Below are 101,054 nucleotides of genomic sequence, written 5' to 3' on the forward strand. Positions count from 1 at the left end.
TGGGAGAGGGGAAGAGAGAGGGTGGGAGAGGGGAGGGCAACTAAAATGATCAGAGGTTTGGAACAGGTCCCATATGAAGAGAGGCTAAAGAGACTGGGACTTTTCAGCTTAGAAAAGAGAAGACTGAGGGGGGACATGATAGAGGTCTATAAAAGCCCGAGTGAGGTGGAGAGGGTGCATAGAGAAAAGTTCTTCATTAGTTCCCATAATAGAAGGACTAGAGGACACCAAAGGAAAGGAATGGGTAGCAGGCTTCAAACTAGTAACAGAAAGTTGTTCTTCACAAAGCAAAGCATCAACCTGTGGAACTCCTTGCTGCAGGAGGCTGTGAAGGCTAGAACTAAAACAGAGTTTAAAGAGAAGTGAGATAAAGTGATGGAGGTTGGGTCCATGGAGTGCTATTAGCCAGGGGGTAGGAGTGGTGTCCCTGCCCGAAGTTTGTGGAAGGCTGGAGAGGGATGGCACGAGACAAATGGCTTGGTCACTGTCTTCGGTCCATCCCCTCCAGGGTCCCTAGGGTTGGCCGCTGTCGGCAGACAGGCTACTGGGCTAGATGGACCTTTGGTCTGACCCAGTACGGCCATTGTAAGCTCAGGGTCGGGGGTCTCAGGGGACCACCTTGATTTTCATGCCAACCTGCTCCTGGGTGGCCAGGCTGGCAGCTCTCCTGCCCTAGACGGCCACTTTCCTGTGCCTAGTGCAGAGGTCGTGGACGAGGTCCATGATGTCCGCACTAGACCAGGCCGGTGCCCGCCTCTTGCGGTCCCGGGCAAGCTCCCGGGAGCTGCCAGCCTGGTCCCGGGAAGAGGGGGAGGGCTGGGGGGCATCGGGTGGCTGGCTCGATCGATCCGTGCCAGGTGCAGGGTCTGCTGGCTGGGTGCTGGCAGGCTTGCACCTGGCACAGGCACCGTAGCCAGCCCGTGCCCCTTTAAAGGGTCCGGGGCCGGGAGGGGGGCAGACGAGTTTCCCTGGTGTTGGCCAGAGTGGCCACCAGGGAAAGCTGGGGAGGGCTAGCCTCCCACTAGTTCGAATTAAGTAGCTACACACCCCTTAATTTGAACTAGTAAGTTCGAACTAGGCTTAATCCTCGTGGAATGAGGTTTACCTAGTTTGAACTAAGCGCTCCGCTAGTTTGAATGAAGTTCGAACTAGCGGAGCGCTAGTGTAGCGCCTATCAAAGTTAATTCAAACTAACATCCGTTAGTTCAAATTAACTTTGTAGTGTAGACATACCCTAAGGAGGGGGCTGGAGTCTAGGGGCCGAGGCGCCCCATCTCAAGGGGTCTGAGGCATCCTGGCCCCGACTCCTGTAACCACGTCACGTCTGTGCTGGGCTGTATCCTGGAGAAGCAATAACCCCTCTGTTCTACTGGCTGGAGGAGTCTGTTCGTGCTGCTCCGGGGCTGCAAGACCAGGGGGACCCTGACGCGCCGTCACATCTTGCACAAGAAGCCTGCAGTGTAGCCGTAGCCGCTGTGTGTTAGGCTTCATGGGCGGGTTTGCTTTTATTTTGCTTAGTAACCTACTTTGATCTGTCTGCTCTCACTTCGATCCCACGTTTTATACTTAATCAAATCACTTTTGTTATTAATAAACCCGGTGTAGATAATGGTTCCCTGGGCAGGGACAGCAGCTGAGCATCACAAAAATGCTGAGGGGGCTGGAGCACAAGACCTATGAGGAGAGGCTGAGGGATTTGGGTCTGTTCAGTCTGCAGAAGAGAAGAGCGAGGGGGGATTGGAGAGCAGCCTTCGACTTCCTGCAGGGAGGTTCCAAAGAGGCTGGAGAGAGGCTGTTCTCAGTGGGGGCAGATGGCAGAACAAGGAGCAATAGGCTCAAGCTACAGTGGGGGAGGTCTAGGTTGGCTATTAGGACAAACTCTTTCCCTAGGTGGGTGGGGAAGCGCTGGGCTGGGTTCCCGAGGGAGGGGGTGGAATCTCCATCCCTAGAGGTGTGTAAGTCCTGGCCTGACGAAGCCCTGGCTGGGCTGGTTGAGTTGGGTTGGTCCTGCTCTGGGCAGGGGCTGGACACAGTGACTCCTGTGGGCTCTTCCTGCCCTTGGAGTCAATGATCTCCCTTCTCCATTGCCAACGGGAGCGACCAGTGTATGAGCTGCCTCAGTATAAGCGTTCTGCAGAGGCAGGGGTTCTGGTCCCGCTGGGGATGAGCCTTCCCCGCGCTGAGCGGCTCTCCGTGTCGGGGTTGCTCTGCGGGGGGCTGTGGCCTGCTGGGGACGAGACCAGGGCAGGGTGCCCCAACAGGCAGGCAGGGGGGCTCAGTGGTGTGATCAGCACATTAAGGGACAGTCTCAGGGCGATATCTGTGACCACCCCCCCTCCCTCCAGCAGCGCCCCGGGCCCCGCCCCACAGACGCTCAGACCCAGCAGGGTGGTGCATAGCTACTGTGGTTGGATTTTATTGGACTTTCCATCATTGTTATTATACAAAATATACAGAGTTGAAAACGCGAAGCGGCGCGTGGGGCCCAGCAGCCCGGTGGGGGGCACATGCCATGCGGCCGGGGGCGGGGCACCGGCGCTGAAAGCTGTCGCCAGCGCACGGGGCGGGAGAGGAACAAGAGGGCAGCCAGAAGGACAATGCCCCCCCCAGCCCAGCAGGTACCCGGGGAGGAGCTAAGCTCAGCCCCGCCCACGAAGGGGCCCTTGCTCGGGCTAGAGGAGCAACCCCCCCAGGTGCCCAGGCTGTGGTGGAGCTGCCAGCGAGGGGTGGGGGAGAGCTGGGCCCTGGGGCAGATGGAACAAAGGGGAGGAGCATTAAAAACATGCCCTGAAGAGATCTCGGGGGCGGGGCCGAGGGAGCACTGTTAGCCCCTCTGGGAGCTGGAGCCCGCCGGAGCATCCTCCTGGGACACGGAGCCCGGCTCCCCCGCCTGCAGAAAGCCCTGGCCGGGGCGATGCAGCCCCGCGCCCAGGCCAGAGCCCAGCTGGCTTTCACAGGCAGGGAGTGAGGGACAGCGATCCGGGGGGGGGGGTCCTCTCCTAGGGCCAGGGCCCGGCCCAGAGGGCAGCTCCAGTGCTGATCGTCCCGGGGGGTTGAACTAGGTGGGCTAATCCGCGCCCCAGGCCTCCCGGCGCTGTGACCGGGCTCTGGCTGGGGCGCTCCGGAGAGGGCAGCCGGGCACCGGCCTGGCACGCTGCCTGCACCCGCACGCCCCAGGGCCAGCCGCCCCTCCCCGGCCCAGCCCCGCCTGGCCCAGCCGAAGGCCCTTGGCCATGGGGCTGCTTCCCAGCCTGCCCCGGCTCTGCCTTGTGCCTGCCCCACCAGGCCCAGGTGTGACAGCAGCGCTTCTCCCACCGCGGCCCAGGCCAAGAGCCCAGCTCCCCTCAGCTCCCAGGACCGGGGGGCAGGCCAGGGGGCAGCGCCTCGGAGCAGCTGGCTGGTGGGCCCTGCTGCTGCAGCCGGCCCCGCCCGGCCCTAGAGAGACGTGCGGGCGCTGGGAGCCAATCTGCAGCTGGGCGCCGGAGGAACCTGCCCCACGTGCAGGGCAGGAAATGGGGCCACAACTTCCTCTGGAACCCCATGGGGACGCCCCGCCCCGTCCGCCGAGGCCCCAGGTGCCAGCCTGTCCGCGGCGGCGCTGGCTGGGCTCAGGCGGAGGAGGGGTACACGCAGGCTGACGAGCCGTCCCCGCAGCCCCCGGGGCTCCCAGCTTCCAGCCGCTGGGCCCCAGGGAGCCTTGCCGCCCGCCAAAGGGCGCAGGCGGGGCCCTGGGCCAGCAGGGAGGCAAGGAGTCGAAAAGCCGCCCAGAGAGGCTGGCCCCCCGCCCTGGCGCAGACAGCCCCCCCCCCCCCGGGTCAGCATTGCAGGGGACCCGTCCGCCCGGCGCCGTGCCGCTGGATTCCTGGCGCCCCAGCAGGCCGGGCAGTCGCTGGGCAGTCGCTAGCCAGCCCCCCCAGCCAAGCCCCTGTTCTGGGGGCTGCGATGCCCAGGCTCCCCCTGCGGCTGGGGCATGGCACCCGCCCATCACTGCCCCCGCACTCCCCAGGGGCCACGTTCCCGGCCGTTCCCAGCCCCCGCCTTTCCCTCCCGCTGGCGCCTCCCCCTGGGGCACCAGCCTGCCAGCCTCCTCCAGGGGATCCGGGCCCTGCCCTGCTGCCCACCCCCCGGCAGCAGCATGTCCCTGGGCCAGCGTTTGGGGGGGGGGGGCGCGTGGGACTGGCACTCATGTGACCAAAGCATCTGTAGGGAGTGGGGCAGGGGAGGGGGAGGGGCCGGGCATGCTCTGCCCCCTGCTGGCAATGGCTGGCGCTGCAGCGAGCCATCCGGGGTATTGCTCAGGTCCCCCCCGTTGCCCTGGGGCTGGGGCAGGGGCCAGCTCCGAGTGCTCGCTGTGACCGGGTGCAGGGGCCCAGCAGGGCGGGGGGAGCTGTCTGGAGCCCGGCCCTGGGTGCGGGAAGGTCCGGTGGGGCCCAGCGGCTGCCTGCCAGGCCCCCGGGGCAGCTGCTCAGGGTGCCCCCGTCCCCAGGGCAGGCAGAGCTGTAGCGGAGGGTCCCTCGGTCACAGGCATCGCCCCGCACGCCCGGCGAGCCTGTGGCGGGGGCTGCGCAGCCGGAGGGGCTCGGGGAGGCGGGAGCGGAGCAGGAGCCCTGCCCGGGGGTCCGGGGGTCCGGCTAGATCACGCTGTCGAAGAGCTGCATGGACCTCATGATGTTCTCGTCCTGCGGGGGGAGCAGGGGACGTGTCAGGGCGCACGGAGCCGGCCCGCTGGCTGGCCTCTCCCCGTCCCCCCACCCAACCCCCGCTGGGGCCTCGGCTCCGCCCGCAAAATCTGGGTCCCGGGGCCGGCCCCAGGCACAGGGCACCACTCCCTGGCTGGCGAGGGCACAGGCTCGCGGGCCACGGCGCTAGAGCCGAGAGGCCACCCGCAGCCCTAGGTTTCAACTGAAAGGCAATGCTGGCTCCACGCCCCCCGCCACGACCCCACGCCACTGAATCAGTCTGGCACCCAGGGGAGTGCACCCGGCCCTGCCCCACAGCCATGGGGCCCGCCGAGCTCTCCCCCGCCAAGCACCGGCCCCGCCCCACGGCCATGGGGCCCGCCGAGCTCTCCCCCGCCAAGCACCGGCCCCGCCCCACGGCCATGGGGCCCGCCGAGCTCTCCCCGCCAAGCACCGGCCCCGCCCCACGGCCATGGGGCTGCAGAGCTCTCCCCCGCCAAGCACCGGCCCCGCCCCACGGGCATGGGGCCCGCCGAGCTCTCCCCCGCCAAGCACCGGCCCCGCCCCACGGCCATGGGGCCCGCAGAGCTCTCCCCGCCAAGCACCGGCCCCGCCCCACGGCCATGGGGCCCGCTGAGCTCTCCCCCGCCAAGCACCGGCCCCGCCCCACGGCCATGGGGCTGCAGAGCTCTCCCCGCCAAGCACCGGCCCTGCCTGGCTTTTCAGTAGAGGGCAGGGCCGGGCCGGGCCGGGGAGAAGGGCCCAGGAGCGAGCTGCGACGTTACCTTCTGGCAGGACTCGATGAACTCTTCGATTGTGACCACCCCGTCTCTGTTCCGGTCCATCTTCTGCACACAGCGCCACGGCCCGGCAGCAGGTCGGAGACCAGGGGAGAGGTTACATGTGCCCAATGGGGGGCAGCCCCCCATTCTGATCCCTGCCTGCCCCTCTGAACCCCACTGAGAGGACAGCACCCCCACCCTGATCTCCCTGGCGGGACAGTGTCCCCCACTTTCAATGGCGGAGGGGTTCCCCTCCTTTGGGGTGTGGAAGGGGGAGGGGCACACCTGGGGCTCCCCATCTCTCTGTACTGATCTGAACATGGCTCCCAGCTCCCTGGGCCCTTCCCCTGGTACCGGCCGGCTCCGCCCGTCTCACCTGGAAAAAGTTCTCCACGTGCTCCCGGGGGGCCTCCTCCCGCATGGCCGGGTACGTGTACTTGCCCATCATGTCGTAGATGGATTTCATGATGTCCAGCATTTCCTAGAGGGAGGGGCCCAGAACCGAACCATCAGCAGCACCCGCCCCACGGGGAGGCCCCTGTTCCCCACTGTGGGTGGCTCCTGGGGCCTCCTGCTTGCCCGCTACAGCTCTGCAGACACCCCCCCGCTCCCACTCGCAGCCCTGGGCCCTTGCTACCTCGGCTGCAGCCCCCGGAGCCCTGAGACGATGGCCCAGCGGGACACCCTGTGGTCAGGGCCCCCGCCCCAGCTCCCATCTCCCCCGCTCACCTCTTTGGTGATGCAGCCGTCTTTGTTCAGGTCGTAGAGGTTGAAGGCCCAGCCGAGCCGGTCGTCTATGGTGCCACGGAGAATCACGGACAAACCCGCCACGAAGTCCTGGGGAGAGATTGGGGGGAGGGGCAAAGACGGACAGTCCTGCAGCAGCCCGCCTAGCCGCTGCGGAGGGAGGGAGGGAGGGGAACGCCGCACTTTCAGGTCTCCGTGCGACCCTGGCACGGGCCCACGGGCGGTCACGCAGCCGCTCGCAATCCGTGCCAAACCCACGCACCAGGACTAGTCTGCCCCTGGGCTGTGCGGATCGCTGCCGACACGCACGTGCGAGGAGCCCGGCTCGCTGGGCGACGCTGGCGTGACTTTCCGCCTCGCCACGTGGAATTCCAGCAGCCCCACCCCGTCGCCTGGACCCGGAGCCCCCCCGGCAACTCTTCAGTGAGATCTGGACTTAACTACGTGGAGTCACTTGCGTGGTTTGGCCCCTCGTTGCCCTCCCGGCAGGGCCAAGCCATGTAGACCAGGGCTACTCAACACACGGCCCGTGGGCTACATGCCGCCCGTGGTGCGGTTTGGGTCTATGCAGGGCTCAACACGTGGCCCGCAGGTGGGATCCTTTGAACGTGGCCTCCCCTGGGAACACACCCCACAATGGCGCGGCATCTCCCAGGCGGGGTGAGCACTGAAAGATTCAAACGGACGGGCTGGCTGGAACAGGGCGTCGGCGTTTCTAGCCCCCAGGGAGGAGGTGCCGGGAACGCCGGGGCATTGTGTGAAAGAAGCTATTTGCATATATTTGCATATATACGCAACCACACTTAAGTTGCATGTGCTGTGACTATCACTGTGGCCCCCAGGGCTTCCAAAGTTGAGTAGCCCTGAGCTAGCCCATCCCTGACAGGTGTCTGTCCGACCTGCTCTTCAATATCTCCAGAGATGGGGATCCCACAGCCTCCCTGGGCAATTTATCCCAGTGTTTCACCCCCGACAGGCAGGAAGTTTTCCCTAATGTCCAACCTCAACCTCCCCTGCTGCAGTTTAAGCCCCTTGCTGCTTGTCCTGTCCCCAGAGGCCAAGGGGAAAATTTTTCTTCCTCCTCCTTGTGATACCTCAGGCATGGCCAACCCGCAGCTCGCAAGCGGCTCTTCCCCCCTGTTAGTGCAGCTCACAAAGCCAACCCTGAGCCCCCTGAACACAGCCCATGCCTCCCAGCTCCCCTGTGCTCACCAAGGTAGGGGAGCCGTCTGGATCAAGATGGTGGATCCAATATGGAGGCCGTGAGCCTGCTGAGGCCAAAAGGCCTCCTTAAAAGGGACAGTCCCTTTTTTTTTTTTTTTTTCTCTATGACTTTTTGTCCCGGCTCTTCACACTGGATCCAGCTGGATCTTGGCTCTTTGTCCGGAAGGGGTTGGCCACCCCTGCTTTAGGTACTTGAAAACCACTATCACGTCCCCTGTCAGTCGTCTCCTTTCCAAGCTAAGCAAGCTCGATTCCTTCAGCCTTCCCTCCTAGCTCATGTTCTCCAGACCTTTCATCATTCCTGTTGCTCTTCTCTGGACCTTCGCCAATTTCTCATCTTTCCTGCGGTGTGGTGCCCAGAACTGGACACAGTACTCCAACTGAGGCCTAATCAGCGCAGAAAATCCAACAGACCCCGGGGGACAGCACGAGATCCCTCTCTGCATTGACACCTGACCAAACCGATCCTCAGCCCTGATTTCATTGTGAGCTAATGACACTGGGCGGGTGGGCAACAGCACGCCAGACGGCATTCAAAGGAACGCACCTTGAAACCCACCAGCCCGACTCGGTCAGCGCTCCAGAGAGAGAGCCGAGAGCCGGTCTCTGGAAACAGCTGCTCAGGCAGCAGCGCGGACCCGTGTTGGGAGTCATTAGGAAAGGGACGGAGAACGAGACGGAACGTATTTTAACGCAACACCCGGAGATGCACACACCTTGAATCCCGCATGTGCGCCTGCCCCCCACCTCAAACAGGAGACAATGGAATTGGAAAATGCCCAGAGAAGGGCCATGCAAATCATGAGGCGCATGGAACAGCTTCAGTATCAGGGGAGCTCAAGAAGACGGGCGTTTCAGATTAAAATAGAGACAGCTAGGTAGGGGATATGACCAGGCTATCCCACGATGAGTGATGTGGAGAAAGTCAACAAGGGACGTGTTATTTACCCCTTCTGAACCCAATGAAATTAATAGGCAGCAGTTTCACACAAACCCAAGGCAGTGTTTCGCCACGCAGCACACAGGCAACCTGTGGAACTCCCTGCCAGGGGATGTTGTGAATCACAAAAGTATACCCAGCTTCAGAAAAGAGCTAGGAAGTTCCAGGAGGGTTAGTCCATCAGTGGCCATTAGCCAAGATGGGCAGGAAGGCAACCCCAAGCTCTGGGTGTCCCAGTCTGTTTGCCAGAAGCTGGGAGTGGACGGCAGGGGAGGGATCGCCTGATGTTTCCCTGCTCTGTTCATTGGCCGCTGTCAGGGACAGGACTCTGGGCCAGATGGGCCTTTGCTCTGACCCCTTCGGGTCGTTCTTACATTTGTTCTGATGATCAACAAGACCAGGCAGTGAAACTGCAGCACATCAGCCACCGCCAGTTTGCTTGTGTCTCCCTCATGGCACTAACAGAGATCACACCTGCCAGGACAGCAAGAGCCACGTTTCTTTGGGGTGCGATCCCTCCCCCGAGAGAGGGTCAGGACGAGCTCTAGGACCACTTCAGTCTCACTCTCGCCCTCCACGCCGGCCCTGGTGCGAGAGCCAAGGGCCTGTGAGCCGGCACCAGCCTGGCTACCTCACGCTCAGATTGTGAGACCTCACAGTCCGCCGGGCAGCCCCCCTTCCTCCTGGAAAAGACGGCTCATCATTCCTCGCCCCACGGCCCCCAGAGGCCTCGGAGCCGCAGGCCTCAGCCCAGCTCAGCATTATCCATCAAGGCCTGGCTGGCGCGGCCTGCCATGGGGCGAGGCAGGGAGCCCCGGGGGCCGGCAGCCTCTGCCACATTATTGGATTTTAATAGAAAACAACGAACAGTCCTGCAGCACCTCGGAGACTCACACAGCATGCAGATGAGCTGCAGGACTAGCCCTTGTGTTTTGTTTTTTCAGTGAGGGTATGTGTACAGTAGCCCCTAGTTCCAACTAGGGAGGCTAATGTAGGCATTTGAACTTGCAAATGAGGTGTAACAGGTCATTCGAACTAAGGACTTAGTTTGAATTACCGTTTAGCTGCCGCAGATAGTCCGGACTAGTGGCATTTAAAAATGGTGACCGGACAGGAACATGCAAATAAAGCTCGGGATATTTAAATCCCTGGCTTCATTTGCACGTTCAAATGCCTGCATTACCCCCCCTAGTTCGAACTAGGGGGCTAGTGTAGACAGACCCTTGCAGACTAGCCCAGCTCCCGCTCTGACATGTTTGGAGTTTTGTAGCAAAGGCAGAGCAGTGTTGCACCGGCTGTTCTGGGTTTGCCCCACACTGGTGCAAAGTGGGCCAAGCGAGCAGCCTAATGGAAGCGGAAGCGGTGCTGATTCCGTGTATGCTACTCATGGACCTGTAGGAGTGTTATCGGTGAGGTTAGGAACATGGGCTCTGTACGTGTATTTAAATGTTCCCTGGGAATAGGCAACAGGTTTAAAGCAAACCAAAGGAAGTTTTCCTTCACTCAGCACACAGTCAACCTATGGAACTCCTCGCCGGAGGATGTGGTGAAGACCAGGATTTTAACAGGGTCCCTCCAAAAAAACTAGATAGATGCAGGGAGGTTAGGTCCACCAATGGCTATTAGCTAGGATGGGCAGGAATGGTGTCTTAGCCTCTGTTTGCAAATGGGTGACAGGGATGGGTTCTAGTGAGGATTCCCTGTTTTGATCCCTCCCTTCGGGATGCCTGGCACTGGCCACTGGGCAGACAGGACACCGGGCTGGAGGGACCTTGGATCTGACCCCGTCTGGCCTGTTCTTATGTTCTCTGCCGGGAGACAGCACTAGGCAAGAGGCACCTCCTGTGCAGGATGGTCACTCAGTGCCTGGCTCTGCTAAACAGCGAGACGGCAGGGACACTGGCTCTCAAGTGTCACCCAGGAACCCCTGAGGGGCGTGGCTGGGAACCTGAAGGCCACGGGCAGGTGAGCCGACCGCGTGAGCCGCTCCGGTTTGGGAGGTGCCATCGCTCAGGAGAACAATGGATCCCCCAGGGGATACAAGGGTCCTGAGGGCGCCTCCAGCTTTGTCTTCGCGCCTGTTCTTGCCTCCAGAAGCACCTTGCTAGGGACAGAGCCGGGACGGATTTGTGGGCCCCGCCTGACGGAGGACGGAGCCGGAGACTCGTGAGCCAGCGGCTTGTGCAGTCTCTGCTAAGAGCCTGCACCAAGCACTGGGCGGGACGCGTTCCCTTTAACAACCCTCCTCTCCACCTCTTCTTTCTTTTATGAATGCACCTTTGGCTGCTGGACGGGCCCAGCGAGCTTTGGTCCGAGATACACGTGGGCCTGGGGCTGGTCCTTTGGGACTGGGAGAGCCTGTTCGGAGCTGGGGAGATGAGTTTCTAACCCCTCCCCTGTCTAGGGGGTTGCTGGTGAGGCTTGTGCTGGCCAGAGGGGCAGCTGGAGCACTCGGTGTGGCTGCTTTGGTGCCTTATAGCGGAGGATCCCAGGCCTGGGCTGCGAGGAGCCCTGGTTCGGAGCCGTTCGCCCCGATTTGGAGCGGTGCTCCAGCCAGCCTGCTGTATTACAGCCTCCACAGCGGACCTGCGTCACCAGCTCGGCCAACCCTAGCGGTCCAAAGGCAGGAGTCAGGTGGGAAAAAAGTCACCAGATCAGCTTACAAGTCTTGGGGTTTGGCTCTTTGCCTCTGGCGCCCAAGGGCCTGGAAGGGTCCCGGTGGCAGGTTTTTCTCCCCGGACAGGAGGGCTCGGAACATGCTGCTTTTAAAGGCAGACAGATTCCCGCCCATCACATGACTCCAGGGTTGGGGGTTTCACTCACAGTCGCTACTGAGAACTGATGAGACTCATTCCCCCCGAGCCCTGACAAATCCGACAAAGGCCCGGGCCCGAGTCCCCAGGACTCATCCTGAGTGCGCAGGCTCACCTCGAAGCTGATGGAGCCGTCATGGTCGGTGTCAAACGCGTTGAAGAGGAAAGTGGCGTACGTGCCGGAGTCTGCGGGAACAGCCACATGGAGAGAGTCAGACAGGGACAGGACTGGCTGACTTTGTCCCAGTATGCAAATGGCCTGACATTAAACAGGGAATGGAGCCAGCTTTTGGATGCCAACCTGGGGAACTCACTGCCACAGGAAACCAGACAGTTGCAATACTGCACCTGGCTAATTTGGTCATAGTCATTTTAAACTACAGTAAGGGTGCACACTCTCATGCTCCAGGGCATCAGCTGATGGCGTTAGGGGTCAGGAAGTAGTCTCCATTCTCTCTCCAGATTCCCAACATGGAACAACATGGTGGATTTCCTTTCACCCTCCTCTGAAGCATCTGGCAGTGGCCGGAGAAACACAACCCATGGCCTGAGTGTGTGTCCCTCTCACATTCCCTTTCAGAGTGTGCCAGGGCCGCGGGGAGGGGGCAGGCTGGGGCCAGTGCACAGAAACTGCCTTGAGAAGAGCCCTGGAGCGGCAGCAGTTGGCTCCAGAGATGCTGGAGAGCGCATGCCTGAACTGTTCTAACACGCTGAGCCCCGGCTCTCTCCCCTGGCCCATGGCCTGCCTCCCCTGAGACCAGAGCCCCCCTGTCTCCGGAAAAGGGTGCCAATGTAGACACAGCCTTCATGTTTCCCCAGCCAAGACTGCCCCTTGTCCGAGCCACCCCCTCCCTTTGTTCAGACCCCTTCCCTGGACAGGTGAGAACGGGTTGGACCATGGACTACATGACTTGAGGGTCCTCAGGGAGACCCCCGCTGGGCAGTGCTACAGACGCAGGCCAGTAGGGGTCGCCCACCGCCCACGCACAGTGACCCGTGAACGCCCAAATGGACAGCGCCCCCCACTACATCACACACACACACAGGCCATCATGGCAATTGCACAGGCAAATCAGATGGGCATTTTGCTTACACAAAGGCTCCCTTACATGTCTGGCCCTCTGGCTGCAAGGATAGCGGTGTGAGAGCCACCCCTGGGGCGACAGCCTCCTCCCACGGGACTGTCCCACCCCGGGCCCCCTTCTGCACCCGCGGATGAGCCAGCGGGGGGGGGGGGGCGCACTCACCTCCCTGCGGGAAGAACTGGGAGTAGATCTGCTTGAAGTTCTCTTCATTAACGAGGCCGCTCGGGCACTCCTGCCAAACGGAAAATCAGAGACAAGGTCACCCCCTGGCAGCCTGGCTCTCCTCTGGGACCTTGGGCCAGTCATGTCACTGCTCCGTGCCTCAGTTTCTCCACAGTTCCTTCCCCCTCTAGCCGTGCTCAGGACAACGTGTCTCGGGGGGGAGGGGCAGGCCCCATGCAGTTCTGGGCCCCACTGGAATGCAGCCACCTCTGGGGGGGGGATGTTTGGAGAGAGGCCTCTGGAGCCCAGGCTCTGTTGTGTCTGTGCCCAATGGATCAGGCCTCAGGGCTGCCGATCTCGGGAGAAACGCGCCGCCCTCCCCCCGCCTGGAGCGCAGTGGCCCACCCAGCAGGCTGGCCGGCCGGCTTCACCCACGGGGGCCTGGCCCTGGGCAGCCGGGCACCTCGGGAACGTCAGTATTCCCCTCCCCTGGCCCAGCGGGGCAGCTCTGGGGGGCCAGAGGGCTGGTGCCGGCAGCCGGAGGAGCAGTGGGGGCCGTGCTGGGGAGACGGGGGGAGGGGCAGGAGAGGCGGAGTGGGGAACAGAGGTAGCCCACCCCCCCCCCCACCCGGCCCAGCGACTCACATTCTTGAAGCCCCGGTACAGGACCTGCAGCTCCTTGCGGCTGAACTTGGTCTGTTCCTGCAGCTGCTCCAGCCCCTCGGGCCGATGGCAGACGGTGGAGAGCTCGAACTCGTCCTCCACGCTGTCTGCAAGGGGAGAGCGGCTCAGACCCACGGCGCCCGCCCCCCGCCCCCTGCCCCCCCAATCCCCTCGGAGCCCTCTGCTCCCTAGGCGCCCGCCCACCGCCCCCTGCCCCCCCAATCCCCTCGGAGCCCTCTGCTCCCTAGGCGCCCGCCCACCGCCCCCTGCCCCCCCAATCCCCTGAGCCCTCTGCTCCCTAGGCGCCCGCCCACCGCCCCCTGCCCCCCCAATCCCCTGAGCCCTCTGCTCCCTAGGCGCCCGCCCACCGCCCCCTGCCCCCCCAATCCCCTCAGAGCCCTCTGCTCCCTAGGCGCCCGCCCACCGCCCCCCCAATCCCCTGAGCCCTCTGCTCCCTAGGCGCCCGCCCACCGCCCCCTGCCCCCCCAATCCCCTGAGCCCTCTGCTCCCTAGGCGCCCGCCCACCGCCCCTCAGTGCCCCCTGCCCCCCCAATCCCCTCAGAGCCCTCTGTTCCCTAGGCGCCCGCCCACCGCCCCCCCAATCCCCTGAGCCCTCTGCTCCCTAGGCGCCCGCCCACCGCCCCCTGCCCCCCCAATCCCCTGAGCCCTCTGCTCCCTAGGCGCCCGCCCACCGCCCCTCAGTGCCCCCTGCCCCCCCAATCCCCTCAGAGCCCTCTGTTCCCTAGGCGCCCGCCCACCGCCCCCCCAATCCCCTGAGCCCTCTGCTCCCTAGGCGCCCGCCCACCGCCCCCTGCCCCCCCAATCCCCTGAGCCCTCTGCTCCCTAGGCGCCCGCCCACCGCCCCCTGCCCCCCCCCAATCCCCTCAGAGCCCTCTGCTCCCTAGGCGCCTGCCCACCGCCCCCTCAGTGCCCCCTGCCCCCCCAATCCCCTCAGAGCCCTCTGCTCCCTAGGCGCCCGCCCACCGCCCCTCAGTGCCCCCTGCCCCCCCCCCCCCCAATCCCCTCAGAGCCCTCTGTTACCTAGGCGCCCGCCCACCGCCCCTCAGTGCCCCCTGCCCCCCCAATCCCCTCAGAGCCCTCTGCTCCCTAGGCACCCGCCCACCACCCCCTGCCCCCCCAATCCCCTCGGAGCCCTCTGCTCCCTAGGCACCCGCCCACCGCCCCCTGCCCCCCCAATCCCCTGAGCCCTCTGCTCCCTAGGCGCCTACCCACCGCCCCTCAGTGCCCCCTGCCCCCCCAATCCCCTCAGAGCCCTCTGTTCCCTAGGCGCCCGCCCACCGCCCCCCCCCAAATCCCCTCAGAGCCCTCTGCTCCCTAGGCGCCCGCCCACCGCCCCTCAGTGCCCCCTGCCCCCTCTGTTCCCTAGGCGCCCGCCCACCGCCCCCTCAGTGCCTCCTGCCCCCCCAAATCCCCTGGGAGCCCTCTGCCTCCTAGGCACCTGTCCACTGCCCCCTCAGTGCCCCCTGCCCCCCCAAGTCCCCTTGGCGCCCTCTGCTCCCTCACAAGCTCCCTAGGCACCTGCCCACTGCCCCCCTCAGTGCCCCCTGCCCCCCAAGTCCCCTCGGCATCCTCTGCTCCCTCACGAGCCCCCTAGGCACCTGCCCACTGCCCCCCAAGTCCCTTTGGCACCCTCTGCTCCCTCAGGAGCTCTCTAAGCACTCACCTACCGCCCCCCTCAGTGCCCCCGTCGGTGCCCACTCCCTCCCACCAAGCCCCCTCAGCACCTGTCGCCCCCACCCCCCTGAGCCCTTTCACGCTCTCTGCCCCTCCCCAGCTCCCTCGGCACCCCCTGACCTCCCACCGAGCCCTCTTGGCATCCCCTGCCCCCCCCAGTCCCTTTGGCGCCCGCCATCCCCCGGAACCTCCTTGGTGCCCCCTGTCACCTTCCTATCTCCCTCAGCCCCCACTGCCCCCTCCCAAGCCCCCTGGGTGCCCACTGTCCCGTTCCCGAGCCCCTTCGGCACCTGCTATCTCCTCCCCAGCCCCCTGGGTGCCTGTTGCCCCCTCCCGAGCTCTTCAGCACCTGCTGCCCCCCCAGCCTCCTCAGCACCCGCCCATCACCCACTCCCCATCCTCCGTGGCGCCTCCTGCTCCCTCCCAAGCCCATCATGGCTCCAATTCCTCCTGCAGGGAGCAGCCATCAGCTTAGTCACAGGAGAGCTGCTTCCCTCCGCCCCGCTGCCCGGGGGACTCGCCGGAGGCTCAGGGCCCTGCCCGGCCTTGGGGTCCTCGGCCGTAGCGCTGCCAGGGCCTGGGCTGGACGAGGCAACACGGGGGATGCCCCCGCGCTGGGCCACAGCCCCGAGGAGAACCTGCCCCCTAAGCCCGTTGGCAGAGGGCCGGGCACCAACGAGCAACGGGCAGGAGCAACCGGGCACAGGCCTCCGCCCGCCCTGCTCTGCACAGCCCCGTGCGGCTCCAGCTGAGGACAGCCCCCGGCCTCGCCCCCACAGCGCTAAGCCCCAGCCGCTCTCGGCCGCTGCGGGCCAGCCGTCCCGGGCCAGCCGTCCCAGCCGCCTCCTGGCCCTTGGTCCCGCCGCTTTGCACCCGGACGCCTGCTCAGAGCCCAGCCAGGACCCTGCTCCCAATTCCCGTGGGGGCAGCTTTGGGCAACAGCACACGCTGACCCCGGGGACCCGCCTGGAGAGGCGCCTGAGCTGCGGGCGGGGTGGCGGACGCAGGACTCCAGCACGAACCCGGCCAGGAGCACGGAGCCCGGACCTGACTCGGAGCGACGCCGCGGAGGCCAGTGGCATGAGAGCAGCCAGCAGGATGGACAGGTGGAGGAGAGGCCTGAGCGCGTCCACCCTGCCGGCTTCCCGGGGCAGCCCCACGTTCCCTGGGCTTTGCCCACTCCGGCTAGGCTGCCCCAGGGCACAGCGGCTCGATGCTCACACGGATTCAGGGGCCCGGCTGCCTGCAAGATGCTGCTCCCCAGGGCTGGCGCTGCCTGGCCAACACCCCCCTTGCCCCGGAGCCCCCCGTCCATGGCATGGCCGGGACAGGCTCGCCCGGCCCTACTGCGCCCCGTCGGGGGGACGGCGTCCCTCCCAGCGCCACGCACGCAAAGGGAAGAAGCGGCACTTGCTTTCGCTGACTGAGGGGATGGATTGGGGCCGGCAGCACGGCAGCAGTTTGAGGAGTCGCTGCTTCAGGGCTTTTTTGGTGTGGCCGGGTGTGTTGCCTGGAAAAAACAACAGTCACCAAGCAGAAGAGTTAACAAGCGGCAGCCCAGCCCCACCCTCCTGGCTTGTGGGATGAGCCAGAGGCAAGACCCAGCCATGCAAGACACGGGGGAGAGACATGCAGCCAGAGAGCCAGCGGCGAGTCCTGTGGGGCTAGGAACAAACCCGGCACCAGCTCACAGCCCCACTCAGCCAGGCCAGCTCTAGCCCGGGGGGTGGGGAGGGCCCAGCTAAGTGACTTTTGGGCTGCCGGCATTTAGGGGTGCCCACAGGAGATCTCCCTGCGCACAGGTGCTCCCCTTTCCCGCGGCCAGAAGGAGGGGATCCAGGGTCTGCTGGGGAGCGGAGAGGCTGTCCCTACCCTGGAGAGCAATGGGCCAGCTAGAGTGGTCAGCCTGGCTCTGGACCCTTAGAGGTTGCTGGCATCCAAGGCTGCCCCTGTTTGCGCACTGGGCACCAGGGAAGTTGGCGAGGCACGAAGGAGCGCAGGGCTGGAAGTTGGCGAGGCACGAAGGAGCGCAGGGCTGGAAGTTGGCGAGGCACGAAGGAGCGCAGGGCTGGAAGTTGGCGAGGCACGAAGGAGCGCAGGGCTGGAAGTTGGCGAGGCACGAAGGAGCGCAGGGCTGGGCGTAGTTCCGAGACATTGCGCATGGACCCTGACTGCCCCCAGGCCAAGGGACACTGCTGGCCAGGAGCACGGGGAGGGGGCTGAACCCTGGCTTCTATTCCCTGCACGTAATTAGCCACTGGCCCAGCCCCACTGGGGAGTGGGGGAATGGCCATCCCTGGGTGGGGCAAGGGGTGGGGGGCTCAGCACACTGCTGGGAGGAAGTGGAGTAGCGGGAGTTGCCCCCACAGCCGGGCTCCTGCTCCTCTCCCCACGTGTGAATTATAGGCTAGGCCAAGGTGGCGACTTTCCCCAGGGCCACTCCCATAACCCCATGTACAGCAAAGGCCAAAGCACGCTGCAGAGCCGCCAGGTCAACCTGCAGCGCCAAGCCAGTGGCCTGAGAGCCAGGGAGGAGAGTGGGACAGGGGCTCGGCAGGCCCCACTGAAATCAATGGCCAGCAAGGACCTGGGTCAGGACTTACCCCCATGGCAGCTGGGCCCACGGTGGGATCAGAGCCCTAATGCCAGGGCTTCTGGATCACACGTGGCTGCCGGCTGCGGGCTCGGGACAGGGCTCTCCCTGGGCACGTGGCAGGGTTCGAGGCTTGCCCCAGTGTCTCCAGAGAGGTGCAGGGGCTCGGGGGGGGGGAGGGCCTGGGCCAGCTAAGCCTCCAGGAAACACTGAGGAACTGTTCACGTCCCACCGGAGCCTGGTTTTCAAACTAGCGGCCGCTGATGGCCCAGGGCAGATCTGGCGCTGGCGCGGGCGCGAGACACTGGCCGGGAGGGGAAGCTGCTGGGAGTGGGGCTGGGTTTGTCCAGAGCCCCCCACACAATGGACTTTTAAAAATGAGCCACATGCAAACCAGCTGCACAAGTTACACTGCAGCCCAGCAAGCAGGGAACCGAGGGGCAGGCGGGGGGGGGGGGGGGGGAGAATGAGACCTGACAGGCCCTGGTTTGAGACAGCCAGGAGGAGCTGGGAGTAAGGGTGTCACTGCCCCGCAGGACCGGCTTATAGCATCACCCCCCCCCCCGCCTCCAGAACTGCCAGGCTTTGCTTGTGCCCCTGCCCGAGACTGGGCATAAGAACCTCAGAGCGGCCAGACCAAAGGGCCATCAGCCCAGGCCCTGTCGGCCCACAGTGGCCAGCGCCAGGTGCCCAGAGGGAGGGCAGAGAACAGGTAAACCTCACCTGAGCCCCCCGCCACCCACCTCCAGACAAAACGGAAGGAAAAGGAGCTGCACCATCACACCCAGCCCTGCCGGTGCCCCTCACTCCTGCCCCGCAGCCCCTGCTCCCCAGCCCTGCCCCAAACCCTACCGGTGCCCCTCACTCCCACCCTGCAGCCCCTGCCCCCCAGCCCTACCGGTGCCCCTCACTCCCACCCCACAGCCCCTGCCAGCCCAGCCCTACCCTGCCCCCCAGCCCCGCCGGGGCCCCTCACTCCTGCCCCGCAGCCCCTGCCCCCCAGCCCTACCGGTGCCCCTCACTCCCACCCTGCAGCCCCTGCCCCCCAGCCCTACCGGTGCCCCTCACTCCCACCCCACAGCCCCTGCCAGCCCAGCCCTGCCCTGCCCCCCAGCCCCGCCGGTGCCCCTCACTCCTGACCCGCATCTTTGCTCTTGAGCGGTGCTGTTCTAAGTCCCAGCCCATCCCCACCCTGTCGGTCGGAAGGGCCTGTCCTGACCCCAACAGCCGACAGCCTCTGACCTCTGCCCTCCGGCCCCCCTGGGCACTGCCCCCCTGCCCTGCTGCTGCCCTCGCAAGGAGTCCAGACACCTCCCACCAGCTCTTCCCCTGCTCTGAGCTGCCCCAGGACTGGCCTTACAGCAGGGCTGGGAACCTTCTTGGTGTCAGGGGCTGCACACAAGTGAGAAACACAAAACCCACAAACCCCCCTGTGGCCCCCGGCCGAGAGGCAGGACGATGCTCCCCACATCCCCCTCCACGCCAGAGCCCGGCAGGCCCAGGCCAGGAGATCGATGTGCTCCAGCCCCAGGGAGAGGCAGCGGGGGGCGCTAGAGGGTCGGCGCCAACTCCCCAATGCGGCAGGGGGGCCCGGAGCCTCGGAAGCCGGATCCAGGCAAGCCAGGGGCCGCATCGGGCCCCAGGGCCTGAGGGACCCCACCCCTGCTTTGCAAGGAGGCTGTCAGCTCTTGGCCAGGCAGCACAAACCCCCCAGCACCCTGCCGGCCCTCCTCGGCGGGCCTGTCCCGGCATGGCCACTGTTCTGGTGGAAGCGGCTGCACACGAGCAGGGTCCCTGGGCTCAGCAGCCCCTGAACTCTGGGGTCCCTGTGGAGATTGGGGGCTGGGAGTAGCGAGGCGCCCCTGCCCTGGAACGCGGGCCTCGGGGGCTGGGAGGAGAGGTTATGCTTTGGGAACAGCCAACTTTCATTTTGTTCTAAAATTTGTTTCCTGAATTTTCTGGTTTCTCAGCTGCCCGGAGCCAAAGGGCTCAAAGGTGCCTGAGCCAAGAACGTGTCCCGCTTCTGCTCCTTCCGCACCCCGTCTGCCAGAGGAGGGAAAGGGGGGAAGAGAACGCCCTCACGTTAGGCTGATTCTACATGGGGTTTTTTCCTGTGTCCAATTTCACGTAACGGGGAAAAGATGCCCAATGCGACCGAATGTGCAGCCGCCCAATGCAAATGAATGCAGTTGCCTAATGCAATGAAAGCAAAGCCACCGAATGCAAAGCCGCCCAATGCGACCGATTGCAAAGCCGCCCAATGCGACTGAATGCAAAGCCGCCCAGTGCTACAGATTGCAAAGCCGCCCAATGCGACCGAATGCAAAGCCGCCCAATGCGACCGAATGCAAAGCCGCCCAATGCGACCGAATGCAAAGCCGCCCAATGCGACCGAATGCAAAGCCGCCCAATGCGACCGAATGCAAAGCCGCCCAATGCGACCGAATGCAAAGCCACCCAATGCGACCGAATGCAAAGCCGCCCAATGCGACCGAATGCAAAGCCGCCCAATGCGACCGAATGCAAAGCCGCCCAGTGCTGCAGATTGCAAAGCCGCCCAATGCGACCGAATGCAAAGCCGCCCAGTGCGACCGAATGCAAAGCCGCCCAGTGCGACCGAATGCAAAGCCGCCCAATGCGACCGAATGCAAAGCCGCCCAATGCTACAGATTGCAAAGCCGCCCAATGCGACCGAATGCAAAGCCGCCCAATGCGACCGAATGCAAAGCCGCCCAATGCGACCGAATGCAAAGCCGCCCAGTGCTACAGATTGCAAAGCCACCCAATGCGACCGAATGCAAAGCCGCCCAATGCGACCGAATGCAAAGCCGCCCAGTGCTACAGATTGCAAAGCCGCCCAATGCGACCGAATGCAAAGCCGCCCAATGCGACCGAATGCAAAGCCGCCCAATGCGACCGAATGCAAAGCCGCCCAATGCGACCGAATGCAAAGCCGCCCAGTGCTACAGATTGCAAAGCCGCCCAATGCGACCGAATGCAAAGCCGCCCAATGCGACCGAATGCAAAGCCGCCCAATGCGACCGAATGCAAAGCCGCCCAATGCGACCGAATGCAAAGCCGCCCAATGCGACCGAATGCAAAGCCGCCCAATGCGACCGAATGCAAAGCCGCCCAATGCTACAGATTGCAAAGCCGCCCAATGCTACAGATTGCAAAGCCGCCCAATGCGACCGAATGCAAAGCCGCCCAATGCGACCGAATGCAAAGCCGCCCAATGCTACAGATTGCAAAGCCGCCCAATGCTACCGAATGCAAAGCCGCCCAATGCGACCGAATGCAAAGCCACCCAATGCGACCGAATGCAAAGCCGCCCAGTGCTACAGATTGCAAAGCCGCCCAATGCTACAGAATGCAAAGCCGCCCAATGCTACAGATTGCAAAGCCGCCCAGTGCTACAGATTGCAAAGCCGCCCAGTGCTACAGATTGCAAAGCCGCCCAATGCGACCGAATGCAAAGCCGCCCAATGCTACAGATTGCAAAACCGCCCAGTGCTACAGATTGCAAAGCCGCCCAGTGCTACAGATTGCAAAGCCGCCCAGTGCTACAGATTGCAAAGCCGCCCAATGCGACCGAATGCAAAGCGGCCCAATGCTACAGATTGCAAAGCCGCCCAATGCGACCAAATGCAAAGCCGCCCAATGCGACCGAATGCAAAGCCGCCCAATGCGACCGAATGCAAAGCCGCCCAGTGCTACAGATTGCAAAGCCACCCAATGCGACCGAATGCAAAGCCGCCCAATGCTACAGATTGCAAAGCCACCCAATGCGACCGAATGCAAAGCCGCCCAGTGCTACAGATTGCAAAGCCGCCCAATGCGACCGAATGCAAAGCCGCCCAATGCGACCGAATGCAAAGCCGCCCAGTGCTACAGATTGCAAAGCCGCCCAGTGCTACAGATTGCAAAGCCGCCCAATGCTACAGATTGCAAAGCCGCCCAATGCTACAGATTGCAAAACCGCCCAATGCTACAGATTGCAAAACCGCCCAATGCTACAGATTGCAAAGCCGCCCAATGCGACCGATTGCAAAGCCGCCCAATGCGACCGAATGCAAAGCCGCCCAATGCGACCGAATGCAAAGCCGCCCAATGCTACAGATTGCAAAGCCGCCCAATGCTACAGATTGCAAAGCCGCCCAATGCTACAGATTGCAAAGCCGCCCAATGCAATTGAATGCAAAGCCGCCCAATGCAAATATTTGGCATGAAAGTTTCTGATACTGCATAACAGACTTTTTTTTTTTTTTTTTTTTTTTTAAAAAAAGATTAACCTGAAAGCCCCTCTGTCAAAACCCACTGTCAGCCGGCCCTAGTCTATTTCTTCCAGCCATTGCCTCCAACTGGGATGAAACGAAGCGCTCTGCAAACGCCACAGGGATCTGAAACACCAGCCGGGTCTTTCCTGGCTGTGACCTGAAGAGAAGCCAGCTGGCCTTCCTGGCGCTGTCTCTCTGCTGGGCCAGACCAGGAATTTCTTTCTGTCTGGCAGATCTGGGGCGTGACAAGATGCTGTCTCCACAGAGCTCCTTTCACTGGCAGCGGGAAGGTGAGAGTCACCCGAGGAGGCGCCTGTGCAGCAGGATAGTGACTAAGCCCTGTGTTAAGCCCAGCAGTGAATTTCGCCCTGCAGGCAGGGCCGGGGTAGTTCTGTGCCCGGCTCTCGTCCACTCCTGAGCAGGGCTGTGGAGACTCACCTGAGCCCCGGGATGAACGGGGAGGCAAGCAAGGCAACGCAGCACGGGGCAGGACCTCCAGGCAGGAAGGGCCAGGCGGGAGGGGGGCAGACAGAGGAACCACACACAGCCAGAGAGATGCAACAGAGAAGAAACTCCGGTTGAACTCACAAAGGCAGCAGGTAAAGGCACGTGCAGCAGGTCAGCTCGGGTGCAAGTTACACTTTAGGTTGTAAAAATAAAGAAGAAACAAAACACACGGACATTTTCGTAAGGGTGGAAACAGAGCGGGGCCTGTCCCGGGGCCGCGGGGCTCAGCTCATGCAGCGGAACAACGGAGGGGAGGGGAAGGGGTTGGATTGGGGCGAGTTTTTTGCTGTCCTGGCTTTGCTCTCCCGCCTCCCGGGGATGCTCCGTGGGGAAAGGCCAGTTGGGGTTTAGCTCCTGGTTGTGTCTTTTCTCTCTACACAATGTGGAGACGAGGAGGAGCCCAGCTCCGGCACCCCGGGTATTAACCACCCACAAACGCTGGCCTCCGGCTCCACTAGCGTCCGCAGCAGGAAGGCCACCGGCAAACTCTCCAGCTGTTTGCAGGGCTCCGACACGCCCAGTGCACCTCCCACCCATACCCTGCGTTTGTGCCACGCCAGCCTCACACCCCGCACACGCAGCCTCCTCCCCCCAAACCTGCCCAATAACCAGCCCCCAACGTGCAGAGCCGGCTCGGGGTTGTCCAGCCTCCGTGGGGTTAAACAGCCCGTCACTTGCTATACAGAGCCCCCTGCACGCTGTCCCGGAGGGATCCGCTGCAGATGCAGCCCCTAACCCTCCTCCCCCCCCCCGTCCTGGGCTTAGTCTGCTCTCTTCATACTTCCCCCAGCCAAGATAAGACACAGCTCCCCAGCCCTGCCCCCAGCCAGGTGGCCGTCCCTGCCTCCCTCCCTTTGTCTCTCCCCTGGGAAGAGCCTTGTTCCCTGCCCAGGCTGGGACGAGGTGTCTGGGCCAATCCACACGTGGGTGAGTCAGTGGGAATCGCAGCCCAGCGCAGCCGGGTGGAATCATAGATTCATGGAATACTAGGACTGGAAGGGACCTCGAGAAGTCATCGACCCGGGGTTACAAAGCAGACACTACGGCACACCCTGGATGGACTGCGGCTTTCTGCTCCATTAGGTCTGCCAGGTGTGACGGCGCATTGGGGGTTCCCCGTCTCCTGCACCCCGAAATGGCACAAACAGACTGCACCAGCCCGTGGAATAGAGGAAGTTTATTGCCTCTCCAGGATACAGCACAGCACAGATGTAATCTGGTCACAGAGCTGGGCTAGGATGCCTCAGGCCCCCTTGAGATGGGGGAGACTGGGCCCCTAAACTCCAGCCCCTTCCCCTAGGCTCTCCTCCATGCTCTCAGACAGCCAGCAACCAACTAACTAACTTCCAGCCCTGCCCCCCAGCCAGGGCAGCATCCACCTTCCTTTGTTCCTCTCCATGGGGGGTGTCTGGTCACTGGTTTGCATAGTGACTCATCCTGTTTTGCTGGGTCGTGGTACCCACGGCAGCCAGTGGGGGTTACCCCAGAGCCAGCAGCATAGAAACCAGCCAGGTACCCCCACTACGTCACACCAAGGTGGGAGGGTCTCGATCGGATGTTGCAGGAGAATCCCTTCCCCCGCCACTGAAATGCAGCCACCTCTGGGGCAGAACCCAGCAGCTGTTTAACAGTGAGTGGCAGTTGGAGCTGGCAGGGCAGGATGCGGCGTCCGATTGAAACTGCAGGGGAGTTGAGGGAGGCAGGAAGGGCCCGAACCATCATAGCAGGCAGAACCATCGTGGTGTGAGGACCGCCTGGCTGCTTAGGGAGTCTCTTTGAGTTGATTTTGTTAAAGCCATCTAACCTCAAAATCCCTTTTGATCCTGCCGCAGAGTCCTCATCGATCCTAGACTTGGCCTGCAGCGAGGGGCCAGCGCGCAGAGCGGGAACCCGCGCCAGCTCTCACTTAAAAACCCACAGCACTGCAGGTGGGTAGGATGGGCAGGGACCTCGGGAGGTCGGTGTCCAGGCCTCTGCGCCCCAGGCTGGGCTACGGAAGCACTAGACCATCCCTGGCCGCCATGTGTCGGAGCTGCTCTTAAAATGCCTCCAGCGATGGAGATTCCACAACCGCCCCAGGCAACTTATTCCTGTGTTTGACCCCCCCCCCCCCCCCGACAGGCAGGAAGTTTTTCCTAATGTCCAACCTCAACCTCCCTTGCTGCAGTTTAAGCCCATTGCTGCTTGTCCTGGCCTCAGAGGCTAACGAGCAATTTACCATCCTCCTCCTTGTACCAGCAGTTTAGGTTCTAGAAAATGGCTCTCATGTCCCCTCTCAGCCTTCCCTTCTCAGGAGCAAACCAACCCAATTCTTTCAGCCTTCCCTCATCGCTTGTGTGTTCTAGACCGTTACTCGTTTGTGTTGCTCTTCTGTGGCGTTTCTCCGGTTTGTTCACGTCTTTCCTGAAATGTGGTGCCCGGAACTGGACACAGTACTAAAGCTGAGGCCTAAGCAGCGTAGAGCAGAGCGGAAGAACGACTTCTCCTGTCTTGCTCACAGCACTCCTGCTTGTGGCTCAAGCAGTCAGCTGTTTACTTGCTGGTATTGTTACCCTAGGACAGAGGGGAGGGGAGGGCTGCCCCAGCATCTGAGCAAGATATCTACAGCTGCGGCAAAAGACAGAACAATGTCGCACTTTAAAGACTAACAAGATGGTTTATTAGGTGATGAGCTTTCGTGGGCCAGACCCACTTCCTCAGATCAATTTGTGGAAGAAAATCGGCACAACCATAGATACCGAAGTGATACAATCAAAAAAGTCCTTCCCCCCTCACCCCTACTATGTTCTAAAATTTGATTTGTCAATTTCACGTGTTCATTTTTTTGGTATATATGGCTGTGACAATTTTCTTCCACTATTTGATCTGAGGAAGTGGGTCTGGCCCACGAAAGCTCATCATCTAATAAACCATCTTGTTAGTCTTCAAAGTGCTGCATAGTCCTCTCTTTTGTTTCAGCCACACCAGACGAACACGGCTGCATCTCTATCACTATCCTGCAGCTGCGGCGTGTGCCTTCAGCCCTCAGGCATTAATAAAACAGAGCACCCTCGGGGCAGGGTTAATCTGGACGGGCAGGGCTTTCGCAGGCAAGGTCAAATGCAAGCGGCAGGCTTGCGATTTCCCCTAATCAGGCAGGCAGAAAAGAATCGACCAATTATGAGACTGAAAGAAAGTAAGCGGCTGGAGACCTTGAGTTTGGGGGCCGCCGCTATAGACGCTGCTTGCGGCTCAGGCTGTCAGGAGCGTGGGATTGGGGAGGGAGCTGATCGGCGCCAGGAGATGATGCGCCGGTCGGGTCACTGGGGGCTGAGTGGTTTGTACAAATTAGTTCTAAAAAGACTAGCTGGCAGAGTGTACTTTGGAGCAGTTCTCGGAGTAGCCCGAGGGACCCTTTTCTGTCACCTTACTCCCTGGGGGGAAAGTCATCAGCCGGCGCGGCTCCTGATACTCGCCAGGCCAGCTCAGCTTTTCGGGAGTTCTTTGGGATGTTCTAGCCCCCTATCGCTCATGCCGGCCTGTGTTTAAATATACTGAATGGTCCTTTTAGACAAGAGCAGACTTATTCGTATCAATCCTTCACCAGCCGGAAACGCTGTGTTCCTATTGATTTATTCCGGCCGCGGCTGGGTTTATGTGAAGTGTGATGTGTGGCAGTTTGTATTTTGTTATGTGTCGTGTTTTTTGTGTGTTAAGGGGTATGGTTTTTAATTTTTGTTTTGTTATATGTTATGCGTTTTGTTTTGTCATGCTATGTGTAACGGGGTTTTTTCGCATTGTTATGTTTTCTATGTTACGTTTTGTTTTGTCGTGTTTTTTGTTACGTGTAATGGGTTTTTGTCACGTTAAGTGTTACGTTTTTCTTTTTCTGTTCTGTGTGCTGTGTTTTGTTTCGTGTTTAACGTTCTGTGATATGTTCTGCGTCAGGTCATCGCTGCTCTGGGTTCCGAAAGCCCCGGGTACCAGCGTCAGCGGATGGTTACGAGGAAGTGGCCGCCCACCAACCAAGCTGCGGCTCCTTGAAAAGGCCTGAGGGGACCGGTGGCCGCCACAGACATGGAGAAACCCGGCCGTGGCTACCCCTCCGAGTCCAGCCACACGGGTGCCGGGGTGACCCTGGGGTGGCCTCCTCCCTTCTCACAGTCACTTGCACCAGAGGGGACCTGGGGAGGGGAAGTGGGGCTGCAAATCAGGCGCGACGGGACGACGGCGCAGGGAGAGGCGGATGGCCCCAGCTCTCAGCGACAGCCTCGGACACAGGCCTCCCCTTCACAGTCGGCGCCCGCTCCCTCGAGGACACCCCATCCCATCACCACGGCGACGCCGCTGCCTCGGGGCGACTGGGCTCCCGGCTCCGGGGCAAAGGGAGCTGTTCTCACCACAGCGGGCCAGAGCAGAGACTCCCCAAACTCCCGGGGTGCGGCCGCCTAGCCCCCCTCATCCCCTGCTCTGGAAAGCAAGAACCGCATGGCCCCCAACACTTCCTGGTTCCGCAGGGAAAGGCCCTGCCAGGGCCAGGAGGAGAGGGGGCTGTCAGACACAGCAAAGCTGCTTGGGGCACCTACGGGACCTGCGGGGCCAGGGCAGCTGGCTCTTCGGGGGCTCACCCTGAGCCCTCAGCCCAGCCTGGCCTGGCTCCTCGCCCCCTCACTCCCTCTATCGACCGCCCAGGCTGGCATCGCGCCCACCGGCCGCAGCACAGCGCCAGGCTGGCAGCCGGTCCCAGCTCTGCTGCCCGCCCGGCAGCTGTGCCAGGCTCTGCTCTGGCCCCGAGGGGGCCGTCGGCCGCAGCAGCCAGGCCTCCGCCTCCCAGGACGGGATCTGAAAGCCACCTGCTGCGTGCCGAAGACCCAGGCTTCCCTGGGAGCCTCCCCTGGAGGACACAGGCCCCAGGGGCTGGGGGACTCCAGGGCTCAGAAGCTACCCCAAAGGGCGTGGGGAGGCAGGGAGGCTGTGCGTTTCAGGGAGCTGAATGGGGCCTGGCACACAGGGAGAAGCGGCCGCCCACGCGGCAGGGAAGGCAGCTGGTCCTGGGGGGGGGGGGGAAGCCGCACGGCCCCACACAGCTCAGGAGGGGACACTCGCGCTAGGACTGAGCTTCCCAATCCCCCCCGACCACGCTGGGTCCCTCACTGTCCTGCTTCCAGCTTGCCAGGCCTCAGCTCTCCGGGCCTCCCCCGGACGTCCCAGCCTCACGCGCCCTGGGAACCGTGGCACCAGCGCTGCCCCAGGAGCCAGCTGACGCTCCCCGAGCCTCGCACGGGCGGGATGCAGCTGGGGCGAGGGGGGCGCGGGGTCGGGGGCCTGGCTTGCCCAGGCTCCAGCAGCTGCAGCCAGGAGCAGCAATAACTACAGGTGGGAGGGAACCTGCCCCCCCCCCGCCCACGCTAATCGTCCCGTCAATGCCAATCTGCACCCTCATCTAATATTCATCTGAGGCTCAATTACGCGGGCGGCTCTCCCGGCCTTTTATCTCCCTGCCGGCCCCTCCCCGGCCCCTCCTTCCTGCCCGCCAGGCCCATCGCGCCGCGCTGAATTATTGATGCCGCGTTTCAGCAGCCAGAATCGATCGGCCTCACTGTGCCCCTCCCCCCCGGCTGCCCGGCCTGGTGCGTGCCCGGGTGCCAGGCCTCTCGCGGGGGCAGGTCTAGCCCCTGGGGGGGCGGCTCAGCAGCCAGTTTGCAGATCTTCCTTGGGAGCACGAGGGTTGGGGGTGCAGGTACCCAGTAGGGTTGGGCGCCAGCACGGTGATTCCCGGGTCTCTCGGCTGCCCAGCTCTGGCACGGATTGCCCGCTCGGCGAGCCCTCGCCAGGAGGCAGCTGCACCACCCCCGCTCGTGCCAGCCAGGCGTGCACCCTCCCTGCCTGCTGGGTAGCACGTGGCCAGACATTCCTGGTGCGATGGGTGCGGTTATTTAAACGGGCGCCGGCAAGGGCCGAGCCAGCGCCCCAAAGAGCACGGCGGCGAGACACAGCGCAGCCCCGCTGGGAGGGGACGACGAGCTCACCCGCCGCAGGCTCCAGGGCACAAGCAGCGCGCCAGCTCGGGGTCAGGCAGAAACAGCCCTCTGGTTCAGCCAGGCGCATCCTCCTCTCAGGAGCATCCGGCAGCGGCTATTAGCAGGCACCGTGGCGAGGATAACGCCGCAGCCGTGCCAGCATGGTGCAGACAAAGTGCTCGACTCAGAACGCCGGCAGGCCCCGTCCTACTCAGGAGAGCTGCCGCATGTGTTTCAATCGGCAGATCGAAAAGGAAGTCGATAGGGCCCCTAGTTTGTAGCTGGGGAAACTGAGGCACAGAGCAACGCAACAAGTTCCCTGAAGTTACCTCCCAGGCCAATGGCAGAGCAGGGATCGGAAGCCAGCGATTCAGGGCTGCACTTCCTCCACTAGGCCGCACTGCCTCTCCTGCAGCAGACGTGCCTTACGCTGTGTTCTGGCCGCAGAGCGAAGAACCAGTAAGACCTGAGCAGCGGGTCTGACGCTGCCGTGCCTGGCAGTCAAACAGGGCGCATACCATGCGCCCGCTGCGCCAGAAACCACAAGTGCCGCGTGCAGGCCCCGGGGTGGAGGCTAGGGCGCTGGGGGACAGGGACGCAGGCCATCTCAGAGCCTGGCGCTGCCGCAGGGCCGCAAGAGCTGGGCCAAGACGAAAGGTGCCGCCCCGAGGCAGGGGAGGGGGACGGCTCGTTCCATCTGTGCAGTTAATTAACATCGCTAACGAGTGCAGCTCCCCAGATCAAACCCCAGCAGGGCCCCGCTGCCCTCGGAGCATCCCGCACTAAGAGAACCCCTCAGGACAGGAGAGTGGGGGCAGCACAAGGAAAGGGGCGCATGACAACCACACAGACAGAGGGACGGACGCCCTGCAGGGAGCCTGGCAGCCCCGGCCATGCCCCGGTCCCTGTGGCTGGCTCACGGGGAGCTGACCCGTTTCCCATCCGGTGTTGTACTGGGCTGGGCCGGGCCGGGCCCCCGTCTCCGGCCAGCACCCGACACCAAGACCGGGGCAGACAGGGACGGGCACCCCTTCCGGGGCTCTTAGCGAAGCACCCAGAGGCTGCTGGTCCCAACCTGGAGCCCAGTTGCAATCTGCAGGGAACCAGGCCAGAGTCTTCCAATGCAGCCATCTGCCCCAGAGAACCCCTGCGAGACAGCCTGCCTCGGGAGGGACACGGAGGCCAGGAGCAGCCGGCTGTCCCGGGGACCCTCCCTCGCGCCCCAGGTTCTCCTGCGGCGGGGAGGGGGCCTGTCGCTGCAGTTCCGCACACCTCCAACCAAGCCTGCGTCCCTGCCCTCTGCCCGGAGCTGGGGGCGGACACCCCTCTGGACAAGCCAGCTGCTGAGGGTGCATGGTGCGGTCCCACTGGCCAATGGCGCCGACCCTGCAGGCATGCCCTCAAGGCACAGGGAGAAAACACCACAGCCGACCTGGCAGCTTTGGTACTGAGTGGCTCTGATCATGGGCACGGGGCAGGCGAGGCGACGCGGAGTCCACAGCAGACCGGGATGCTCTCTCCCCTTAGCTCTGCCCACCACGGACAGGCAGCCGCCTCTGGCCTAGAACACAGCAGCTGATGGAGAGCCCTAGTGGAACGTTCCATCAGTCCCGGCCCAGCCAGGCCCTCTACCCCCGCCGCATGAATGGATCGCTCTCTGAAACCCACCAGCTCCCGGCCGCCCTAGCTCCCGCCTTTGGGGCACGGGGAAGGGAGCAGCATGGGATCCCGGCTCCAAGGGCAGCCCCGGTGCCCCGCCAGCTCCACACGCCTGCAGGGGCAGGGCGGGAGCAGGGCAGGCTGCATCGATCGGCCAGAGGGCAGGGCAGGGCCCTGGCGCTCCATTAGCGGCCCCAAGCCATTAGCTGTATTATTTCACCCGCCGGCGCGCTGCAGCCGGCTCTCTGTGGTCACAGCGCTGCCCTGGCAGGGCTCATAAATAACTCGGGGGGGGGGGGGGGCAGCGGGGGAGTGCCGGGCCAGGAAGATTTGCTCAAGGAGAGGAGTGGAAACACATCCCCGGGGACACACATAAGTGGCTGTGAGCCTACCGGTTACTGGCGCCTGCTGCTGCTGGGAGGGCGGGGGGACTCGGAGCTGGTGAGGCGATGGGAGAGGGTGCAGGAGTTGCAGCAGGGGGCGCTCAACAGGCCCTGGACTTGCTGTTGGGCACTGGGTGCCCCCCAGGATTGCAAGTTGAGACACAGGGGGGTGAATAAAGGCTCATCCCACCCCTAAATAAAACCCCGGGCCTCGGAACATTGCACAGCTGGGGAAACTGAGGCCCACAGATGCCAGGGGCGGGGGGTTACTCAAGGTCACATACCCTGGCAGCGAAGGGAACAGAGCCCAGGTCTGTTCCCACCCAAGTGCCTGTGCTGCTCACTGGGATATGCTGCCTGTCTGTCCGGCCTCCATCTCCCCAGCAGAGATGTGCTTGTGGGAGGGGGCTCTGGCCATATAGGGGGCAGGAGAACAGAGCCCCATGAGCTGGGTGAGGCCCAACAGGGACCACTGAGCTCCCAACTACTGCCTCAAGGCTGGTGGGTCCCTCTCCTATTGCCATGGGGATGGTGCCATAGGGCCACCACTATCTATCACCATGGGTACCCCCTCCCATCGCCATGGAGATGGTGCCATAGGGCCACCACTATCTATCACCATGGGTACCCCCTCCCATCGCCATGGAGATGGTGCCATAGGGCCACCACTATCTATCACCATGGGTACCCCCTCCCATCGCCATGGAGATGCTGCCATGGGGACACCACTGTTTTCACTATGGGTACTCCCTCCTATCGCCATGGAAACGCCACCTCCTGTTGCCACGGAGATGGTGCCATGGGGCCACCACTGCCTATCACCATGGGTAGCCCCACCTATCGCCATGGCGACAGGAAGAGGCTTTGCCCAGGGCACTGCCCCACTGACAAGGCCGGATACAGGGAGACGCTGCCTGGGAGCAGAGCCCCTTTGTGCAACCCCCTCCTGGGGGGGAGGCAGGGACCACAACCGAGCTGCTCCCCAGTGCCCGGAGCGCCCCTCCAGCTACCGCACTGTGGAGCGGCCGGGATCGAGAACGCCACTTTGGTGGCGGAACTCAGGGACGGGGGCATCCGGTCGCAGACACAGCGCCGAGCTGGGAGCGGGGGGGGGGGGGGTGAAGGCTTTGCTGCAAGCCCCCCCAGGGCACCTCACTGCTAATAACCAGCCCCCTCCGCTCCCTCTGGCTCTGCCACGTGGCTTCATCCCCTGTAAGCAAAGCCGGGTGAGGCCCCAGGACACTGGACTCCGTTTCCAGCCCCGGCACAGGCCCTGGGCAGACCCCCCCCATGCCTCAGCTCTGCGGCTGTGGGCACAAATTTGGGAGCCGTGCAGGGCTCTAAGCATCGGCCCGGGGCTGCCCTGCCCGAACCTTTCTTGGGGCTGTGCCAAGCTCCACTGGTCCAACCCACGCCCAGGGGCAGGAGGGGCTGAGGCAGAGGGCAGCACCAACGCGGGAGTGAGGAAGGCTGCTCCGGAAGCTGAAAGCTGGGGGGCCAACGAGGAGCCGGCCCAGCCCCGCCCGGTACTGCACCCCGCTCACCCCCAATAACAAGAGCCACTGCGTGGGGATGCCAGGCTCCGCTGGCAGGACGGGATGTGCCAAAGGCCGAGGCACAGACGGGTGAGCAGCTCCCTGGGGTTGGGGCCGCCCCGGCCAGGCCCTTGGTACGTTCTGTGGGGCCAGGAGGGGACGTGAAGGGGGGAGATGGGGCAGCTGGATCAGCGCCAGGGGATGGGCACGGGGCCCTGCCTGGCTGCAAGGAGCGAGCAGGAAGGGGCTTGGTGCCGGGAGGGTCTATTCGGGGGGCCCGTCCATGGCAGCCCCTGCAGCTCTGCCTCAGGGCCACCTTTACCCCATCTGGGCTGTGGGGCACGGAGCCGGCTCTCAGCAAGGCTGTCCCCGCATACGCCTAGCCTGGCCAAGCGGGTTTGGTCCCCCCCCCAGCCAGAGGCGCGGGCCCCTTAAAGGTACAGACCCCACAGTGAATTGGAGGGGAAATTCCCTCCCCCAATGGATCTCCGGGGCCCTGGCACATCCCTCCAGGCCCTACCCAGCTCGGAGTGCCCTTGCCCGGATAACGGCGACACCCCCACACGGGGGGCAGGACTCCTGGTTCTCTGCCCGGCTCGGTGCTGCCCGGCGGGCAGTGGCTGGCCCCACCGTGTGTGGCTGGCATGGGGCTGGGGGGCTGATGGGAAATACCAGACGGCTTCCTGCCTGCCGGTAGCAGCTGGTCTCTGCCACACCCCCCTCCCCCACGGCAAAGCCCCCGCCCAGCTCCCCAGGGCCTGCATGGAACACTAAGGGGAGTCAGGCTGGGCGGGGGCCGTGGCCGCCCAGGGTTCCCAGCCAGCGCGGGGCTCTGCAGAGGTGCCCAGGCTGGCCGGGGGTGGGGGGGAGCGGGGAATGTTCCCCGACTCTGGAGCATCTGCGGCACAGTGAGCTGCTCTCCGGACACAGTCCTGCCATTCACAGCTGCCAGAGCCTGGGAGTCGCCCAGACTAGAGAACCACTAGCCCGGGAGCCTGCCACCCGCTACCACCCTGACCATGACTTCCCGCCTGGCACCCGCCACCTGCCACCCTGACCATAGACCTCGCCTGGCATCCGCCACCCGCCACCCTGACCATAGACCTCGCCTGGCACCCGCCACCCTGACCATAGACCTCGCCTGGCATCCGCCTGCCACCTCGACCATTACCCCGGCCTGGCACCTGCCGCGGCAAAACAGAGCAGCTGGACGGTCTCAGACCCAGGTGCCATCTCTGGCCATGCCCACTCCTGGGTGCTCTGCACTCACCATTCTCACTCACTCCCTGAGCAGCTGCGATCCCTGGCTGCTGACCCCCCTCGCCCCGGCACTCCCCACTGCAGGGATTGGGGCACTGGTGCTCCTGTGGCAGGGAGTTCCGCAAGTTGGCGCTATGCCGGGGGAGGAAGTACGTCCACTGATTGCCCACCACGACGGGAGGGCAATGCCCACCTGTGCACACACATGGCTCATCGGGGCCTCTGGTGGGGCCGATGCTGCAGAGGGCCCTCGGTGACTCCCCCAGCCCTTCCCGGGACCCTGGCACTGCAGGTTGCCCTGAACTCACCAGGGGTCATGGGAGAGCCCAGCCCAGCTCCCCCACCTCACCTCACCTGTCCCGGCGGGGCGGGGCAGCGCCCCCAGGGCCTGGCATGGGCTAACGGGGGGCTCAGGACGCACCCCTGGCACCCGAAACGCACCCCAGTTTAGCTATATGGCCCTATCACCCACATGGGCATGGACCACAGCCCCCAGCCCTCCCGCTGGAGGGACGGACAGATGGACAGCCGGACGGTACGCAAGCCCAAGCCCCCACCCTTCGGCCCCCTTTCCCGTGACTCTTGCGGGGATCAGGTGCCCATCTACCCTGCCCGTGGGCACAGCGTCTTGCCCGGCTCTGGGCTGGCAGAGCGCCCCCGGCCTGTCCCCTCCCACCTGGGCACCGGGGGTTGGCACCTCGCACACTGCCCCAAAGTGCCAGGCCCAGCTCTGCGCAGGCCGGCCCCCCCTCACTGCCCCCTGGCGTGCCGCAGGCTCTCGCTAGCCACGGCTGCGGGTGACCGGCCCCAGGAGCCCCAGCGCCGTCCCCCGGAGCCCCAGCGCCGCCCCCCGTTACCTTCCAAGGAGACGGGTTCAAAGAGGCCGAACTGCTCCAGCACCTTGACAAACAGAACCAGCACCACGAGCACGGCGACCACCTCCAGCCCTTCCAGGTTCATGGTGAGGGGCGCTCAGGGCACAGCCCCCCGCCCGGCTCGCTCAGCCGGACGCCACCGCGGCGGGGCCACGCATCTCCACGGAGCCGCCAGCACGGCCGCGGGGGCATCGGCCCTCACCCCCCCGCCATGCAGCCCCCGCTGTGCCGGGCACGCGGCAGCCCACAGGCCTGTCCCCCCGGCTGGCGCGGGGCTGCAGGACGAGTGAGAGGCGAGAGGGAAGGAGGCATCGGCGAGGGAGGAGGGCGGGGGGGAGCCATGCCCTCCCATCCCAATGACACCACCTCCATCGATCTGCTTAATGCAGTTGCTAAGCACACGGGCCACAGCGAGGAAGAGGATCTCGGCTCCCCTCCAGGGACGCTGGGTTAACCAGCCACCGGGGGGAACGGCTCTGGTGGGCCCCCGGTGTCCCCAGAGGCTCAGTGTGGGGCCATGGACCCCCCCTCCAGCACCAGCCTCCGCCTGGTGCCTGCCCTTGGGATGCCTGGCACAGCATGGGGAGGAGAGCAACGCCCCATGGAGGGTGTGTGTCAGACAGATGGCCGGAGCCCGCTGTTCAGCAAGGCTGCCAACAAAATCCAGGAACCCTGCCCCGCCCCACCCCCCCAGTCACCGGGCTCACAGCCATCGCTCAGAGCAAAGGCCCCAGCTCCCCAGAACTTGCAGTGGCCTGGTTAGGACCCCACACAGCCCCAACCAGCAGCGAGGGAGGGAGGCGAGAGGTCAGCCTGCCAGCTACGGAGCAGTGCTCAGCTCCCAGAATGTATCTGGCTTGACAGCCACTAACAGCAATGCTGCTTCATCTGCCTGCCCGGCCGGATGGCAGCCCTGCAGCAGTGAGTTCCACAGATGAATGGATCTGCTTCCAGGGTGCTGGCCACGGGGTTTTTTTTTTGTTTGTTTTTTTTTTCTCTCTCTCTCTCTCTCTCTCTCTCTCTCTCTTTAAGGTCAGAAGGGACCATTATGATCATCTAGTCTGACCCCCTGCACAGTGCAGGCCACAGAATCTCAACCACCCCTCTTAGAATAATCCTCTCACCTATGTCTCAGATGTGGAAGCCTTCAAATACTTTGAAGGCCCCAACATGCAGAGAGTCCTTCAGCTGTGATCTGTGCCCAATGCTACAGAGGAAGGCGAAAAACCTCCAGGGTCTCTGCCAATCTACCCTGGAGGAAAATTCTCCTCCTCTCTGCCTGCCTGAGCAGGTCGTGAGACCTGGGGATCCCAATTGTTGGCTCTTTGGTGGGTCCCATTCTTTGTGGCTGTGACCCTGTCTCATGTGGCACCAGCCACCCCTAGGCAGAGGCCACAGAGGGAGTGGGCCTTGCAACCCCCAAGGGCCCTCTAGCCCGGGGGCAGCTGTCCCTGCTGGCTGGGCGGAGGCCATGGAAGGCTGGGGGGGGGGGGGGGGAAGGGAAGAGACACTGACTCAGCTGTCAGCCAGGCTGCCTCAACACTGGGGAGAAGGGTGGACCCCTGGGACTCACCGTCCAGCCCTTTGAACCTCCCTCCACCCCCTGCAGCCCAGTCAGCCTGGCCCCTCTTCTGCCTCCCGGAACAGCCTGCTCTGCCGGGTGGACACCGAGTCAATGGGCCCAGACCCTGGCCGGGGACAGACACTGCTCTGGGATTCGGGGCGCACTCCCTACCATGGGGGGCCAGAGCAGGTGACAACACTGACCCCCGGCCTGGCAGAGCAGGCATGGAGCCAGCCCCGGGCACCTTGGGGTTATCGCCATTTCACGGCTGGGGAAACTGAGGCACAGAGCAGGGGTGCCACGCCGAGCTGGAGAGCTCAGGGGAGCAGTGGGGCTGGGCAGGTGTGGGGAGAGTTCCAGATGGGAGCAGGCGGTGGCTAGTGTGAGGTGAACATTCAGTCTCGTTCTCCTCTTAGCTGAGCGTGGGGCGTGGGGCTGGGAGCAGGTGGGGGGGGGGGGGCTGCAGGGCCAGTGGGTGCCCGAGGCCAGGGGGACTTTGGGCAGCAGGACACGATGGCTACCGGGACGCCGACCTCCCCATGGGCCACCTCGGAAAAGTTCTCCCCAGGGCCCCCCGATCAGCATCCACAATGCACACTAGAGAGCCCCGGAGCCCCCCGCCTGCCTGGACAGACCAGTAACGCCCCCGGGAACGCGCTCGATGGAGAAAGTCGGGGGGCGCACCAACACTTGCCCCAAGTGCCTTCGCCGGGCAGCAGATCACATCCTGGAAGGGGCCACCCGCAAGCCTGCTCTGATCACACATACGGGGCACCCGACAGCCCTACACGGGCCTATCGCAACCCACCGCGTACCCCCCAGTGCACTAACCACGCCAGGAGCAGCGCGGTGGTGAAACCACACAATCCCCACACGCCCCAAAGAACTCACCCAGGAAAGTAACAGACAAAAGCCCCACATCACCGCGGGCCAGGCACTTTTCACAAGGGGATCGCTCGGTATCTGACCTCTCCAGCCGCATCCTTAGAGGGAACTTGCACGTTGTCGTCAAAAGGCGCCTGGGAGCTTAAATTCGTAACTTTGCTAGACACAAAGTCATGGATTCATAGAGGCACTGGAGTTACGGCTCATTACAACAGTAAGAGCTTAGGAATGGTCACGCTGGGTCAGATCTAAGGTCCACCAATGCCAGGTGCCCCCAACGGAGTGACCAGAACAGAGAATCATCACACGATCCCACCCCTGTCGCCCATTCCCAGCCCTGACAAACTGAGGCCAGGGGCACTCTCCCTGCCCATCCTGGCTAATAGCCATTGATGGACTTAACCTCCATGAACCTACCTAGCTCTTTCTTGAACCCTGTTAATGTCCTGGCCTTCACAACATCCTCTAGCAAGGAGTTCCACAGGTTGACTGCACTGAGCGAAGAAAAACTTCCTTTTGCTGATTTTAAACCTGCTGCCTGTTCATTTCATTTGGTGACCCCTAGTTCTTATAGTGTGGGAACAAGTAAATAACTTTTCCTTATTCACTCTTTCCACAGCAGTTGTGATTTTATAGACCTCAATCATTACCCCTCCCCCCCAGTCTCCTCTTTTCTAAGCTGAAAAGTCTTCCGTTTTTTAATCTCTTCACACGGCATCTGTTCCAAACCCCTCGGTATTTTTGTTGCCCTTTTCTGAACCTTTTCCAATGCCAATAGATCTTTTTTGGGATGAGGTGACAATATCTGTACGCAGTGTTCAAGATGTGGGCGTCCCATGGTTTTATACAGAGCCAATAAGATATTCTCTGTCTTATTCTCTAGCCCTTTTTCCATGATTTCTAACTTTCCGTTTGCTTTTGTGCCTGCCGCTGCACACAGAGCGGATGTTTTCAGAGAACTATCCACAATGACGCCAAGATCTCTCTCTTGAATGGTAACAGAAATGTAGGCGTATTAGTCCTGTTTTTTGTTTCAGCTACACCAGCCGAGGTAGCACTTTAAAGACTAACAAGATGGTTTATTAGGTGATGAGCTTTCGTGGGCCAGACCCACTTCCTCAGATCAAATAGTGGAAGAAAACTGACAGAACCATATATATACACCCAAGGATACAATTTAAAAAAATGAACAAATATGAAAAGGAAATTCATGTGTTCATTTTTTAAATTGTATCCTTTGTATATATGGTTGACACAATTTTCTTCCACTATTTGATCTGAGGAAGTGGGTCTGGCCCACGAAAGCTCATCATCTAATAAACCATCTTGTTAGTCTTTAACGTGCTGCATAGTCCTGTTTTTTGAATGCGCGCGCTCTCGCTCTCGTTGAGATTATGTTTTCCAATATGCATTGCTTTGCATTTATCAGTATTTAAAATTAATCTGCCATTTCATTGCCCAGTCACCTAGTTTTATGAGATTCTTTTGAAGCTCTTCACAGTCTGCTTTGGTCTTAACTATCTTTAGCAATTATCCTTTCAAATTTTGCCTCCTCGCTGTTTATCCCTTTCTCCAGACCATTTATGAACCCTCTTATTGTTGATTCGAGTTGGTTCCAGTACAGACCCCTAGCGAACACCACTAGTTCTCTCTCTCCATTGTGAAAACTAATCATTTTATCCTACCCTTTGTTTCCTTGATTCTAGGTTGTATCAACAGGTGTGTTGTAAGCAAAACTCGTGAAGTCATTCTGCCGCTCTACTCTGCACTAGTTAGGCCTCAGCTGGAGTACTGTGTCCAGTTCTGGGCGCCACATTTCAAGAAAGATGTGGAGAAATTGGAAAGGGTACAGAGAAGAGTGACAAGAATGATTAAAGGTCTAGAGAACATGACCTATGAAGCCAGGCTTCATGAACTGGGCTTGTTTAGTTTGGAAAAAAGAAGATTAAGGGGGGGACATGATAGCGGTTTTCAAATATCTAAAAGGGTGTCACAAGGAGGAAGGAGAAAATTTGTTCCTCTTGGTTACGGAGGACAGGACAAGGAGTAATGGGCTTAAAGTGCAGCAGGGGAGGTTTAGATTGGACATTAGGAAAAAATTCCTAACTGTCAGGGTGGTCAAATATTGGAATAAATTACCAAGGGAGGTGGTGGAATCTCCCTCTCTGGAGATATTTAAGAACAGGTTAGATAGACATCTGTCAGGGATGGTGTAGACGGAGCTTGGTCCTGCCTTGAGGGCGGGGGGCTGGACTCGATGACCTCTTGAGGTCCCTTCCAGTCCTATTATTCTATGATTCCTGTCTTTTAGCCAGTTATCAGTCCTAGAAAGGACCTTCCCTCTTATCCCATGACAACTTACTTTACTTTAGAGTAACTTACTTTCTGGAAATCTAAGTATACTCTAGCCACTGGATCCCCCTTGTCCACTCGCATATTGACCCCCTCAAAAAGAACTCTAGTAGATTAGTAAGGCCTGATTTCCCTTTACAGAAACCATATTGACTTTTCCCCAACAAATTACGTTCATCTCTGTGTCTGACAATTCCGTTCTTTACTATATTTCAACTAATTTGCCCGGTACCGACGTTAGACTTACTGGTCTGCAATTGCCAGGATCACCTCTAGAGCCCTTTTTAAATATTGGCGTCACAATATTTCCAGTCATTAAAATCAGCTTCTGTATCTAAAGGACAGGTTACAGTTAATAGTTCCGCAATTTCTTTCAGAACTCTTGGGTGAATGCCATCTGGTCCCGGTGACTTGTTACTGTTCAGTTTATCAATTTGTTCCAAAACCTCCTCTAATGACACCTCAATCTGGGACAATTACTTCAGATTTGTCACCTAAAAAGAACAGCTCAGGTTTGGGAATCTCTTGGATATCCTCAGCCGTAGAGACTGAAGCAAAGAATTCATTTAGCTTCTCTGCAATGACCTTATCGTCTTTGAGTGCTCCTTTGGCATCTCGATTGTCCAAGGGCCTCCCTGGATGTTTAGTGGCTTCCTGCTTCTGACGTACAGGCAGTCCCCAAGTTACGCGGATCCGACTTATGTCGGATCCGCAGATACAAACGGGGATTTTCTCGCCCCAGAGGACTGGAGCGGCGGGACGCCTGGTCCCACTGCCCGCCTCCTCTGGGGCGAGAAAAGCTGCTCCCTGTCTCCCTGGTCTGCTGCGGGAGACAGCAGACCAGGGAGACGGGGACCAAAGCGGCGCAGGACCCGGGGCCGGACCCGCGGCCGCTTCCAGCTGATCTGGAAGTGCAGCGGGTCCGGCCCGGGTCCTCCGCCGCTTTGCTCCGCGTCTCTCTGGTCTGCTGGGGGGGGGGGGGGACGCAGCTAGTGCCCCCCTCAGCAGACCAGGGAGATGTGGAGCAAAGCCCGGGGCCTGTGGTAGAGCAGGTGTGGCGCTGCCGGTTGGGCCCACAGCACCGCTCCTTGGCGCTACTGGACCAACCCGGCAGCACCCCAGCTACTCTGCCCCAGGAGTCCTGATTCAGCCGCTGCTGATCAGTTTCAGCAGTGGCTGAATCAGGACGCCTGGGGCAGAGCAGCTGGGGTGCTGCTGGGTTGGTCCAGTAGCGCCGAGGAGCGGCCGCGCTACTGGACCAACCCAGCAGCACCCGAGCTGCTCTGCCCCAGGCGTCCCCAAGTCAGCCGCTGCTGAAACTGACCAGCGGCTGACTACAGGAAGCCCGAGGCAGAGTTGCTCTGCCCCAGGCTTCCTGGAATCAGCTGCTGATCAGTTTCAGCAGCAGCTGACTTGGGGACGCCTGGGGTTCTTAAGTTGAATCTGTATGTAAGTCAGAACTGGTGTCCAGATTCAGCGGCTGAATCTGGATGCCAGCTCCGACTTACATACAGATTCAACTTAAGAACAAACCTACAGTCCCTATCTTGTACGTAACCCGGGGACTGCCTGTACTTAAAAAATATTGCTAATGCTTTTTGAGTTTTTGGCTAGCTGCTCTTCAAACTCCTTTTCGGCTTTTCTTATATTTTTACACTTCATTTGACAGAATTTAAGCTCCTTTCTATTTTCCTCACTCAAAATTTAACTTTAAAAAGACATCTTTAAAAATTGAATCTCTCACTGCTTCTTTGACATGGCTGTTAAGCCACAGTGGCACTTTTTGGTGCTCTTACTGTGTTTTTTAATTTGGGGTATACATTTAGGTTGGGCCTCTAGTCTGGTGTCTCTGAAAAGTTTCCATGCAGTTTGCAGAGATTTTACTTCTGCCACTGGACCTTTTAATTTCTGTTTAACTAACCTCCTCATTTGTGTGTAGTTCCCCTTTCTGAAATTCAATGCCGCAGTGTTGGGTTGCTGAGGTGTTTTTCCCACCACAGGGATGTTCAATTTTATTACATTATGGTCACTATTCCCAAGCGGTCCAGTTATATTTACCTCTTGGACCAGATCCTGAGCTCCACTTAGGACTAAATCAAGAATTAGCTCTCCCCTTGTGGGTTCCAGAACCAGCTGTCCTTTTCATATGTGTTCATTTTTTTTAATTGTATCCTTTGGTATATATGGTTGTGACTATTTTCTTCCACTATTTGATCTGAGGAAGTGGGTCTGGCCCACGAAAGCTCATCACCTAAGAAACCATCTTGTTAGTCTTTAAAGTGCTACATTGTCCTGCATTTTGCTGCAGCTGCTCCAAGAAGCAGCCATTTAAGGTATCAAGAAACTTTCTCTCTGCATCCCATCCTGAGGTTACGTGTCCCCTGCCCATATGGGGCTAGTTGAAATCCCCCACTATTATCAAGTTTTTATTTTTATAGATTCTTTAACCTCCCTTAGCATGTCAAAGTCACTATTGCTGTCCTGGTCAGGTGGGTGGATACACATCCCTACTGCTATATTCATACTTAGGGCAGGTAATTGTTCCATAGAATCTCTCTGGGTAGTAGTTTGGTTCATTTAATATTTTTACTTCTTCTGAGTCTACGTTTTTTTCCCCCCACACATAGTGCCCCTCCCCCAACAGCACAACCTGTTTTGTCCTTCCGATAGATTTTTGTACCCTGGGATGACTGTGTCCCATTGATTGTCCTCACTCCACCGACTTTCTGTGATGCCTGGTCTATCAATATCCTCATTCAACACAAGGCGCTCGAGTTCACGCGTCGGATTATTAGGACGTCCAGCGTTTGTGCATAAGCACTTTAAAAACTTGTCACTGCTCAGCTGTCTGCCATTTCCTGAATCTGTCACCCCTCCGTGTCCCCCCACACGACTGGCAGGGTATTAACAGGCGTTCCTGGAAACGTGTGTTAACTCCTTACAATCAACAGCCTGTCCCGCCCGGCATCTGGCTGGGACACAGAGTCGGGCTCCGAGACCAGAGGCCACGCTCTGTGCAGCCCAAAGCTTGACGACTCTTTCGCCCCGGAAGCTGGTCCAGTAAAAACTACCTCAGCCCCTTGCCACTGTGCTATCCTGGGACCCCCCGGCGGCATTGCACCACCAATCTAGCATCTGCTGGACTCTCTCCCTTCCTACAGCCTGGGAGTCTAGACCCAGCTGGGCCAGAGCAGCCCCCAGGTGCAGCAGAAGCGCTGGCCATGGGGCGGGGGTGGACTCATTGGTCCCTGGCCTGGAGCTGGGACCTGGAAATTCATTGCACTCCTGAACACCGCAGGGACACAGGGAGTGGAGGGAATCCCACCGCTGGCACCATGGGATTCCTGGCAAAGGAGGCCGTGTCCTTGCAGCACCAAGGCAGCAATGCAGAGCAGCAGTGCAGGGTCCCACAAACAGTGGAACGGCCTGGAGGGTCCGGCCGCGGCCCAAGAGCAGGTGTCCGAGGGGCAACGTTCCCGCTGATCTTTCCCATCCGCGTGCGGAATGCATTTTTTACGTGCACCGACACACATGCAGACTGGGCAGGGGAGTGGAAGGCCACTGGGGGGGGGATGGATTGTCTAGCGGGATGGGGATGCCCGAAAGGGGAGGCAACTGGCAATCTGGCCAGTTTCCGGGGACCTGGGGCCTTCGTCATCCTGACCCTGAGCGATGCCCCGGCCAGACCAAGCCAGAGAGAGGGACCCGCGTGACAGCCCCAGCCCTGCCAGCTCCAACCTCCCACTATGTGGCCTTCTCCTTCCCACCTTGTCTCCTCCCTCCCCCTTGCCCGCTGCCTTCTGGCCAAGACACGGCTGCTGAGCCCATCACCAGAGCCCGGCCCCGCCCAGCCCCCACAGTATGAGTTTGCCAGGTCTTGGGGGGGGGGAGGGGGGAGGGGATATGGCTCAGACCAAAGCCAGGCCCCGCCCAGCCCCTGTGGAATGAGTTTGCCAGGTCTTGGGGGGGGGGGAGGGGGGGGGGATGTGGCTCAGACCAAAGCCAGGCCCCGCCCAGCCCCTGTGGAATGAGTTTGCCAGGTCTTGGGGGGGGGGGGGGGGGATGTGGCTCAGATCAAAGCCAGGCCCCACCCAGCCCCTGTGGTATGAGTTTGCCAGGTCTCGGGGGCTGCTCAGACCTGGGTTCTGGCAGGGAGGCTGCAAGGGAAAGGCAGCCCCAGGAAGAGAAGCTGCGTTTTCTGCCTCTGCTGCTCTTCTCTTCCCTCCCGTGTGCGCTTGCCTTGCTCTGCCCGCTAGGAATGGGAGGCCGACTGCAGCCCCAGCCCAGCTCTTGGAGGGGGGGGCACAGCACACAGCCCTGGCAGGCCCATCAGCCCCGCAGCGGCGTGGCCCCAGGAGGCATCTCCCCTTGCCAGGCAGAGTTTGCTTTGCTCCTGCCCGCCTGGGGGCATATTCCTGGGGCCTGGGGACACAGAGGTCTGCTGGCTTCACGCTAGAGACACAAGGCCAGATCCGCCCCCCTCCCTCCCAGCTGGAGGCCAGGAAAACGGGTCCCTCTCCCTCCCCTGCTGCACTGAAACCCAGCAACAGGGTGTCCCCTAGCACCCTCCTCCGCCCCGCTCCAGGCTGTCCTGGCGGAAGGTCCCGGGCAGTTTATCCCTCGGTGCCCAGTTCTCTGGCACGGGGCCGATGGGTTTTGTCCATTTTTTAAAACAGAGGAAGAAGAAAAGGGTTCCTGGGCAAAACAAACGTTTTCACGGACAACGTTCAGCTTGGTTGAAATGCTCCAGTTTTTCCCCCCTCCCCCAAAAAACAAAACATTTTTCAATAAAAATCGCCCATTTGCAGCACGTTCAGAAAGGCGGTTTCCACAAAATGAATTTGTTTTAAACTAGAAACCAAACGTCTGGGGGGGTTTTCCTTGAAAGCAAACAACACAACCTCAGCCCGACACCGCAGCTCCACGAGGCACGAAGCGCAACACGGCGTTCACTCTGAACCCTATCAACGACCACTGTTCATCGTAGCATCTAGCTCCCCCCAAGCTCGTTGGTTTCACAGAATCCCAGCTCCCCTGCTGTCCCGCAGACACAGCATGCCTTCCCAATGGGAGATTTAAAACCAAGATACATCACAGAGCAGCTGCTGTGCTCCTGGAATTATTCGTTTTCATGCTGAGTTCCTTAAAACCCCCAGTGTTTAATTTCAGCCCCACTGCTCCGGGGGTCTCCTCTGCTGAGGGCCAGAAGACACGGGAGGGAAAGTCTCCTCCCGCCGAGTCCCCGGATCTGCAATGCGTGGCGGGGGGCTTCCTGAAGGGCTGAGCCCGCTCACGCTCGTTGCACAGGGGCGCAGGCTGGGGCAGCCCGATGGCAGCGCTTCGCCCAGGCGCTAGCTCCCGCAGTTCGTGGGCTGCTCTCTGCACGCTGCCTTGTCCTCGTTAAGCGGCCCCAGTGGGTTCATTCGTGAGGGAGGCTGCGCTGGAACAGCCCGGGCGGAGGAAGACAGGCTGCGGGCGCAGTGAACATGGCTGGGACTCAGCACAGCCCAGAGCCAGGCCTGACAGCCCCGCTCCTCTGGACTCCCAGCAGGTGGGCGGACAGGCAGACAGACGGCCGGCGGGCCTACAGCTGGGATTCTGCTGCTCCCAGAAGCCTGGGTTTCGAGGGCGTAACGATGCTGATGCCCGGCAGAAGGAAGCGCAGCCCGTCCCATAGGCAGAGAACTAGCAACTCCCATCACACCGATGGCCCTGGGACGGCACCAGCCTCGGGCGACTGAGCCCTGGGCGAGGGTAAATACAGGCTGCCAGGCAGCGGTGGAGCGCCGCGCTAGCGCCCCTCGTACGCACTTACAGGCGTGAGGTCAGCAGTGGGACCGGCACAAGGCCACGGTGTCTCAGAGCACCGGCCCCCGCCGGCTGCCGACTCTGCTGGCGCGTGCTGCGGACGGGGCAGGGAATCCGGAGAGGCCTGGGGGGCACAAAGCCCTCCACGGCCTGCCCCCCCCATACCCATTTCCAGGCGATGAGGTCACAGATGTAGGTCCCGCCCCGAGGGGCTCCCTGCCCAGCGTGGCAGCCTGGGGCTGGCGGCGGAGAGCCTGGCACGGAGACGGCGCGAGACCCCTCGCCGGCCACCCCACAGTACAGCTTGGATGGGGGGCAGGGGGGAGAGCCGGGGGGCAGACGGACAGTGCCAGGGACACCCTGGTACAAGGCACCAGCACGACAAGCCGGGGTGCGGAAGAGCCAGAGACGGACGCGCCGGGCAGAACGCGAGGGGACACCGGGGGCTGCCTGCAGCTCGGAGAGGGAGACTCTAACAGTAATGGGGGAGACGTTCCCCTCCCCGCCATCCCCCCCATCTCCATGTGCCACAGACCCAAAGGGCCGTTCCACGGGATTCGGGTCCCCAGCCCGGCGCAGACCCAGCCCTGCCCCCCCCCGGCGCTACCTTCGATGCCGCTGAGGATCTTGAAGCACCGGGTGGTGAACCAGTAGGAGAGGAGCAGCAGGATGACGATCAGCGAGGCGTAGAGCAGGCTGTCGCTGTGCGGGGATGGCCGCTCCATGGCTCCATCCCCGGGACCCGCCCGGTGCCAGCGCCCCCCTGCCAGCGCGGGCGTCAGGCCGGGACTCGCCGCCTCCCGCCAAGGGCGACGGGCGAGAGCGGAGCTCCCCGACCAATTACCGGCACCGCTCTCCCCTCACGCGGCGCCGGCTAAAAATAACCGCCCGGCCCAGGGGAGCCCAGCAGGGCAGCTCCCCAGAGGCCCAGGCGGGCCCGGCCAGTGTGCGCTTAGGTGCTGGGATGGAGGGGGGTCCTCCGCTCCCCCAGCCCCGGGGTCTCCCAGGCCCTCGCCTCTGCATCCCCCCCTCCTACCGCCGGGTCCCGCTTCCCCAGAGCACGGCCACACTGCCGCCGGAGCCCAGCCTGACCTCCGCCGACCCGGGGCCCAGGCCCACGGGCTGCACAGTCCGGCCCCGAGTCCTGCTGGAAGGCCCAAGCCCGGCGGCTCTGCCGGGTGGCCACGACCCCGCTGGTGCTCTGGGACGTCGCCTCGAGGATCCCACAGTGCCCCAGGCCGGCTCCCTCTGTCCCCAGCCAGTTGCGTGCTCCCACGGCCCTGCGGGAGGGTGCTGGGAAGCCAGGGAGGTGGGTGGTTGGGCTTGTCCCTGGGTGACGTGGGGCAGAAGCCAGAGCTCCAGGCACAAGGATCCTACCCCGGGGGTACAAAGGACGGGAGGCGCATGAGCCCCGGGGGACAGCCCCAGCACCTGCTCCCCCAACCCGCCCCCCTCACGCCCTGCCCCGGGCCGCCCAGCCCCCTCACAGTCTGGCTTGGGCAGCCCGGCCCCCCCCTGCCCCCCCCGCCACGCCCCCCCCCCCCCCAGGCTGTTCAGACCCCTCTCAGTCTGGGCTGGGCTGCCCTCATTCCCTGCCCCACAGTGTGTCAGAGACAGACCCGCCCTCCCCCACGCAGGCAGCTCATTGCGGATCCAAAAGCGCCTGCGGGAAGGTTTCCCCCAAGGGAGCTGGGGCACCGAGCAGCCAGCCCTAGAGACGGACGATGGGCCCAGGAACAAGGCCGGGGGGGAGGGAGCCATGGCCCCAGCAATGTAACCTGCAGACTGAGCTGCGCAAAGCCCCCCCAGGCCCCCGCCCACGTTCAGACCCCGCCGGAGCAGCTGTCCCACTTTCTCCCTCGGATTTTAAAACAAGGCTGTGAAGGCTCTTCCCCCCCCCCCCCCCACGTCCCCGGCTGCCCCACAGCCCAGCACGGCCACGTGGCTAGAACCAGCTGATGCACCAGCCGAGCCCCTGGCCCGCTTGGGGCTGGGCGGCTCTGCCCACCCGGGGTGTCGCAGGGAGAGCAGGGCTGGGCGAGCTGCCCCCGAACGCGGCCTCGTCCCGCACCACCCCCCGGCCAGTCCCATTGGGACGCAGCACCATGCAGGCCAGCCCCCCCCACGCCCGCCACTCGCTGCCTCCCGGCTCTGCCCCGCGAGGGATCCCGCAGCCGGGCCCAGGCAAGCTGCCCTGCCCCCCAGGGGACCCCCAGCTCTAGGGGACGAGCAGCCACCACCAGGCGGCTCTCCAGAGCGGGTCCCCTTCCCGTGGGGGCCCTGGCTGCCCAGAGACCGGCTCCAGAGCCGCCGGAGCAGCATGGGTGCCGCAGCCCAGGCTCAGCCGCCGCTGGTGGCCCTGGGCACCTCTGCTGCTGGCAGGGGCCTGGCCTCCTCCCGGGGCAGGGCGGGGCCTGAGCCACGCAGCCAGGGGCCGGGCGGACACACAGGTTGGGGGGTTGTTGGTTCTCGGGCTGTGCTCTACCAGGAGAGTTAAATGTAGGTCACAGCTGCTCCCTCCCCGCCCCGCTGCTAATCAGAGCACGTTATTAATCGGCACGGGAGCGGATCCTCCGGGCTATTTTCAGGTGCTGAAGTCAACACTGTAACCTGGGAAACTGAGTCACTGCTCACGCCCCGTCCTTGGCCCGGACGACTCGGCTCGCCCAGGGGCTGTGCCTGACCCAGCAGCAGCATGACCCCTGGTGCAGCCAGGCCCGGGGACCGATGCCAGCCACAGCTTTGCCGGGGGGCTGAGCGTGGGATCAATCCCCAGCCAGCCAGTCCGGACAGGCGGCAGAGCCGTTCATGGCACAGGCAGCCCCCACGGGGGAGGGGGCAGTAGGACGGGACACGGGGAGGGTTGGGGGTGCGGATGCCCAGGGGGCCCCTGGCAAATAGCAAATCTGCAAGTGGGGGGCCGGAGCGGCAGAGTGGGCAAGGGGGGGTTCAGAGAGGGGGTGGCCTGGGGACCCCCGGAGAATTCCCTGCACTGGTCCTCGTCCTGCTGTCACACCCACAGGGCGCCACCCCCATGCACGGACCTGGCAGGCTCTGGGCCCAGCTGCCTGCCCCATGGGCCTTCCAAAGCAGCTTGAGATTCCAGCCAGGAACAGAGACGCTGTGAGCCCATCTGGCCTGGCATCCTGCCTCCTCCCAGGAGCGGAGCACTGGCACATCCACTCTGCTGTCCCTGGCACTCTCTCCTAGCCGGCGCACGGCTCCAGAGCCCTCCTCCGGGGCCGGCCCACAGCAGCAGAGTTACAGCCCGGCCCCGTTCCTGCACGGGGGGCCCTCGCAGCCCAGCCGGGCAGGCATGGGGAGCAGTGCTGCTTCGGCCGCCTGCCCAGCTGGTCTTCAAGCCGGCAGGGAGCTGGCGAGACCCGGCTGCCAGCTAGAGGGAGGCTGGGGGTCCCTGGCCCAGGGGTCACGCTACACCCCGCGGGGTCTGCAACGGCTGGGCAGAGGTGGCAGCTGTAGTAAGTTGAGGGTCAGTAACGTGGAGTCAGCAGGCCTAAGGCCTGCAACACGAAAACAGCAACAGGCCTGCAATCTAGTGAGCAAGACTTTGGTTCAGTAACAGGAGCCCAGAAAGAGGCCTTACGGATAACTGTGCGATTGTGTAAGTCAGGTGGAGCATGGCAGGACACAGGGAGGCGCTGGGTCCAGACTGAGCCAAAGGGGAGCAACGGAACATCTTAATAAGAAATGTCTTGGTACAAAAACACCCTAAGAACTAATGCACAGACCGACCTAGGCTCAGGACCGGGTCGAGACTGGCAGCATGAAGGATAGTAAGTGAGCCCCCTTCCGTAAGGTGACGGGTGGTAACTAGGCAACAGAGGGTGGCAACGTGGTACGTAAAGAAGTGATGTAAGTGGTTTGTACCTGTCTATAAAAGGACACCGCAGAGGGTGCTCTCCGGCCGACCTGGGGGGGGGGTGCACTAGGTGCCTGAACGGCAGGTGTCATTGCCTGAACTTACAGAGTGCACAGTAGCTTCACTTTGACTAAGTGCTGGTAATATCTGTTATACGGCAATAGGCCTGCCCGGTGTTGGTCCCTTGTCAACGTGCCATAGTGCCCAGTGGGTAACACTGGACTGATCTCTGTTACCAACTGGTAGAGCTTCGCATTTGACAATAAACCTGCTTGATTGATTTCAAACCTTGCTGCATGTGTCGTTTCCGGGGCCTCTCAGAGATCTCCTGGGTTGACCCAAGTGCACGGGGTCTAACACTCTAGATAAAGGGAGCACCGATTGTTACGCACGCAGCCGAGAGTTTCTCATCACTGACGGAGTAGAGGTCCTGCCAGGAGCGCGCCAGGACGAGCCTGACCGGACGACGCTGACACTGACCGTCCAGACCACCGAAGGTACCGAGGTACGAGAACACCGAGGTACGACAGCAGCGGCTGGGCAAACAGGCCAGTGCTGCGGGGGCCTTGGCACCACACACCAGCCGGACAAGCTGGGCTCACGCCCTGGCCACACCCCCCTCCTCTTAGGGGGCATGAGGCATTTGCCACGGAGGGGGATGTGCAGAAGGGCCGGGCCCGGACACCCCTGGAAAATTAGAACGCCGGCTACCCGCCTTGCCCATGCCCCGTTGGCCAGGGCTGCACGGGAACGCCCTCGAGTCCGGGCCAAGTTGTGGGAGGCAGTGACGCAGAAGCCGGAGCAGGGCTGGAAAGCCCCGGCTGGTCCATCCCTGCAGCCTGCACCCAGGCTCTGCCCAGCCCAGGGGGCAGCACCCCACAGCTCCCCCCCATCCCCGCCCCACAGCCCCCCTTCCAGTCCCACCCCCGGCGCCCTGTGGTTCCCCGCCCCCAGTCGTGCCCTGGCTCCGCGGAAGGCAGGATGCTGCGGTCGCACGGCAACAGCCAGACACCAGTCCCGCTGAGCGGCGCCGCTGCCTCCCCAGGTGCATCCCAGCACCGCGGGGCGGGGGCATCCCGCGGGCACCAGCCGGGGGGGCACATGGGACCAGAACCCACCCACTGCCCCCCACCCCACCCATCCACCATGGCCCCAGACCGTCTCCGCCTGTTCCCGCCGGTGGAGCGGAGAGAGACGGTAGCTAGTGAAGCCCTGACCCCCACGCGTCCAGGGTGCGCTCATGGGGACGTGCCCTGTCTCTCCCTCCCCCCCCCAATCACAGCCTGCCGCTCGGGCAGGGGAAGGCACCAAAAACCTCCCTTAGAACTAGAGGAAGCGGAGCAAGGTGCCAAGGCGACACCTCCAGCGGCCCTGCCGCCAGCTTTGGGGGAAATGGGCCGTGAGCCCTATAGCCCTTGGCAGGGGTGTGACTGACGACTCCCAGCATTGGTTGCTTTTGCAGGACTGCTGCACAGGGACTGGGTGTTTGCAGAGAACTCTTCCCCGGTGGCTTCGTTCTGTCTCTGCTTTAACCCCTAGGCATTCCAACCCTCCTGCTAGCTCTGCAGGCTTGACTCACCTGGGGGCTTTGGGCACCTGCCCCCATCCAACCCAATTTAAAGGCCCCCTCCCCCCCACTAACTTGGCCAGGGAGCAGCTGTGCCCAGAGAACAGGTGCGCCAGGTGGCCAGGTTAACCCAGTGCTGAAGTCATTGACTTGGGCCAGTAGGCGCTCGGGATCCAGGGCTGGAGAGTGGGGGAGAACCAGAGTCTTAGCTGGACTCAGAGCCCAGCCCCACGGCTCTGGGGTGCGGAGGCAAACGCAGCCACAGGAACAGGCTTGGAGACACGGACTCCTGCAACCAATCGGACACGACCCCTCCCTCCTCTTCACGGGTGTCTGGCTGACCAGCCACGCCTCTGTTTTTCCCTTCGGCTCTGACCCGTAGTTATAATTTGATAAGCTCTTTATCACGCCTTCCGCCTGTTATCTGCAGTACAATGCAATTCCTTGTACTGAGGGGCATGGGCCCCACTGTGCTTAGAAACCATGCTGCTTAGGAATATGCATGTAACCTGTGGAATATGTGGGAGGTGAGAATGAGAAATACCCAACCAAAGGCAGTTTAGGATCCGTGACCTTTTAAGGCAGATTAAGACCCTGCAAACATAAATTCATTAACTGAGAAGGGGCCAGAGAGAATCTTCTCCCTCCCCCTCCCCCGGGCAAGATGTAAGATCACAGCAGAAACCTGGGACCGGCCCAGAGAGAGTAAAGCCTCCTGCAGAGCCGAATGGATCTCCCAAGGAACGTCATGGGCGAGGCTCCGGGAAGCTGACGCCAGCCAGCAGCGAAGTCAGAAGTGATCTACAGCACGCTTGCAGCCTGCCTCCGAACTGCCAGCAGGACTGAGGTGAGTGTCACTTCGCTGTCAAGAATCAGTGCCGATAAACAACTCCAAAGCAAGCCTGCTCCTGCCCCCGTTGTCTGGGTTTGATCCTTAGCAGCGCAGAGGAAGTGCAACAGCTCCAAACCAACTGAGGTGAGACTGGCAACCTGGGGTGAGGCAGGTGGAGTGAGCGAGCACCACGGAGCCAGCTGTGACCATCCAGCTGGCTTTAACCCCAAGAGGAGTCTGAGCGGGTGACCTGCTGGTCAGACAGGCTGGCTGCATCGGAGAAGAGGAAAGGACCCACGATTCTATGCAGAGATGAGAGGAGACAGCCCACCTGTGTGGACAAGCACCGTACGGCCCAACCGTCGGGTGAGACACCATGTTAGACAGGCCCCTAAGACGTCTGTGAGCCTGGAAGCCCAGGTTCCAGCCTCCTTCTAGGGTTGGCTTTTACCTGTCACCTGATGACCCCTTATTCTCGCTTTGATTGGTTTCTCTCCAGCCCTGGGAAATAGACATCCACGTGGGGTACTGGAGACACACCTGAGTGCCATGAGTGAAGGGAGCCCTGGGGTGTCATACGTCCCCCAAGGCAGCAGCCCAGCCTACATCACGGTATCGGGAAGGTAAGGGACAAGGAACAGAATAGCCAGACCCACGGTCCAGCTAGCCCAGTGTCCGGTCTTCTGTTCATTCCCGCTGGGGCACCTGGCATTGGCCACCGTCAGAACAGGGAATCAAGTGATCCCTCTCCCATCACCCATTCTGACAAACAGAGGCTAGGGACACCCTTCCTGTTCAGCCCGGCTAATAGATTCATGGAGGTTAGGTCCCTCAATGCCTATCTAGCTCTTTTGAACCCTGTTAAAGTCCTGGCCTTCACCACATCCTCTGGCAAGGAGTTCCACAGGTTGTGCACTGTGTGTGTGTGTGGGGGGGGGAAATCTTCCTTTTATTTTAAACCTTCTACTTATTAATTTCATTTGGTGACCTCCTAGTTCTTAGGTTGTGGGAGTAAATAACTTTTCCTTATTCACTTTTTCCACACCAGTCATTTTATAGACCTCTGTCACATCCCACTCCCCACTTAGTCTCCTCTTTTCTAAACTGAAAAGTCCAAGTCTTTTTAACCTCTCTTCATATGAGGGATTTGGAATGGGTCCCATAATTTGTTGCCCTCTGAGTTTTCCAGCGCTAAGGTATTTTTTGAGATGTGACCACATCTGTACACGTTATTCAATATGTGAGCGTACCATGGATTTATACAGAAGCAATACGATCTTTTGTCTGATTCACTATCCGGTTTTAAAATGGTTTCTAACAGTTTGCTTTTTTGCTGCACATGGAGTGGATGGATTCAGAAAACTATCCACAAGGACTCCAATTTCTCTCTCAAGTGGTACCAGCTAAATTAATCCCCATCATTTTATACGTCTAGTTGGGATTTTTTTTCCAAGGTGCATTACTTCACATTTATCAACATTAAAATTCATTGGTCATTTCGTTGCCCAATCACTTAGTTTGGGGAGATCCTTTTGAAGTTCTTCACAGTCTGCTTTATCTTAACGGTCTTGAGCAGTTTGGGATCATCTGCAAATTTTGCCACCCTTGCTGTTTACCCCTTTCTCCAGTTCACTTATGAGAATGTTGAACGGGATTTAAACAGGACCCTGACCAAAGAGAGAAAGGAGAGCAGCAAAATACACACCCTGGACTTCAGAAAAGCAGACGGACTCCCTCAGAGAACTGATGGGCAGGATCCCCTGGGATGTAACATGAAGGGGAAAGGAGTCCGGGAGAGCTGGCTGTATTTTAAAGAAGCCTTATTAAAGGCGCAGGAACAAACCATCCTGATGCGCAGTAAGAAAAGCAAACATGGTAGGCGACCGGATTGGCTTACCAGGGAAATCCTTGGCGAGCTTAAACACAAAAAGAAAGATGACAAGTGGGAACGTGGACAGATGCTAGGGAGGGGTATCACTATATTGCTCGAGAACAGAGGGCAGTAATCAGGAAGGCGAAAGCACAATGGGAATTGCAGCTGGCAAGGGACGCGAAGGGGAACAAGAAAGGTTTCTACAGGCATGTTAGTGGTAAGAGGGTGATCCGAGAGGGGATGGGACTATTACTGGATGGGGAACTTAAACAATAAATCTGGTAGCACTTTAGAGACTAACAAAACATGCAGATGGGATCAGGCGCTTTCGTGGGCACAGCCCACTTCTCCAGGGGACTGTTTTTCCTATTACATTCCAGGAAATAGCTTGGCTTTCCCCTTGCTATTTTTTACCCACTGCCTCCCCCCCCCCCCCAACCCATTTATTTTGGTCCTGGACATCCAACACTCCGGTCAGCTGAAAGCTCCTGATCCCATCTGCATGTTGTTAGCCTGTACAGGATAAACTGAAACACAAAACCAAGTCAGGCAGCACTTTCCAGACTGACTCGGCTACTCCCTGAAGCTGGCTGAGGGAGGGAAGCTAGTGACAGCTGATGTGGGAGAAGCTGAAGCACTCAAGGCTTCCTTTGCCTCTGTATTTAGACAAGGTCGGCTCCCAGACGCCTGCACTAGGCAACGCAGCATGGGAAGGAAGTGGGCAGCGCCCAGTGGAGAAAGAACAAGTTAGGAACGATTTAGATCCATGAAATCCGGGCCCATGGCCAAAGGCTCCTGTGATGTAGGGTTGGTACCTTGCTGGTTGCTAGGCTTGGGCTGTGGGTGACCCCCGCCGGCTGCACCACGGCCCAGCAGAGTAGCTGGTGGGTCAGGTAGGTAGCCTGTTGTACTGGTTACCTCCCAGGGAGAGGAACAAGGGGAGGAAGGCGAAGTGCGGCCCTGGCTGGGGGGCAGGGCTGGAAGTTGGGCAGTTTCTGTCTGGGATCATGGAGGAAGCAGCCTAGGCAAAGGGGCTGGGATTTAGGGGCCCAGTCTCCATCTCCAGAGGGGCTGAGGCATCCTAGGCCTGCCCTGGAACCAGATTCCATCTGTGCTGTACCCTGGAGAAGCAATAAACCCCCCCTGTTCTACCGGCTGGGGGAGTCTGTTCGTGCCATTCCGGGGGTGCAGGAGTCGGGGAAACCCCAACGCGCCGTGTCTGCTCCACATTGACTTTGCTATTATCTTTGCAGACTCATGGAGATGGAGAGAGATTCCGGACAGTTGGAAAAAGGCAAACGCAGCGCCCATCTTTAAAAAGGGAAGGACGATCCAGGGAACTACAGACCCGTCAGCCTTACTTCAGTCCCCAGAAAAATCATGGAGGGGAATGTCATGGCTCCTTCCCCACTCTGGCATGATAAATGCAGAAGTGGGGGCCAGCAAGTGTACCCCAAAGCCTTATCTACCAGGCTTTGGTATAAAACTTCCCCCAAAATCTTAAAAACCTAGATCTTGGGAATAAAACTTCCGCTGTCACCACCCAAATGTTGATAAAGAAACCAGGGGAAAGATCATTTGGGAAATCTCACCCCTAACATAAGTCAGGGCACACTATTAACCAATGGCAGGTTAATAAAAGGAAAAGAAAACTTTTATTAGTACAACAATATTCCTGTTGCAAGCAGAATGACTAGATAGGGAGGTAACAAAAATATACTCCTGGAGAAACTCCGTGGGCCTAGAACTTAGTTACAAAGAAAAGCCAAAACATCTTTTAACCAGTGCCAGATCTCAGATCCCATACCCCATCCTTAAAACAATAAAACCTAACGAAACTACCTAAACTTTACCCTACTCACAGAAAATGAAGAATGGTGTCTTGGAGAGAGAGAGAGATGCTTGTCCCTCTCTGTAGCTGCAGAGAACATACCCAGAGACACAAAAGGAGAAAGGAATTTGGGTTTTTTTCCTTTGTCCCAGTTTGAAAGTCCCACCTACATTCCTACTGGACACTCCACCTGGCTAGGTGTAGTTAACCCCTTAATCCCCAGGCTGCTGGATAACCCCCATAATCATGACAGGGATCCTCAAGGAATCCATTTTGAGGCACCTGGAAGAGAGGAAAGTGATCAGGAATAGTCAACATGGATTCACCAAGGGCAAGTCGCGCCTGACCAATCTGATTAGCTTCTATGATGAGGTAACTGGCTCTGGACATGGGGAAGCCAGTGGCTGTGATATACCTCGACTTTAGCAAGGCTTTTGATACGGTCTCCCACAAGATTCTTGCCAGCGAGTTAAGGAAGTCTGGATTGGATAAATGGACGGTAAGGTGGACAGAAAGCTGGCTAGACTGTCGGGGCCAATGGCTAGTGACCAATGGTTGATATCTGGCTGGCGGTCAGTTTCTAGCGGAGTGCCCCGAGGTTCGATTCTACAGCCAGTTTTGTTCAACATCTTTATGAATGACCTGGCCGAGAGGATGGATTGCACCCTCAGCAAGTTTGCGGATGACACTAAGCTAGTGGGGAGAGGTAGATACGCTGGAGGGCTGGGATAGGGTCCAGAGTGATCTAGACAGATTGGAGGAGTGAGCCAAAAGAAATCCAATGACGTTCAACAAGGACAAGTGCAGAGTCCTGTCCTTGGGATGGAAGACTTCCAAGTATTGTTGCAGGCTGGGAGCCGACTGGCTAAGCAGCAGTTCTGCAAAAAAGGACCTGGGGATTCCAGTGGATGAGAAGCTGGATATGAGTCAACAGGGAGCCCTTGTAGCCAAGAAGGCTAATGGCATATTAGGCTGCATTAGGAGGAGCATTGCCAGCAGATCCAGAGATGTCATTATTCCCCCTTTATTGGAGAGGGTCCAGGGGAGGGCGACCAAAATGCTGAGGGGACTGGAGCATAGGGCCTATGCGCAGAGGCCAAGGGATTTGGGTTCGTTTAGTCTGCAGGAGAGAAGAGTGAGGGGGGGATTTGAGAGCAGCCTGCAACTCCCTGCAGGGGGGTTCCAAAGAGGCTGGCGAGAGGCTGTTCTCAGTGGGGGCAGAACAAGGAGCAATGGGCTCAAGTTGCAGCAGGGGAGGTCTGGGTTGGATATTAGGACAAACTTTCCCTAGGCGGGTGGGGAAGCGCTGGGCCGGGTTCCCTAGGGAGCGGGTGGGATCTCCATCCCTAGAGGTGTTTCAGTCCCGGCTTGACAAAGCCCTGGCTGAGTTGTCAACCATGACAAACCCCCCCGCACTGTGCCGAAGCAGCCCCGTCTCCCCGCTGCCCCCCGCCAGCCCGCACCGGCCGGCTTTGCCAGGAGCTGTCGGGCAGGGGGCTGGTGGCTAGTCGGCCAGTCGCGCCAGTCCCAGCCCGAGTGGAATCGCGGTTAAACTGGAATAAGGAGCTTTATCCTGCCTGCATCGATCCAGACGCCCCCCCAAAGCAGGAACGGGCACATTCCGGGCAGCTCTAGGCCACCGGGTTAGTCCCTGGGCCCCCCCCCATTTACCGGCGGAGGCGCAGGTCAGTAGAGTGGCCACGGCCTGCTAGGGTCCAAGCCAAGCGCGCCTCTTCCAAGCCAGAGCTCGCCGGCCCGAGGGCTGAGCGCAAGGGAAGGGGCCGCTGCCTCCGGCGGGAGCACCTCTCGTTCCAGCGCGCGCTGGCGGCAGGCGACGGAGCCTGGCCAAGACGGCCCTGCAGGGAGGCTGCTGCCCGGCTGCGGCAGGCCAAGGACAGGGCGTCGCAGCCGCACCTCGGCTCCAGGGGCCACGTGACGGACGCGCTTAGGGCTTGGCCACACGAGGCCTGGGGGCTCGCCCCCGCTGGAGGATTTACCGAGGCTTTTAATGCCGGGGCCCGGGGTCGTCCAAGTCGCCACATCCCTTCAAAAACTAACACCCCCGTCGGAGCACGTCCTGCTGCCTCGGCCGGGCAGCTCGTCGTGCAGCCTTCGAGCCACGGAGCGTGCGGACGGCAGGGCACCGCCGCATGCCAAGGCAAGAGGCGCGGCAGCAGCAGCCCAAGCAGAGGCCGGCTGGCCACACGAGGGCACCAGAACCTCAGTGACGGGCAGCGTGGAGCGAGCGACAGCCAACCAAGTGATCTTGGACCAGGGCCCCGCTCCAGCTGCAGAACCCCAGTGGGGGTGCCAGGCCTCCCCACCCCTCCGCAGGGCACAGCTGCAGGATGGAGGGCCAGGATATTGACGCATGCCACAGAGATTTCTTTACACCAACACCCACCGGCTCACGTTCGGTGCAGCAGGGTACGCGCCCCAGCCCCCCCCGTCCCCCTCCCCAAGCAGCGCTGGTCAACACAACACCCGCCCCCGCCCGGCAAGGAGAACCCGGGAGACGGGCTGGCTCCCAGCAGGGCGGGCTGCACGGAGGAAATGGACGCGCCAATCCTGGGATGATCCTGAGTTAACACCCGGTGAGGATGGGCCAGTAGCTAGGGCACCAGCTTGCGAGACGGGCTGGGGGGTGGGGAGGGAGGGTCCATCACAGAGGCCTTCTGTGACTTTGGGAGGGTCACACGGCAGCTCAGTGCCTCAGTTTCCCCAGCTGCTCAATGGGGATAAGAGCCCCGCCCTGTTGCGGGGGGCAGCGTGAGAATGAACACTCCCCAGCTCACACGGCGCCCAGAGACTCCAGAGCAGCATGCGCACGGCGAAACAGGAGACGGACCGACCATCACTGGGGCCTGTGCCCCTACCACGGGGGGGGGGGGGGGGGGGGCTTGCTCCAGGCCGGGGCTCCCAGGAGCTGATGAAACAATCACACCCCCACCCCGGGAGTCCCCATGCGTTACTGCCAGGGTAAAGCATCAGCCATCGAATCACAGAGCAGCAGTGCAGAGCCGGCCTGCCCATTGGGTGGGTGGGGCAGCAGCGACGCCCCGTGACAGGCTGCGTAGCGCCTGGCTTGCGCACAGGGCACCGCGTGCGTGGGGGTGGTGCCCTCCGAGGGCACCAAGCGCGAACCGACCTCTCCTGCCTCGCTACCTCCAGGAACCAGGCCCGGTCTAGGCCCAGCCAGCCCAGCCCCATGGTTTCCCCTCCCGCCCATGTGTCTGGCCCCGTCACACCCGCCAGTCACACCCCCGGCCCCGTCACACCCGCCAGTCACAGAACATCTGTGCGGTGGCCAGTGAGCTGAACCGGGCGAGTGGCCGGTGTTAGAGACGTAGCCCCACCCCGGCCAGTGAAGCCTCCCGCACCCCCCAATAGCATCACATGCCCCCCACAGGCCACAGCAAGCCCCCCACGTGTTACCCGAAGCCAGTCCAGCCACCATCAAACCCATCTCCTGCTGGGCAGGGTTCATCAGGGTGAGCAAAGCAATGACCTACCTGTCTAACGCCAAGCACCGCTGCCTCAGTTTCCCCCTCAGGCAAGTAGATGCAGTCCCTGCTTAAAGTCCAGCATGCCTCATCCCCAGGAATCCATCACTCAGATGACGATTTAGGGCCCGGCGCTCTCCATAGGTCCTGCACAGCCCTCTCCCCCGGCTCCCTATAGCTATAGGGAGTATAATCACACCTCCTGGGGGGGAGGGGGGCTCTGAGCTACAGGAGCCCCTGCCACAACCTCCTGCCATTGGACTAGACAACACAGCAGCCAGCTGCTCAACCCCCCAGCTCATACCCCCAGGCATTCCACCAGCCACTTCTCCAGCTGCCAGCTGCAAGAGCTGTATTTATAGCCCTGCCCCCTGTCCCAGCATTCCTTGCTCTAGCCTCTAACTCCCAGAGTGCCCCTGGGGACTACAACCCCCACAATGCCTAAGAGTTGAACCATGCCAAGCTGTCCGCTCACCTTAAAGGGCCCAGCACACGCTCTGAACTCCCCCCTCCCTGCAATTTGAGCAAACCTGCCCCCAAAGCATCCACCCCCTTTCTCCCTTCCTGCTGGGGCTTGGGGTTGTCTGGCACCCCCTGCCCTGCGCACACATAGGGGCTAGAGTCCCAAGCAGGGAGCTGCACAATCGCTCCGGGGCTGGGGGAGACCGGCCAATTCTGGACTACCGCGGGGGGGCTGTCTGGGGTGTGAGCAAACCGAGCATTGTACCGGGTCAGGGCCAGGCTCAGCACATCTGGGGTGGCCCATGTCTGGGTACTAGCCCGTGAAGAGCGCAGAGAGCCAGTCCCTGGCTCTGAAACACAACCCATATCGCTGAGCTGGGACGCTGCCTCGGTTTCCCTTCTGCGTAAAGGAAAGCGGAGCACTTTGCCAGGGATGGAGCGGCAGGTTTTTCTGCTTGCCTCTTCCAGAAGAAAGGCAGGTCCCGGCCAGCGGGAGCCCTGACAGGGTTACCAAACCGAGCGCCTCCTGCAAGGGTTGTGTGCGCGTTTGTGTGTGTGTGATAATCAGACAGCACGCCGGTTTCCCACCTCGCCCCCTGCGTGGGCTTCCACCCAGGGTCTCCGGTCAGGGGCTCAGGTAAAGAATCATTTGTGCCTTGGACAGAGTTCACATAGCGCAAGGGAAGCGCCAAGGTGAACCGGAGTCAGACGGGAAACGTGCGGCTGGCATACCCGGGGCGTGGCAGGGAGATGCAAGGCCGGTATTAGCATGGGACTGAGCTGCAGGAGTAGCTAACGTAAGGACAGCAGACTTTGCCAGGCTCCATTAACTGCCCTGGGCGGAGTAACTTCTGCCTGTGTGAACACTCAGGGCAATTGTCGGGTGCCCCTGAAACGGGCAGCAGGGATGGCAAATATGGACAAGAGGCCGAAATGTAATGCAGCATGTGTGCCGTGGTGGGGTGGGGTCTACTTTTGTAACCCTGCGTTCACTCTGGTGTTGCAGTCACTGTTTGTCTTGTGGGGTTTTAGGTGATCCTGCTGGCCTATGCTGCTCTGCAGTGACGCTGTGTGGAGTGTGCCTCAGTTTCCCCAGACCCTGCAGCACTAGCTGCATGAGGAGGGGGAGGCTGGGTGGGACTCACTGGGGAAGCATGGGCAGTCTCTCACCTCCTGAGGCCCAGGGGACAGCAGATAACCCCGGGGGGCCTGGAAGGACAATGGAGGAGGCGGGGCTGCCTGGGGCCAGTGAGCAGTGGCCGTGGGGCTGAGGTAGTCGGCTGGGCTAGGAGGAGAGGGGGTGGTTTAGCCCAAGGAAGGGGGTGAAGCCCCTTCTCCTGAAGAGGACTAAGGCTCTGCCCTGGCTCCGGTGGCAACATCGACCCTAAGCCAGGTCGTGTCTCTGGGAACCAATAAACTTTCTACTCTACTGGCCGCCTGAGAGTCTCCTCTGGCTGCAGATGGGGTGCAGGGTTGGGGCCCCCCACCGCGCTGTCACAGCATGGTCCTGTGGTGGGTCTAAGGCAGAGTTCCCTGGGGGCTGGGTGGCCACACAGAAGAGAGTCCAGTGCTGCCCAGCTGATTAGCAGAGCACCCCCAGCTGGGTTTGGTTTCCACGGGTGGTGCACATCCACACATGCCTCAGTGCACAGAACATTTATTCCACACAAGGATGGAAAAAATCTGCACCTAGATGGGAAAGATTGGAGGGACCGCTGGTGGAAGGGGTAGGTGCATGAAAGGGACTCAAAGCCGTCTCTCGGGACGGCAGGGCCCTTGGCACCGAGTGGAGCTGCCCCTCAGGGCGCGCCCGGCCCGCGGGTGGGGGAACACACGGACTGCGGAGCTGGCTGCTGGTCTCAGCAGAGGTTTCGAATTCAGGGCGTGAATAGAGCACAGAGTCTCCCCCAAACGTACCTGCTGCGAGAGGCAAGTGTGTTCTGCACCCCGAAGCAGCCCTACAGCCGCTGGCTTTCCTGAGCCCAGTCCCCGCCCCCCAACCCCTCCTCAGCGTGGGCTTCCCCCCACTGCCTGCCCCCAGGCCTCAGCTCCCCCCATCCATCCTGCTGGTGCTAACACACTGCCCCCGCCACCCACACTCAGCAGAGCCAGCTCTGAGCAGGGTCCTGGCCAATGTTCCCTCTCATCTTTCCCACCCATGTGTGGAATAATTCTGTACATGCACCGAGGCATGTGGGGATGTGCACCACCACCAGAAACACAAACCGAGCCGGGGGGGCCCTGCTAATCCACTGGGTGGCATTGGATTCTCTCCTGAGCGGCCGCACGAGGGCACGGCGTACAGGGGACATGACCTGGCACCGTGTTACAGGGCAAAGGGCTTGGCCGCACTCCTCCGAGCCGGGGCGGGGCCAGCCTGTTTAGCTGTCTGCCGGGGGGCTGTGGGGCTCAGGGCTGGATTCATGGTGGGCAATTCCATGCCGGTTTGGCCCAGCCGCCCGGGGTGCCCCAAGCAGCAGCAGGACGAGCAGCCGGCCGGGGTGCGGGGCGTGTATGGCATGGCGGGCTGTTGGCACGCAGGAGCCGGCAGGGGCCCAGGGCGGCTTAGCCTGGCCGGGGGACTGGGAGTGCCAGGGAGCTGTGGCGCACTCGCGTTCTAGAAGGAGCCTCCGATTCGTGGCAGGTTGGATCCCGCCCGTGGGCAGGGCGTGGGCCGGCGTCGCTGCATGGCCAGGGACGCCGCCATCAGACACAGCCAATGCCAGGCTGCCACGGGGTGGCGCTGCGGCCCTGCTGGCTGAGCCCGGCGGCCAGGCTGGCACCCCGGCTGGGCACGAGCGACAAGGGGAGGGGGGGCTCCTTTAGGCCAGAGTTGGTGCCTTCCTGGGGCAGCCCCCCCCTCAGTGAGAGTCGCACCCAAAACTCCCAGGGAAACTGAGGCACACACAGAGTTACTGCAGAGCAGCACAGGCCAGCAGGAATCACATGCAAGAGAACGGAGCGAGCCCAGTCCCCACTTAGTCACCCACGCACCAGAGCCCGGCGCTGGCATTGGTGCGCCGCTCCACCTGCCGGCCACCGCGGGGCGCCAGCGCGCAGACCAGGGCCGGCCACAGCAAGGGCAAAGCAGCTGCTCTGCAGAGCAGAGGTGAGCTAGGGACACAGGTCGCTTCGCCAGACTGGTGGGCTCTGCGCCGGCGTGTGCACACGGGCATGACATGTGTCTGTGCACGGACATACAGACACGATGTGTGTGCACATGGTGTGTGTGCACACGGACATACAGACATGACATGTGTGTGCACATGGACATACAGACATGACGTGTGTACACATGGGCATGACGTGTGCGCACATAGACATACTGACATGACATGTGTGCACATGGACATACAGACATGACATGTCTGTGCACATGGACATACAGATGTGACATGTGTGTGCACACGGACATACAGACATGATGTGTGTACACATGGGCATGACATGTGCGCACATAGACATACTGACATGACGTGTGCGCAGACGGGCATGACATGTAACTGCACACGGACATACAGACGTGACGTGTGTGCACATGGACATACAGATATGACATGTATTTGCATACGACATACAGATATGACGTGTGTGCACACGGACGATTCAGACATGACATGCATCTGCCCATGGACATACAGACATGACATGTATGTGCACGCGGTCACCTGTCTCGCTGCTGGCGGCATGCACTCCGCATGTCCCACGTCCCAACCTAACCCCATGGCAATAGCTGGAGGGGGGCGCGGGGGCCAAAGGGACCCTGGGGGCTCCACACTCATCAAACCGAGCGCCGGGGGAGCCCCTCTGAGCCCACCTGGGCCCAGGTGACACTGGAGAGCAGCTCAGTGCGGAGGCTCTGGGCAGCTGGGCCACCGGAAGGAAACTCCCAGCCTAGCCCAGCTCAGCGCCCCTCCCGGCTCGGGCGCCTGGACCCCGAAGAGCCCGTCTCATGTGCCAGCTGCACCAACCCATGGTGCCCACGGGGGAGCCGGGCTCCCAGGGCCGGCAAACGCTGCGGTGCTGCCTGGCAAGGTGCCGTGTTGCCCTTCTCCCTGCACCCAGGGGGCAGGCTGGGCCGGCCTGGGGCTGCTCAGCACGGCCCAGGGGGCAGAGGGAAGCAATACGCCCTGGCCACGGAGCCAAGCAGGCGTCCACCCTGGGCGCTCACGCCGGAACACAGGCCTCACGATGGCGCACCCTGGCCTCCCTGCCTCCTCCCCTCGGCCGCGGGCTTGGCACCTTCAGGACCCAAAGGACCCTGCTGAGGAAGGAGCCCCAGGGACGCCCCCCCCAGGCAGCCTGGCACCTTTCCGCCCTGCCCCCGGGCCGCCTGCCGGCACAAACCCGCTCCGACCGCTTGGCCCACGCCCGGCCAATGAACGGGGCCAGTCTCAAATGCACATGGTGCGATCTGGCTGCTGGTGCGCGCGGCCGGAGGGGATCCCGGACCAGGCCTGGCCGGCCACCAGGGCATCAGCCGCCAGCTTCGTGGATCCGGGCACAAGAGCCGGGGGAGGGGAAGGGTCCGAGGAGGCCAGGCTGCTTCCTCTTTGCTCAAGCCGGTGCCTGGCCCGGAACCCAGCGCCCGCAAAGGGAGGCCCGACAGAGGCGTCTTTTCCAGCTCGGCCCCCAGGGGGCGCTGCTGCCCGGTGTTCTGAGCCATACAACGGGGTGCCTGGGCCATGCAAGAAGAGGGGTACTGGGGAGGGGGGGAGGAGAGCACAAGGATGGACCCTTGTCAGTTCCTCTTCATGCCCCCCAGGGTGGTCCCCAGATGCGCTAAGTCCCCCAGCCCCAGAACTTTATTACACTCAGGACACTTTGCCTGCCCCTGAAATGCAGCCACCTCTGGTGCGGCGCCCGGCAGCAGCATCTAACACTCCCAGTAACACCCACGCGAGGCCGGGAAATGAAACCCCGGGGGGGGGGGGGTTGCAGGAGCTTGAGGGGACAGAGTGCAAGCAGCAGGGTTGGGGAAAGACCTGCAAGGAGCCCCCCGGCCCTGCCCCCCGGAGCCTTTCACCCCTGCGCCTGGGCTGGGGGTCAGTGGGGAGGGGCACTGCTCCCTGGACAGGTGGGGTCTGCCAGCCGCTACGAGCCGTTTGTCTTCTGCCGCTCCCCCGGCTCCCCCACCGGGTCTCCTTACACGGCCCCCCTCCGCCAGTCTACACACCGGGGCCAGCACCAGCAGTTTGCCAACAGGGACACCCCCGCCAGGGCAGACTGGTGCCAAGCAGGGGGGTGCCCCCGGCAGACGCACTGCAGATGGGAACTGACCCTGGGCAGGCACCCCGCTGCCTCGCAGAGCCTGGGCCGGGCCCCCATCGCTCCCCGGGTCCCCCGGGTGGGGCGCTCGGCAGTCGCCAGCTCCTGCAAAGCTGCGTTTCCGGCCGCTGTGCTAAATATTTCAGGGATTTACACAGAAAAGCTCTCTGAGCGCCCCGGCACGCCGGGCCTGATCGGCATCGCACGCAGGCAGCAGCCCGCCCGCCGGGGATGAATAATTCACAGCACCCACCGCCTGCGCCTGGGGGCGCCTCCCCTTCCAGCATCAGCCCTGCAGCAGCACCAGGCCAGCCCCACGCACGGACCCCCAGTGCTTTGCCAGGCGAGGTGACAGGCTCCTTCCTCCCTTCAGAGGGGGAAACTGAGGCAGAGGGCGAGGCAGAGCCAGGCGGTGTCAGGATAGAACCGGCAGCCGGCCTGAGCCGAGCGGGAAGGGACCGGGGTGCTCCTGGGGGCAGCTGTGGCTTCCGGCAGCGGGCACAGGCGGAGGGCAGGGACGGCAGCTGGAAAGGAGACAGGCAGAGCTCCCTCCCCAGCAATCCGGGGGGACCCCACCCCACCGGCTGTCACAGGCACTAGGAAGCCGCGTCCCCCTCTGCCCCGCACTCCAGAGATCGAAGAACCCTCTCCCTCCGGGCTCTGCTGACCCCCGGCCCCGCCACCAAGGCCAGACAGACTGGGGGGGCGGCAGGGAGACACCCCCCCCCGGCTGGGCGCGGCCCTCCTTCCTTCTCCCAGGGACATGCCACTTGGACCCTCGAACGGGAGGCCCCTGGTGCCATGGAATAACCCAGAGCTGTTGAGCCAGCGCCCTGCAGCCTGCCTGAAACGGAGCTGTCCCCCGGCCAAGGGGGTGAGCGCGGGTCTCCGGGGGACAGCCCCGCCGTGGCCAGGTCACCCCAGCGTTAATGCTCCACCCCTCCCACGGGCGCCCGGGCGCCAGCCTGGGATCTGCCTGCGAGACACGTTAAAAGTGATGCGGACAGAGATTTCAGCTCCTTTGGCTCTGCTTTCAGCCCCGGCCGGTCGCGCGGAGCCAAGCCCGGGGCAGAGCGAGCCAGGGAGCGAGGACAGAGAGACCCACGGGCGGGGGGCCGGATCTCCCGTGGGGACGGGGCAGGGCACAGGAGCAGCGCCCCCCCCACACACACACAGGGCGATGGGGAAGCTACGCTGCTGCCCGATTGCTGGGAGCCGAGGGCAGTCAGCCGCCATGAGCTGAGAGCACCACAGGCTCTGCCGAGCAAGGAAAGGACCCAAGGGCACTGGCGCTGCAGCTGTTCCCAGGCCCAGTGCACCCAGAGGGGCAGGGCCGTGCCCAGATGTGTGCCGAGCTGCATGCAGATATGTGCACAGCTATGCGCGTTGTGACGTAGTGGGGGTACCTGGCTGGTTTCTATGCTGCTGGCTCTGGGGTAACCGCCACTGGCTGCCGTGGTACCCACGACCCAGCAAAACAGGATGAGTCACTATGCAAAGGGACCTCTCAACCGGTATGGCCAGACACCCCCCATGGAGAGGAACAAAGGAAGGTGGATGCTGCCCTGGCTGGAGGGGGCAGGGCTGGAAGAGAGTCAGGGTATGTCTACACTACCCTCCTAGTTCGAACTAGGAGGGTAATGTATGCATACCGCACTTGCTAATGAAGCCCGGGATTTGAATTTCCCGGGCTTCATTAGCATAAGCGGGGAGCCGCCATTTTTAAATCCCCGCTGCTTCGAACCCCGTGTAGCGCGGCTACACGGGGCTCGAACTAGGTAGTTCGGACTAGGGTGCCTATTCCGAACTACCGTTACTCCTCGTTTCACGAGGAGTAACGGTAGTTCGGAATAGGCACCCTAGTCCGAACTACCTAGTTCGAGCCCCGTGTAGCCGCGCTACACGGGGTTCGAAGCAGCGGGGATTTAAAAATGGCGGCTCCCCGCTTATGCTAATGAAGCCCGGGAAATTCAAATCCCGGGCTTCATTAGCAAGTGCGGTATGCATACATTACCCCGCTAGTTCGAACTAGCGGGGTAGTGTAGACATACCCTTAGTGAGTTGCTGGCTGGAAGCATGGAGGAGACAGCCTAGGGAAAGGGTCTGGAGTTTAGGGGCCCAGTCTCCCCCATCTCAAGGGGGCCTGAGGCATCCTAGCCCAGCTCTGGGACCAGATTACATCTGTGCTGTGCTGTATCCTGGAGAGGCAATAAACTTCCTCTATTCCACCGGCGGGTGCAGTCTGTTTGTGCCATTTCGGGGTGCAGGAGACGGGGGACCCCCAACGCACCGTCACACGCGTGCACAAGTGTGCGCCAATATGCGTGCACCGAGGTGTGCGGATGTGTGTGCACAGAGATGTACGTGCACAGAGGTGCCCGTGTGCGTGAGGGTGCACACATTGCAGGGCTGGTGTTCACTAGACAGACAGTGAGAGAAGCCGCGTGGCTTGCTCCCCCGACCCGCTGGAAGGACCCCCAGGCTGCACCAAGGGCACTGGCTGATGCCAGCCCCAGGGTGCAGCAAGGAGCCTCCAGGCTGGCGCTTCGCGGGCTGCACGGCGGGGGAGAGGGAGTGGGCAGAAGGGCGCCCGGCTGAGCGGTCCATGGTGCCGCATGGCAAGCCTGCCCGGCCCCGGCTGTGGGATCAGCCCTGACGGCCGCAGGGGCAGCCAGGGGCCCATAGACGTCGCTGGGTACGGGGGGAGGGGGAGGCCTGGTGAGCGCAGGGACAGGACCCAGCTGGGGCTGGCAGGGGAGAGAGCGCGGGGGGGGGCGCTGGCCCCAGACAAGCCTCCCGGGATGGGGGGCGTCTCAGCCACTTGCTCTTCCCAAAGATCAGTCTCTGGCGGGCGCTTCCCAGGGCGCTCTGGGAAGGAAGCGGGTGGCTACGCCGGCCCGGGCTGTCCGGCCATGTCCCGAGCGCAGTAGCCCTGCTAGAGCCACCGGCCCCGCCGGAGGGTCCTCTCCAGCCTCTCTCCGAGGGGCCGGCCGGCGGAGCGGCGTCTGTCCGGAGGAAGATCGCTGAGCCCTCCCCCGGGGTGCTCTGCCTCGGCTGCTCAGCCCTTCTCAGCGGCCTCGCCCGGGAGGAGGTGCCCGGAGCCGGGGGCGCACCAGGGCTGCCCTGCGCAGGGCCCAGGGAAAACAGCCTTCCTCCGAAATACCTGGGCCCGGCCAGTGAAGCCCTGGGGGGCTGGCGTACGGAGGGCTCTGTGTCGTCTCATCTGCAAAGCAGGAATGCGGGCACGGGGGGGGGGTCTACCCATTATACACTCAGGCCATGGCAGAGGGAGATTGCCCCGGCACCCCGGTACCGCCCGGGGCTGTGACGTGTGCACGTGCCCAGTGGCTGGCAGGCGGGGCACCCCGGTCTCTGCCAGCCCCTGCTGCCAGCTCCCCTGCCTGGCACAGCCTGGTGACGGAGCAGAGACGCCTGCGCAGCCGCGCCATCTCCTTCTGAGCCGTACGCCCCCCAGACGCCCCCATCCCCCACTCCCCAGCGCCACCTAGGTGATTAACTCCGGCTAATGAAGTGCTAATGGCCCCTCACTTCCACCCAGATATTTAATTAACCAATGAGAACAGGGAGGGTGATTACGCAGCGTGTAATTAATGCCAGGCGGGCGGCAAGAAAACAAACAGTGACTAACCAGATGGGATAGGCGGGGGGAGTCACCATGCCCCTCCCTGGCACAGCCCCCTGGCACACGCCTCCCCCAGCACAGCCCCCGCCTGGCACGCACCACCCCAGCACGGCCCCCTGGCACACGCCTCCCCCAGCACAGCCCCCGCCTGGCACGCACCACCCCAGCACGGCCCCCAGGCACACGCCTCCCCCAGCACAGCCCCCGCCTGGCACGCACCACCCCAGCACGGCCCCCTGGCACACGCCTCCCCCAGCACAGCCCCCGCCTGGCACGCACCACCCCAGCACGGCCCCCTGGCACACGCCTCCCCCAGCACAGCCCCCGCCTGGCACACACCACCCCAGCACGGCCCCCTGGCACACGCCTCCCCCAGCACAGCCCCCGCCTGGCACGCACCACCCCAGCACGGCCCCCTGGCACACGCCTCCCCCAGCACAGCCCCCGCCTGGCACGCACCACCCCAGCACGGCCCCCTGGCACACGCCTCCCCCAGCACAGCCCCCGCCTGGCACGCACCACCCCAGCACGGCCCCCAGGCACACGCCTCCCCCAGCACAGCCCCCACATGGCACGCACCACCCCAGCACGGCCCCCTGGCACACGCCTCCCCCAGCACAGCCCCCGCCTGGCACGCACCACCCCAGCACGGCCCCCTGGCACACGCCTCCCCCAGCACAGCCCCCGCCTGGCACGCACCTCCCCCAGCACGGCCCCCTGGCACACGCCTCCCCCAGCACAGCCCCCGCCTGGCACGCACCACCCCAGCACGGCCCCCTGGCACACGCCTCCCCCAGCACAGCCCCCGCCTGGCACACACCACCCCAGCACGGCCCCCTGGCACACGCCTCCCCCAGCACAGCCCCCGCCTGGCACACACCACCCCAGCACGGCCCCCTGGCACACGCCTCCCCCAGCACAGCCCCCGCCTGGCACGCACCACCCCAGCACGGCCCCCTGGCACACGCCTCCCCCAGCACAGCCCCCGCCTGGCACGCACCACCCCAGCACGGCCCCCTGGCACACGCCTCCCCCAGCACAGCCCCCGCCTGGCACGCACCACCCCAGCACGGCCCCCAGGCACACGCCTCCCCCAGCACAGCCCCCGCCTGGCACGCACCACCCCAGCACGGCCCCCTGGCACACGCCTCCCCCAGCACAGCCCCCGCCTGGCACGCACCACCCCAGCACGGCCCCCTGGCACACGCCTCCCCCAGCACAGCCCCCGCCTGGCACGCACCACCCCAGCACGGCCCCCTGGCACACGCCTCCCCCAGCACAGCCCCCGCCTGGCACGCACCACCCCAGCACGGCCCCCTGGCACACGCCTCCCCCAGCACAGCCCCCGCCTGGCACGCACCACCCCAGCACGGCCCCCTGGCACACGCCTCCCCCAGCACAGCCCCCGCCTGGCACACACATCCCCGGCACGGCCCCCAGGCACACGCCTCCCCCAGCACAGCCCCCGCCTGGCACGCACCACCCCAGCACGGCCCCCTGGCACACGCCTCCCCCAGCACAGCCCCCGCCTGGCACACACGTCCCCGGCACAGCCACCCGGCACACGCCTCCCCCAGCACAGCCCCCGCCTGGCACGCACCACCCCAGCACAGCCCCCCAGCACACGCCTCCCCCAGCACAGCCCCCGCCTGGCACGCACCACCCCAGCACGGCCCCCTGGCACACGTCTCCCCCAGCACAGCCCCCGCCTGGCACGCACCACCCCAGCACGGCCCCCTGGCACACGCCTCCCCCAGCACAGCCCCCGCCTGGCACGCACCACCCCAGCACGGCCCCCTGGCACACGCCTCCCCCAGCACAGCCCCCGCCTGGCACGCACCACCCCAGCACGGCCCCCTGGCACACGCCTCCCCCAGCACAGCCCCCGCCTGGCACGCACCACCCCAGCACGGCCCCCTGGCACACGCCTCCCCCAGCACAGCCCCCGCCTGGCACACACGTCCCCGGCACAGCCACCCGGCACACGCCTCCCCCAGCACAGCCCCCGCCTGGCACGCATCACCCCAGCACGGCCCCCTGGCACACGCCTCCCCCAGCACAGCCCCCGCCTGGCACACACGTCCCCGGCACAGCCACCCGGCACACGCCTCCCCCAGCACAGCCCCCGCCTGGCACGCATCACCCCAGCACGGCCCCCTGACACACGCCTCCCCCAGCACAGCCCCCGCCTGGCACGCATCACCCCAGCACGGCCCCCTGGCACACGCCTCCCCCAGCACAGCCCCCGCCTGGCACGCACCACCCCCGCACGGCCCCCTGGCACACGCCTCCCCCAGCACAGCCCCCGCCTGGCACGCACCACCCCAGCACGGCCCCCAGGCACACGCCTCCCCCAGCACAGCCCCCGCCTGGCACGCACGTCCCCGGCACAGCCACCCGGCACACGCCTCCCCCAGCACAGCCCCCGCCTGGCACGCACCACCCCAGCACGGCCCCCTGGCACACGCCTCCCCCAGCACAGCCCCCGCCTGGCACGCACCACCCCAGCACGGCCCCCTGGCACACGCCTCCCCCAGCACAGCCCCCGCCTGGCACGCACCACCCCAGCACGGCCCCCTGGCACACGCCTCCCCCAGCACAGCCCCCGCCTGGCACACACGTCCCCGGCACAGCCACCCGGCACACGCCTCCCCCAGCACAGCCCCCGCCTGGCACGCACCACCCCAGCACAGCCCCCTGGCACACGCCTCCCCCAGCACAACCCCCGCCTGGCACGCACATCCCCCGCACGGCCCCCCGGCACGCACCTCCCCCAGCACAGCCCCCGCCTGGCACGCACGTCCCCGGCACGACCCCCTGGCATGCACCTCCTCCAGCACAGCCCCCTACCTGGCACGCACATCCCCCGCACGGGCCCCCGGCACGCACCTCCCCCAGCACAGCCCCCGCCTGGCACGCACGTCCCTGGCACGACCCCCTGGCACACGCCTCCCCCTGCACAGCCCCCACCTGGCACGCACGTCCCCGGCATGACCCCCTGGCACACGCCTCCCCCAGCACAGCCCCCTACCTGGCACGCACGTCCCCGGCATGGCCCCCCGGCACACGCCTCCCCCAGCACAGCCCCCCACCTGGCACGCACATCCCCGGCATGGCCCCCTGGCACGCACCTCCTCCAGCACAGCCCTGCACCTGGCATGTACTTCCCCAGGCACAGCTCTGCCCTCGACACGCTTCTTCCTGGGCACAGCCCCCCAGCACAGGCGTGGGACCATGTGTGCCGCAGGGGGGGGCTGTCTGCTCTGTGACCCCGGGTCCCCTGTGCTGTGATGGGAGATTCTCACCGACTCACCCACATGTGGATTCACTCAGACACCCAGGCTCAGAGACAAAGGGGGGAAGGTGGAGACCAGCACCTGGGAGGGGGGCAGTGGCTGTCGGGGAGGCATGGAGAGCAGAGGCTAAGCAGGGGACGATGAGCCCCTAACCCTGGGTCTGAGGCATCCTGGCCCGGGCCCCTGTAGCCACATCCCGTCTGTGCGGGGCTGTGCCCTGAAGGAGCAGTGAACCCCTCTCGGTTCTACGCCTGGCGGAGTCGGTTCTGGCTGCCACGGGGCTGCAGGAACGGGGGGCCCCCGACTGCGTCGTCACAAGGGGCCCCCACATGAGAGGAGGGGCCAGCTGGATTAGTCCCTGTCATAAAATCCTAGAGCACTAGGACTGGAAGGGACCTCGCAAGGTCGAGTCCAGCCCCCCGCCCACGGCAGGACCCCGCACTGTCTGACCGTCCAACAGGCGTCTGTCCAGCCTGCTCTTCCATATCTCCAGGCATGGAATTTCCACAACCCCCCTGGCAATTTATTCCAGTGTTTAACCCCCCTGATTTCCAACCTCAACCTCCCTGGCTGCAGTTGAAGCCCCTTGCTGCTTGTCCTGTCCTCGGAGGCCAAGGGGAACAATTTTTCTCCCTCCTCCTTGTGACACCCTTTGAGATACTTGAAAACTGCTCTCACGTCCCCTCTCGGTCTGCTCCTTTCCAAACTAAACAAGCCCAGTTCCTTCAGCCTCCCTCCCAGCTCATGTCTCTAGACCTTTCCTCACTCCTGTTGCTCCTCTCTGGCCCCTCTCCAATGTCTCCACCTCTCTCCTGACATGTGGTGCCCAGAACTGGACAGAACCCTCCAATTGAGGCTGACCAGCGCGGAGCAGAATGATTCTCGTGTCTTGCCCACAACACTCCTGTTCATGCCGCCCAGAATCACTTCTGCTGTTTTGCAAGAGCATCTCACTGTTGCCTCCTTTAGCTTGTGGTTCACTCTGGCCCCTAGATCCCTTCCTGCAGGACCCCTGCCTGGACCGTCGCTGCCCATCGTGTGTGAGATGGATCGTTCCTTCCTAAGGGAGCCCTTTGCATTCGCAATTATGAAACTTCAGCCCATTGACCCCAGACCCTTTCTCCAGTTCGTCCAGACCAGTTTGAATTCTGCCCCTGGCCTCCAACGCTCTCTCCACCCCGCCCAGCTCAGTATCATGAGCAAAGGCATCGAAGGGCTTTCTCCAGGCAAAGCCACTTTGCACGATTTAATCTAGAGAGAAGCAATTATCCAAATAGGCCTGGGCCGGCTCAGCCCTCGGATCTCGTTAGAGGAGCTGGGGGAACCGGCGCGGCGAAAGGAACTTCAATTTCGTACAGGCGCTGTCCTAACGCAACCCGGGTCTCTGCCGGCTCTTTCCATAGCTCCCTGCTGGGGCCGCATGCCACGGCGCCCCCCGTCCTTTCCCCTCCGCGCAGCCACGGCGCCCCCCGTCCTTTCCCCTCCGCCCGGCCACGGCGCCCCCCGTCCTTTCCCCTCCGCCCGGCCACGGTGCCCCCCGTCCTTTCCCCTCCGCGCAGCCACGGCGCCCCCCGTCCTTTCCCCTCCGCGCGGCCACGGCGCCCCCCCGTCCTTTCCCCTCCGCGCGGCCACGGCGCCCCCCGTCCTTTCCCCTCCGCGCGGCCACGGCGCCCCCCCGTCCTTTCCCCTCCGCGCGGCCACGGCGCCCCCGTCCTTTCCCCTCCGCGCGGCCACGGCGCCCCCCGTCCTTTCCCCTCCGCGCGGCCACGGCGCCCCCCGTCCTTTCCCCTCCGCGCGGCCACGGCGCCCCCTGTCCTTTCCCCTCCGCGCAGCCACGGCGCCCCCTGTCCTTTCCCCTCCGCGCAGCCACGGCGCCCCCCGTCCTTTCCCCTCCGCGCAGCCACGGCGCCCCCCGTCCTTTCCCCTCCGCGCAGCCACGGCGCCCCCCGTCCTTTCCCCTCCGCGCGGCCACGGCGCCCCCCGTCCTTTCCCCTCCGCGCGGCCACGGCGCCCCCCGTCCTTTCCCCTCGCAGCGTCCCTGCCATTGGCCTCAGAAGGAAACTGCCACTTGTGCCACAGCCCCTGTGCACGGCACTCGTGACGCACGCACCACTGTGCAGCCTCTGGCCCCTTCTCTGCGCACGGCACTCGTGACACACGCACCACTGTGCAGCCTCTGGCCCCTTCTCTGCGCACGGCACTCGTGACACACGCACCACTGTGCAGCCTCTGGCCCCTTCTCTGCGCACGGCACTCATGACACACGCACCACTGTGCAGCCTCTGGCCCCTTCTCTGTGCCTCTGAGCTGGGAACTCTCCTGGGGTCACTGCAGCCCCCCAGCCCCCAAACAGCCTGGGCTCTCCCCACCAAACGCTGCGAACCGGCCACTCCGGAGCCAGCCACTCGGCCTGGCTCTGCACTGGGCTCCACGCCAAAGCCTGCTGGTGCTGCAGAGACGTGCCACACGCCAGGCCTGGCCCCGGAGCTGGAGCCCTTCCTGGCCTGCCTCACGCTCAGGGCACGGCCCTCGGCTCTCACGGCCACTGTGCAGCCACAGGTGACTGGCAGGGGCTCCCCCGCCCGTCCTGGCCACGTTAAACCGCTCTGGGGAGGCGAGAGCCCGGAGGAAGATCTCGCCTACCACGACACCGGCACGCCGTGCGAGCATGAGGCCTTGCCCCGCTCCGGGCTCGCACGTGGCCTGCCCCGATTGCCGTTTGAACAGCAGCTTCGCTCAAGGAAATCAGGAGCAAAAGAGGCCACTCAACCCCAAATCAGCGTGCACACAGGGGGTTGCACTAGTGCAAGAGTGCGCACCGGCAAGTGTATTCACAAGCGTGCCCAGCCCCTCCAGTCTCTGTGTGTGTGTGTGTGTGTGTGTGTGTGTGTGTTTTGTAGAAGTCACGTGGCTAGCCCGTGTGATTAAAGTGCAGGGTCTAGGGCCCCCCCGTCCTGGATCGTCCAGCCCCGGCCGGCAGATGGATTCATCATCCCCCCAGCACAGCCACTTGGCTTAAATCAAACCAAACCACTTCCCCTAATGAAACCGCCACTAATGAACAGAGCCAGCCGGGGGGGGGGAGGGGGAAGGGGGAAGGGAGGCGTCTCTCCTGTCCCGCCCCCCCCAGATTATCCCCCTGCCTGGGCTCACGCAGGGAATGCTGCCGCTTTCCCCACTGAACTAGGCCCATGAGCTCTGCCCTGGGCCCCCCCAGCCCTGCCGACGCCCCCGACCCGCAGCCCCCCCATCTCTGCCCTGAGCCCCCCAGCCCTGCCGACGCCCCCGACCCGCAGCCCCCCCATCTCTGCCCTGAGCCCCCCCAGCCCTGCCGACGCCCCCGACCCGCAGCCCCCCATCTCTGCCCTGAGCCCCCCCAGCCCTGCCGACGCCCCCGACCCGCAGCCCCCCATCTCTGCCCTGAGCCCCCCAGCCCTGCCGACGCCCCCGACCCGCAGCCCCTCCCGTCTCTGCCCTGAGCCCCCCAGCCCTGCCGACGCCCCCGACCCGCAGCCCCTCCCGTCTCTGCCCTGAGCCCCCCAGCCCTGCCGACGCCCCCGACCCGCAGCCCCTCCCGTCTCTGCCCTGAGCCCCCCAGCCCTGCCGACGCCCCCGACCCGCAGCCCCTCCTCTCTCTGCCCTGAGCCCCCCAGCCCTGCCGACGCCCCCGACCCGCAGCCCCTCCCGTCTCTGCCCTGAGCCCCCCCAGCCCTGCCGACGCCCCCGACCCGCAGCCCCCCCATCTCTGCCCTGAGCCCCCCAGCCCTGCCGACGCCCCCGACCCGCAGGCCCTCCCATCTCTGCCCTGAGCCCCCCAGCCCTGCCGACGCCCCCGACCCGCAGCCCCTCCCATCTCTGCCCTGAGCCCCCCAGCCCTGCCGACGCCCCCGACCCGCAGCCCCTCCCATCTCTGCCCTGAGCCCCCCAGCCCTGCCGACGCCCCCGACCCGCAGCCCCCCCATCTCTGCCCTGAGCCCCCCAGCCCTGCCGACGCCCCCGACCCGCAGCCCCCCCATCTCTGCCCTGAGCCCCCCCAGCCCTGCCGACGCCCCCGACCCACAGCCCCCCCATCTCTGCCCTGAGCCCCCCCAGCCCTGCCGACGCCCCCGACCCGCAGCCCCCCCATCTCTGCCCTGAGCCCCCCAGCCCTGCCGACGCCCCCGACCCGCAGCCCCCCCATCTCTGCCCTGAGCCCCCCCAGCCCTGCCGACGCCCCCGACCCACAGCCCCCCCATCTCTGCCCTGAGCCCCCCCAGCCCTGCCGACGCCCCCCGACCCGCAGCCCCTCCGCTCTCTGCCCTGAGCCCCCCCAGCCCTGCCGACGCCCCCGACCCGCAGCCCCTCCCGTCTCTGCCCTGAGCCCCCCCAGCCCTGCCGACGCCCCCGACCCGCAGCCCCTCCCGTCTCTGCCCTGAGCCCCCCCAGCCCTGCCGACGCTCCCGACCCGCAGCCCCCCCATCTCTGCCCTGAGCCCCCCCAGCCCTGCCGACGCCCCCGACCCACAGCCCCTCCTCTCTCTGCCCTGAGCCCCCCCAGCCCTGCCGACGCCCCCGACCCGCAGCCCCTCCTCTCTCTGCCCTGAGCCCCCCCAGCCCTGCCGACTCCCCCGACCCGCAGCCCCTCCCATCTCTGCCCTGAGCCCCCCCAGCCCTGCCGACGCCCCCGACCCGCAGCCCCTCCCATCTCTGCCCTGAGCCCCCCAGCCCTGCCGACGCCCCCGACCCGCAGCCCCTCCCATCTCTGCCCTGAGCCCCCCAGCCCTGCCGACGCCCCCGACCCGCAGCCCCCCCATCTCTGCCCTGAGCCCCCCAGCCCTGCCGACGCCCCCGACCCGCAGCCCCCCCATCTCTGCCCTGAGCCCCCCCAGCCCTGCCGACGCCCCCGACCCACAGCCCCCCCATCTCTGCCCTGAGCCCCCCCAGCCCTGCCGACGCCCCCGACCCGCAGCCCCTCCGCTCTCTGCCCTGAGCCCCCCCAGCCCTGCCGACGCCCCCGACCCGCAGCCCCTCCCGTCTCTGCCCTGAGCCCCCCCAGCCCTGCCGACGCTCCCGACCCGCAGCCCCCCCATCTCTGCCCTGAGCCCCCCCAGCCCTGCCGACGCCCCCGACCCGCAGCCCCTCCCGTCTCTGCCCTGAGCCCCCCCAGCCCTGCCGACGCTCCCGACCCGCAGCCCCCCCATCTCTGCCCTGAGCCCCCCCAGCCCTGCCGACGCCCCCGACCCACAGCCCCTCCTCTCTCTGCCCTGAGCCCCCCCAGCCCTGCCGACGCCCCCGACCCGCAGCCCCTCCTCTCTCTGCCCTGAGCCCCCCCAGCCCTGCCGACGCCCCCGACCCGCAGCCCCTCCCGTCTCTGCCCTGAGCCCCCCCAGCCCTGCCGACGCCCCCGACCCGCAGCCCCCCCATCTCTGCCCTGAGCCCCCCAGCCCTGCCGACGCCCCCGACCCACAGCCCCTCCTCTCTCTGCCCTGAGCCCCCCCAGCCCTGCCGACGCCCCCGACCCGCAGCCCCTCCTCTCTCTGCCCTGAGCCCCCCCAGCCCTGCCGACGCCCCCGACCCGCAGCCCCTCCCGTCTCTGCCCTGAGCCCCCCCAGCCCTGCCGACGCCCCCGACCTGCAGCCCCTCCCGTCTCTGCCCTGAGCCCCCCAGCCCTGCCGACGCCCCCGACCCGCAGCCCCTCCCGTCTCTGCCCTGAGCCCTCCCAGCCCTGCCGACGCCCCCGACCCGCAGCCCCTCCTCTCTCTGCCCTGAGCCCCCCAGCCCTGCCGACGCCCCCGACCCGCAGCCCCTCCTCTCTCTGCCCTGAGCCCTCCCAGCCCTGCCGACGCCCCCGACCCACAGCCCCTCCTCTCTCTGCCCTGAGCCCCCCAGCCCTGCCGACGCCCCCGACCCGCAGCCCCTCCTCTCTCTGCCCTGAGCCCCCCAGCCCTGCCGACGCCCCCGACCCGCAGCCCCTCCTCTCTCTGCCCTGAGCCCTCCCAGCCCTGCCGACGCCCCCGACCCACAGCCCCTCCTCTCTCTGCCCTGAGCCCCCCAGCCCTGCCGACGCCCCCGACCCGCAGCCCCTCCTCTCTCTGCCCTGAGCCCCCCAGCCCTGCCGACGCCCCCGACCTGCAGCCCCTCCTCTCTCTGCCCTGAGCCCTCCCAGCCCTGCCGACGCCCCCGACCCGCAGCCCCTCCTCTCTCTGCCCTGAGCCCCCCAGCCCTGCCGATGCCCCCCGACCCTCAGCCCCTCCTCTCTCTGCCCTGAGCCCCCCAGCCCTGCCGACGCCCCCGACCCGCAGCCCCTCCATCTCTGCCCTGAGCCCCCCAGCCCTGCCGATGCCCCCCGACCCTCAGCCCCTCCTCTCTCTGCCCTGAGCCCCCCAGCCGTGCCGACGCCCCCGACCTGCAGCTCCTTCCTGTCCCATCACTTGGGCAGCAGGACTCCAAGGCCACCGGGACGGGGACCAAGAGCGACCCAGCAAACTATGGCCTGGCCCCCAAGGCCTCCTGGCACACTGTCCCCCGCCACACGGGCTCTGGAGGGGGGTTCCCAGAAAGCCCCTCCCCCCCGGATCTGGGCTCCTCGTGTCACGTCACTGTGCGCAGGGGTCTTGCACCAATGTCCCAAAATCACCTTTCATCCGCAATGCCCAGAGCCGTCCCACGGACCTGGGCCCCCGGTGCTCCACGGCCTCCCCCCCCCACCTGCCCCTCGGGGACAAGCAGACATCCCCCTGACACCTCGAACCCGACTGCAGGCAGCGCCCTCCGAACCCAGCTCCCTAGTGACGGAGCCAAGCCCCCCACCCTCCCTGGCTGCCTCAGCGCCCGCAGAGCACCCTGAGGCAGGAGCCGCAACCCATGGGTTCGCCCGGCCCCTCCCCACGTCCTGAGCCGCTGGGGGGCTGAGAATCCCAGGCCCCGGGCTCCACCCGCCTCCCGTCCCCACCAGACTCTGGCCCCCGCCAGGAGGGACCGAACGCCAAGAGAAAGGCCCCAGACGTCCGGCCCTGGGGATGGGAGCAAGCCAGGACAGCAAAGGAGACAAGGCGGGGGAGGGCAGCAGGCAGGGGGAGCGTCCTGGCAGCCGTAGGACCCCCCCAAGGTGCAGCATCCCTTTAGGGCACAGCGCTCTGTGGGGGGAGGGGAGGCTGTGGGGCAGGCGGGGGGGGGGGGAGGGTCAGGGTCATCTGTTCTGGTTCACAGCTGTGCAGCCCCAGAGGAGAGAAGGAAGGGGCCGTGGGGCAGAGGGGGCTCAAGCCAGACCCCAGAGCAGGCAGGGAGCCTCACAGTGCGCATCACGCCCCCTCCTAGCAGCTGCTCCCCGACGGGGTAACAGCCTACTACTGCTACGCACTTGTGGAGCCCCTCCCTTCACCCCAGCAGCGGAGGCCAGGGCTGTGGGGGGAAGCGACCCGGTTCCAGCCTTGGTGGGCGGGGAGATGCGAAGGCTGCTCCAAATGTAGCCTTGTCCTGCGGGTTGGTGGGTGCGTCAGAGACGAGCTGCCTGGCCCACGGCCCCCCGGAAGCTGCAGGGTCCCAGCCCCCCCCCCCCCGCGCTAACGTCCTGACCTGCTCCTGAGCCAGCCCCTTGGCAGAGCTGCTCCCCGTGTGCATGTGCCCGGCCTAGCCCGGCCCCTGGACAGCTCTGCCCACACAGCCGGAGGGCACGGGGGAGCCTCCAGGCTGCTGGGGTGGGGGGGGGACACATGGAGCAAGCCCGCCCCCCAGGGACAGCTCCATCTGCAACGGCCCCCTCCCAGCCCCCGCTCTCCTCTGGGACGCAGAGATTGGGGGGTACACGGCAGAACCCACCACACGGGCACACTACGCCCCACACACCCCAGCATCAACACACCTCACACACACACACACACTCTTCACCCCGGCGTGCCCCCACCACTCCGCCCTCCATACGCACCACCCCACAGCACACACCATCCTCCTGCCCACACACCCCGACACACCCAGCGCTCCGCCAAGCACACAGCCGGCCCCCTCCCGCCACAGTCACCAAGCCATGTGCTGCTGGGATCCTGGGCTGAAAGCACCCCCGCTTTACAAATGGGGAAACCGAGGCACAGTGTACCCCACAACTAATCAGTGGCCAGGTACAGAAGAAAACCCAGCTCTCCCCACTCGACAAGAGGCAGAGCCCTACTGCTGCCGTTCGCTGAGGTGGCCAGGATATGGACACAGGCATTGGCCCGTGGTCCATGCACAATCTCAAGAGGATAGAATTACCCTGCTGTGTGTCATAAGCCCTATAGTGCTAACAGCAAGTGGAGATTTTCCTTTATGGAAGGATCAGAGTTCATTGTGGCCCCCGGCACCATGCCTAGCCAAAGGGTTGCAACCAGATGGGTGCAGGACTGTAGGGCTTGCCCCAGGATCGGGGCTGGGGAGAGGACGCTGCCTGATTGTGGCCTCGTTAGCCCCAGCCTGGCTGAATCTGGGATCATGTCTGCCATACACGCGGCTCTGCGCTCCCAGAAAACGCCTTGCGGCAGACAAGGGGGCATATTTGTTTTTGTCTGATATTAGGAACTAACATATAACTCATGCGCCAGGGATGCACGGTCAGCATTCCTGCACAGACCCAATTAGCCATCTCCTCTGCTCAGAAACGTCGCCGGGGGCCGGGCTGTGCGTGGCTCAGTGGAGCCTTCTGCTTTCTTTCCACCCGGAAGAGAAGAGATTTGGTTTTCAACAGCCCCTCTCTGGGCACCAGGATCCAGGCCAGGCCTTGCCCGGTTACCCCTACTAAACGCACCTTCCTTCCCGCTAGGCGGAGGGGCAGAAACGCCGTGATCGAGCTGTGTCTCTTGACCCGGCGTCGACGGACCATGTGTTTTGTAGCGCCCCAAAGCCCCCTGCAGGCTGTTTCTCTGGCGAGTGCCCATTCACCCCCCCCCCATGCGCCTGCCTCTGGGGGGGAGCCAGCAGCAGGTGCCCAGCATGACAGCAGCCTGCAGGGAAGGAGGTGGAGGTCTCAGTGTAGACACTACAGCAAGGGAACAGGGGGACTGTAAAGGCCACAGGGGGTAGGACACTGGCATTGGGGCCAACGCGGGGGGAGCTGTGGAGAGCCTGGGGGGGCGTGAGGGAGCAGCCCTGTGTGCCCCGACCCAGAGACCTCGACTGGGGCCGGAGGGGAGAAGCCACGTTCACAGCCCACGGGGGCACCCCGCCTGGCCCATCGGAAGCAGGGCCCAGCGAGCTCCCTGCTGGGCCGTTCCGGCCCCCAGCCCTAGGAACAGGGCAGCGGGAACAGCTGATAGACCAGGGACGCAGCTTTCCAGCGCCAGGCAGCGTGGCCCCGGCACACGCCCCACACGCGTGCACCCCCCGCATGCGCACCCCACAGCACATGCTCACACCCCCTCATGTGCACACACCCCCAGCACACACATCCCACACGCATGCACCCCCCGCGTGCGCACCCCCCACACACAGCACGTGCTCACACCCCCACATGTGCACACCCCCCCGGCACACACACCCCACACGCATGCACCCCCCGCGTGCGCACCCCACACACACACAGCACGTGCTCACACCCCCTCACTCACACCCCTGGCACACACACACATCCGGCATGCACGCCCCCCCCAACACGCACACACAGCACGAACTCACACCCCCACTCACTCACACACCCCCAACACACACACACACACACAACACGTATTCACACCCTCACTCACTCACACCTCCCCAACACGCACACACAGAACGTACTCACACCCTCAATATGCACCCCCCGACATGCATGCACCCCACACACACAGCACGTACTCACACCCCCACGTGCACACCCCCCAACACACACACACACAGCACGTACTCACACCCCCACGCGCACACCCCCAACACACACACACACAGCACGTACTCACACCCCCACGCGCACAAGTACACACCCCCAGCCAGTGTGTGGGGACTCCCTCCACACACCCCGGCTAGCCAGGCTGGTCTATCAGGGCCCGGCTGCGGAGGGCTCAGGCTGGCAGAGGCTGGCTGGGAAGGGGGAGCGGTTTTCGCCTCCCCACCTGCTCGGTGCTGTCTGGCCAGAGCCATGTTCGTAAGCTCTTTAGACTCAAGTCAATGGCCGGCTACTCTGGGACTCTGCGCTGTGCCGAGGGCCCCCCGCCCCGGGGGGGGGGGTAGAAGCCCCCCATGATCTGAAAGGGGGCAGGTTAACCTACTTCTCCAGGCAGCCGGGGCTGGGGGGGAGCACACTTGTTAACCCTGCGAGTGCCATATCCCTTGCTCCCTCGGGGGGCACTGGCGGTAGCCGGGGCTGGATCGGGGCAGCAGAGGCAGGGCCATGGGAACGGTCCCCGTGGCGCCCCCAGGCCCCTCTCTAGGGAGCTGGACAAAGCGGGGAGGCCTGGCTGCCGGCGAAGAGCCATAACGAGGCCAGAGGAGTCAAGCGCCAGCCTAGACCTCGCTGATCCAGGCTGTTTATCCCGTCGACACGCCCGGGGTGCGGCCCATCAGACGCCAGGGGCGAGCCAGCCTCCGGGCAACCCCCTGCACGCGACAGCCCAGCCACACTGCACATGGGACCGACCCACGTCCCCCCAGCTGGGGGAGAACTGGCCAGCCCCGGGCTTTAGGTCCCATTACTGGGGGGCAGTTAGGGACACGCTACCCTGCGCCCCGTGATGGGACCTCACCCCGCCCCTCCAGCTGTGGAGCGCATGAGGCCACAGAAAAGCCCCCGGCCTACGGGGACTCAGCCACACCCGGCGCCTTTGCCTGTCTAGCTGCCTGCGGAGGAAGCGGGGCGCTGGGGAGGCAGAGCGGGGTGCAGCACGTGCCAGGGGAGAGGCACACACCACGCTCTCTCCAGCTGACTTCACTGCAGATCCGGGGGGGTGGTGAAAGTTACGTAACATTTCTCACCGGTGCTGTCCTATTGCAACCCGGGTCCCGGCCGGCTCTTTCAATAGCTCCCTGCCGGCTCCTGCTGGAGCTACACACCACGGCGCCCCCACTTCCTTTCCCCTCTGCGTGGCGCGAAACGAGGGACGCTAGCATGCAATCGATAACCGTGGAACCACCGACTGCCGGCCGTTGCCTGCGGGGCTCCAGCCAGCTGCACGGAGCCGATCGGGTAGCCGCTAAGCATGAGCTAGCAGCACGCGAGTCCTGGGAGAAATCACAAGGACCTGACCTGGGACAGCACCACGTCCCCGAGCAACAGGGCACCTAACTAGGCACCTCGGGCAGTTAAAAGCCCAGCGACTGGTTCCTGGCGCGCGAGCAAGGTTGCAGAGAAGGGACGTTCCGGGACTGCCCTGGGGCAAGAGGAGAAAGCAGCCCCCGGCCTCAGAACAAAGCAGCTTTTCTTTGCTGACGTTTTGAGGGGCAAGGCTCACCACAAGACGCTGCTTCCGTCCTTTTACCCAGCTCTAAAGGCTGATGGGGGGAGGGAGGGAGGAAGCTGGGAAAACGCAGGCCTGTCGCGGGGCTCTGTAGGCAGAGCTGGGCCTGCAGTCTCCTTAGCAGCCCTGAAATGAGATCTGGGGACATTTGGCCACTTCCGTGCCTCAGTTTCCCCTTGCACCGGTAGGGCAGCGACCCTGCCCGACTTCCCGGGGGGAGGGGAGGCGTCTCGGACCACGGGAGTCCAGGCTGGAAGATGCTGTCGGAGCTGCCGTGTGTTTTTCCGCTCGGGGCTCTGCTGTGGAGACGCGCTGACAGCCAGTCCCAGCATGAAAGGTCTCGGCCAGCGAGAGACGGGAGTTTATTTTTAACCGAGGCTTGATGTAAATCCACACGGACACTGCGAAGTTCCCCGAGAAGCTGAAAGTTGTGTGGGTTCCCAGATCCTACGCGGCTCCAAAATATCTTCCCTTCAGCACAGCTCCGCAGGCAACGCCGCCCGCCCTGCACACATCACTCTGCTGGGGAGGAGCGGGGCGGGGGGGGGGGTTCAGCTCCCACAGGCCTCTGGAAACTCACCAAGGAGGCCTGAAATTGGCCCCCCTGCGTGGCAGCAAAGGAGCACAGCGGGGCCGTGGCAATGCACGCCCACGGACGACCCCAAGAGCTCCCCTGCTCTGATGGATTCCTCTCCACGGCCAACCTGGGAAGCAGGGCAGGAGCGGGGAGCACATTCCGCGGAGGGGGAAATCGAGGCACGAGGGGTCCTGCCACCCAGGCTCAGCCTCCCTCAAGCGCAAAGAGCCCAGCGTCTTGCCAGCACCTAGCTCGGTGCAGGGCAGGTGGCACATGAAGCCTGTGGGATCCGGGCCCTGGCGAGGAACCAAGTGTAGGCGGCCCGGGGGCACCTGAAAGCAGCAGGGAGTCAGCTCCCGGGGGGACCACGCGCCGAGGGAGCAGCCACTAGCGTGGCACAATCCCGCCACGGGCGGATTCCTGCCGAGGGGAACTCACGCGCTGCACCGGCTGGCAGGGGAAGCCTGCGCCACGGAAAGGCAGGGCTGGAGGGACCGGGGGCAGGAGGAGCAAGGGGGAAACGCTGCCTGGGGGGACTCCCCAGGGGTCACGCCCAGGCCGTGCCCACAGACACAGCGGATCCCAGCAGCAGCTCTGCCCAACGGCCCTTGGCCACCCGCCCTTCCTCACCGCGGCAACACGGGCCCCTTTGCCCTTGGGCAGCTCCCACGGCAGGGCCCCGCTGGCTCCGTGCGCCGCTCCGCTGCACGGGGAACCGGCCAGAACCTCTGCAGCAGGGGAGCCCCGAAACAGCCTGACCCCGGGGGCCACCTGCACACAGCTCCCCAACTGGCACCGCCACAGCGGTGGGAATAGGCCCCTTGTGCACACACACGCACATGCACACACATACAAAATGCACACGCGTGCACACATGCACACACACACACAATACACACACACACATGCACACACAATGCACGCACGCACACAATGCACACACACAATACACGCACGCACACACAATGCACACGCGTGCACACACACACACAATACACACACACGCACGCACACACACAATACACACACACAATGCACACACACAATACACGCACGCACACACAATGCACACGCATGAGCACACACCTGCTCTCCCTGGCCCATTGTCCTGCAACTTCAGGACACATCCAGGGGGAAGCAGAAACCTCCTCCTACCCCTCCAGTCCCTCCCCTGCCAAAGGCCCCCCCAGCCCCAGGAGTAACTTTCTGTAGCTAAACACAGGGAGGCAGGAAGGCAGGAGGGGCGGCCCAGCATGGGGGGGGGGCTGGCCGGGGCAGCCCGGGATGGGGGGGGGGGGGCTGGCCGGGGCAGCCCGGGATGGGGGGGGGGGGGCTGGCCGGGGCAGCCCGGGATGGGGGGGGGCTGGCCCGGGACAGGGACCTGGCCGCAACTTGCCCCTAAGCGGATGCTGCACCTTCCCCCCCCGCCCCCGCGCGGGCAGGACTCACCCGTCAGCTGGTCGTAGGAGCCGTCCAGGTCCCTGGAGTCGGCCAGACTCGCCTTGCTGCCCTGGTCCCGCATCCTGCCCGGCCCGGCCCCGCCGAGAGTCCGCGCGGGATGGACCGAGCCCCGCGCCCCCCCCGCGCCGGGGCCCCCGCCCGCCCCGCCCCGGCCCGGCTGGGCGAGGCGCTCGGGGGCGGGGGGAGCTCGAGGCGGGGGGGCTGGAGGCGCAGGGGTGGGCGCGGGGGGGGGCCGGGGGGGCCGGCAGCGGGGGCCCGGGGGCTGCTGCGGGGCTCGCCCGCCTCCGTCCAGGGGCTGCCCCCGAGCCCCCCGCCCAGGCGCCCCGGCTCGCTGCGGGGCCCGGCCCGGGGAAAGCGGCGCTCGGAGCCGGCAGCAGGTGCGGAGCCGGCTGCAGCCCAGCCGCGTCCTCGCAGCCTTCGCTTCTCCTCCCCCTCGGCTCCGCGCGCAGCCTCCGCGCCCCGCCCGCGGGCTGCGCCCCGCCCGCTCCAGCCGGGACGGCCGCGGGGTCCCGCCCGCCAGAGGGGAAACTGAGGCACGGCTCGGGGAGCGGGGGGTTCACCCTCGCACGTGCGCGCAAAACGCGCTCAGTTGAGGAACGGGGACGCGGGGCTTTGCCAGAGCCCCCTGCGCATGGTGCCCGGCGGCACCGGCCATGCTTGCAGGGACACGGGCGTGCACACGCCCGAACATGCATGCACGGTGATACATGTGTGCACACGCCCGAACATGCATGCACGGTGATACATGTGTGCACACGCCCGAACATGCATGCACGCACAGTGTGCATACATGTGCACATCTGCAAATGCACACACAGTTGCATGCACACACACATGCATCCATGCACATCTGCACACAAAGACACGTGTGTATGCACACACATTTGCACACACAGACAGGTATGCGCACACACAGGGCCAGCCCGGGGCCACAAAGCCTAAGCCAGGAGCAGCTTTGATCATTTGTTAACCGTATCGGTACCTTATTTTTAAGGTATTTGCAGCCCATTTCTCGACTCCGCGGCACCATGTGCCTGTGTGAGTTAGCCCAGCGTTGTAAGCAGGCCAGGATCTGTTCCACAAACACGACCCCCCAGGCCTGGCGCAGGCCGGCCCCGCAGCTGGTCTCCTGCCCCTAAATCCAGTGCTGCAAACGCCCGTGCACACGTCTGCACACACACGCCCATGTACACATGCCGACACACACACACGCAAGCCCAGGCACACTTGTCTGCACAGACACGCCCGTGCACACGTCTGCACACACACACTGTGACGGCGCGTTGGGGGTTCCCCGTCTCCTGCACCCCGAAATGGCACAAACAGACTGCACCAGCCAGTGGAATTGAGGGTGGTTTATTGCTCCTCCAGCACAGCGCAGCACCGATGTAATCTGGTTACAGGAACTGGGCTAGGATGCCTCAGGCCCCCTTGGGATGGGGGAGACTGGGCCCCTAAACTCCAGCTCCTTCTCCTAGGCTCTCCTCCATGCCCTCCGACAGCCAGCAACCAACTCCCTCACTTCCAGCCCTGCCCCCCAGCCAAGGCAGCATTCCACCTTCCTTTGTTCCTCTCCATGGGGGGTGTCTGGCCACTGGTTTGCATAGTGACTCATCCTGTTTTGCTGGGTCGTGGTACCCACGGCAGCCAGTGGGGGATCCCCCAGAGCCAGCAGCATAGAAACCAGCCAGGTACCCCCACTACGTCACAGTTCTCCCCCCTCCGAGAGCGAACTGAGCAGGGTCACTCCGCTCGTGACCTAGGGAAGTTCGGGTCCTCTGCGTGGGAACCCGCCCTGGGGACATGGGTGCTCCCCTTGACTCGGGCCGGCCGTGGCGAGGCCCCACATGAATTGGCTTCCCTCTGTCCACTCGCCGCCCCGCTCCAGGGCGACTGGCACAGGCCTGTCCTCGGGGGTCACACCCACCCTTCCACTGGCCTTGATCTCTGGCCAGGGTCTCTCGGGCTGGGGCCATGAGCCCAGCGAGCCTTCTCTGGACAGCCAGGGCGGCTTCCACCCCCGATGCTCCATCCAGGGAGGACTTCCCCTCCCATAACTCTCTCAGCAAGCCCAGAGGGTCTATCTGGGGTAGAGACCCCCAAGCCGCTTTCCTCCTGTCTTGGGCCTTCCCGCCCCTCTGGCAGGAGTCACAGGACCGGCAGTACCGCTGCACGGCTGTAAAGATTCCCGGCCAATAGAAGTGCTGGAGCAGCTTCAGCCGGGTGCTCCGGATCCCCCGGTGACCCCCAACGGGGGAATCGTGGGCCAAATACAGCAGCTTGAGGCGATACTTTCGGGGGACGACCAGCTGCCGCTCTACCCTCCATGCCCTCGCCTTCCTGGGGGGGAGCCACTCACGGAACAGGAGCCCACGCTCCCGCAGGAATCTCTCCTGGCCACCTCTCCCCCGGGGCTGAGCTGCATGGAGGCCAGCCTGGTCCCTCAGCCTCTGCAAGGAGGGGTCTGCCTGCACCTCAGCCTGGAATTCAGCTGCTGAGGCAGGGATCGGGACCTGTCCCCCACCTCTGCCTAGGTCCGGAGTCCCAGCCTGGCTGGACCCCGTGTCCACTGGGATGGGACCCTGAGGACGCTGCCGGGAGTCCTTCCCTGGACCCACGTTGTCAGCCCCCCGCTGGCTCTGGCTCCAGGTAGTGACTAGAGCCCGCTGGGATTCATGGGGCCACTCCTCTAGGTCGTTCCCCATCAGCACCTCGGTGGGCAAGTGCGGGTGCACCCCCACTTCCTTGAGGCCTTCCTTCGCCCCCCATTTCAGATGCACCCTGGCTACAGGCACCTTAAACGGGGACCCGTCTATGCCCTTCAGGGTCAGCTGCGCGTGGGGTAGTATCCGCTCCGGGGCCACTATGTCGGATCGGGCCAGAGTCACCTCTGCCCCCGTGTCCCAGAAGCCCGTCACCTTCCTACCATCCACCTCCAGGGGTATGAGGCACTCGCTCCGCAGGGGCCGTCCTGCCCCCACCCGGTACACGGAGAAATCCGCCTCCTGAGAATCAGACCTCCCAGGGGAGGTGCACAGAGCATCCTTCCCCTCTCTCTGAGCTGAGGTTTGCCTGCCAGCCCCTGCCTCTGGGGCAGCCTGCCCTTCCTCCCGCCCCAGCCAGTTAACCCTGGAAAGTCCCCGGTCCTGGGACCTGGTGCACTGAGCCCTCTTGTGGCCTTTTTGCCCACAGCGATGGCAAGTTACGCTTTGGGCTGTCTCTGTCCAGGCCCTGGCTGGTTCTCTGGGGCACAGACGACCTGTTCCTTGGTCTCGCCCCGTAGTTGACTCCCTCCGTCGCTCAGCCGAGATCCGGTCTCTGCGCGGTTCCCTCTCTCTCCGGGACTCCCGTTCACACCCGGACCGGCTCTCCGTGAACTCATCCGCCAGTCTCCCGGCCTCCTGGGGGTTCTCTGGTCTCCGGTCCTTGAGCCACAGCCTCAGTTTGGGTGGGCACGCTTCATAGAACTGCTCCATCATGACCAGCTTGAGCAGCTCCTCTGCGGTCTGGGCTCCGACTCCAGACACCCACTTGCGGCAGTATTGCGCCAGGCGGGAGGCCAGGTCCACATAGGTCTCCCGTGGCCCTTTCTGTACCCCCCGGAACTTCTTCCTGTACATCTCGGGGGTCAGCCCGAACTTGTGCAGCAGGGCCTCCTTGACTCGGTTGTAATCCCCTGGCTGTAGGTCCTCCAGCTGACTGAGCACTCCGGCCGCCTCCTGGCTCAGTGCGGGGATGAGCTCCTGCAGCCAGTCAGCTGGGGGAACCCGTTGCAGTCCACAGGCCCTCTCAAAGGCACTGAGGAACCCGTCTATGTCACCCATGTCCTTCAATTGGGCCACCACGGGCCTCTCCAAGCGTCTGGCAGTCCTGGGACCCTGGGGCCCATCCGCACTTGGCGCAGCCGGTGCCCCGCCGGTTCTCCGCTCTGCCATGGCCAGCTCATGCTGCCGCTGCCTCTCTCGATCTTGGCGGTCCCTCTCTCGGTCCTCTACTTCCAATTCCCTGATCCGCAGCTGGATCTCCAGGCGCCGCAGCTCTGCTGGGCTGGCCCCTGCCCTAGATGGGCTACGGCTTGCAGGCCTCCCGGGAGACGCTGTCTCATCTCTCCGTTGGGTTCCAGCGCTCCTCCCCCTCTCTGAGCCTGACACACTCTCAGGGGGGGTCTGGCTGCTTCCCCTGGGGACAAGATCCTGGCCCTGTGGCTGGTCATTATCTTCCAGCTGGGCAATCAGCTGGGCCTTGGTTGCTTTCTGCACAGGCAAGCCCCTCTCTCTGCACAGCCCCACCAGCTCTGCCTTCAAGAGTCGGGCGTAGGCCATCTGCCCGCTGGGCCCCTCGGTGCAGACTCACCAGTCTAGTGCTGCAGCGCCCCACGATTCCCAGGAACCGCTTCGCTCTGTCTCCAGCACGCCTGGCTCCAGGGCTCTTGCTTCTACTGCGCCTTGTCGCTTGCCGCTGGAAGCTCCATCCACGGGGTGCAGTGCATCCCGCTCCTGACACCAGTGTGACGGCGCGTTGGGGGTTCCCCGTCTCCTGCACCCCGAAATGGCACAAACAGACTGCACCAGCCAGTGGAATTGAGGGTGGTTTATTGCTCCTCCAGCACAGCGCAGCACCGATGTAATCTGGTTACAGGAACTGGGCTAGGATGCCTCAGGCCCCCTTGGGATGGGGGAGACTGGGCCCCTAAACTCCAGCTCCTTCTCCTAGGCTCTCCTCCATGCCCTCCGACAGCCAGCAACCAACTCCCTCACTTCCAGCCCTGCCCCCCAGCCAAGGCAGCATTCCACCTTCCTTTGTTCCTCTCCATGGGGGGTGTCTGGCCACTGGTTTGCATAGTGACTCATCCTGTTTTGCTGGGTCGTGGTACCCACGGCAGCCAGTGGGGGATCCCCCAGAGCCAGCAGCATAGAAACCAGCCAGGTACCCCCACTACGTCACACACACACACACACACAAGCAACTACACCTGCATGTGCTTGTGCTCAGGCCCCGGAAAAGCCACACGCTCCGAACACTGCACCGTTCCCCCACAACAGGGTGAGCAAACGCCCCCCCGTTCGCCCCCCGCCAGGCGCATTTCCGTCCCATCACCCAGTGCCCGAGGGCAGAGGCTGCCGTGCCACAGTGAGGAGCGTGCACTGAGATGCCGGGCAGGACACTGGGTGGCACCAGCTGCCGGCTGGCGGCCGCCCAGGCCCCGAAGCCGCTGGCACACGGAGCGTTCGGCTCTGGCAGGGAGCGGTTCTGCACGCCAGGCCCCGGGAGGCAGGCTGCGGCCCAGTGCCCCAGGGACTGGCCCAGATCACAACCGCACAAGTGACCGTGGGCTTGGCCGGCTTCAGGGCCAGCCTGGCAGCGTCGTGCCCCGTGCCACACGGAGGGCACCAGGCTGGGTTACTCGTGCAAGGCTCGTGCTCTCTGTGCCGTAGTGGGGGCTGTCTGCTCTGTAACCTGGTGTCCCCACCTGGCTGCGCTGGGCTGTGTGATTCCCACTGACTCACCCACGTGGCTTGGCCCAGACACGCAGGCCCAGCCGAGCAGGTAACAAGGCTCGTCCCAGGGGGAGAGACAAAGGGAGGGAGGCACCTGGCTGGGGGCAGGGCCGGGGAGCTGGGCAGTCTGAGCATGAGGAAGCATGGAGGACGCAGACTAAAACCAGGATAGGGGGTTCAGGGGCCTGTGAACCCCTCCCCCAAGGGCACCAGGGCGACGTCGAGCCTCACTGCGCTGTGTCCTGGAGGAGCAATAAACCCATTTCTACGCTACGGGCTGGCGGAGTCACGTCTGGGGGGGCAGGGTTGGGGAGCTCCCCGACGCGCCGTCACAGCCCCAGACTAGCCCCCGAGGCCGGGGCTCCAGCCACCTGGCCTCTGTGTGGCAGGGCACCCCCAGAAGAGGGCGCTGGGGGGGCCTCACAGGCAGCGCAGTGGCAGGGCAGGGGCCTCGTGCCTTCGCTAACCGGTCCCCTTCGGCGCAGCCACCGGCGAAGCTGGGCCAGGTTTGCTGGCAGCGGGGCAGGCTGCCGGCTGTTGGCAGCGCCAGGCAGCAAGCTGGGCCTCAGAGCCGGCTCGTTCTTCCCACAGTGCAGCTGCGCCATCTGGGGAGACATGTGGGAGCGCCTAGAGGCAGCGCTGGGTTGGGCTGGGCCGCGACGTGGGGTGGGGGGTCCCAGAGCAAAGCAGGGGGGTGCGATTCATTAGCGAGGGCACCGCCCCTTGCATCGCCTGGGAGCCGGCCTGCAGCCACAAATCCAGAGCGCAGCGTTGCTGTGCGTGGCGAGCGGGCTGAGGTGCTCTGCCCCAGAGGTGGCTGCATTCCCGGGCCCGGCGAAGGGATCCGCGGGCCCGGCCCATGGAGCTGAAAGGCGCTAAGGGAAGATCTGTCGTTAGCGCTGCAGAGGTTTTGCCAGACCTCAGGGTGGGCACGGCCGCTGCTGCCTCTCCCCTCCCCCCACCCCCGTCATTCACGAACGTCTCTGCACCCAGCGCGGGCAGAGCCTGGCTCAGCCGGCAGGGGCTGCACCAATCCAAGCGGCCCTGTTTGGTCACGTTCCTGCTGCCCCCAGCCCCCTCCCGGCCCTGCACCCGGGAGAACGCAGGGGGTGGCTGTACTGCCGAGGGGCCAGCCGGGCTGGGCAGAGAACCGGCCAGGGCCGCGCCTTCCGCCTTGGGTGCCCCGGGCTGCAGGAGCCGGGACGGTGGCTGGAATCCCTGCCGTGGAAACCAGCCGCATTCCAGGCGCTGCCGGGGAGCCGGGCTGGGGGGGCCACGCTGCCGCTGCCCGAGCGAAGCAACGAGCCCAGCTTTGGGGAACTGCTTAGCAACTGATTGGATCTAAAAATAAGAGCCATTTACTGAATCACCAGAGAAACGCTTCAGCGCTGCTTGGAAAACACGTCCCCGCCGGGCCCCCCGGGCACTCTGACCTCACCTGGGCGAGCGGGGAGGGACAGGCAGGCGGCAGAGACACGCACAGGCTGGAGGGCGAAATCCAGCCTCGGGGGCTGCCTGGGGGGAGGGGGAGCGGGGCTGCCGTGGGGTGTCCGGGGGCCAGGCCTGGGGGATGCACGCTCGCCCCCATGCAGACCCCCCCGCCGATCCTCCCAAGGCCCCGCCCCCGCTGGCACCCAGCCTTCCGCTCTAGTCTGCCTGGTGTCTCTGGACCTTCCCCGTGACAGCCCGGCGTGGGGCAGCCCCTTGGCCGGAGCCCGGCACGTCTCAGCAGGGAACGGCGCACGCTCGGGGGAAGGCTGCACGAGGCAATTCACTCGCCCTCGGTCACATCGACGTACAGCCCCTGCAGTCACCGAACTGGTGTCACACGGCCCCCCCGTGCCCTGGGGTCGGCGGGGCACGGCCTCACCAGGCCTCTTGCACCGACGGGGCTGTCGGCGCGGGACAACGTGGGGCGCTCAGACCAACGGGGCTGTCGGCGCGGGGCGCTCAGACCGACGGGGCTGCCGGCGCGGGGCGGCGCGGGGCGCTCAGACCGACGGGGCTGCCGACGCGGGGCGGCGCGGGGCGCTCAGACCGACGGGGCTGCCGGCGCGGGGCGGCGCGGGGCGCTCAGACCGACGGGGCTGCCGGCGCGGGGCGGCGCGGGGCGCTCAGACCGACGGGGCTGCCGGCGCGGGGCGGCGCGGGGCGCTCAGACCGACGGGGCTGCCGGCGCGGGGCGGCGCGGGGCGCTCAGACCGACGGGGCTGCCGGCGCGGGGCGGCGCGGGGCGCACAGACCGACGGGGCTGCCGGCGCGGGGCGGCGCGGGGCGCTCAGACCGACGGGGCTGCCGGCGCGGGGCGGCGCGGGGCGCACAGACCGACGGGGCTGCCGGCGCGGGGCGGCGCGGGGCGCTCAGACCGACGGGGCTGCCGGCGCGGGGCGGCGCGGGGCGCTCAGACCGACGGGGCTGCCGGCGCGGGGCGGCGCGGGGCGCTCAGACCGACGGGGCTGCCGGCGCGGGGCGGCGCGGGGCGCTCAGACCGACGGGGCTGCCGGCGCGGGGCGGCGCGGGGCGCTCAGACCGACGGGGCTGCCGGCGCGGGGCGGCGCGGGGCGCACAGACCGACGGGGCTGCCGGCGCGGGGCGGCGCGGGGCGCTCAGACCGACGGGGCTGCCGGCGCGGGGCGGCGCTGGGCGCTCAGACCGACGGGGCTGCCGGCGCGGGGCGGCGCGGGGCGCTCAGACCGACGGGGCTGCCGGCGCGGGGCGGCGCGGGGCGCACAGACCGACGGGGCTGCCGGCGCGGGGCGGCGCGGGGCGCTCAGACCGACGGGGCTGCCGGCGCGGGGCGGCGCGGGGCGCACAGACCGACGGGGCTGCCGGCGCGGGGCGGCGCGGGGCGCTCAGACCGACGGGGCTGCCGGCGCGGGGCGGCGCGGGGCGCTCAGACCGACGGGGCTGCCGGCGCGGGGCGGCGCGGGGCGCTCAGACCGACGGGGCTGCCGGCGCGGGGCGGCGCGGGGCGCTCAGACCGACGGGGCTGCCGGCGCGGGGACGACAGATCTGTGGGCAGCAGAGCAGCCTGCAGAAGAGACCATGGGCTCTGGCCCCTAGGCAGACCTGCTGCCCGCTGGCCCCCCAGGCCCTCTGCTTCCCTGGCTCTGCAGAAGCCGGCAGTGTCTGTAACCCACCCCGGGTCTGGGTGTGTGGCTGATTCCCCCGCCGCCCCCTGCAGCCACCTCTGTATGGGGGCGCCGTGCAGGCCAGTAAGCTTGTCACATCACACTTCCTAGGGCGTGGGCCGCGGGAACTGGCTCCCCGTAGCTCCGGACCTGGCCAGACCCCAGGGCGCAGCTGGGCGAGGCTTGGACGTGGAAGGCGCTTGGGTGAAATGATGGAGCTCGTGAGTCCAAGGCGGGGGCGGGCGGGCGAGCACGGCAAAGACAGTAGGTGTGTAGACTCGGGGCCGGCCCCGTGGGAGGCAGGGAAGGGGAAGACCAGTTGCAGAGTCCCCCAAGGAGACGTTATTACAGCAGGCACCAGAGCGAGCCGCCCCCTGCGCAGGAAGGGACCACGCCGGCCGGCTGCTCCGGGGAGCTCGCTGCTCTGAAACCCCAGCGCCCTACGGAAAGTGGGAACAAGTTCAGATGGCAAAGCGGAACGTAACCAAGCACCCCAAGGACGCGGGGACAACGCGAGGGGCCAGGGCACAGAAGCAGCCGAGTCTCGCTGGAGACAGAAGGAAACTGGCTGTAAATACGTCCCCAGCAGACGAAGACCAAGGACGGGGTAGGCCCAGTGCTCAGCGCGGGAGGACAGTGGCAGAAATGCGGAATGACGTCTGCGTTTCGGGCGTCACCAGGGCGGCTGGCGACGACTGGACGAGTAACAGCGAGTGGCAGTGAGCACCGGGGACGAGTAACAGACTGGACGAGTAACAGCGAGTGGCAGTGAGCACCGGGGACGAGTAACAGACTGGACGAGTAACAGCGAGTGGCAGTGAGCACCGGGGACGAGTAACAGACTGGACGAGTAACAGCGAGTGGCAGTGAGCACCGGGGACGAGTAACAGACTGGACGAGTAACAGCGAGCGGCAGTGAGCACCGGGGAGGGGCGGAGGCTGAAATGGGAAGAGAACAAGTTAAAAACGACTGAGAGAAGTTAGACGCCTGCAAGTCACCAGGGCCTGAGGAGACGCAGCCTAGACTACTCAGGAGCTGACTGAGCAGGAATCTCAGCCATTAGGTTGCACCGTTAACACGTGTGCACGTTGGCCGTGCCGCTAACACGTGTGCACGTTGGCCGTGCCGCTAACACGTATGCACGTTGGCCATGCCGCTAACACATGTGCACGTTGGCCATGCCGCTAACACGTATGCACGTTGGCCATGCCGCTAACACATGTGCACGTTGGCCATGCCGCTAACACATGTGTGTGATGGCCGTGCTGCTAACCGTGTGCACATTGGTCGCGCCACTAACACGTGTGCACATATGGCCAGGAGGGCTGGTGTTGCCATGTGGCACGAATCTCTCTCCTGGTGTCTGAGCGCAGGGAGGCTCCCGCCAGCAGGTTCCCCCGGCCAAGCCTGGAGTCCCAGGAGTTGGTCCGCGTCATTTGCGCAGGGCACAGCCATGGGGAGGGGGCGGGGACTCCGTGTGGACTCTGGCAGCCAATGCGCCCACCTCTGGGTACCCACGGGACCCGGGCAACAATGGCCAAACTTTCCCCTGGAAAGAGACAAGACGAAACCTGGTTTAAAGACCCCCCGGGATGACCGCCCCAGCCCCCCCCAGCGCGGCGCCCGCGTGGGGCCCAGCAGCCAGCGCAGCGCCAGCCCTATGGACACGCGGCAGCCGCTGGCTCCCAGGCCCACCCAGGGTTATAAGCAGGAGCCTCCAAGCACATCACGCAGCCAGCTCCTTTCTTGCCCCACTTCAGAGAGACCAAAATTTACTGCCCCAGGGCTCCAGTGCAGAGACCTGTCCCGGTGCTCCTCCCTTACTGTCTCCTCCCGCCTGCCGCTGCTGCCGTGCCAAGCTGGGTTCCTCCCCATTTCCCACCCGGCGTGTGTCACCACCCAGCCCTGGGCGCATGCAGCTCGGAGCTACCACACCGCCGGCTGCAGGATGGACGGGGTGGGGCAAAGAACCAACCCATCAATTAAAAAAAATAGTTTGGGATTGACCGAGCCATTCCTTAGAGCCGCCCCCAAAGGTCAGCTCTTCAGTGCCGGGCTAAGGCTGCGACATTTTTAATAGGGACGGGGACTTTTCAGCTTGGTAAGGAGTTGACTATGATTGAGGCCTACAACAGCAAGACTGGTGGAAAGTAGAGAAGGAAGTGTTATTTCCTTCTTGTAACACAAGAACTAGGGGCGGCCTAATGAAATTAATAGGCAACAGGTTTAAAACCAAAGGCAGCATTTCTTCACACAATACAGTCAACCTGTGGAACTCCCTGCCAGAGGATGTTGCGAAGGTCAAGTCTATAACAGGGATCAAAAAAGAGCTAGATAAATCCATGGAGGTTAGGTCCATCAATGGCTATTAGCCAAGCTGGGCAGGGACGGTGTCCCTCACCTGATTGTCAGGGATGGGAATAGGCGACGGGGTGGATCACTCAATAATTGCCCTGGTCTGTTCATTTCCTCTGGGGCACCTGGTATCAGCCACTATCAGCAGACAGGATCCTGGGCGAGAGGGACCTTTGCTCTGACCCCGTCTGGCTGCTCTGATGTTTAATGGGGGGGCTGAATTACATTGAGGCAGGCTCTGACGTGAAAAGTCTGTCAAACAAAAAGCCCAAACCGCTGGCCATTTGATTTTTTGTCTGTCTGTTTTGGGGGCCAGCACTGCCTTGCTGAATTGCCCCGACTCTGTGACTGCTTCATTCCGCCAGAGCGGGCCTTTTGGGGAGAAGCAATCTGCCCGCCCAGATGTCGTGTGGACAAACCCCAAGACTCCTTCGCCGTGGGCAGAGGAGGGTTCGTCGCCACAGGACGGCTGGCGCGCTGGAGTCTCACCGTGGCAGGACAGCAGGAGCCCCGCCGGAGCCCCAAATTCTGCTGCTAAAAAATCTGAAATGGGGCAGGTGGTTTCCCAGTCCAAAGAGTCTCTCTGGGAACTTACACTTGTGCTTAGCGCCATGAATAAGGTCCCTCTGAAACAAGCCATGAACCTTTTGTGACCGATGCTAGATACACACAGCACATAGTCAACCTGTGGAACTCCTCGCCTGAGGAGGCTCAGACTATACCAGGGTTTAAAAGAGAACTAGATACATTCATGGCGGTTAAGGCCATCAATGGCTACTAGCCAGGATGGGTGAGGAATGGTGTCTCTGGCTCTGTGTGTCAGAGGGTGGAGATGGATGGCAGGAGAGAGATCCCTTGATCATTACCTGTTCCATTCAGTCTCTCTAGGGCACCTGGCACTGGCCACTGTGGGCAGACAGCACACTGGGCTGGATGGACCGTTCGTCTGACCCAGTCTGGCCGCTCTTGTGTTCTCATGGACGTATTTAAAATCCCTCCCACCAGGAAACGTGACCCGAAGGAAGCTCTTCCAGCCGGGCAGCGAGCGCTTCCAGGCCATTGCACCAGCCCTAGAAACCCGACCACGATTGGATTCGTGCCCACTCGGCCTGTGCCCACCGACCGCTCACGCCTGCCCACGTAAACGCCGGGACCCATTGAACGGTGCCGTCGCCTGGCAAAGTGACATTTGCATTTCACGCCCGAGCAGCAGCCCTGACTTGGAACACATGCTGCTGTGCTAAGACGACAGCCTCCGAGTCTGCCCAGAGAAGCAGTGTGGACGGGGCCAAGGGGCTGTACAGCCCCTGCCTCAATTCCTAGCACTCAGCAAGGCAGACGCGGGCGAGAAACCCGCCACAGCATCCGTAACAAGCCCACGCAGGCGGGATCTGGGGGTTCCCGCTTGGCCGAAGGGACCCCCCAGCCTCTGGCACCAGGCAGCAGCATCTCCCGCAGAGCACCCCCTGCTGGGCCAGGGGAGGCCGGTGGGTGAGCAGGGTGGGAGGCGTGACGGGGGGCAGAGCAGGGCTCACCAGGCTGGGGGGCGCTCGCTGAGCTGGGGGGAGTCCTGCTTCTCCTGCAGCCAGTGTGCATTGCCAAGATCTGTCCTGGCGACAGCTGAGAAGGATTGAAAATCAATTTGCTGCGCCAGTCCCAGCTGGGCCTGGAATTAAGGGCCCCAGACCTTGGCAAGAGCTATTACCCTGGGCCACGGTCAGTGCAGGACAAGCAGCAGCCATGCAAGCCGCGCTCCCGGGCGGGGGAAGGGGAGACGCTGCTTCGGGCTGGGCGGGAACTGATGCTTGATGAGAGGTTTGGAACAGGCCCCGTATGACGGGGGGCTAAAGAGACGGGGACTTGTCAGCTTGGAAAAGAGGAGACTGGCGGGGGGGATCTGACAGAGGTCTATACAATCATGAGTGGGGTGGGAAAAGTGAATAAATAAGAGTATTTACTTGTAACACAAGAACTAGGGGTCACCCAATGAAATGAACAGGCAGCAGGTTTCAAAGAAACCAAAGGAAGTTTTTCTTCACTCAGTGCAGTCAACCTGTGGAACTCCTCGCCAGAGGACGTTGTGAAGACCAGGACTCTAACAGGGTTCAAAAAAGAACGAGATACATTCGTGGAGGTTAGGTCCATCAATGGCTGTTAGCCAGGGGTGGCGTCCCTAGCCTGTTTGTCAGGCAACGGGCAACAGGGGAGGGATCACTTCTGGAATCACAGAGCACTAGAACGGGAAGGGCCCTCGAGAGTTGAGTCCAGTCCCCTGCCCTCCCAGCAGGTCCAAACACCGTCTAGCCCATCCCTGCCAGGTGTGTGTCCAACCTGCTCTTAAATCTCTCCAGGGATGGGGATTCCACAGCTCCCAGGCAATTTATTCCAGTGTGTCACCCCCCGGAGAGGCAGGAAGTTGGATGGTTCCCAGTTCTGTCCGTTCCTTCGGGGGCACCCGGCCTTGGCCGCTGTGGGCGGCTGGGACCCTGGGCCGGATGGGCCTTGGGCCTGACCCTGTCTGGCTGCTCAGGGCCTGCCCCAGAGCTCAAGGCCGTGGGAGCGGCTCACTCCTACTTGCTGAGGGTCCCGCTGGCCCCCAGGCACGGTGCTGCACCAGGTCCCTTCCGCACGAGGGGGAAGTTTCGTGGTGTGAGGCCGGTGCGGTGCTGGTGACGGGGGCCGTGGCTCTGCTGGCTGGAAGGGCCAGAGACACCCCCCCTTTCACCCCCCACTCCCCCAGGGCAGGGCATGCTGGGATCCCTCCGGCCGAAATAAACCACCCACTCCATGCCAGGCTGGGGCCTCCCCTTCCTCACTGCACTGCGGCCGGCCGGGCTGTCATCCGCCCAGTGCCTCCTGCTCCCACCCACAGGCTCAGGAGCTGTTAGCAGTATAGGGCCCATGACACACAGCCAAGCAGTGGTGATGCCGTCCAGCGGAGGGCAGCAGCACACAGGCTGGTCTTGCATTACCCTGGGATACGGTGGGATCGCCCAGAGACCAGCCCAGAGTTGAACCCGGGCTCGGTGGCGAGAGAAGGCTGGGCGGCTCCGGGCAGCTCCGCCAGCTGGTACGAACGAATCAGAGCGGCTGAGCTGCCCTGAGCATCCTGTGGCCAATCCTCCCTCCACAGAGTGCGGGTTCCATCCCAGCGGGCCTGGCCCAGCCCTGGCCCCTTCCAGGCCATGGTGAATGCAGCAAGCTCCTGCAGGCTGCAGCAAGGCAGGCGGAGAACAGCCTGACCCCCTGGCCAGAGTTCCCTGGAAGCTGAGTGCTTGGGCAGCCGCCCAGGAGAGACTCAGGTGCTGCCCAGCTGATAAGCAGAGCGCTGGCAGCAGGTGCTTCTCCTGGTGGTGCACATGCCTCAGTGCACAGAACAACATTTATTCTGCACATGGAGGAAAAAAGTTAGGGCTTCCGGGGTGCCTCAGAGAGCACCACGAGCCCAGGCCTCACCCTTCACAAGAACTTTCCCCTTCTGCGGGTGGAGGGGGAGCACGGGTCGGTTGTGGCGGTTGGAGGCAGCAGGGGTCGCTGGTCGCAGCTTCATTTCAACTCTAGCAGAACTACGGCCCATTCACGCCAATGGGGGTCTGGCCCCATTCACGCCAATGGAGCTATGGCCCATTCACCCCAATGGAGCTACGGCCCATTCACGCCAGCCGGGTCTGGCCCCATTCATCCTAATGGAGCTACGGCCCATTCACGCCAACTGGGGTCTGGTCCCATTCACCCCAACGGAGCTACGGCCCATCCACTCCAGCCAGGGCTGGCCAGCCCGCACAGCGCAGAGCCCCGGGGAAGGCAGCTGCCTTGCTGGGCGTGGATGCAGAAGGAGTTAACGGAGCCGAACCGGCTCAGCTCACGTCGTGCTGCTCCCACACGCTGTCGCCGCGAAAGCAGCCCACCCGGGGAGCGGCGCTGGAGAGGGGGGCTCAGTCATTAGCTGCAAATCGCTCCACAGGGCGCGGTGCGTTGGCTGTGCCGGGCACCAGACAGGGGCAGGCTACCCGGGCACCCAACATCCTATGGCCATGCCGAGCCAGCCCTGGAGCAGACAGGTCTAGGCCAATGGGCGGAGTCGTCCCGCTGCTCAGGGCGTGTGAACCGCAGCGATGGGTGATCCCCCCGTGCCGCAGAATGTCCACACGGCCACGCTGCTCTGGGTGCGGCCACGCCGGCTCCCTGCGGGCGCTCTGCCGGCACCACGGCTGCAAGGGCCCCGCCGACGGTGACTGGAGGGGAGACCTGCACGCTCCCGGGCACTGGCTGGGGCATCCCCCCCCCAGAGGGACCAGCTGTGACACCTCCCCTCACGCACCCAGAAACTCTCTCACACACACACAGGAACCGGCTGTGACATCTCCCCTCACACAGCCAGAAACCAGCTGTAACACGTACACACACAGGAACTGGCTGTGTGAAAGAGACACACCCCCACAGGGACTGACTGATTCTCTCTCTCTCTCTCACACACACACACACACGGAGCAGCTGAGACGCGCGTGCGCACACACACAGGGACTGGCTGTGACACACAGGCTCACACACACGGAGCAGCTGAGACACACACACACACACACGGACTGGCTGTGACACACAGGCTCACACACGGAGCAGCTGAGACACACACACACACACGGACTGGCTGTGACACACAGGCTCACACACGGAGCAGCTGACACACACACACACACGGACTGGCTGTGACACACACACATGCAGCTGAGACACGTTCCCGCACACGCACGCACAGGGACCAGTTGCGACACACGCACACACACGCGCCCTGTGCCGGGCAGGGGGGACACTGCGACATTCCAGCACAAGCCGGCGCAGAGCAGACAACAGGGCCCGTTAGAGCCCCCGCGCAGATGGAGGCAGCTCCCGGGTCCACGCGCGAGCCCGAAATCTGGCCCCGTCCGCCCTGACGTTGCAGGAGCCAAGGCGCCAGGCTCGGGTGAGCAGCCTGCGCTGGAGCAAGGGGAGCCTGCGGCCGGCCGGCACGAGGGCTCACGGCCTGTTCAGCTCAGCTGGGCTCCTTAGCCCCCGGCGCCGGAGCCCGTCTGCGGCGATGGAACCGGCTGGCAGCGCGAGCGCTAACGAGGGAGGGTCCCACAGGGCTCCAGGCGCCTGGCCCTTCCTGCCAGCTGGAGGCAGCCCACGGCTGGAAGGGGCGGTGGGGAGAGGCCAGGGGAACTCCCTCACGGGGGGGGGGGACACACGAGTGGGGGGTCAAAGGCCAGGGCCGGGCAGTCCCAGCTCCTGTGAACATTGGGACGCCCCTGCCGGCCAGCGGGGCAGGGAAAAGCCGTGTCGGGGGGACTCCGGGGAGCGGGGCGCCAAGGCCGGGCACGCTGAACCGCCACCTGCCCGCTCAGAGCCCCCACAGCCCCGTCTGCTCCCCCAGGGCTGCAGAGCCGTGTGCGGTCCCGACACGGACGGGCTAACCGACCCTCTCACGCTGGCCCCTGGGCCCGGGCCTGAGACCCCACGTGGGCGGGGCTGGACGGGGGACGTGCTGTGTCCCACCGAGCGAGGTGCCTGCCGATCTCCCCCTGCAACGGGAGCAAGAGCTGGACTCAGCCGGAGCCCCGCTGAGCTGGCCCGAGACTCCCCCAGGAACAGCCAGGCTGGGGACAGGAGAGAGGTGGATAAAATCATGAGCGGTGTGGAGACAGTGAATAGGGAAAGTGATTTACTTGTTCCCATGAGAACTAGGGGTCACCCAGTGAAATGAACAGGCAGCAGGTTTACAACAAACCAAAGGAAGTTTTTCCTCACAGTGACAGGCAACCTGTGGAACTCCTCGCCGGAGGATGTGGTGAAGACCAGGGCTTTGAGAGAGTTCAAAGAAGAGCTGGATAGATTCATGGAGGTTGGGTCCATCGATGGCTGTTAGCCAGGCTGGGTTGGAATGGTGTCCCTAGCCTCTGTCTGTCAGACACTGGGAATGGGCGACGGGAGGGATCGCTTGATGATCCCGTTCTGTTCCCTCCCTCTGGGGCACCTGGC

At 63.7% G+C, this 101,054-nt stretch overlaps 1 protein-coding gene across 3 annotated transcripts; it reads right to left on the reverse strand.

Annotated features, from left to right (window-relative positions):
• Positions 1-2,394: 2,394 nt before the first annotated feature.
• On the reverse strand, positions 2,395-84,518 carry KCNIP2 (potassium voltage-gated channel interacting protein 2). 3 transcript variants are annotated; one of them, XM_089780255.1, is made up of 9 exons: positions 84,043-84,518; positions 16,205-16,300; positions 13,078-13,202; positions 12,433-12,502; positions 11,301-11,371; positions 6,191-6,298; positions 5,838-5,942; positions 5,465-5,527; positions 2,395-4,679 (listed from the first exon to the last, which is right to left on the reverse strand). In XM_089780255.1, the coding sequence occupies exons 1-9, from the start codon at positions 84,113-84,115 to the stop codon at positions 4,632-4,634; spliced, it is 759 nt and encodes a 252-aa protein (XP_089636381.1). In that variant the 5' UTR covers positions 84,116-84,518; the 3' UTR covers positions 2,395-4,631. The 3 variants fall into 3 exon arrangements, with proteins under 3 accessions (XP_089636381.1, XP_089636382.1, XP_089636383.1); XM_089780256.1 differs by lacking the exon at positions 84,043-84,518 and adding an exon at positions 45,095-45,359; XM_089780257.1 differs by lacking the exons at positions 16,205-16,300; positions 84,043-84,518 and adding an exon at positions 33,861-34,539.
• Positions 84,519-101,054: the final 16,536 nt, after the last annotated feature.

Source organism: Pelodiscus sinensis, chromosome 8, assembly GCF_052426305.1.
Source record: "Pelodiscus sinensis isolate ZL-2025 chromosome 8, ASM5242630v1, whole genome shotgun sequence".
Classification (NCBI taxonomy): domain Eukaryota; kingdom Metazoa; phylum Chordata; order Testudines; family Trionychidae; genus Pelodiscus; species Pelodiscus sinensis.

Coding starts and splice junctions, on each gene's coding strand:
- KCNIP2 (XM_089780256.1), bottom strand. CDS start 45,212: ATGGAGCGGCCATCCCCGCACAGCGACAGCCTGCTCTACGCCTCGCTG. Junction 12,503..13,077: donor TGTACCGGGGCTTCAAGAAT/GTGAGTCGCTGG, acceptor TCCGTTTGGCAG/GAGTGCCCGAGCGGCCTCGT. Junction 4,680..5,464: donor TCATCGAGTCCTGCCAGAAG/GTAACGTCGCAG, acceptor CTCCCCCCGCAG/GACGAGAACATCATGAGGTC.